The 104,613-nt window shown below is 39.6% G+C and overlaps 9 protein-coding genes across 10 annotated transcripts in view; 5 read left to right on the top strand and 4 right to left on the bottom strand.

Moving 5' to 3' along the window:
• Positions 1-23,009, bottom strand: part of nhsb (Nance-Horan syndrome b (congenital cataracts and dental anomalies)) — a gene marked incomplete at both ends in the record, with an annotated part of 48,076 nt that extends 25,067 nt beyond the window's left edge. The window contains one exon of the mRNA XM_080031714.1: positions 22,730-23,009. Coding sequence (XP_079887840.1) covers positions 22,730-23,009 — 280 coding nt within the window. The remainder of the gene's footprint in view (positions 1-22,729) is intronic.
• A 7,199-nt stretch (positions 23,010-30,208) lies between these two features.
• ace2 (angiotensin I converting enzyme 2) lies at positions 30,209-40,395 on the top strand (the record flags this gene model as incomplete). The annotated part of the gene is given in 19 exon segments (XM_080034203.1): positions 30,209-30,224; positions 30,227-30,414; positions 30,562-30,720; positions 30,922-31,015; positions 32,133-32,276; positions 32,690-32,805; positions 32,915-33,020; positions 33,462-33,559; positions 33,680-33,852; positions 34,677-34,903; positions 36,194-36,338; positions 36,466-36,564; positions 37,246-37,368; positions 37,605-37,789; positions 38,852-38,904; positions 39,003-39,100; positions 39,211-39,327; positions 40,006-40,200; positions 40,290-40,395. Coding segments are annotated over 19 exon segments (2,442 nt in total).
• Positions 40,396-41,357: 962 nt separating this feature from the next.
• On the bottom strand, positions 41,358-43,225 carry LOC307255866 (uncharacterized protein). Its single transcript, XM_080034678.1, has 4 exons — positions 43,074-43,225; positions 42,467-42,592; positions 42,223-42,353; positions 41,358-41,733 (listed from the first exon to the last, which is right to left on the bottom strand). The coding sequence occupies exons 1-4, from the start codon at positions 43,204-43,206 to the stop codon at positions 41,515-41,517; spliced, it is 609 nt and encodes a 202-aa protein (XP_079890804.1). The 5' UTR covers positions 43,207-43,225; the 3' UTR covers positions 41,358-41,514.
• A 24-nt stretch (positions 43,226-43,249) lies between these two features.
• Positions 43,250-45,012, bottom strand: LOC307251015 (uncharacterized protein; the record flags this gene model as incomplete). Its single annotated transcript, XM_080028311.1, has 5 exons — positions 44,978-45,012; positions 44,747-44,865; positions 43,996-44,092; positions 43,307-43,443; positions 43,250-43,271 (listed from the first exon to the last, which is right to left on the bottom strand). The coding sequence occupies exons 1-5, from the start codon at positions 44,987-44,989 to the stop codon at positions 43,250-43,252; spliced, it is 387 nt and encodes a 128-aa protein (XP_079884437.1). The 5' UTR covers positions 44,990-45,012.
• Positions 45,013-47,188: 2,176 nt separating this feature from the next.
• On the top strand, positions 47,189-51,416 carry LOC307251003 (uncharacterized protein; the record flags this gene model as incomplete). Its single annotated transcript, XM_080028298.1, has 10 exons — positions 47,189-47,272; positions 47,822-48,038; positions 48,752-48,930; positions 49,031-49,246; positions 49,364-49,742; positions 50,057-50,178; positions 50,291-50,530; positions 50,630-50,791; positions 51,023-51,112; positions 51,246-51,416. The coding sequence occupies exons 2-10, from the start codon at positions 47,822-47,824 to the stop codon at positions 51,414-51,416; spliced, it is 1,776 nt and encodes a 591-aa protein (XP_079884424.1). The 5' UTR covers positions 47,189-47,272.
• A 654-nt stretch (positions 51,417-52,070) lies between these two features.
• pir (pirin) lies at positions 52,071-68,373 on the top strand. Of its 2 annotated transcripts, none has more exons than XM_080032600.1 (10): positions 52,071-52,178; positions 53,771-53,882; positions 53,977-54,069; positions 57,795-57,875; positions 59,330-59,536; positions 61,038-61,122; positions 62,475-62,519; positions 66,779-66,861; positions 67,674-67,740; positions 67,858-68,373. In XM_080032600.1, the coding sequence occupies exons 2-10, from the start codon at positions 53,787-53,789 to the stop codon at positions 67,974-67,976; spliced, it is 876 nt and encodes a 291-aa protein (XP_079888726.1). In that variant the 5' UTR covers positions 52,071-52,178; positions 53,771-53,786; the 3' UTR covers positions 67,977-68,373. The 2 variants fall into 2 exon arrangements, with proteins under 2 accessions (XP_079888726.1, XP_079888727.1); XM_080032601.1 differs by having other exon boundaries at positions 52,071-52,182.
• Positions 68,374-68,874: 501 nt separating this feature from the next.
• On the top strand, positions 68,875-77,400 carry vegfd (vascular endothelial growth factor D). Its single transcript, XM_080024858.1, has 8 exons — positions 68,875-69,877; positions 71,730-71,934; positions 72,018-72,138; positions 72,444-72,513; positions 72,624-72,751; positions 72,844-72,959; positions 75,534-75,699; positions 75,885-77,400. Exons 1-8 carry the CDS (start codon positions 69,764-69,766, stop codon positions 75,901-75,903), a joined length of 939 nt encoding a protein of 312 aa, XP_079880984.1. The 5' UTR covers positions 68,875-69,763; the 3' UTR covers positions 75,904-77,400.
• Positions 77,401-81,942: 4,542 nt separating this feature from the next.
• On the bottom strand, positions 81,943-92,508 carry grpr (gastrin-releasing peptide receptor; the record flags this gene model as incomplete). Its single annotated transcript, XM_080028533.1, has 4 exons — positions 81,943-82,224; positions 83,464-83,577; positions 84,605-84,956; positions 92,201-92,508. 4 exons carry the CDS (start codon positions 92,506-92,508, stop codon positions 81,943-81,945), a joined length of 1,056 nt encoding a protein of 351 aa, XP_079884659.1.
• Positions 92,509-102,610: 10,102 nt separating this feature from the next.
• The window catches only part of LOC307254373 (CD276 antigen-like), a 25,656-nt gene continuing 23,653 nt past the window's right edge, over positions 102,611-104,613 (top strand). The window contains 1 exon segment of the mRNA XM_080032736.1: positions 102,611-102,726. Within this exon segment, the coding sequence (XP_079888862.1) occupies positions 102,684-102,726 (43 nt within the window). The 5' untranslated portion in view covers positions 102,611-102,683.

Here is a 104,613-nt window from a genome sequence, read left to right as displayed (position 1 = left end):
GGTCATCCCTATGTTCCCATAGCCTAATGGTCCCACAGCCTGATGGTCCCACAGCCCTATGTTTCCTGAAATTGGCGATTAGGTTCAGGCATCACAGCTGGGTGGTTAGGGGACAGGGGACAGGGAGAGGATAGAATATAGGAGTGACACACATAAAAGTACAAATAACCTAATTTGACAAAATGTCAATCAGCTCCTTGAAGTCAGATCCAAATCAATCCATTCATTTAAAAACAGCCTCATTGGTCACTTCCATGTTATGTTTTCCACTATGGTTCTAATGGGAGCACATAAAGAGCAGGGGTGTTTGGGTGCATGCTTGTGTTTTTTGCTGTAGTCTGATCGATGTGACAGCGAGAGTGAGTCTCCTCGAAGAACCCCGGCCTTATTGCTCTTCTCATACACACTGCCCCCTCACATACATAGCATACTCTGTGTCACACACACACACACACACACACACACACACACACACACACACACACACACACACACACACACACACACACACACACACACACACACACACACACACACACACACACACACACACTCTACAAAGGTTACAGTTTTCCTTTCTATGTGCTTTGGACATAATTTTCCCTGTGTCTTATATTTCAAGTCCCCTTCCCAACCCCTTCTTTAGTCCTTTGCCCCTTTTCCGTCTTTCTACACTTCAACCACGGCTAAATACCAGAGGCCGAACAACTTTGAAGATCACATTGTCTCCACTTTGCCTCCTCAACTTCCAATGGCTGAAGCTGAAAGCTATGACATGCTGTCGAATTTTAACTATGCAGTATATGAAACAATTAGATTTTCGACAGCAACAATTTCCGTTTTGACCCAGGGTTTAAAACATGGTGTCTATTGTGATACAAATGCATTCGCCCCTCCTTGTGTGAAAGTCATGCTCCCCAATCAGAGTATATACAGTACACCCACATGATGACGGCAGGAACAAGAATTCAATATCAACCTTTTAAGTTGCTATGGGGAACTTGTTGACGAACATTTAACATGGATTTACCCGTCGAGAAGTATAGGAGCAACATTATCTCCTTTAGCTCGGTATTTGGTCTCTACCAGCTGCTGCTAGAGCCTCCACTATGTTCCCCTGCTAGCAACCAACTGTGTCTGTTGTCTCTTGCTGAGTAGGTGCAGTGCAGTGCAACCACATTCTTTTAGCTTTTTCCTTGAAGACAGCTACCTGCCTGCTGGGGCAGAACAACAGTACAGTTGCTGGCCAGACAGTTAAGCAATGAAACTTGGAGCTGAAGATTCAGGTGATACGTTCACAAGGAATGACTTTCACATTTTCATGTTGTTTTCACATTGTAATTATTTACAAAAATCGATATGTATTAGCCACCTCAATAAATTCTGAATACATTTGGAACAGTCTCTTATGAGCAAACCATGTAAATCATAATAAGAAATGCCAACAGCTTTCCTTCAGCCATTCTTCCTTTTTAGGCTTTAGTGATATCCAAATAGTCGCTACTTGACAAGTTGTCTCTCTGTGAATGTTTGCAATACAATGATACAATGAAGAAGAATAGAATAAAATGTGTGTTACTCACATATTTGAAAAAATACATGTAAAACGTTAAGTGGCAACGTCTCCCCAGAAACAGCTGCCCATTAACCAATGATCAACTGTGTGAGTCTTTTCTATAGTGACGGTCCACACTACTGTTATCAGTAACTTTTTTTTTTTTTTACTACATTTCTCCGTCTGGTTTATTGTTTTATTATTAATCTGGTTACAGATACATTGCCGGTGTATTTTTGTGAACTTTTGTAAGCAGCAGAGCTAACAAGCTTTGGAGCAAATTTGGATGGCCAGAAGACCAGAGAAACAGAGGAAGATAGGGAAGCCCATGCGACAGTGGATAACACAGTGTTGAGTGCACTGAACAAAAAGCACATCATTTCTGAAAATAGCTAACACCTTTTAAATGCATCATGAATCCATCCATGTCAAATCGCACTAAATAACATTTCGCAAAAGGTTTTTGCGGTTTCATAAAAATGACAACAGTGCCCCTCCGACTTCAGATGAAAGCAAAGTGAGCAGTTTGAGTGTGGGAAGCTGAGGCAGAGGACGGCCGCATGGATAATCACCTCCTGAATCTACTAAACGATTCTGACAGCTTTGGAGGAGTTGGAGATACAAACACAGATTTTAAACCCCTCCAGGGGATTTCACTGGCATTTAATCTCCCCCCCCCAGAGTTCAAGTAGATTTCATCGGAGCAAAAATGTGTTTGTGTGCATCATGTGAAAGTATCCATAATGTTGAGGAATGCAGTGGGCGGCCGTGAGGGGTAACAACACAACTTCAATACCAAGTTATATTTAGCTCTTCTGAAGCTTTTGATTATATCACAGAAGCTCCCCCAGCTGTGGAAGTTGCCTTGTTGTCACTGAATCGTAGTTTTTTATTTTATTTTATGACTTTAAAAGGGAACTCCACTGATTTTAGATGAGTTACAGGTCTTGGGGAGTACTTGAAGAGGAAAAACCGTATAACGCTGTTTGTGGCTCCATGGGAGTTGCAGAGTTTGATATATTGCCTCAGGTGATGTCACTTAGGTCATTGTTGGTAGGGGCTGGAGCCTATACGTTTGAAAATGACAAAACATTTCAATCTAGCCTACATTTGGTTGGTGAGTGTATGTTCTTAAAGCCTCTGTGATTTGTAACCAGGGTCGTGGTATCAAAGCCTTTGAACAGATTAAGACAGTAAATACCTTGCTTAACTCTAGAGTACACAGCTAGATCGGATAGGAATGACACTGATCTCGTTATGGTGTGTCCTTTTCGGGGATTGAGAGCAGGATTGAGTTTAGAGTCATAACCAATAGATATACTTCCGTCTCCAGAGCATTTTCACATGCACGGACAAATTAAGCACCAGTATTTGCTTGCATTTCTAAAGCCACTTCCTTTTTTTAACTTGGAAATGTGCAGGCGGACAGTGGATGACAGTATATTATTTTAATGAGCATGCATACAGGACATCTGTTGGGACAGACACACTCTCAAGTTTTCAATGTGACAGTATTCTGACTCTCTCCAGACACAACTCCAGGTTTAACATCCATGAAACAACCTGAGTTAAGCTCCCCCTTGACTTCATCTGTATTAAAGGAATCAGATGATTATGTAAAACACTTTGAATATTGGGTCGAGAATATAACTGTGCTCCTGTAAATTCATCTAATGTTTTCAAAAAGGGACCTCAGTATTTAGTACTGAGCAGTAATTTTGCACACTGTTAATTTCAACAAGTCTTGAGTTTTAAATTAAATGCCTACCTCAACTTCTCTTAATATGTATCTGAAATAGCCATAGACTCGCTGTGATAAATCAGAGAGGATAAATGGCTTTTATGCCTGGATTGAACGTCATAGAAATACTGACACACTGTAGACTCAACTTCAATGTCATACATAATGAGCACAGTGATCACTGCTGTCATACATATTACTGTAAACTGAAATTACCGAAACAAAATGTAGGGGTTAGATGCACTCAAACAACTGCAACAACCGTTTGGTCATTGTGACAGCAAACCAGTGGCATCTGTACAAGATGGGACGAGCAGGCAACAACACACCCAGAAAATCATCCCAGAGTTACACTTGGATGGCTCAGCGGGGAGCAAGCTTTGTCTCATTAGAAACAACCAGTTTTTAGGCAGATGCTCTGACTGTACTATAATGAGCATTTGATGAGGGGAGAAAATGTATAATGCATTATCTCCCCTTTTATCCCGAGGATGAGAGGAAGGCCAGTTTCTTTGGGACATCCAAGTGTTGGTCATGGATTCTTGCATCTGTGCGTTTGTCTGAGTGTGTGTGTGTATGCGCATGTGTGTAGATGCTTGTATAATATATTTTATACATCTGTGTACAGAGAAGTAAACCTCTGGTCTTGTGTGAGATTGCACCTTGTGAAACAGGAGACAGCTAAAAGTAAAAGAGAGTGATACCTTATGAAACTGATAAAAAATTAGCAAAGCATCAGTTATGTACAGGATACATTATTTTTGTCTTTTTGATACTGACTCTTGATTTTTTTTAGAGTCTCAGCAGTGTGCATGGCACAGGCACCAAAATGCCAAAGCGACATTAACATGCATAAGCCGTTAACCATATGTGGTAATGAGCGATGTGATTGTGTGAGATCAGTGCTATCAGGGCTGTGACCACGCTGCAGCGATAAACATCAGATGGTGTAAATGCGCTGTACAAAGGTTCAGCTGGGGCCTTATCATCCTCAGGATCACTGCTTCTGATCCACTGCAAACCATATGGCTCCGCTTCACTTTGACACGCATGGATTAAAGGTCAGCTTTGCCTGGCCATTGGTTTGAATGAGTATCGCTGTTTGTTCTGTTCTCTATTTTTTTATGTCAGGCTTTTGAGCAAATGTCACAAAAGTAGATTCATTTCTTGCTTTGTTAATTGAGCGGTATTTTGTCTGTCCATGTATTCATGAAAAAATATGTAAAATGTTCAAGTGGGGAAGGATGATATTTTGTTATAATAACGCACACAAAGCTTTGATGGAACGATGCCTGTAAATAGACAATGTACTTATCAATTAAGGCCAATATTGATATTCATTATTTCATTATTGATTGTACTGTGGTTTTGGGAAGGATTGAGCAATTAAGTTATATTGGCTGATGTTAAGATCTTCTATTTTATTAGGAGGCTATTTGTATAATATTATGAGTGTAGGTGAATAAAAAATAAAAAAGATTATTATTATTGAATAATTACCCCAACCACAACTGTTATTTAACGCAATTATTTCAACAGGTAGCAGCTTTTATAAGGATTATATTAGAATTACAATTTAAAGTCATATTTGGATACTTGTGATATTCTTCAATGGTATTTGTAAATAAGTGAAACCACAGTTACGTAACATATAATACACATTTTAATTGGAGGAAACAACCCAAATGGTACTTAAAGTAACCCAAATCATTACAAACAGCTCATTAAAATCAAAAGTAGCACAACTGGATGGAAAAAGACCCAATAAGGCAACACCTGCTTTTCTGATCTGACACCCTCTACCTGCAAACCATTTGACCATAAGTCAATGTCTCCCAAAACTTCAGATACGACACTACTTTGGTAAAGATTTGTTTGTTTCACGCACTCGTCACATAATGCCCTAAACTGGAAAGCAATAGTACATCAATTAATAACTGAAACATTCAACTATAAATGAACCATATGCCAATTTACTGTGATTAATTTTAGATTATGCTAAGGGTGACGCAGAGGAGCTCCTGAGTTGTGAAGTCCTCAGCTGTGAGATATTAACTGATTAAGCTCTGATACAAGGGGAAATAAAAGGGATTGTGACTTTAATATGTTAGGCTATTAATCTGCTATCACATGTCATCTGTAGGGACTTGGCCTCAGTGGAGTAATCTGCTGGGTAAGGCGTGCGCACGCGCACACACACACACACACACACACACACACACACACACACACACACACACACACACACACACACACCAGTTAGGCTTTTTTGCATGGGCACACACACACACACAATGGTGCTAGGGAGTCTCCAGTATGTCACACAATTGGTTAATTGTAATTTCTTGCTACTGTAATTATTTGACTGTGTGGTGATAATTACTAGATCATAGAATGGGAGCAAAATCTGTCAGGATACTGTAATTATTTTAAACATGTCGTATCTGGAGTATTATTACTGTACAATATTGGATAAACAACTCGTTCTTTTCCCTGCCCTCCTCAACTCCCATAATTTGCCTAATTTTGTAGCCGTGGCAGCAGTCTTCAGCACACTTCAGAGATATTGAAATATCTCAGTATTCAGGAAATGGATTTGCATCACAGTTTGTACAGACATCATTGGTTCGCTCACGCCTAATACATTAGATTCCCTCAGCTTTCCCTCCATTTCTACTGCCAGGTTGACATTGGTGTTTAATTTTTTTTTGAATGGCAGCCACGCTTCCGTCAGTCTGCCACAGGGCAGCTGTGGCTACTCTCGTAGTTTACCACCGGTATGACTGTGTGTGAACGAATTGAACCTGGAACCCTGTAAAGCGCTTTGAGTCACAGAGAAATAAAGCGCTATATAAATCCAATCAATTATTATTATTATTATTGTCATTGTAAGCATGTACAGCCTGGGAGAGCTGCTAGCATCTCAGAATACTCTTGGTATTGTTACTATACTACAACAATTCATTATTTCCCTCTCTATCCTCACTCCTCACCTCTCTTCTCCTCTCTTCTCCTCTCTGCTCTGTAACAGCTGTGGTGGCCTGCAGCATTTAGCTAACGCTTCTCTGGCCTGTCATCCAGAGGTACATTAGCGCACTCATCAAACAGGACACAGCGAGTAGGCTACAGCACACATGCATAGCCTGCACATAGTGAATACTCACACTAGTATGCTTACCAGAGGTGAGACCAAGTCATTGTTTAGCAAGTCACAAGTAAGTCTCAAGTTTTTGCCCTCAAGTCCCGAGTCAAGTCTCGAGTCAGTCAAGACAGGCAAGTCCCGAGTCAAGTCCCAAGTCAATGCTGACAAGTCTCAAGTCAAGTCCCAAGTCCTGCAGTTTGAGCGTCGAGTCATTTCGAGTCCTTTTAACCAAAAAGTAATACTATATTTACCCACATCATGTACGCTTTTAAAATCTATCTTTATTTATTAAAACAAGTGCAATTGAAATTGTGGAAAAAAAATTGTACGGACATTGCACTTCCTAAATGCACTATTTACCAGTGATTTTTAACATTTAACTCGTATTTTGCAATAATATTCTTCATTTTAAACCACTCCTTTACAGAGTAAACACATTTTTTAATTAGTTTTATGTTGACCACCTCGTAGTTTTTATACCCGAACTAAGCCAAGTGGTTTGTGCAGTTCCTTAGACCTTCTCTTCTGCATCGAGAGAGCATAGGGCAACATGGCCTCACAACGATGGGTCCTGTCGGTCTGCTTTTCCCTTGCCTCAGGTACCATGCAATCTTTCATTAAATAATTTGGAGGGACAAGGAAAATCAAATTCATAATATAGAAAAATATAGCAGAAATGTTCAAAATGTTTCAGATTGAGCACAGCGGAGTGTAACTGTTTCAAACTTAATCCATCCTATAAACCCTTTGTGTGCCAAATGGTGACAAGATTGGGTTTTGATATTAAACAGTTTTGTCTGGATTATATTTCCTGACTCGTTCCTGCTCACGGAAAACACATGTAGGCCTACTTGCTTGTGTCTGGGTGTCGTTGTGAAAAGTATTTGGACCCCATGAAAAAACAGGTTGGGCACCTTTTGTAGTTCTTCTACATTAGTTACTCTGTAATTTTCCTGAGTCTACAAACAGGTTTAAATTCTCTCTCCACATAATGTAAATTTTTGTGAAAAAGAATTTCCCTTTGGGGACTAAACCTTCTAAAGGCTTTGACATAAGTCTTCAGGTTGACACGACCAGCCAAGTCTGACCAGTTTTTCACAAACCTGGCCAATTGACCAACCAGACGGGTCATACCACAATGAAGCTGACGAGCAGCATCATCCTGTTTTAATTATTGCCGTAACCACCAAGGTCCTGCTTTCTGTATTGTTTCTAAAAAAAATTAAAATAAATAGACCTAAAAAAGATCTTAACGCAAAGAAAGACACAAGGCACAAAGAAGTTGGAAATAATTGAAGGAACAGATTTGAGTTCAAAGATTAAGAACTTTTTTTGTAATGATTTCAGTGCTTTTGCAGTGATGAGAGGAGAATGAACTAAGCCTACATGTTGCAACCAAACATAGGCCAACTTTATAGTTTTGAGGGTAGGTTGGTTTGGTTATTCATGTAGAGAACCGCCTTTTTTCATTTGTGTGTGAAGAATTTGTTGTTGATGTTTTTTAAGTGTTATTTATTTCAACAATACCACCAACAGATTTCAAATGATTTAATGTCATGTGCAGAAATACAAAAAAGTGCAATATATGGTGCAGTCAATTAGTGTAAATGTATCTTACCAGAAACTAGTAGCATAGAAAACGTGCAAATTGTGAAAAAACTGTTTGCTGTGAAAAATTATTTTTGTGAAAAAGAATTTCCCTTTGGGGACTAAACCTTCTAAAGGCTTTGACATAAGTCTTCAGGTTGACACGACCAGCCAAGTCTGACCAGTTTTTCACAAACCTGGCCAATTGACCAACCAGACGGGTCATACCACAATGAAGCTGACGAGCAGCATCATCCTGTTTTAATTATTGCCGTAACCACCAAGATCCTGCTTTCTGTATTGTTTCTAAAAAAATAAAAAATAAATAGACCTAAAAAAGTTCTTAATGCAAAGAAAGACACAAGGCACAAATAAGTTGGAAATAATTGAATGAACAGATTTGAGTTCAAAGATTAAGAATGTATTTAGATTTAATGTCATGTGCAGAAATACAAAAAAGTGCAATATATGGTGCAGTCAATATATTGCAGTGTAAATGTATCTTACCAGAAACTAGTAGCATAGAAAACGTGCACATTGTGAAAAAACTGTTTGCTTTAGTGAATACTAAAGAAGAACAATGTCTCTGTGTGAACTGATTAGTTTGTAGAGATCTGTTGATCTGTTAAACAATTGTCTGAGTGTAAGGGAATCAAAATAAATTGGTAGGTATGTTGGGCTAAGTCAGAAATGTGCTACTATTTTAAAATAATGATGAACCCTTGCTCCCCCAACTGTCCCTGGTTGATAAGATAGTTAGTCTCTCTACAAATATATGTATGTGTTTATTGAGGGATGAGCGCACTCACACTCATAGTTGATAGGAGTAATGGGTAGGAGGTTTTCAGGGGTCCAGCCATTTGTGTGGGCAGGCCTGCCTTTATAAGCCAAGTGGTTTGTGCAGTTCCTTAGACCTTCTCTTCTGCATCGAGAGAGCATAGGGCAACATGGCCTCACAACGATGGGTCCTGGCGGTCTGCTTTTCCCTTGCCTCAGGTACCATGCAATCTTTCATTAAATAATTTGGAGGGACAAGGAAAATCAAATTCATAATATAGAAAAATATAGCAGAAATGTTCAAAATGTTTCAGATTGAGCACAGCGGAGTGTAACTGTTTCAAACTTAATCCATCCTATAAACCCTTTGTGTGCTAAATGGTGATGGGATGAGCGCACTCACACTCATTGTTGATAGGAGTAATGGGTAAGGGGGGCCCATTGACTGGAGGTTTTCAGGGGCCCAGCCATTTGTGTGGGCAGGCCTGCCCGAACAAAACTATCTTTGGAATAATTTTTTCCAACTGGCACGTTGTTTGACAGCACTTCATCTTCATTGGTTGTCCTGCAATTTCATTGGATGAATGCTGTCGGATCAAAACAACGTTGGTCTAATTTGATTGGATGTTGTGCCGACAGCACATACACGCACAGACACGCACACATAGGCTACATGTAGAAAAGGCCCCACAGGGTATAGGTTACAGTGTTGTTATTTCTTATAGTGTGTTAAGATGTGTTTTGTTCAGTGTGGATGACATTATAGCTGTCAGTTAGTGGCAGTGACGTCAGTCGGCCGGAGAGTCTGTTTAGTTTCCTTTTCTCTTCTCTCTCGGTACGTGTGAGCGTTCATGTTGCTGCAGTAGTCGATCATTCCACAGTTGAAATGTGTTTATTTGAGTTTATGTGAATCACCCGTGTGTGAGTAAGTACTTAGTTCTGTGAAAGAAGGAAAATAAAGAGCGGATAAACCATACTCCTCCTCTCCTAGTCTCATGCTCATAGTCTTACGTTTTTTGCCTTAAGTGGAGTTCTGCCCGACACCTCTGAAGTGAAGCCAGTGATAAGCAGATCAGCGCGGTATCGGTACATCCACCAGTTTCCTCCGCTACACTACATGATGAAAGATACAGAGCGGTAGGCCTACTTAAAAATATACTTTGTCAAGTCGAGTCTCAAGTCACCAAATTCATGACTCGAGTCCAAGTCATGTGACTCGAGTCCACACCTCTGATGCTTACAGTCTCACTTCTCACTGCATCCTGTGTGTGGACATCCTGATATCTGAGGTTCCTAAAAAAGGGGAGCGCCTGGCTCTTCGTGAAGGAAAAGAGGTTGTAGTTGAGAGGACTGCATGTGTGCGTTTGTGTGTACATGTATTCATGTGTTTGTGTGCGATGCAGAAGAAAGAAAGGCTTTGGTAGGCTCAATGATACAATTGATAGTGACAGATATATGGCTAATTAGTGCAGCCTTGGCTCGGCTGTCCTCACCTCTCACCAGCCCGCTGTGAAATTGGATTAATTTACCTCGCCGTAATACACTGCATCAGCTGAGAAATTCAACCCAATGCAAGTGTCTTTAATGAGCAAAAATTTGTCTCTAATTTGGGAAGAAGCGTGTTTCAATTTAGTTTTAATACACAATGCGTGTTCACATACTTTAATGTTGTACCGCAGTATGCACTCTCTCTCTCTCTCTCTCACACACGCACGCACGCACGCACGCACGCACGCGCGCACACACACACACACACACACACACACACACACAGCCACAGCCACATGCACAGTATGGTTAGCATGTTGACTTCTTCAAGGCAGAGATAGCTACGAGCTAGTACTCCAATTAGGTTGGCTCTTCCTTACGGAGTGATAAGGTACTTATAGAAGACAATCTGTTTTGAAGGCACTTCTTAAGAGCAGCTCAGTCTTTAAAACAAGTAGCAGACAACCTCTCCTAAGCTTTTCCTGACTCCATCTGTTTCCATCTTACCCTGATAGTTTACTAAGTCCATCCAGAAGCTCTTCCTTTGAAAATCATCTTAACCGTCCACGCTTTGCCTCTAAATCACCCAAGTTCATATTCATGATCTCTGCTGTCCATACTCTGAACTTGGCCCAAGCACATGGTCACCACATTATTGATATAATTGGCTTCCCATCCTATTTTGGTCATCTGCTAATACCAGGCTACAACAACTGACAGTTGGGGTCATTCCAGCTATAGGGCAGTTTTAACAGCCCTGCTGAGCCAATGGATAAGTGCAATGTCTCATGACCTGTAGGCGCAAGTTGCAGTATATATGAATTTAGCTAAATAGACATAAAGAAACAGATTACCGTGTTCCAAGTAGTTCTTAAAAATGGTCTTGGTTTAAATTGTTGTATCATAAAATCTTTGTTTAGATGAACAAGTCAAGAAATGACTAGTAAGATAAAGTGTGTCCATCTATCAGTAGTAACTGGAATGCTTTAGTAGAAAAAAAAATCAATACAAACATGATGTGCTTTTATATGGACAGTTTTGGTTTTGACGATAACTGAAAGAAAATACATAAAATGATGCTGTGCAAGCTTTCAATTGAAGTTATTCATGCATTAACAGTTGCTTCTTTCCGCTGTATAGAGTTTGGTTTACATCCTGCAACAAGCTGTTACTGTGTACATACAGTTTTTACTGTACCAGTAATATAGAAGTGATTAGCCTGTTTTTAGCCCCCCACTGTTGCTGACACTCTCAGCCCCTCACAGCTCTGGAATATTGTTTATCCAGTATTTCTTCATTTCTCCCCCTCTCTAAACAGACAGCTTTTCAGATGTTTTAAATTGTTTTAATGCCAAAATATTACTGATGATCACCTAAAGTTCAAAGAACCATAGCTACATACAATATGTAACTCTTGTTTTAACGTGTACAATGTCAGTAAATGCCCATCACAAATTCAGAGCCCAGAGAGGACTTCAAGTGTCTTGTTTTGTCTAACCATTAGTCCAAAACTGAAAAATATTACGCTTACAGTGATACAATATTACTTAATTGCTCAATTTAAGTAGTTGCTGATTGATTTTCATTTGATCAATTGATTTTTTCAACTTTAATGATTACTATTCTTGATTTCGAGACTTGGGTAAAGAGTTTGCGTTAAGCTACACTTACAAATACAAATACTTACACAAATACTATTTGCCGTACAAATGACTAACTTATGAGTTGTCATGATCACAAGCTGTTTAACTCATTTGCCAACATGGAACAAGGTTTGCAGGCTATAAAGAACCTATTTGTTCACACACTAGATTCTCAATGTATGTATGAGTCTCTATTGACTCTATAAAAGTAACATTTACAAACGAACCAACGACATGTTATGCTTCAGGGTGTGGTGACTTCAGAGTCCATTGAAGTCTATTGTTACATAATAATACGCATAAAAAAAGTGACTCAATGTTGCTTGTGGAAATAAACCACCAAAAACAATGCTACATGCTGGAATGACTGGGTAACAGAGATGTCCACTCAGTGTGCCGACACTGACGGACACACACAAACTGACCCAGAGAGATTGCTGAGTAAGTGCTTTTTTTTTTTTTGGTCCCGTGCCATCTGTCAGAGGTTTTGGGGGGAATGGTGATGATGATGGGGTCTCCAGACAGAGATGACAGCAGTCCAGCAGAGTTCAGGTTAACATGCCACAGGGGGCTGAGACACACACACACACACACACACACACACACACACACACACACACACACACACACACACACACACACACACACACACAAACCAGTTAGGCATGTTTGCATGGGCAGACATATTCAAAACAGACACACTCACACTCACCCATATAGAGGAACCATACTGAGCTTCATTCTGAAGTTTAAACAGCACCTGATTATGTCATATTAAAGTAAATCTGACATTGTGTGCTATATTTTCAGTTCCCCTGAAGGTCCCATATACCTGGTACATCAAGTGCCCTACAACACATTATTTGAGTTTGTAAACATACTTTTATATCTCCCTGTAAAATAAGAAGCCACAGCCAAGAGACCATTAGCTTAGCATAAACACTAGAAACAGGTGTGTGTACTGACTCTTTAGCCTTCTCTAAACATAAGATCATGGTCCTGTTTGTGTTGTGGTAATTTGTTGGACCCAATTCATGTGCAGAAATCATGGTTTAACCACTGGAAGGATGGGGGAATATCTGCATGTTTACCCAGCTCTGAAATCAAGATAAACACCGGCGTCCTATATGATCAGAAAATATATGCAAATATGTAATATATGTTATACAAGTTTACTACAAAACACTTTCATATTGTGCAAACTATATTGTAGCTTAGCCTATGTTTATATTTTATAAAAGTAGTTCAATTTCTGTAGGATCCAAAACTCAACCCAAAAATATTCAAATGCCTTGTCCATATCTACCCTCAATAATTCTGCTGCTCTGAGCAAGCTAAATTGATAATTCTTCATAAAGGAACTTAATGAATGTTTTTAAATAAAATATAACTTTAATTACTCAATGGTAGACCTGAATTAAAAAATGTTATATATAAAGAGTAAATGTATTTCTGATTAAATATCAACATGTAAATAATAATAAATGAATCTATCTTACATGAATACATCAAAACATTTCTTGGAGCTAGCTATGTTTACATGTCAGTGTATTTTACAACAAATCTGCAGCTGCTTTATGGAGGCAATATTCTCTCCTTGATGATAGTCAAGGAAAGTTTTGTTTATTTTCGGCATAACTGGCTAAAGCAGATCTACACCAGCATAAAATAGCCAGAGGCCAGCTTGCATAGACGAGGAATCATCTCCAGAAAGCGGACTGCCAGCCATCCAGCCGGCCGAGTGCTGTGATGCACAGCCCAAGAAGTTCTGTATGCATGTTTTATTACAGGCTGCAACAGCAACAGAGACAGGAGCACTTAAAGCAGAATTTCAAATGATAAGAGAGATAGAAAGAAGAGGGAAAGAGTTTGACAGGTGTTGTGAACTTGTGATGCCCTTGTGTGTGTATGTGTGTGTGTGTATTGTCATGTGCAAGAGTGTTTATGTTGATGTGAGTTGGTATGCGAGTGATTACCTGCTGGTATGGGGAGGCTGATCTGAAAGCATGTCAACTGTTTGTGGGTGTGTGTGCGTGCGTGCGTGCATGTGTGGGTTACTGTATCTGAGGCAGTGGAATCTCTTTTGCCGAAATTAGCATAGAGGTAATTGGGCCATGAATACAGAAAATGTGCAGCGATTTTGTATTGTCCATGACAAAGAAACTCGGAGGATTTGAATAGAGTAAACTTATTGTGTGTAAGTTAAACAGAGAAGCAACAGGTTGCTCTGATGTCCTGTGCTCATAATAACAACAAAGTGTGTGTAAATCCCTGCGCACGCAATGCCGTCACATCCCCCTCCCGTGACCTTACCCACATGTCATGCCCACATGTTTTTGTGGTAACACAAGTGGACATATGCTGACCATATGCCTGTGTGTAGTTGTGCTAGTCTCTGTGTAGCTCTTACTTTCTTTGCTCTACTTTCCTTCTCTATCATAAACACAACAAAAAGAGATACAATACAGGAGAAAGAATGACAAAGAGAGAAAGAGATATTCTGTCTCTGTCATTCTTGATCAAAATGTATTAAAAATTATGATTTTAAAAATCATCTATGATTGAAGTGCTCTCCTCCCTGAGCCTCTCCACTACATGCCTTTACCGTCTTTATTCTGAAAAGGCGCATTCATGCTCAGCAGAGGATGAGCCACTTCCACTCGGATAGTCCCATGCAGTATGCACGTATTTAACATTAAATGAGCTGGTTTGTTCAATTCAGTTAGGCCGCTCACCCAGTGCACACACAGATCACTGTCTTCAGGTGGCACTGATTGGGTGACTGCCCGCATGAATGAATGGTCTCTTTTAAATATACTTTTGGCCTTTTAGTGCTAATTGTGAGGCCTTAAAGAGCCTTTTAAAATGTGTACATTCACATGACACTGCAGTTTAGATTGTGGCCATTAAATCAAAATGGCTACATGGGTCAAATTCAGGGCTAAAATAATGACATGTTCTCGAGAAGATACACCTTTTCGAACAGTATTTTGTTATATGCAACTTCATTGGTAGGAATTGAGGGTCTTTGTGGTGTTGTGTCTGGCATGGATGTATTAAGGGAGCCACTCGGCTGTGCCCCTATTTTTCCAAGTGGCCACTCTCCGTAATGCAAAGAAAAAATAAATTGCATTCTAAAAAGCATTTTCCCCACACACTACAAACATTTGTACAGATTGCAAAAATGGTTAGCAGTACTTACGCTGTGCTCTTTCTTTGACATTAATTATAACAATAGAAAAAACATTTCTAAATAATTTTAAATTATTCCATATTCTCTGCCCTAGTCTATGAATGGCTTGTTCCAGTAGCCGATTGTTCGTCAAGTTGCCCTGGTTCCCTAACACCTGACGCAGACCTTGTTGACCAGAGCAACAATGACTCTCCTCTTTACGATTTTGCTCATACTTGTGGCAGATAGCATTGTTGGTCTTTCAGAACGAAAGCAAACCCCGGTGTCCTATAAGAAAGTCAATAGTGTTACCCACTGAGCTATCCAGCTACAGAGGTTAGCATTATGTGTGGCATACCAAGGAGATGCTCTGTCCCCGCTGCTGTTCTGCATAGGGCTGAACCCCTTTAGTCAGATCATCATTTAGAGTGGATTAGGATATAGGTTCCGAAGTGAACCTCAGCCTCCTCCTCTACTTGGATGACATCAAGCTATATGCCAGGAGTGGTATCACCATAATAATGGTATCAAAGAAAGAAAAGATGGTGACAAATAAGGGATGGAACTACCAGAAGGCACCATAGCTGATGATCAGGACAGCTATAAATACCATAGGATCCCACTGGCAAATGGAAATCATGAGGATTCCGCAAGAAGGCGGCCACAACCTGTCTAAGGCAGGTCCTGAGGTGTTAGCTGAATGGGAAGAAGGAGATCCGAGCCATCAACACATACACACTCTTGGTCATCAGATATCCCATTGGTATAATAAGCTAGCCAAAGGAAGAGATAGATATCAAGACAAAAAAGATGCATGTAGGGTTTCAACCCAAGTCCAGGAGAGACTATAGACTAAAAATTAGGGGGTTGGCCGAGGACAAGTGAGCATCCGAACCACTATCCAGGATGAAACAACAAAGATCCAGGAGTACATCAGGAAAATGGCCGCAGGTCTCTTCTTCTGCCTGAGACTTGCTAAGTCTCAGGCAGAAGAAAACCTATGATGAGGTGGCAGGGTAAGAGGAAGAACCATCATGGACATGCCCCTGCATGGCATGTACCATCGACAGAAGAAGGGGCTCAAATTATACCAGTAGCTGGAAAAGGCTGGTATGAAAGACAGCATGTAGGTACAAATTATGGCAACACGAGAACAGGCACTGAGCATATTATCAATAGAGGCTGGGGTCTACCATACCAGACAGGACTCCAGGTGCAGGCTGTGTAAATGCCTCTGAGTCAGTCTAGCAGCAGGGTGTAACATGCAGGCATGTATGGCAGGCATGGAATGACATAACCAAGTGGCTGGATTAGTGTACAGGAACATCTCTACCGAGTACGGGCTGGAAGTCCCAAGGTCAAAGTGGAAGGCACTTCCAAAGGTGATTGATAATGACAGAGGTAAGATCCTGTGGGACTTCAAGATCCAGACTGAAAAAATGGAGATGGTTAACCAACTGGACATTGTGGTGGTTGATACACAGCAGGAGAAAGCTGTTGTGATAGATGTAGAAAACCCAAATCACAGCAAGATAAAAAAAGAAGGAACACGACAAGCTTGAATAATACCAAGGGCTTAGAGAGGAGCTAGAAGAGATGAGGTAAATGAAGGCTACAGTGGTTCCAGTGGGAATCGGAGTACTCAGGTCTGTAACCCCTAAACTGGGACAGGGGCTCCAGCAAATTCCAGGACCAACATTGGGGATCTCTGTCCAGAAGAGCGCAGTACTGGGCAGAACCCTCAAGCTCCCTCCTCTGGTAGAGGACCCATGCTTGAAACAAGTAAAAGACGGCCCAGTATACCAAGAAAATATTTATAGTGGGAACATGTTTTTACATTTTTCATATAGGCCTATATTATATATGTGTATATATATATATATATATATATATATATATATATATATATATATATATATAGAGAGAGAGAGAGAGAGAGAGTATACATATACAGTATATACATATAACCAGAATTTCCGTAACCACATACTACCGTGGCCTTCTCTTATCTTCCTCTATGTCTCTCCCTTTCATTCAAAATCAAAAATCAAAGTGCATTAAACATTAAATATGCTGTCAGGAGGCAGAAGTCTCTCTGTGCTGATGATGAGGTGGAAAGTAGGGCAGTGAGGAAAGAGGTATGGATGGAGACTAGGGGGAAAGATGGAGGCAAGGATAGCAACATGGAAGTAGCTGAAAGAGAGACACAAGCTCAAATAAATCAACACACATATTGGATTCCTAAAACATTTAAATGTATGCCCTTGGTATGGGCCATGTGTTTGGTAAGGCACAAGATTGGCCTGGACAGAGTGTAACCTAACCTGCCTTGTGTGGTTGAAATCACATCACTGAACTGCAGGCAGAAACACACACTCAACAGATTAAGCCTGTTGGCCAGTACAATATGTAATATACTCACAAGTTGGTAAATATGTCTGTTGTTCCTTTTACTGTAGGAGTTTTGGTGTGTGTTTGAGTAAGAGACAGAAAAAAACCCTATTACCTCCAGACCACTGAGGACTGGCTCATACACTGTACTGTTAGCACTCAGTCTCCCTCTGTTGTTCTTCCCTCTTCCCATTTCATCCATGACTAACAGTTTTAACACTATGTTGTACACTACAGTATTATAGTTGTAATACAAAAAATAGTAACTAAAAATATATGACCAGAGAGAGAGAGAGAGAGAGAGAGAGAGAGATTGACTCGGCTGAAAGGTTAAAGCAGGTCTCCCTCGCTCTCCTGTTACTATGCAGACTAGCGAGACAGAGCAGTATCCCGCTGCCACAGGCCATACTCTCTCAAATTCATATTCAAAGTCAAATTTGCTTTAACAGCATACTGGGAAGAATACCAGTGTTGCCAGAGCAGTGCAATACATTTGCTACAGACCAATATTTTCATATTAAAAAACCTTCCCTTGTCAGTATATATGGTTTGGATGAATGCAGCCATTTTTGTCAGTTGAATGGTGGATACCTTAGCTATCAGTAATGTATAATGGCATGTACAGTAGAAAGGCCAAAATGAACGGTTTTCGAACTAGTTGTAATTTAGGTATGTATATGACGTGAACGTGGCATTAGCTCTGCAACAAGCAAGGGCATTTCATAAAGCCGATCTCTCAGTCACCCGCTCTGCATGTAATCGGCAAATAAACTTTTCGGGGATCCCGAAACTGATATCCAATCACAAGAGCGAACGCTACAAACCGGCACCCGTCTCACTGCCGGTGCACGCACAGAGCGACAGATGGGTGAATGTTATGTGCCTATAATGGCGGAGCAGGTAAAAATCCTTCCCAATGTCTGTTTTGATGGTTCTTATCCTGTTTTATCACACTTACTTATCTGAGATGATGCTAGATAACTCGCTGTATGAAGACCGCAGTGCATTAATGTGGTGACATGGGGACGAGGAAAGGGACTGCTAACTGCAGTCAGTGACAGGAAGTTAGCTAAACTGACCATTCCGCTTACTGAACCTTTAAGCATGTTTGCTAAAACTCAAGGGTTGTTTTCAGACTGCCTCTGTCACTTAACACTGTCTCCAAGTCTAACCAATGTATGAGCTACTTGTTTTTGGCATTGTGGGTACAGCCGTAAAGGGTGGCTCATATCAGGGTACAACAGATTCACAAATTTTGTTCTTTAAAATAAGCCCTTTTTTGTCAGTATAGTGAAGTCCAAATTGTAACAGTAAGTGAAGGTCAGTTTTGCTCAGTCTATGTGCCTACTTATTCTCAACCCTATTTGGATTGTTAACATATCAAAAAAGCACAGTTCTATCCTTGTTTCAGTTGAATATATGATGTGAGCGTCCTTGTGAAACATGTCAAATGATGCCTTCTTGGTGACTTTGTTAACTAATTAAGTTGCCAGATGAGGTAAGGAGAATCACAACTTATAAGCATTGCACTTATTTATGACGGTATAGTTTCTTTCTGAAACATTACTTAGGAAGGCATTGGCTTCTCTAAGTTCCTGCTACGCTAAGAGTTAAACATCTCAGCATCTTTACCTTGGTTTATTTTCTTCAGTTTTTGTTGTGCAGTGGCATTTTCATTTTGATAGGCAATCAATCATCATTGTAATCCATAGTTTGTGAAGATGGGAACCTGGGCTCTGGGAAACTACAACCAGGTTTCCACACTACCATATGACATCCTATTAACCAAACAATGAATGATAATCAATCAATAATAAAAACAACAAAATGATATACGGAGGATCCAGCTATGAAGTTCATTTAATTTGATTAAGCTGTGGTATACTATGCTTAATCTTAGATATTAGGTCCAAAAAGATCAGCTGAGTTGAAGCTGGTTGCCAGGTATCGTAAAATATATACATCTTTTCCGTTTAAAGGTAAAGTAAACCTTTGGAAATTTTAGGAATCATACACATTTCTCTGTGCCTCTGCAATACAATTTGGGTCTTAAATCAGCATCAACTTGTAGAAATTGAAGCATGACAGATTCTAAAAGCAAATCACCACACATGCGAAAAGTTTCACTCTACTTTTAAACAGGCAATGTCATGTGTCAATAGATAGCTACTATAGCGTCTCCCCCTGGTGCTAACAGATTACTTAGAATAGACTGTTTGTTTTGATAAATGTCCAACACAACACATTGGATTCCATGAATGTGACGGACACAAACTGTCTCAACACCATCTGAACCCGGCCCACTGCCACGTTCTGGATCAATCCAAATTTGCTCCATATTGACTGCCTTGAATCTTGATACACTCCGCAAAGAAGTGAGGGAACTCTGTTGCTATTGACATTCATTATCAGTCTTTGTGTACACACAGAGCTATGCAGCTCCTCAGGGTTATTGCTGCCATTTGAGAGCAAGAGGGAAGATAATAGCCCTTTTGAAAGCTGAATAAAAATAGCAAAACGTTGGTGGGCATCCAAGTATGAGCATTGGTCTACAGAGGACTCAAACTCTCCCTGCAACCAAGTTGAAGTCTAGACAGCCAAAGAGTAGTTTCCATTAATTTTGCATTATTTATTTTCCCTCCAAAATGTGTAAAATGAAATATCTGACCAAAATAGAGATGAAGTATGAATAAAGATCCCAGATATTGACTTGCAAATGATTCCAAATGATTGTGCTTGTAACTTGACAGATAAGAACCAATATGAAATACTAAGATTCACTGTAAAAACAAAACACAACACATGGAAACAATGGTAGCATGTCTGTATAGACTATGTTTAGTATATCACACTGTGCAAGATAGACCCAATGAAGTCTTGTTCACAATCTGTGTCAAACTGTACAACATGTTTTTTTTTTTTTTGGGGGGGGGGGGGGTAATTGTCAGATTGTGTGAAGGCTATTTGTTGAATCATAGCTTAACAATCGGGATATAGAAATGCATACAAGCGGAGAGATGTCATTGTATCATCTTGCATCAACTTTTGCCAGTAACCGCATTAGAAAAAAACACAAAAGAGAAACTGGTTACAGTAAAGGAGTAGAGGGCAACTTTAAATTCCTTTTTTAAGGTTAGGTCACCAGGGCATTATACATCAAGCTCTATTCGGATTGGTGTGTTTGTAGACGTGGGTTGTAGCAGCAGTCACATTGTGCCAAGTCGGGTGTGATGCAGGTCAACAGAGCTATAAGACAAACTTTTTCAGTGTCAACTTTAGTATGGGACAGCCCAATATCATACAGTGTGAAGGTTGATTTTTGACTCTCAGATTGTTTAATTCAGGTAATATTTAGAGGTCTAATAGGATAAAGGGCCTTTCACAAGAGAGAAGCAAATATAATAGAAGATCCTGACTTTTAGGTTGTAAACCTTTGGCCTAAAGTGTCCACACAAATCTTAATTGATTGCAGGAGCTCACTATGTGGCATTCTGGTATTAGAGATTTACAAAGCTGTGGCGGTGCTGCATCTTTGGAAAAGCACGGGATAAGTGATTATCTTGCATATCTTGACTGGCTGCAGGTTTAAAGAAGCACAATCCACTCAACAAATCAATACTTCAGGGTTTTCTGAGCACAACAGGTGTAACTGACTGACCGATTGCTGGGTCGCTTGCAGGTATCAAGAATTCATAGTAATAATTGAGTGTACTCTTGTATGTTTACTGAAAAGATGACTTAAAGGAATACAGATAAATGACCGTCCCTTACTGCTGGACGAAATGAAAACAATCGTTCTCACACAATTAAATTCCAAGAGACCACTGTCTACGTCGACATCAGAACCTCATTCATCCAGATCCACAAGAAACTAGAGTAAACAGCAATAAAGAAATACCGTTTTATGTAATAAAAACATTCTCTATGACACATGCTCAAGAGTCTAGTGTGTGTGTGTGTGTGTGTGTGTGTGTGTGAGAGAGAGAGAGAGAGAGAGAGAGAGAGAGAGAGAGAGAGAGAGAGAGAGAGAGAGAGTTATTATTGGGGGTTGGGGATAAATCTAAAAGAGTTCATGAGCCTATAGCTTTAGGCCCAAAAATGCTCGTTGATTGTCCCAGATTATGATAACCTAGAGCAGGGATGAATCCCACTGAGTAGAATTGGAATAAAATCACTAGACTGTATCGTCTAAATCAAAAGCCCTACACTGAAGAGACTGCAGAGGACATAAATAATATGAAGCTGCTGTACAGAACGTGCTGTTTCACTGAATTGCAGTCAGAGTCTCTCATTGATGACTATCAGGCTTTACAATTTACAATTTTTCTTTATGTGATCCGTCCACAGCCGCATACACTGCATTTATAGCGAGACCTAAATATCTAGCCATGGTCAGTTCATGTTTATCCAGCTATGGACATCTGGATTCATTATTGATGCTGTGTTGGTGCCGCTGCATGTGGAAAGGGTGGGTTTGGCGCACGGGGAGTCGCCTGTGAAACCACCAACACACACACACACACACACACACTAGACACACACACCTCACCCCTTTTAAACAGATACACGACCATGGACTTCATATTTTCACATCCTAAATGAAAGAGGCAGCCTTTTTTACGGCTCCCGAAAATACCGCCTGAACATGCTTCAGGTGTGCGCTAACCCGCAGTAACGAGACTGCCATGCTGAGCCAATGCAGCGCCAACACACACGCCCCTCCGCTCCGCGCTGACTGCCTGTGAGCACACGCGCGCAAACACAGTCACACACACACACACACACACACACACACACACACACACACACACACACACACACACACACACCGACTAAACCCCCCCCCCCCCCCCCACCCCCACCCCCACCCCCGAACCCTCGTCGATGGACACACACATCCGAGTCTGGACTGCCAAATAAATTAGCAGTCAACATATCCTGCGCTGCGAAAGAGAAAATGCATCTCGATGTTGCTGGATGTTCGAATGTGGAGACGCAACCGTGTGACACATTTCAATGTATGGGATGATGAGAGCGCGGCCGCGGGCGTGCGCGCAGCTGGCTGGGTGAAAATAATTTTGAGGTGGGCGCCCTTCGAAGCATGAAGGCACACATGTACGGGTATGAATGAAAAAAAACACACACACGTTGCTCAGGTGTAAATCATAAGTAGGGCCTGGAACGTGTCTTTTTTATGGAGGGGGTTTAAATACACTTGTAGTGGTCTACTTACGCACTGCCTCCTTTTTAGGGTCTAGGGCACTGGCAGACTGCTGTATCTGGCCTATTTTGTTCTGGAGGACCCAGACCCGCTGGTTGGTTTTAATGATGTCGTTTTCCAGCTCCTGAAATAAGGAGCAGGCGTGCCGGGCCAGGTCGGACAGCTGTCGCAAGGTCCGGGACAGAACCACGTTGCTGATGGCACACAGGTCTTCGAAAAGCAGACCTTCATCGTTGGGGATCTGGTGCCTGCACAGAAGCGGCGGCTCCACAATCCTTTTGGCGAATGGCATTTTGCACGCCAGAAATAATAATAAAAGCAGGTGTAAGCCAAGTGTAAATTCCCACTGTCTAGAAGAAAGGGGGGAAACGGGGAAACAGACAACATCCAAATATATATAATAAATATATATATATAAATCCACGAGAAAGCCCGACGAGGTTCAGGCCGACCGCGCGTTATCCCCGGGCGTCAATCCAAAGTTCCCAGGTTCTCCTTGAGATCCTCCATCCCGCTGCTGGTTTCTGGGGGGGATCACTCACACTCCCGCTCACACACGCACACACATGCACACACATGCAGGACACGGCTAAGCTCAGGTCAGTGGTGTGAGGATGCGTGTTGAGTCTGCGATCATGGGTTGCCTCCGTGTAGCGTCAAGCCAGCCGCAGTAAAAAGGAAACGGCGCTCAAAAATGTCAAAATAAGAAACTGAGGTCAAGTGGAATAATGAACAATGATTAAGAGGAGGTCTGCAGAATTTAATAAAATGCACACAGCATAGGCGTAAATGAAACTTTAAACAACAACAAACCAGAATAAATCTTGGAAAGGCCTGTTTTTAAAATATGCAAATGTTGTTTCATTCCCAGGCTTCACGTCTTACGCATTTATTTTGTAGCTCTGTTCTCATGTTTCCGGCTTTATTGTGGGTGTTTTTATTTTTTGGCCTGGCTCTGTGGCCTGAACAGTGAGCAGGCTGAGAGGATGAGAGAGCAGACTGAGGTAAAACCCGGAGATGTGGATATATGTGGACAGGGAACAGTCAGTCTTGAAAATCCACGGTGAGAAATAGAATTAAAATGTATAAAGAAATCTCATAGCCTCATCTCCCTTCAGTATAGGCGACTGCACAAAACAGACACACACTTGATTTTGAAATAATAACATTTCTAAAACATTAAAAACAGTGCATTACTTCTGTTTGGTTTCTCAGAAATCCCATCTTTAAAACATGTTGCAATACAACAGATTTTCATTTGATCTCTATCTAGCATGATTGTGGACAATACAGCACTATCTACTCAGCACTACTCCTATCATTCCCAAATAAGTCTATTTGGATTGTAAGTTTTGGAACCGTCTGTTATAGGTGGTGTAAGAGGCAGTTTGAGTATTTCACCTCAAATAAGAGTGACACACTGTATACTCTGCTAATAGAAATAAATATGTTTTATCTATTCATGCTTATAGCCCATAATGTATGAAACCTGAAATAAGGATATCCTAATTTGGCGTAATCATTTTAGTTTATTTGCACATATGCAGGAAGATCAGTGGGACCCCCAAAGAATGAGTGAGGCTAATTCAACGTCAACAAAACACAAACCTATTTTTATTTTTGGGGGGATTTCACCAATTAACTAGTTTTTGGCATTTATTTATTTTCAATTCATGGTCTTAAGGTGAATTCATGTCTTGGCCTGACAATCCTGCACCAGATATCTATATTTTATGCATTCGTACTTTTCATGGTTCCTCGGAGAGTAAAAACAGAGAGGATTTGATTGCAGTCTGAAATTATTAACACTATAGGTCCACATTCATACAATAAAAGTTATATATTTTAAGAATATATTGTATAGCCCATGCAAGATTCTTCTTCTTCTTCTTCTTCTTCTTCTTCTTCTTCTTCTTCTTCTTCTTCTTCTTCTTCTTCTTCTTCTTCTTCTTCTTCTTCTTCTTATTATTATCATTATTATTATTATTATTATTATTATTATTATTATTATTATTATTATTATTATTATTATTATTATTATTATTATTATTATAACTATTAAATAGTTAAACCTGAGGCCTGTTTCAGGTAGCTGGTTTTACATACTCTGAGTTTAATCCTGCGCTCTGAGTTGGTCAACTCAGAGCGCAGGATTGAGTTGGTCAACTCAGAGCTGAGCAACTCTGGGTTTTCGGTTTCAGAGCAGTGGATCAGCGTTGGGTCAATCAACTCTGATCGTGTTCACTCTGGGTTGATCGCGTGCGTAAAAGCCATCGTCAATGGATCGCTGATAACATGATTCACCATGGAAACAGAAGAAACACATGCTTGATCCTCCCACTTCTGCCCTTCTCAAAAAAGAAAAAAAATTAAAACGTCTCCGCTCCTCCCACTAGAGTTAGACATATTAACGAATGAGCTTATGGAAAATAATTAACGGGGATATTGGCCCTCATTTATCAAACTTGCGTGGAAACTGGTGCAGATTCTGGCACAAATACCTCCCTACGCCAGGTATCGCGTGGGATTTATCAAACAGTCGTATCTTGCCAATCTCAGCGTACGCCAGTCCATTATTGATAAATGCGGCGGCTGAAAACAATCGTATCACGCCCCTATATTTTCTCAGTTTACAGGCCTCGCCCAGAGGTTTTACGACATGGATATGCGCATTACGGCACAGAAGAGGAACTTATCTGAAGTAGAAATTGAAAGAATAACAGCGAAAGTAGAAAAAAAAGAGTTTCATTTCGGAGCATTACAAGCGACATCGAAGAACAACAGAAGGCAGCAGTTACGAAGGAAATAACTGCTGCGGTCAACAGCGTTGGTGTTGACAACAAACGATCTCCAGCTGAGGATTTTGCATTTGAGGTTTACATCAGAATTCGGCTATTGCTCAAATTCTATAAAACAGCATATACAAATATATGTCGCCATTTCTTTACATAGACGAAGAAAAAGTGGTCTGACTCAAAATTCGGCACTAAAAAAAAGCGTGTTGCTGTTCTGAAATGCAACCAACTGGGCTGGGGGTGCGGGCATAATATAAGTGGTAGAGGAGAAAAAGACGCACCAACTGTCCGATAATGGTCCCCATAAAAGGGGTATTTTGTTATGACACATTCTAAGATTACTGTAGTGTATTATGTTACTATACATTTTATATTAAAGGCCTACTTCACCGGTTTGAATATGAAGGTGTATTGAATTCTGAGATCCTATGTAGTATAAATGTGCGAAAAAAATTGAAATCGGTTCATCCTAGCCTGAGAAAAGGCAGAAAGATTGTTTTTTTAACCCTATATTTCTCTTTCTCGTGACATCACAGTAAGATAAATATAGGGTTAAAAAAAACTTACTTTGTAAATATTACTGTGATGTCACAGTAAAAGACATCACAGTAATATTTACAAAGTAATTTTTTTTTTAACCCTATATTTCTCTTTCTGTGATGTCACGAGAAATATAGGGTTTCTGCCTTTTCTCAGGCTAGGATGAACCGATTTCAATTTTTTTCGCACATTTATACTACATAGGATCTCAGAATTCAATACACCTTCATATTCAAACCGGTGAAGTAGGCCTTTAAGTTCTACTGCGACAGAGGAGACAAAGACAGTTAGCCTCATCTGGCAGGGGGCAAAGTCAGGGATGTCAGCTGCTTGAGTGAGGAAACCCTCAAGGCTGACCTGTAGATCTGTCTTGTGAATTAATCAAAGACAGTCTGGCTAAGAGTTAAAAACAGTAGTTTATTGACCCTGGTCATCATCATCATCATCATCAGCATTGTCTTAAAAGTTGCTGAATCAGACTTCTTGGCCAACGTGACATATCGCCTCCAGGTGATGATTAAACTCAGATGTCCTCTAGGGGCCGGAGGACAACCTCTGACTCATTAGGGTGGAGCTAGTTAGGGTACACCAATTAGGTGTTAGGAGGAGCAGGGCGTACTGTCCTAAAGAACCAATCAGATCACTTAGATTGACAGGTTAAAACCAGCCACAATGCTGGAAAAGTTAGGTCTTTTAGGATACAGGAACTTTTCATAGCTTTTGGTTTTAGGCATGTACCTCTATTAGTTTTTTGGCTACAAACACTTTAACTTTTTATTGGCTTCGTTTTGACTGCAGGATGAGTTTTGTTGTAAATAAAAGAATTGTTCCTGAAGACCTCCTCATCTGCCTCAAACTGCGTCTTCTTTCATCAACCCACTACCAACGCCGTTTTTCTGAGTAAAGGCCGGAAAATATACTGCACCCTTTTAGATAGCACTACTCAAAAGGGGTTTAAAAACTAAAAATAACACATTTTGAGTTTTACTGTATGACAGCATGCGCTTAGTCAGCCCGGCCGTCAGCTGCACAAGCCGACCCGGCAGCGATCAGCTGTGAGAGCGCCCACTGTCCTGCTCCACCAGCAGATCGGAAAAACGTGCCGGTTAACGGTGGAAATAAATCGCTCGCTTAAGCGATCAATGACACATTAAAAGAGGAACTAACATCTAAAAAGTGCTTAAAATAAATAAAATGTTAAACTGAATGTTGTGCCGTGTATTTTTTTATCATAAAGAGCAGTGTAGGCCTACTACATATTTAATAGGCTACTTAGGCTAACATTTTGAATGAATGCAGCCCTCGTGCCTCAGTGTCCCCCCAGCTGCACCAAGTCGGAGACAACTGCCCTTACGCAGTCCCATGCAGGGCTCCTAAATGGCCGGTGTGCGCACTATTGAATCAGCTCTCCTACTACATAAGCTGCACAATTTTAAGTGATTAATATATTTATTTTGGTCTGAGCAAACACTGCATTTGTATTATCTTCTAATAATTGTCCAACAAAGTCATCGGCTACCCGGCACAGCCTGCACTGCGAGTCCATGGTGTTTACAAACTTGCGTACACGAGCTGAGAGCTGGCGTGGGATTTGAGCGTATCCTACGCTCACGTCCATATTGATAAATGCCGAGATTTGCGTGGAAATGTACGTACACCCATTTTTCTGGTCTACGCACGGTTGATAAATGAGGGCCATTGTGTCTATGGTGCTGTTAACCATCCCACCATGATAAACATCTTAAAACAATAAATAATTTGGGAGCCACGCAATCAAAACTCACTAAAAATAGTCATAAAGAGTGAGGGATTTCAGTCAAATCCATTTCCTTCACACATGCCCAGTTATAAACATAAATGATGAGAAGGAAATACAGGACCAAATAAAATGTGATGCAATACATTACAGTAAAAAAACAATATAATAAAAATGCAATGCACACTTCATTGCGCACTGTTTATCCTCCTGGTCAAACACAGAGGCTCGAAGTTGCTAAATTGTAAACGTCTCCAAAAAGTTCACCGGGAGACAATATACTGTAGCTGAACAATGTCTGGTGAACAGATATTTGTTTTGCTGAATGTGACTTTTCAGCATTCTAAGCCTGGCTGTTGTGTGTTTCATTCACAGTGATTACCCTATAGCCTCTAGGCTCAGGCTGTATGTCCGCAACAAACTTGCTGTCACTGCAAATTTGAGGCAGCACAGATTGACAGTGAACTATCACGGGCCTCACACTGAGATGCAGAGAAGACAAGCCTGCTATACTAATTGTCAAATGTTCCAAACGAAATAATGTTAATGGGATTAAACAATATATATATACATTTGAGATTTGTTACAGTATTTCTGTGTTGCTATGGGACATCTTCCTCAATGACTATCCATTAGTATCCATGCCATGCTGTTTTATACTGTTTTTTTCAATACGTATAAGAGGGAAATATTGTACTTTTTGCTTCACTATATTAGTTTGACGATTACAGTAAGTAGTTACACTTCAAAACTAATGGCTCAGCACATCCACACAGGTGTTTTCAAACATTCTAGCTGTTTAGACCTCCAGTCTGTGTAAACAGGTGCAGCTATATATGCTGGGAATAAAATGATAGCACTAAACTGTATTCACTAGTAAGAGTGATAAGCCGGTGCTGTCAGCTGAACCGACCTCATCCGCTTTTGTAACAGAGTTTTGACACATCTCGGAAGGAATTGTGTGTGATTAATACATACAAATAACTTGAATCATGCGGTAAAGCTAACTCATTAGTCAAACTAAATTGTGCAGACAAGTCCACTATAGTTCAGCATACATATGACGTTTTTCCATGTCTGAAATAATGGAATTAAAAACAATGAATCTTCCATGATGTAAAAAATATTCTTAACAAGTAAAGTCCTGCTGTAAAAACCTTCCTAAAAGTATGTAGGCCTTGTGTTTTTAGGTTTTAGAAAGCATTTTTACCACACAGACCAAAGTGTATGGATGTCATTTACAGTGGAGAGGGGTTGGTTTCATAACTAGTGCATCAAGGACAATCAATTATGGCAAGTAATAAAGTGTAAAAGGGTACAAGTATATAAGTTGGCAAACTATACCTGTAATACCAACTAAATCCACAGGATAGCACTGTTGCATAAAATTAACGTTCCCAGGGATGTGAAACAGGTGCATTGCCTTAGAATGTATCTGCCCATCTGAAACATGCTCAAAATAGACCGCTGCCTTCTTCCGAGCACCAATGATATTCAAAATGGTGAACTGAGCTCAGATAATTGGGAGTTTTCTTGCTGTGGTGGATACAATAACAATTCTGATTCCCTTTTATTGTTTTTATGTTTTCCCTTTTATGTTGATGTTTTAGTAGATTGTACAGTAGATTGATTTGTGGAGAGAGAGAGAGAGAGGGAGAGAGAGAGAGAGAGAGAGAGAGAGAGAGAGAAAGAGAGAGGGAGAGAGGAAGTCTAATAATCTTTTGTTGTTGGTAATAAATCTTAAAAACAAACCTTGCCCTCTTGGCTGATTTCTTATCAGCATTTAGGGCCTACCGTGACTTGACTTACATATTTCCCATCAAGTACAATTATTTCCCTTTTCCTTGACATGTTCCTCCTTAAAGGGTTACATTTCGGTAAGAACTGACACTTGAAAATCCATAGAAAGTGCCCTTTTTTGGTTCGCAGATACAAATGTTGGTCTTCAATTAATACCACTGATAATAAGACCTTTTGATATATACTTAGAAAAACAAGAAGTGCAAAGTAAATACATTCTAAAAAAATAAAGATAAAGATGCTTTCTTGCTAATAACAGCAAACTTAAAATGTAATACCAAAATATTGTTTGAGGCTAATAGATCTAAAACTTTATCCAAAGATCTTACTCACACTCTAATCACAAATACAACTAGCTGTAAACTTTTCCGTAACTGATAATCTTTTCCATAACTGATAATGTATCAAAGCATCACACAGATTCCCCTCTATGTGAAGGCAGCCCTGTGACATTCACTGTTCCTGTAAGGAAAGCACCCTATCTGTAAATGAAGTATCAGATACACCCTCGGTTATGGCTCATCTGTCCAAAGGCCAAGGCGGCAGAGAAGTTTATTGAAACTGAGTACAGTGTCCTTCCCTCCCAGAGTTAGTTTGTGGATGGAACTGAAGCAGCCAAGATGTCTGCTAAAGTTCTCGTAGTGTTGCTGGCTGTGTGCTACTGTTCTGCTCAGTCAGTTTTGGAGAAGGAGGCAAAGGAGTTCCTGCGGACGTTTGACGAGGATGCCACCAGACTTATGTACCAGTACTCGCTGGCATCATGGGCCTACAACACCAACATCACCCAGGAGAACTCAGACAAACTGGTAGGCATCCAGAGACCATTGGAGACATGATATAGCTACCCTAGATTAACCAGTGTTCACTATAGGTTAAATACAAACACAAACAGATCTGGTCTAAGCTATACCACGTATTTACATAATTGAATGTGTCTGTTTCATTCTCCCCAGTCTGAACAGGGGGGCATTTGGGGCACATTCTACACCCAGAAGTCGAATGAGTCACTGAGATTCAAACTCGACCAGATCAACGATCCAGTGATCAAACTACAGCTCATTTCCCTGCAGGATAAAGGGTCTGGTGCCCTTTCCGAGGATAAAGCTGAACGTGTAAGGCAAATACTCTATGTTCAATTTCACTCTGTCATAATTCTGTGTTTGGATAATGTCTTAGCATATGATGTTTTCATGTTTTCTAAAAGGTTTTCATTTTCTGGGCCGCCTCCTCAGAGCCACAATAGATATGGGTTAATTGAGTCAGTATTAACCCAAACATTGTAACCTTGTGCTTTCTTTTCAATCTGCTTGTAGCTGAGTAAGGCCATGAGTGAGATGAGTACAATCTACAGCACGGCGAAAGTGTGTCTCATGGGCGACCCCTCTAACTGCCAGACTTTGGAGCCAGGTATGCTCTGTTAATTAGGACGAGGTTACAGTGATGTGGCTGCCTGCTGCAGTCAGATAAAGAAGTTTATAATTAACATTGAGAAAAGGAAAATGGCTTTTATATCATGTTTTTAAACCAAGGTTTATGAATATACTGTAATAAATTATGTTAGGGATTATGTTATGAACATTTTATATATGTTTTTTAATTTAATTGTATAGAAAACTAATTTAAATAGTAACGTGATAGTGATGTTTAGTAAATTTACTCAACTACACTTTTGGGTCCTCTACATTTGTATTTGACAGCTATTAGTTACATGTTACTTTTCATATTAGGTTTTATGTTACAAAAAACTCATAAAATGCAATGCATTTTTCAACTTCTCTGTTGGCGTCATTTGAATAACTGTTCAAGGCCAAATAAGTAACATTATTCCACAAAAAAACAGCAAGATAGACAAGCCCAAAATTGAATATGGATTTGTGTAGCAGAATTTGGTTTTATATCAGATGTTTTTGTGACCTGTCCTCTTGGTTGGGAACTGTTGGATGAAACTACCTGACTGTATATAAACCTTGATTAGTTACAACAGTAAAATGCTACTCATGCATCCTGTTATCAGTATCTGATAATATCATATACTGTTTATTATTATATGTGGCACATACTATTTTTCTACAGAACAAATGCTCTAACTTTTGGTATTGAAGAACATTTATCTAAGAACGTATCTACGTTTTTTTTTCGTAGAACATTGTATGAGTTTAGCTTATTTGAAAATATTTCTAAGACACCTCTATCATACAGTGGTACAAGAAGCACTGACACATCTTACTTAAGCAAAAGTAGCACTATGTGTGAATACTCCATTACGATTATAACTCATACACATACTAAAAAAAACAACAACTACTAACTGTAGCTGTTTGATTGATGAAGTCAAGTCATTTACAACATTTCCCCCTGAAATGTAGTTGAATATAATTATCAATGATCATAAGATAGTACAAGTATAGCACTTGGGTGAATGTGCCTCTAGTTCTGCTGTCATGCTTGTTTTAGTGTAAGCTTCTTGTTTTTAGATGTGTTACAAAGACAAACATTGATCTGAGATGTGTTCCTGTCATTCCAGGCTTGGAGCACGTGATGGCCAACAGTCGAGACTATGCTGAGCGCCTTCACGTGTGGGAGGGCTGGAGGAAAGAGACAGGGAAGAAGATGAGGCCTCTCTACGAAGACTACGTTGATCTGAAGAACGAAGCTGCAAAACTAAACGGTGATACATCTCAGAGACAATACACCGATTGATGTAGTAATGTTTGAAAGACATATTGTGTAATTAAGTGTTATATATTTAATGTGTGAATGAAGGAGAAGCACTGGTATGGTAGATGACCTTAGGCTTGATCATTCTGGGTGGAAACCTAATTTATCTTAAATGATTACACTTCTATCTAGGCACCATATACGTACATATACTAAACCAATACTGTAGATTGTGAATGGATGAATATAATGTCTCATAGGACAAAGGATGAATACCCATATCTAATAGCATAACCCTTACCGTCTCTGACACACACACAAACACACACAAACACACACACACACACACACACACACACACACACACACACACACACACACACACACACACACACACACACACACACACACACACACTTACAGGTTTTGGAGACTATGGAGCTTACTGGAGATCCAACTATGAGACCATCGAGACAGACCCTCAGTTCAAGTACACCAGAGATGAGCTGATGAAAGACGTCCGTTCTATATATCAAGAGGTACGTCTAATCAGTCCATGTCGGTGGATTGCATTTCTCATATTTCAGAGCGTATATATTAATGACAGTCATTTATCTTTTTTATTTACTTATTTTTTCTTCTATGCAGATCCTGCCCTTATACAAGGACCTGCATGCCTATGTGAGAGCCAGGCTTATGGAGGTCTACAGAAAAGACATTGATCCACAAGGCCCTCTACCAGCCCACCTGCTGGGTGTGTTGAGGATTTTATTCCTAAGTGATAATCAGAGGCATCAAATTAAATTTATATATATCTTTTTTTGCAATCAGTTTATTTTTGGGGAAGAGTGAAGGCTGGTGCAATTAGCATTACAAAAGTATTTTGAAGCTTTCATTCATTATGATTTAATTGAATCTGTTTATTTTAGATGTAGTTAACAAATAATTCTTAATTTCAGGAAAGGCTTCACGTGATTGTTTTATGGTTGTTTAAAGGTAACAACACAGATGAATATTGTTACATAATGCATCAGATGTAATGTATACAGTCAGTGTTTTATTGAAACTAATTGGGGTAGCTTTGTTTCCTTTGTTTGACTTTTGCAACCACAACTGACTAAGGCCTACTCTAGAAAGAACATCTGGGTGTCTATGAGTACTAACATAATAATGACCCTTTGTGTTGCTTGTTCAGGTGACATGTGGGGAAGATTCTGGACCAACCTGTACCCTCTGTCAACCCCCTACCCTTTAAAACCAAACATTGATGTCAGCACAACAATGGTGGAGCAGGTACAGTACAATGAAATTGATTCTATAATTGCATGTATATTAATATCAATTAAAACAAGGTTTGCAATGAAGCTTATGTAGTGATTAAGTGATATTGACCAATGTTAAATTGAATTGCAGGGTTGGAGTGAGCTGCGTCTTTTCAGAGAAGCAGAGGAGTTCTTCATGTCCGTGGGCCTGTACGAGATGTTTCCAAACTTCTGGAATGACTCCATGCTGGTGAAGCCTGAGGATGGACGCAAGGTGGTCTGTCACCCCACTGCCTGGGACATGGGAAACAGAGAGGACTTTAGGTGGGGTAAATCATCTACACACACACACACACACACACACACACACACACACACACACACACACACACACACACACACACACACAGACAGACCTGACAAAGGTATGCAATTGCTACTATTCGTACTTTCCATCCAATTAGTTAATTATGTAACAATTCATTTTAACAATCCATATGCCATATATCAGCATGCTCCATGCACAAGTGTCTCAGCCTCAGCCCCCACTAAATTAGACCATGATCGAGTATCTGCAAAAATGATTCAGCTGAAGACAGAAGAAACAACATAATGCAGCTCTTTTTAAAATGTATTTCATTTGACATGAATTATATAAGGGTTTTTTATTGCTTCAAATTAGTTATATATTTATATATCAGTACATAGGAGCCGTAAATATGTGCGTGCTGGAACAATGATATTGATTAATTTCTGAGTCATTCCGTCCTGCTGATAAAGATAACCAAAGTCATCATGCTGTCAAATATTAATCCATATACTGTAGCCGCCCCAGCACTTTTAGTGACTATAGCAACAAAGTTTGTCCAAATAAAAAATCGGACCAAAAGTCAGGTTCTATGGCTCCTCAAGTGTCTGTTTTGGTTAACTTGACTGAATCAGATGTATTCTCCAGTAAACCGTGTTAGTCCACCTGTCTCACAAGGAGCTTGGGCTTCGGGGGGGTTTGTCAACATCTAACATCTAACACATCAGAAACATGTGCAGATTGTTTTATTGGCCCGGTGTATCTGATACGGTATCAAGTCGCGTCTGTGTCAAACGTTTATACATGCTGACATCGACAATTCTCCTGCCATGTCTTTCAGGATCAAAATGTGCAGCAAGGTCAACATGGATGACTTCCTGACGGTGCACCATGAGATGGGTCACAACCAGTACCAGATGGCTTACCGTAACCTGTCCTACCTCCTGAGAGACGGAGCCAACGAGGGCTTCCACGAGGCCGTGGGAGAGATCATGTCCCTCTCCGCCGCCACGCCCAGACACCTGCAGGCCCTGAAACTGCTGCCTGCTGACTTCATCTATGATAACGGTACGGTCAATGTACATAACACTGAACACTTAGCCTGGCACCGTTTGTTGACTTCCAAAAATACCAGAGGAAGAATAACTTCTGTACCTCTAGCAGTTTAGCTACAGTAACAGTTTAGCTACACATAAGGGCCTGAATGAATCACGATTATGAACAACGAGCAAGTGAATGGTTGAATTGTCTTTACAGGCTCTCATTCACACATACCTCCCTCACCTACACCGATCAGTCAGTGGTTTAACTGATCAGGGATCGAGTAACTGCTACAGCTGTTCAATGCCCCTTGTATTTGAAGAAATCGCTGAATAGAACAATTGCTAATTTCAGTGTTATTTTAATTTTACTTTAGGTGAGAGGAGACAGATCATGGAAGTATGTATTAACAACAACATCTGGCTGGATATAGCAGTGGGATTGTCTTAAACGATTCCTTTGCTAATTATACTGTAGTTATCCAATTAAGTGACTCAGAGGGGCCAAAGTGTTTATATAAGGTTGTTAAAATAAGATAAGATAATACTTTATTGTCCGTTTTCACGGAAATTTTACTTGAAGTACAAGCTCCAACAATTATACATGAAAACATGAAACAACATTAAAAACATAAACAACAACAATGAATAATAAATATGATGGGGGGGGGTCCAGCCCTGCAAAAAAATATAGTTAATAGTGGAGAACCCGCGAAAAAAATATCACCTGCAGTTCCCTTCAACTGTATGGGGCTTTTTCACATTTTCACATTATTGTTGTTGTTTAGTCCCAAATTGCTCGTCATATCTTTCTGCAGGCAGCAGTCAGGAATAGAACAACTCTAAAAACTCTGTAATCTATCTGCTCAGCACCAAGTTGATCCATTTCTGTCGAATGTGTTAATAAGCAACTAAGTTTTTCCAGCAGCTAAGTTCACCATATCTAAGATAACTAAGATAACATGTCAGTGTTAAGCTTGTTTCCACTGCCATCAAGGGGTCAAAACATTGTTATTATAGGTTTAACCTTTGAGTAGCCCAGTCTTGTTTTAAAAGCCCCATAGCAAAGCTTTATTAACATTTTCCAGAATCAGAAGAGTTTGATCATTTTCTCTTATTCGATACTATTATAATGCTATTATTAACTTGACTAAACTCATGAAGATCACCAATCTTGAGATACAATATAGTAGAATGGAATAGTTTCAGCACTGTTTCAGAAGTGAGATTGTGTTTCAGAATTCAGATCTTATCATCAGTTCCCTAACCATTTTACTTTCTATATCTAAAAACTATTTCTGTGCTTTTTGCCTTGCAGAAACAGAAATCAACTTCCTGTTGAAACAGGCGCTCACCATCGTGGCCACTCTGCCATTCACCTACATGCTGGAGGAATGGAGGTGGCAGGTGTTTGCAGGGGAAATCCCCAAGGACCAATGGATGGCGCGCTGGTGGGAGATGAAGTAAGCACTTGTATGAAGCATACTGTATATGAATAACCCAGTTAATTTAAGATATTTGTTATTAAAAATCAAAACTGATATTTAATCAAACACCTACATCAGTGCTGATTCTCTGTTGTTATAACAGGAGGGAGCTGGTAGGTGTGGTGGAGCCAGTGCCAAGAGATGAGACGTACTGTGACCCGCCTGCTCTGTTCCATGTATCTGGAGACTATTCTTTCATAAGGTAACATTCACACATAACATCTCAACTTTTAACAGCCACTTTGAACCTGGATTTGCTCAAAATCAGGTTTGGTTTGAGGGTTACTGGGTATTTTCAGTTTGATCTGTTTTTTGGACTGAATAATATATGCATTGGTAAAAATGTATGTGGATCTTAGGGAAATTTAGTTGAAAGGAACAAGACACATTTAATTGTAATCCTGAACCATTTTAAATAAAAATGTACTTGCCAGTTTTCTTTTTATGGTCTGTTGAAATACTATTACATTGATGCAGCTAGAGGATATATTCAGTTTTGTCTGTATTTGGTCGTGAGAATATATGTGTGTATGTATATGAATCGGGAATAGGGAAATTTAGTGGAACGTAAGGACAAAGAAATTGCCTATTGTTCGCTCACAAAAACCCAAAAGACACCCAAAGGATATTCCTTATTATATAAAGAAATAAATATTCAATATTCTGTTTGTAATAAATTTTTAGATTTTCCATGTTTCCATGCAGTTCCATTATCATTGTACAAGGAACCAATGCTGGAGGTTGCTAAAGCATTCAAACATTCAAAGTAGCATCAAAATAAAGAAATTGTTGTGTAAAAATGAGATTTACTTTTGGTTGTGTCCATTAGCTACACAAGGCTGAAATGAAGGTTTGTTTTGTTTGTTGCTGATTGTGAATACAGGTACTTCACAAGAACCATCTACCAGTTTCAGTTCCAAAAAGCGCTCTGTGATGCAGCCAATCATACAGGCGACTTGTCTTCATGTGACATTACTGGTTCTAAAATAGCAGGAACAAAGCTGAGGTAAGGACAACCACTTTTTCCTCTTCTTAGGTTTTCACTGAGTCAGATGTAGTTTTGGTTCTCCCTGTGATTGCCCTAAACATTCTCCCTTTGGATGGTCCATCTAACCATTTGAAATCAAAAGAGAGATAATGTCTCATTTCTGTTTTGCGGTTCCAAATTATCGAACACCGTTGCGGTACAGCAGTGTGTATATGCATCAGTGATTTATCATCATCATTGCGTTTGTCTGACAGGAATATGTTAGAGCTGGGAAGGTCTAAGTCCTGGACCAGGGCTTTGAAAACAATATCTGGTGACGTCAAGATGGATGCCCGCCCTCTGCTGGACTATTTCAAAAAACTTCATGATTGGCTAAAGGCGGAGAATACGAAACACAACAGGACTGTAGGCTGGACGACAACACCTGACAACACCACATGTGAGTAGAAAAAGATATGCACATTCAAAAGTATTACCACTAACAACTGGCTACGGATATGCTTATTTGATTTCTTGTTAAAGGTTTTGGCACCACTCTCATTTCTGATTGTCAATAAGTAGCTGTTGCCAACAGCTGTTTAGCTTATCTTAAAACAAAGACTAAACAGGGGGAAACAGCAAACCTGGCTCAGTTCCATCCCTTCTGAAGCTCACTAATGAACATATGATCTATGGTTTGTTTAATCTGTAACAAAATCATATTGAGCTTCTATTAAGCTTCTCCTCTGTCCTGCTATTTTTCTGTGTTGATTGTCTGTATACTGCCATTTAAGTAAATCAATTTAGTCAATTGTACTCAGCCACACCCCTAGATTAAGAAATAACACCCTCCTGTCCGGTGCTGGGCGGTCGTGGTTACTGGTTACTAGTGGTCCCCTCTTTCCTCTAGGATCATATCATCCTATAGAAACATATCATGTGTATGCAGTGTGACACAGTTCATTGAACCCTTTAAATAGATTTGAAAAGCTTCCCTAGAGGCCTGGACAAACAACTTTCTCATCCTTAGGTAATACCTGTGACTGAAAAAAACTTGATGCTAGCTCTGTTTAAACATTTGCCTTGTGTCATTAACAAAAGGGGACTGATGTGACATTCAAAAAACCCAAATGACAATTGTAAGGTATTAGAAAAACACAGACTTATGTCAATGTTTTAAAACCAATTTATTAACCAGAATTTGCATTCCCTGAAGAAAATGAGCAGGAGGCAGCAAAGCAAAATTTAACTCCATGCCACATCTTTCTTAATTTATGAGCCAAAACAAAAAGTGCTTTGTAACTGGACACATGGTGACTTTATTGGAAACACATTTCACAAGTTTAAGGACATGGTCTGGTCTGCCAGTTTTAATTGTATTAATGATTGAAAAATAATAAAGAAACAATTATTTATACTTACTATAGTACCCCCATTGATTTGATGAGATATGGAAAACTGAGAATGTATTTAGGGAATCCATTATTTGATTCATTTTTTGTTTTTGTTTTTACAGTACCAGCGACTGCAATTAAAGTGAGATTAAGTCTGAAAGCGGCCCTGGGTGATAATTCTGTAAGTATTATTAATCAATATCAGAAGTGTGTATTATGTTGGTTATTATATCTGACCACACGTAAAAAAAAATAACAATGGACTACACTGTTTTTCAGTATCCCTGGAATGACAACGAGCTATTCCTCTTCAAGGCTAACATTGCGTATGCTGTGAGGCAGTACTACAGCGAAAAGAACATAACCTATGACCTCACGTCAGTACAAACTGCCAACCCCCAAATGATACTGTTTGCTTTGTTTTTCTTATGGCTATATTTTGTAACCACGTTCGTTTAAAAGCTTTTCTTTTCGTTTGCACCTTCAGATCAGAGAATGTCCTCACATATAGGGTAACTCCCAGAATCTCCTTCTACATTGCGGTCACCAACCCAACAATTCGTGCTACATATATTCCAAAGGATGTTGTGGAAGCTGCCATACGGTAAGGCACTAGCTTCATTTTTATCACATTATACTAAATGTTTTACCATGAATATTTCACAGACATTCTATGAAGATGTAACAGACAAGCTAACTGACTTTATTTGAATATGTTCGCTTTGCCGGTTCACCACTTTGGTCATCAATAGAGTATCTCAAGTACTATATGAAGCATTGATATGTCATTTTGTCCAAACATTGGTGGTGCTCCGAGGATGATCATCTGACTCCTTCCCTAGCACCATTTGCACCTCAAAGTTTGCACTAATCCAGTAAATTATCTTAACATTTACTGGATGGAAACTCTGCACATTAGAATTAATCTGACACCAGCTTGGCAACAATTGTTGTGCAGACATTCATGTTCTCTTCAGGGTCGAGGAGAGTCTCTTTCATTTATGACCAAATAGGAATTCCCTTCAGCCTCAGCCGTGCTCTGTATGTAATGCTAATTAGCAAATGTAAGCATGCTAACATGATAATCAGATGGTGAAGATTGTAAACGTTATACTTGACAAATATCAGCCCTTTCATTGTCACTGTGAGCATGTTAGCGTGCTAATGCTTGTGTTTGGCTCAGAGCACTGCTTCGCATGAGGATTTGAGCTAAATTGCTTCCTGTTTCAATCGAATTAGATAGGTGTGAGCCATTATAAACCCATTTCAATATTGATCCCAGGTTGAGTCGAGGCCGAATCAACGACGCCTTCCAATTGGATGACCAGACGCTGGAGTTTGAGGGAATTCCACCGACACTGTCCCCTCCCGTGCAGCAGGCGGTGGAGGTGTGGTTGGTTGTATTCGGGGTGGTCATGGGAATCGTGGTTTTGGCGGGCGTGTACCTCGTCGTTTCTGGTGTCAGAGAACGCAAGAAGTGAGTTTGTTTTCTTAAGACTACCATGTTAGACCAATAACATAGGCTAGATAACTGTGTGACAAGTTGTGTTTCTTGTGTTCTTTTAGGAAATCTGCAGACACAGGCGTGGAGATTAATCCCTATGATACAAGCATTGAAGGACAAATTAACAAAGCTTTTGACGAAAACGAAGACGAACAAACCGGATTCTGAATCCACTGCTGTCACAGAAGAACAGAGGGAAGGTGTCCTCGATGCTTATGTACAGTACATTGTCCAAGAATGGAAAAGGGAAAATTCTCTTTCGCCAGTGCTGCACGGTCTCAACATCATCAACATAACTGCTAAATGTGTGTATATATGAAATCTTTAGTTTTAGGAGGATTTTGACCCTTACAGATAGTTGTAAAGTGAATACTCATGAACGTTGTAAAAAAAGTATACTTCATTGTACTTAATTGTAATATTCTATGTGTACTTCCATGTGAATGTGTGCTGCTCTTATACTTTTACTACTTAAAGCATTAACAATGTATAAGTAGAACAACATAACATACAACTACATGTATCCTGTGCGATTTTACAGCATTGTCAACCAAGTAGGATGCTCAGACATTTTAAGTGTCATGCAATTTTAATTCAGTATAGTTGATCAAAATATCCGTTTGTCCATATTACATTTAATAAAGTGTAACAGGCTTTTATGGTTAAACTTTTTTGTAATAATTTGATACCTGTACTTGTTTTACAGTATTAAAATAAAGGTCGTCAATGCAATGGCAGATAGGTGCATATGAAAATAAATTATATAAAACAAAGTATTTTTATTCAATTAATGTGTGTGCTTTTGTTATAATACCCATGTGTATAATGTTTAACATGTTAAACAAATAGTTATTATCACAACATCTTGTTTAAACTTTTTTTAAATATATATTTTTAATGAAAGTTGCATCTTGAACACAAAATAATAATGCTCATAAAAAAGAACAATCAGCTTGAAAAGCTTACTTTAAAAGTTAAAAACTGACAACCAAAAATAATGCCACACATCAAAGTAGGAATATAATTTAAAAAAACTTACAGAAACACTTTTTTTTAAATTAGATATAGTTATATGATACATATCTACGCGCTTCTGCAATAGCAGAGTTTGAAACAGCTGCAATGGGTATCTGTCAGTGGACCAGGTGGCTCAAACAATATAGCTCTCCTTGTGTCTGTTTTGTATGATATCACGTTCAGGTGCCAAATAAAATTCACAGTAAACTTTAAAATCATAAACTGACTTGACCAAGAACTGAGAATCCGCCTAAAGGAAGTGACTCTGGATCACTTCTGAATTATGAATATGAACGATTGTTCTTCCTGCCTTCCATCAAGGTTTGCCATTCCCACTAAGTCTGTGTCGAGGATGTGGATGAACCAGCCCTGGTGCAGCGCTGACTCAAACTTTCTGTGTTTGGTAGGGCCTTTTTGCATGTAGAAGAGGAAGGAGAGGGTGCTCTCGTCACTTTTGGAAATCTTCTTAAGTCGTTGCTTTTCACATGTCTGCAACAACAACAAAAAACTATTTAAGGATATCCATTAAAGAGATTACAGGTGGCTGTTCAACATCCCGACAATGGGATGATCACTTTGCTTGCAAGTATCACAATCATTATAATCAACGTGTTAATTTCACAGTTAAATAACAATCGTATCTATAGCACACATCCATTTCACATCATACATCTTAATTTCCTGAAACAGTAGTAGTAAGGATTAATGTTTGTAGTGCAGTGGATCCACCACTTTGGTCATGACCAATAACTAAATAACTCAACGATGGGGTGCCATACAATGTTATACAGACTTACTATAATGTGTTCAGTTGTTAAGGTAACATTGTAAATAGTACACCTTCCATATATCAGCATGTGAGCATTGTAAAAGTATTGAAAAATAGCAGTACCTAAAACTTCAGTTCCTGTATAATTTATGAAGCAGGTTGATAACTGTTTGTGCATGAACTCACTCACTCTGTTACATATATATTACCTCCACTTGTAAGAACACTCTGTCCCCCTCCTTGTAGCACCTGAGGTAGCAGTTGGACTGGGTTAAGTTTAGGACCACTGGCATTCCTCTGAAGACACCGGTTGACTTGTAGGAGTAGATGGTGATCTTCTCTGAACATAGAGGAAAAAACGTCTGTCGTTGAAATGCATAGACTGATTTCCCCAAAGAGCAATGTTTTCCCATGAATGTATGATGCTGCTGGATGCTGCTTTGAAAGTCAAACCTGGATTGGGTGAAGCGTAGAGGGTCTTCTCCTCACAGAGACCTCGGAGGTACTGGTGATTGGCCGCACTTTGGATTGAAGCATTCAACGACTTTTCCAGACGGAAACTTCCACCTCCTCTGGGAACTGAAAGTGAGAATCAAACAATCAAACAGAGGGCACATAGTTCATCATTTATCTCCCCTTTAAAATACTCCACTTAGGTGATACATTCCTCAATCCCTTTTATATCATTATATCAGTATGTGAGCTTTTTTTTTTTTACCAATAGAGGGAAAGCTGGACTGTTTGTTACTGACCTCCAATGCTCTACTGGAGAACTGCTCTTGCCTCTAATCAGATATAATATACAGTATAATAATGTAAAGAAACTTCTGTTTTCTATGTATCTAAATAAAAAAATAATGCACATTGATCCAGGACTTTACTCTTCTCTCACTGACAATATTTGATATGTTACATTTTATATAAATATATTATAATGTAAGATAAATGACTTGGAAAATGTGAAACCAAAGCCTAACTATGAAATGGATAACATAACTTTTATTATGAGCAGGTTGTAAGAAAGAGAGGAGGGGGAAGACAAGAGTCCCAATATACTCACCAAGCCTCACCTCGCTGGATTCTGACACCACGACTATGTCATTATAGGTACATCCAGTCCCATTACATCCCTGACAGGGGCTGCCAGGGTCACAGCCCCTCCCTCTCACCACAGAGATACTGGTCTTGGTCATGGAAACAAGGAGCAGACCTTCCCCCTCTCCATTCTCATTATTTTCAGCGACGCAACCGTCCAACTCTAAACCTCCATCCCCACTTCCTTCCTCCTGTGGCCCTACTCCCTCTTCCCCCCTCCTCATCTCCATGCTGAAACTCAATACTGTGGACTCCTTTGAGACGGGATATAAAGTGTCCTCAGCCGAGGAAGGCTGCTCGCTGTGCTGCTTCTTTTGGCCGGCCTTGTGCACCGTCTAAAGGATGGAAGGGGGGAGGTAAAGGAATATGTAGTCAGACTGAGCATTGTGCAACATCAATCATAATTGTTTTACTCTTTAGGCCTTTAATTATATATATTTTTTTTATATTTTGTAACTTCTTTTCAAGGAGTTTCTTACATGTCCATTCGGGTGGAAAGCATTCATTTGAGTTTTCTACTCACGTAATGTGTTAACGCATACAATTATATAGTCTGTAAATTTTAATATACAAATATTATAACAACCATATGAAATACCGAATGTGAAAACAATCCCACCCAAACCCATACATATTGAAGTAAATAGCTTTTGGCTTTCCACTGTGTTGACCAAGTGAAAGGGCTACAAAGTGTGTTCAATCTGTACTCATCCAATAAATAACAGGATAAAAAACAAAATTGGTTCCTGCCCAGGGACAATGATGCACATGAATTCAGTCAGTACTGTTCGATCTCTGAGAGAGTTTGAAATGTTGATTTTTTTTAGATAATCATATTAGAGCTTTGATAAATTAGAAAATAAAACCGTAGCGGTTAATTCACTCACCAGCATTGGATTCCCCTCAGCTAACGTTTGAGCCAACTCCTCAGGTGTGAGATCCTGCAGGTCCATGCCGTTGATTTGCATCAGTTTGTCCCCTCTCCTGGTAAGAAATGTAATTGATAAAATAAACACACAGATTTATATTACATAAATGTTTTCAGAATATATATACAAAGAAAAATTATGATAACAATGTCATTAATTGGAAAACATCAGGTAGTCATTTGCTGGTGTATTTTCAAGAAATGTTTCAAGTTTTAACTTGATTGTAACCATTCAGTTAGTATTCAATTCGGTCACACTGTCTGTGATTTCAAGTTGTAACTGTCTAATTTTATTGTTTTTATATTTATATCGAGGTTTAAGTTGTAACAATTATTTGGTTTTGGTTTATGGGCCATAATTGATTGATTGATGAAATTTGTAATTGATAAAAAAATATTTGACATTTTTCATGAACTTTATTTTTTGTGAAACCTCATAATTAGTTAAAAATGTGTTATTTTTACAGCATGTATGTTCAAGATTTTCATTTTGTTGCATTGAATTTGACCCTGTACTCCAAAGCACTTTGTGGTCTGTTCTTGAAAAGTTAAATACAAATAAAATGATTCTCACTCTTTTTTTGACACAATAAATGGGGTTTTCCAAATGGCTTACTATGTTATCTAAAAGCACTGAAACAATGTTTAGTCTGTCTTTGTCACTGAGAAGAGAAAATATGTTAGACAGTGTGCCAGTGTCTGACATTTACCTGACGAACATTTTCTCTCCACCTGCTTGTTTGTACTTAAGCACATTTTCCACTTCATACTGGTGCTTCCCTTCGAGGAACTGGTGGCCGATCAGCACACCTCCCTTAACCACAGATTCCTGACATTTAGGAAACAGATATTCCCTAATGTTATCAATCAATGAATCCAATTATATCTTTAAAAATGTGTCTCATATACAGCAGTGTTAAGTGTTAGATTTTGTCACCCACCTTTAAATCCATGGTCCCGATGGTGTTTGCTGCTGATAAAGCCAAAGACTGAAGCCGATACCAGTGACAGTGGCACTCTTAATACCTTCACTGAGTTTGTGCTTCTGCTTTGCGAGAACAGAAGGGGAAGTAGGAACGAGAGGTCACTGACACATTCATGGATGGGGAACTGATGCCACAAGGGGAAGTGAATGAGGGATTAGTTAATCTTTAATTTGAAAAAAGCGTGTATAATTTTGTTCCGAAAACAGAACTTGTGACAAAGCATGGTGGAACAAGAGAGGCGAAAATCCATCCACAAAAGCATTTAAAGGTGCTGTAAGCGGAATGGTTCTTTTAGCTAACTTCCTGTCAGTTACTGCAGTTAGCAGTCCCCTCGCTCGTCCCTACGTCACCACATTAATGCACTGCGGTCTTCAAGCAGCAAGTTATCTAGCATCATCTCAGATCCATAAGTGTGATAAAACATGATAAAAACCATCAAAACAGACATTGGGAAGGATTTTTACCTGCTCCGCCATTGTAGGCGCATTAACATTCACCCATCTGTTGCTCTGGCGTGCACCGGCAGTGAGACCATTAGTGAGACGGGTGTCGGTTTGTAGCGTTCTCTCTTGTGATTGGATAACAAATTCGGGATCCTCCAATAAGTTTATTTGCCGATTACATGCAGAGCAGTTGACTGAGAGATCCGCTTTATGAAACGAGCACATTATGTAAGTGATCACTGTATGAATAAAGAGCTATTTAACACTTATATTAACATAAATAAACCACTTACTTCACCTTTAATTGTGTTGCTGACGTAGCTGTTCTACAAGTCAACAGTCATTAACAGCCGCATAGGTCCGAGTACTGAAGATTACCAGAACATCTCACATGAGACACCCTTTTCTGCTTGAACTAGATGTTCACTTCCTTAATCTGTGCTGATGCCATATACTGAACATGCCAGCAGAGTAACCGTCCTGCCATCCCGAACAAACAGAAGAGGAATCGACAACCGTTGACAAAACATTTGATATAGGAACTACTGGAGGGATATTACTTCCTCTGTGACGGTTAATACCAACAGATAGTAAACATACATTTACAGAGGCTGCTATGTGTGCTACAACAAACTGTCCCACTAAAACAGAAGGAATAATGAACGGTTCAGGTTGAAATCACTCATGGAGGTTTATTCAATTGAAACAAGAAATAGCCCATATGTTTGACTTTCTTTCATTTTTAAATTGTATACGATAGCAGGGATCTGCTTTTTATGAATGCACCTTTCCATTGTCCTGTTTCCACTGTGCGCTACTTCTTACTAGGCGTACTAGAGTTGGTATTGTAATGTATAAGTGGCTGTCACTCTAAGTAAGCAGAAATATGATCTATATATATATATAGCAGGGCCGTGGTGCTGAGTAAATGTTATAAGAATGTTTTGTGAGAAAAATGTTAAAGGTAAACCAGTGAGTTTTCAACCAGCAGATCTTTTTGCTAAGGCAATAGCCTCTTGGCTGTAGCTTCATATTGAATCTTTTAATTGGATGTCATTTTAACTCCTTTCTAATGCGTGAGATAAAATAAGATAAGACAGAACTTTATGCACCCCGAGGGAAATTGTGGTGCATGACTTGCCGAAGCCTACACCGTAAAGGGTGCAAATATAAAGAGTGCACCAACATATACAAAGTACCAATAGAATATAAATAATGACACAATAAAGGTTAACAATAGGGGCCAAACATAATATATCATATTGAGAAATATGAGGTGAAACATAGGCCAAGTAGCTATGCATGCAGAGTATCAAATATCAAGGTAAGTGTTTCAAAATGTGCAATGGTTATCTCAGTGATATGTCCCATTAAGTTGTTATATTGTGTTTGTTGCTGTAACAACATTGTTTGAACACTGCCATCTCGGCCAGCTAAAAATGTACATGTTAATCTCAATGCACCTTTTTCATGGACAAATGAAGCAAAGGACAAAGAAAGAAAAGATTTCCATCTAATAGTAGTCTTTGTGCACACACAAGACTGCAATCATATCTGCTGCTGCAAAGCCTTACTGTTTTTATCCTGGGATGAGTTGTGTTACTAAATTTATACAAACATACATAAACACACTGAAGCTATTTCCAGCTTTCACCGTCGAGCTAAATCTGTAGCTGCTGAGGTGGATTGAGTTACATGAGAGGCACACTCCACTTTCTCAACACAACAGGTCCAGCACTGCAATCAGAGCTGAGATACGGAACACGCTTCCACCGCCTCAGAAGCTGCCTAACCAAAGCTCAACCAGGTATTGTGAGTGATGTCTGTGCATGTCATGTGAGATTCTGTGCATGATGTTTGTGTCTGACTTCTGAGGTAAAGTTTTCACCATTTTAGCAGCTGAAGGTTGCTAGTGAAATGTTGACCTCATTGCATTTCAATTCACGTAAACACTGGCGTGTGACCACAAATGCTATTTCAGATTAAACTTGGCCACATCTTGTTGTTTGAAACTCCAGAGTTAAAGGAACAACCAACACATAGAGATACTCCTCAGCAGGTGTATATTTTACAGAAAATGATATGAAACTAAACCTAGATTGTCTCCTGATGTTCTTTGCTCATTGTAAATTAAATAAAATAAAAAATAAAATAAATGTGTTAATATTTTATGCCTTCTATTGTTTATTGGGACGAACCACCAGTGGGAACCACAGAGTGGGAATGCAACATGTTTCAGGAAGGAACTAACTCTGGTCACAAATCAGGCTTTGAAACTATACACTCAGCTCTCCAATCTTGTTTTGAACTGCACAATTTGTGACACTGTCCTGTAATGTCTCTGTGTGGGTTTCAGATGGTGATACTGGATGTGTTAATAATAGGGGGAGGCCCTCACGCCTTGACCCTAGCTAGCCTGCTATCCAACTCCGAGCCTAAACCAAACTTAGACCGTGGACCTGACATTCCCCTCACCCCCTCTAGCAAAGAGCCTGAAAGGCCTCAGCCAAATGCCAAAACATCCGACAACAAACGCTGCAGCAGCAAGAAGAAGAGGAGGAAGACAGCAACTGGTACAGTATTGACTTAACTTACTAAATAATGATTGAGACACAGTAATGGTTTCGACTCGTTGCCATAAGGCGTAATTTATGAGTTGAAATAATTAACCAATAAGTAGATACACAGAAAATGAACAGGCAACTTTTTCAATGATCAAGTGATCGTCTAAGTCTTATATTTAAATGTATTAATTTATCATTTATTTTATTGGTTTCTTGTGATTCTGACTTACATTTACTCAGATCCTCATTTTCACTTATTTAGTCATATTTTAAGGCCAGGCACAGAAACTATGACGTAGTAAGACTTCCTCATTGTTTGGACTGTATCTCAAACACTTCTGACTTAATCGATTAGTTTCTCATACATTCATTTGATGTATTCTTGACTATCAACTATTGTTGACCTATTAGTTCTCAATATTGTCTTAACATCTCAAAATTCAGCTTACCATTCTAATATTTGGAATGGTATTGTTGATTTTATTTGCATGAAAAGTTAACTTTTAGCCCCAACATCAGATTGAATTTTCCTTTCATTTTTTTGAATCGCTGAAATGTACGTGGTGATCTGGACGCATGCCTCAGTTTGCTGACAAAATAATTGAACACTCCTTTTTCGTTGTTACTACTTGTTGTGATGAACCATAACTGAACAGACTTTTGCTTTCTACGTGGACTCATTTTTCAGCTCATGTTTAGCGATGGTCATGTTTGGTCTGCAGGTGTGACGCTGGAGGAGCACCTAGCAACAATATCAGAGAGGGTTGTTTGTCCCCCATTAAGCCTCCGAGTGGTAGATTCCTATGGAGAGTGGACCACTCTGTGGGAGAGCCAGTTCACAGCTCTGAACATCCCTCATCTGCGCTCACACACTCTGGTGCACACAGACCCTCTCAATAAGGTTCGGACAGAAACAAATTCCCATGAGGACGTTTTTTTTACGTATGTACAGTATGTAAGTATGAATGTGAATAAGCAACTGCGTATGTTTTTGTTGACAGAAAGCACTGCAGGACTTTGTTTTAAAGTCAGATCGTTCCGCTGAGCTTCACAGTCTTCCAGATCAAGTTTATATTCTGGACGAAAATGCTTATTTCAATGACATGAGGCTTGGCAAGAAGGAGAGGAGACGCCTGAACATCACCTCAACACTCAAGAAGAGTTTATGCTTCAGTCTACCAGGAACCAAACTAAGTGTGGATTTCTTTAAAGATCAGGTGTGACACACAACATCTTTGTGTGTGCGTGTTCTGCATGGTATGTTTAATGTTGTAGGAGAAAAATCTAAACCTGAACATCCCTGAGTTGTTGAGTTGACAAATCTAAACATACAGGTGGAGAGATACAACCTGGACAAAGTGCTATTAAAGGCAACAGTGGAGCACATCACTCCTGTGACTGAAGACAAGGAAGAGATGGAAGACCGGTCAAAGGAAGGGGAAACTGAGGGTGCTGCCACGAGAGTGACAAAGACAGTGAAATATTTTCAAGTCCAACTTCAAGACGGCATCATCCTAAAAGCCCGCCACCTTGTGATGGCAACAGGTCCAACCCGTGCCCAGATGGCCAACATCCCATCATGGGTGCAAAGTATCGGAGAGAGCTACCCAGAGGAGCGTTTGCAACACACTGTGCACCTCATGCACCACCTGCCGACTGCCCTGCAAAAACACGCTGATTGTCAGACACAGAAAAAGACTTTTCCCACTCGAGGTGAGACAGATTTCTTCTGAAGGTTATGACACATCACAATGATACAGAAAAGCTTTGCAGGGAACAATGTTTTAGTTGTTTATCACTTTTTTCTATGGAAAAACATGACATACTGTATCTTGATGCTTAAAATTAGATGTCCTTTTGATAATGTTTGTTTTTTGTCAGATTTGTCAAACCATTCAATAATACTTTGCTTTCAACTGAGATTGTCATGCTCCTGCAGCTTTAACTGGCTATTTGAATCTCCCATCTTCACTGCAACACTTTCCTTTACAAGTATTGTATGCCCGTGTGTCTAATACTGTGTGTAGTGTGTGAGGCAGGGCAGAGAGTAATGGTAGTTGGTGGAGGTCTGACCAGCGCTCATGTCGTCTCAATTGCCCTGCAGCAAGGTGCCAGCCATGTGACATGGGTCATGAGGAAGTACCTGCAGGTCTAGTGACAGTGTGAAACTGCATGTAGACCAACCATAAGAAAAAATAAGAAACAGAAGACACACCTGTGTGCCCCAAAACACACTTGTGCCTTTGTTGTTTCTTCAACAGTTAAAACAGTTTGATGTGGGCGATGTGGAGAGCCTGGTGGGACGTTACTCACATGTGGAACACGGCATCAAGATGGATGGACAAGCCTACCTAAGACAGTTTTACAATGAACGGAGTCTCCACAAACGGTTGGCGATGATTCGCCAAGCGAGGAAAGGAGGGGCCGTCACTCCAGAGGCCTACGTTCACCTGCAGCCATTCATCCGGAACGGACGGGTGGATGTGAAGACATACTGTCAGGTAACGGTACATGGTATGAGGTCCAGGGTGGAGTTAATTAGTGAGGTGAAATAATCTCATGACAGATTAGAATTGTCTACAATACATGCAACCGTCCAGGTAAGTGAAGCCAGATGGTGCTACAGGAACCAGGCCTGGAGTCTTTCCCTCAGCACTGGGGACCACTGGACCGGAGACATGATCTGGCTCGCCACCGGCTGCAAACTTGATGTCAACCAGGACCCGTTGCTTTCCGAGGTGATGAAGGAATTCCCAATACAGGTGGGTTGGCCATACAAACATTTGTATGTGTGTAGTAGTGTGGACATTAGAGCAACACAATACAAGTGTAGGTTGGTTTAATAAGGGATCTGAAATTTCCTGAAGGATGGTCAGATAATCTGATGATAATTTTTTTAAAACCAACCAAAGTGTGCTCTATTTCCATGATGTAACCTGAACAGTGCTAAGAGATCCATACATTCCGTCTAACTTTTTCCTCCTTCCGTGAAGGTGATTGATGGTTGGCCGTGCATATCAGAAAGCCTACAGTGGGCAGAAGAGTGCCCGCTCTACCTGATGGGGCAGTACACCGCTCTACAGGTAAGTCTCTTCCACGTCATGTTTTGGTTAGGAATAATAGGCCTATTATGTTTCAACAGAAATCTGTTTAGTTATTTTTTCACACACTTACATCTCTACTACCACCCCCCCACCCCCCCACCCCCCGACACAGGTTGGACCTCATGCAGTAAACCTAGCTGGCGGACAGGCAGCCAGCATGCGAATCGCCAAGGACATCATGCGCCATCTGCACCAGGACAATGCAGGGGCTTCTGAACTGAGTGGGGAGAAATCTAAAACTGAAGAGTATATTCAACAGATGCAAGGCCTAATGTGGCTTTAACTTGAGCAATTAGCCAGATGTGTGTGCAGTCAGAGTGGATTCATGATGTGCCTTGATGGGCGGTGGGGAGCTAAAATCTAATATTCATCATTCAGGATCCAATCCGCTATTGCCTAACATTAATTACATGTATATTCACAAACAATTGTATATCATGGCTGGATGGATGGATTGTATATGTTCCTCCCATTATTTACAACAGTGTGATGTAAGCAAATATTTTATGAAATTAAAACATGCGTGCATATGAGAAGCTTATCCTTTTCTGAATCAAAAGTATATTAAAAAAATCACATGCATTGGCATTGGCTTGAGTTGACAGTAAGAAGTATAGCCCCATGGAACTCTCTCTGCTCCCTCTAGTCCTACTGTAGTTTTTCCTATACACATACACTGCCCCAACAGTGCCCACTAGCTGGAATAACTCATAGCCTACCAAAATATCATAGATAGTATATAAAAATATCCACCTCACATTTCTGTAAAGTTCTACAAACCACACTGTGTGTAAACAGGATTACATTACGTTGGAAAATGTGTTTGTGCTTATATTAATTACCTTTAAAACTACTATCTACACTGTAGGTTTCATCAACACAATTCCACCCTTACAATATCTTTAGCCACGCCCCCTGTCCCACTTCCGCATGTGTACCATTACCTGAGGAGGTGAGGAGCGCTGCTGTAGTCACAACAAACAAACTAGCCATCACCCAAATACAAAAAAACAGTTCAGCGTCTGGACCTGTCTCGTACTTTCAGGTAGGTGGGTGTATTGTTCCATGTGATTACACGTTCGCAGAAATGTTGCAACATTGATGAAAGTGCATCATGAACAAAAACACAATACAATATTCAGTTAATAAATGGGCGCCGTGCGGTATGTTCGTGACTAACAACGTCATAGGGAAAGTAACACATGGCTAACTACAGATAAGTTCAGACAGAACCTGCGGCGACGACTTGCTTTAATATATAGCTATAGGCTATTGTTAAATGATTGAATGAAACATTATGGATTCCCTCGCAACCATCCAGGACGGAGGAAAGTGTCTCTGAAGTGAATGAAAGTTGTCAGAGAGTTGTCAGAGAGCCGTCATAGAGCAGCTGATGACAGCAGCGATCAGCTGACTGCTCAGCTGGTCGCTTCTGTCAGATGGGTTGGTCTATTCCAGGCGTAGATGTAGGCTATCGGTGAAGCTGTGACGCTCCAGTTTGCGAACAACAGAAGCCCTATTTTGAAAAGTGGGAAAACCCTGTGATTGCTTCACCTTTTCAAGTTATTTTATCATGATGTCATGTAACTTTGTAATATTCTATTTTGGAATATCCCTCCCTCCAAGCTCTTCCTCAGTCCAGTTTTTGGCCCACTTTTGTCTGCATTTTATAACCAGACAATTATAAAATAATTATTAAGATTGGGAATCCTTCCCCTGGCACTTGAGGTCGGCAGATTTAAGAACATCCCAGAGAAACAGAGACTGTGTGACCTAGGAGAAGTGGATAATGAATCTCATTTTCTTTTATACTGTCCCTTTTATGATGAACTGAGAGTACCTTTTGTAAATGAACTGTTTGCTCAAAACCCTGAAATATTTTGGAGTAATGATGATGTCAGGATGGAATGTTTGTTTACCTTTAATGTTTATAAGTTAAAGCCTCTTTTGTCTCTAAAGCCTGGATGAAACGTCAGGATGGTTTATATCGTTAATGTTAGTATTGTTTAGCATCTATTTTTGGTTTTTGGTCTGTCTGTGTTTTATAATGGTGTCTTGTAAGCCCTAGTGGGCTGGGCATGCTAATGCATGACACAATAATAAAATATTCAATCATATAAAAACTAACCACAATATCAGTTTGAATAGCAGTAAAGAGCAAACAATTTTAACACAAACCCCATAAATAGTTTTTAAATGTTTCTATAACACAAAAACAGAGAAAATCATTTTATCTGCAGTTAATTTCTCTGCATTTCACCAACTGCATTCTGGGCAACTGTTGGTTCCCCTGAAAAAATTGTGAGTAAGGAAGTGGATGGATATAGGGACATATCGTGCATGTTATCATACTGTAATAGCGATAAATAGATGAAAAAATTACTGTTTCTGACAGTGGATCATGCTATTAATTCTGCTTCTTATCACAAACTTGTCAAAATCAGCAATGTGAAACAATATGACATACCATTTTCTCAGATTTTTTACTGTCAACCTATTTTAGCTTCTTTTCAATCTTAAAAAAAGCGGATTAATTTGCTTTCAAAACAAAACATTTTACCATAACCATAACTGCTTTTAATTATCTTTATTTCCCAAAATGAACATTATATTAACGTTATATTATGTTGTGACTAGTGAAACCTTTCCCTACATGATGAAAGTGAGGGGAGTGGAAAAGACCGTTTTGAGCGTGGAGCAGGCAGAGGGAGTAGGCGCTCGTGTCCGCAGGAGCATCGGTAGAAAGGAGGTAAGTTATTGAGAATGTTAACGTATATACTTCCACTTTCAACCCTTTTGCTATAAAGTCCACATGGAAACTGTCAATACTTTTTCATTTCCAGCTTAGAAACCTGGATCCTTTCCTGATGTTGGATGAGTTCAGAGTGAGCAGGCCGGCAGGATTTCCAGACCATCCTCACCGAGGATTTGAGACAGTAAGAGTGCTTGACTTTAACTTCAGACCGAAGTTCAAGATATTTATTATTCTGATAAGAGCAGAAAGTTAAAGACATTTTTGACCCGTTAACCTATTCAGCACAAGTGGAGTTTTTTAAACCAGACATTGTGTTTCATTATATCAAATGTTCCTTTCTTCTCCTTCATCCTTAATTGATTTTAAACCAACAATTTGGGCTATGCTAACCTTCATCATGGTGGTGTATGAGGTTGTTTCTGGTTTCCTGATATACATACAACTGATCAGTTATACTATGTGACTGAACTGTTAGGCCTACATCTCCTTTACCAAAAAACTACAAGATATAGCACATCATGTACTGTATTAATGAGAGGTGAGATTTCTACTTTGGTCACTAGAGGGTGACAGCAGGACAGTGTTCAGGAGCTACTGTACTACTTTGCCTTCTACAAATGATGGTTTAAAGTCAAACTGAAAGCCCGATACATCAGAAATATGATATCTACTGGTACTGTTTAGATTGCATGGATTCCAGTGTAGCCTGGAAAGCTTTGGCTATTTAATGATGACAAATAACACAAAAAATCCCCCTGTTTTGAAAGAAAGGAATTGCACTGTTGTTGAACCATGATTTTCTTCTTTTTTTTTGGTTTTGTGGGTTTTTTATTATAACTCTGAGGCATTGGAAACTCAATTGTTATGTCTCCACCAAAGAGTCTTCCCTGACCATTGTTGCTGACATGGTGGCTCTTCCAGTTTATTGGTTCTGCGAGGTCACACATGCAAGACCTAAAAACATTTGATCACATTGCTGCAGTGGAATGTTGTTCATACACATATTATACATAAGGGTCCACTTTACAGCCTTTGACATGACACAAAACTCTCTCCTGATTCCATGGCGTCAGTGTTTATATATGTAAATCCTTCTCATTGAGTACAGTTTTGAACCCACAACTTCCCTGTCTGTTATTCATTTCACAACTTTCCTTCCCTATATTTTTGTCACTTGTTTATTGCCTTTATAACACAGTTGAAAATGAATAACACTTTTATAAATTTACAGGGATGCAAGTTTTGTCAAAAATTATAATGGAAATCACCGTTTCATCAAGTAAAAAGTGTCAGATTATTGCTGATAAATTAGTTATTATTGTTACTCGAAATGTTAATACATTTGGATTTTAAGGCTGTTAACCAGTCAAATAAGACCATTTTAAGACATCATTTTGGGGTTCATTTGCATTTTACGGACTCATTGGTCAATTTATAAACTGAAGAAATATCATACATTAGTTGTAGCTGGACTTTTCACACCCTTTCAATACATACAATATACACTAAATCCAATGACTGTGTAATGTGAAAGTTTTAGCTCTTAGTGACAAATATACAGGAAAATACCAAATCTGCATTTTCGCGTTAACGCTGTAGAGACTTCTTAGCATTTCAAACACATTTTTGGGGTTTTTACATCCTGCAGCTTGACTGTTTTGAGTCCAATTCGCAGCTCTATCATCAACTTCACTTTCAAGAGCAGCAGACGTCTTTTTTCCAAACAACAGACAGACACAGTTAGTGACCAGCTGGTGAACACAGTGGAGCATGAAGCAGCCAAGAATTTCTCTCAGGATTTAATAGGAGATCAAAACAAAATTCGAAGGAGTAAATATGGGACTTATTAATTGGGGGAAAGAAACAAGACTCAAATGAAGGATAATGTTGCTCCATGTTTGCTTAATGTGTTAATAGATTACTCTTTCTAACACGTTAGCCATAACAACTTTATGAAGTGATAATAGTTAAGTGTGCTTTTAACAGCTTGTTCCCATGCCCTGATGTGGCCAAATCAATGATGCTACTTTTGGGCATAGCTTGGAAAATGAATTGTTACATGGGGTTGGCTTTGGGTAGGCTTTTACCTGTTTCTGCTGTAGGCCTGAATTTTTTTTAAATACCTAATTAAATTACATAATTAAAGGTGAAGTAAGCGGTTTATTTATATTAATATAAGTGTTAAATCGCTCTTTATTCATATAGTGATCACTTACATAATGTGCATGGTTGCGTTCCGAATCGCATACTTTCTACTATATAGTATGTAGAAAAAAGATTTAGGATGTCCCGATTCTTGTGGCCAGATTTAGGATGGTTAGAATACCCGGATGGTCTACTTCATGCGGCCAAGATTGTTAGTGTTGAAAAGTGCATCCTATTTGGGCGATTCTGACCCACAAGCCAGTGCGCACGTGAAGTGACGTAACATCGACGAAGCCTATAGGTCAATGTTATGAAAACAAACGGGGATGCGACGGATATAAAAGCAAGAGGCAAGATCAAGGCGCAATGCTATGATGAAATAAGAGAGAAAAGTATGTCCCAATAGTATGTCTACTGCATCCTAACTAGATTCTTTTTATCGTCGGATGTAGTATGTAGAATAGTTAAAAGAAAGAGTATGCGATTCGGAACGCAACCAAAGTTTCATAAAGCCGATCTCTCAGTCAGCTGCTCTGCATGCAATCGGCAAATAAACTTTTCGGGGGATCCCAAGATTAATATCCAATAACAAGAGAGAATGCTACAAACCGACACGCGTCTCACTCATGGTCTCACTGCCGGTACACACCAGAGCGACAGATGGATGAATGTTTATGCGCCTACAATGGCGGAGCAGGTAAAAATCCTTTCCAATGTCTGTTTTGATGGTTTTTATCATGTTTTATCACACTTATGGATCTGAGATCGCTGCTTGAAGACCGCAGTGCATTAATGTGGTGTAGTAGGGACGAGCGAGGGGACTGCTAACTGCAGTAACTGACAGGAAGTTAGCTAAAAGAACCATTCCGCTTACAGCATCTTTTTAAAGGTCCCAAGCCTTGGAAAAGGGAAAACATAATGCGTTTTTATTCCGGCTTGCATTCTGTTAGACTGTCTTTGAACAACTAAGTAATGTGCTTGTTTTTGAAAATAGCTTGAAAAAAGCAATATTAAGCTTACTGCTGTGTATTCAAGTCCCCTCAATCCTGTCACGTGTTTGTTTTTTAAATTGTGGATTAACTGGGTTCTGTGGTATTAGCAGTAATACTACTGCCACATTGATGAATGGACATACTGTGGCAGGTTAGACTCGTGTCTTTAAAAATCAAACTGAACAAAACCTAGAAATTGTCCTCAGATTGCCCTACGTTCCTCTAAGTGTATTTGACTTGGCAGCCGCAACTTAAATCTCCCGGCGTCGGCGGACAGGACTAGTCTGAGCTCCCAGCATGCCTTTCAGCAGGTGTGTTTGCTCACACTCACATGACTTTTGAGATCTCACAGCTGCAGACACAGATCCCAGGCCGCTAGCTGCAGGGGCCCAGGCTTTCCTCCCTTAGACAGATGTTCACATTTGAACCTGTGACCCCACACTCAGCACTTCTCTTCCTGTCCAGTCTGACCGCAGGAACCAGTGCACATGTGCTTTTAGTGTCGAAGGAGCACTTTGTCAGCTCATGGGCTGAGTTAATCACACCAAGAACATCAGATTTCACTCAATGTAAAAAAAAGGTTGATTAGATTACAATGAAGATGTCGAAGAAATGTTAAAAAAGATATAATAATGTGAAAAAATACCACAATTTCTCACATTTATTTTGAAATATAAATAATTATTAAGACAACTATATGTGGCAATTGTGCTCAATTTTGCTATAGCTTTTAATTCTACGTATTTGGATGTGTCTTTTTTCTAAACAGGTTACTTATGTTTTAGAGGGGATCACAGCCCATGAAGACTTCTGTGGCCACTCTGGAAAACTAAATCCTGGAGATCTGCAAGTAAGGCTACTGCATAATCGCTTATATTGCCCCGGCCCTTTTCTTTCTTTTAAGTATTAGTTCAACAATTGTTCTGAATGAAGCATTAGGATATTTGTTTTCTTGCCAAGAGTTATACAAAAATATTGTTACAAATAATCTCATGTTTGTACAGTATGTATTAGTAGGTAAACTGTTTTCCCTTGTTTTCCAGTGCTAAGATAAGCTTTCTGGCTCCTGGCGGTATATTACCAATTGCATATACAAACATTTGAGTGCATGGTATCAATCTCCTAATATACAGTTACTCTCAGCAAGATACCCAACAAGCATAATTCCCAAAATGTCCAAACTATTCCATCAATTCAACCACAAATTGCCAAATTAAGTAGTTTTCTTTTCTTTCAGATTTAATCCTAAAGTGTGATTATTGTTACCTTTCACTATCTGATCCTAAAGGTGGTAAATTGTATTAATTTATTCATTTTAATGAACGATAAGCATTTAGTTTATAGTTATTATTGGAATTAAACAACAATAGCAAAAAAGGCTCAATCCGTTTGTGTACAAATCCTCACAAACTCATTACATATGCATTCTAATGTTGTGCACTCACGCTAATTGGATATCATGCCCTGTGGGTTGTTTCCTGTGTTTTTAAAGTTACATTCACACAGACAAAAAGCTGCTGACTCAGCCTCAGTCTGCAGCAGAGGTTCAGTCAGTTCAGCTGAATTTGCTCTAACCCACCATGTGCACCCTCTGTAGACTGGGACGTCATGTCTGTTCTTTAGGGAAAGCTCGAGCACTGTCTCGGATTAAAGCAGGGTTTCATTAAAGGACGTGGTGAAGATGGCATGCCAGCAAAGAGAGATTTCTTGCTTAAAATTTGAAGTAATTCCACACCTGTATACATCCAGTTTAGAAAAAAAGGTGGGAAATACATTTTTTCTTCAGTATTTTAAAATCACAGGTAATACTCATAGATAGTATATAAAAAGGATGTAGCATCCGGGCTGACCTCAGTTATTGCAACTGCATCCAATTGTCCTGGCCTATGCGCGTTGCCATCTTATCATCTTATCGCCATCTTGACTCCACCTCATTTCCTCTTGACGAAAAAGGGCATTAATGTGACGTTGGGGGGAGGGAGATACGGCAGAGATGTGTGCCCCTGTTTTCTGGATCTATTGTCAGTTATCCTCTGATGTCCTGCGAGTTTAATTATCCAGTAGATTCATGACAAATCACAGCAACAGAGAAACCAAACAGCACAAAGAACAGTCACAGACTAAATACCAGTGACCAGCTGCATTAGAGCAACGCTTGAGAGTGGAAATGCACAGCTGGCCTAAAGGGGATGCAGAAGATGATGTACTAGTAATAGCTGTACAAGTACTGGCATACTGTATGTGAACACACACATTTGTGATTTGTGTCTTTGCTATATTTGAATATGTCTCCTTGTCCATCAGTGGATGACTGCAGGAAAGGGGGTGGTACATGCTGAGATGCCCGTGTCAGAGGAGCCAGTGGTGGGCTTGCAGCTGTGGGTGAACCTGCCTAGACGAGACAAGATGATGGAACCAGCGTACCAGGAGCTTAAAGGCTCACAGATCCCTAAACCCAGCAAGGGAGGAGTTACAGTCGCTGTGATATCTGGGGAGGCTTTGGGAGTAAAGGTGTGTGTGTGTGTGTGTGTGTGTGTGTGTGTGTGTGTGTGTGTGTGTGTGTGTGTGTGTGTGTGTGTGTGTGTGTGTGTGTGTGTGTGTGTGTGTGTGTGTGTGTGTGTGTGTGTGTGTGTGTGTTTGTGTTTGTGTGTGTTTTTGTTTGTTCGTCTGCTTCTGTCAGTATGTCTTTATGATTCACTTTACCAGGTTGTGATGTCACTGCAACATCATTAAATCAAGCTACAATCAGAAGAGCACTTTGAAGTTGAACATGATGTTTACTTTCCTCGTAGCTGTTGATCTCATGATGATTGCTCATTTGCTGGATGCTCGAGGCAAACAGGAAAAACCGACTAAGAAATGTGTGTGTGTGTGTGTGTGTTTGTGTGTTGTGTGTGTGTGTGTGTGTGTGTGTGTGTGTGTGTGTGTGTGTGTGTGTGTGTGTGTGTGTGTGTGTGTGTGTGTGTGTGTGTGTGTGTGTGTGTGTGTGTGTGTGTGTGTGTGTGTGTGTGTGTGTGTGTGTGTGTGTGTGTGTGTGTGTGTGTGTGTGTGTGTGTGTGTGTGTGTTTGTTTGTGTGGGTGTGTGAGAGAGGGAAAGCCCGTTAACCACCAACTTACCAGTGTGAGTGCAATGAGAGTCTGTTTAAAAAGAGGAAACAGTAAATGAGAAGCAGATTGTCCTGGCCTGCGAGTCATTAGTGTTCTTGTGTATGTGTGTGTGTGTGTGAGAGAGAGAGAGAGAGAGAGAGAGAGAGAGAGAGAGAGAGAGAGAGAGAGAGAGAGAGAGAGAGAGAGAGAGAGAGAGAGAGAGAGAGAGAGAGAGAGAGAGAGAGAGAGAGAGAGAATATGTTAGAGAGAGAGTATTATATATTTTATTACACGTGTGAACATGAGTGGCTGGGGCTGATGACGAACTTAGGCCCGTCATGAGGCTGAGAGTGAACGTACATTTAGCATATTCTGGTTTGAAGTGTGTTTGTGTTTTTTTGTCCAATGGTACAGGGTTACTACAGGGCATGAAACACAGCTAGTTGTGGTCTGGCAATAAAACACTTGGATTTTACCGAGGTCTGAACATTATGCATTTAATTTATTGTATTTTAACAGATATTTGAAAATTTGAATTTCTGCTAAAAAATAGGAAAAAATAACTCTCTTCCTTCTAAAGTATTTTGTATCAAGTGGCCACGTGGATCAGGCTCTACCTGGTAAAATGTCTCACTCACAGAAAAATAAAATGCACAAAGTGTGCGACATGGAACTACCAATAATAGACTCTGACTTTGGTTGTCAAGCCAGATAATGATATTAGGTTTCTAAAACTTCTTTAACCTTTATTGTTAACAACCCATGCAGGGAACAGCGGTCCAGATGTTTCTGAAGTTGTTAACAAAGGACCATTACTGTAACTGGAGCCATTCCTTCAGAATGTGCTTGAATGAGGTTTTCTGTGTTTTTTTTGTGTTAGAGAAAGTTTGCATACTGTACTTTCTGTCATGTTTTCCCCCTACAGTCAATGGTCTTCACAAGAACACCAACCTTGTACCTGGACTTCAGAGTGCAGACAGGGGCCCTGCATATGCAGCCAGTACCCTCAGGTAAGATAATAACAAAATTAATGATGAATGAAAACGCATTGCATATTGCATAAATGTATATTTCTAACTGATACTTCATAACTACTCCTCTTTACATCATATTTTGCCTAACTGTTAATAGTTAAAGTACAAGAGTAAGCTACTGTGTTTTACCGTTGTACAGGCTCCATGCAGTATGCACAAGGTTCACACTAGTTGATGTTATGTCAACAATGTGGTCACATCTTGTTTCTGCTGCCTGCATGTCGCCAAACTATTGCACATTGCAAGTTTTTTAGGCATGAGAACTCTTTGAGGGCGCACTCACACTAGTGCCGTTTGCCTGCTCCGTGCTCAGCACGATTCAGCACGATTCCCCCCCCTCCCCACTCCCCCCGCAGGCCCGTGCTCACACTGCTCGTGGCCTGGGCACACTTGCACCTTGCCTACGTCACCGTGCGCGTTTAGGATTTGGAGCTTAGTCTACTTGTAGGCTATACGACTGTTTGTGAATATTTTCATCCGGCCAAATTTGCATCAAATATTCCACTTCCACATTAGAGCAACGAGAATCCTTAAGCTATTGTTTTTTTTTTAAATGTAGCCTTGACGTAATAGGTCGCGGTGGACAGTCTCATATTTGTGCAGCACGCTGTTTATTATTAATATAACGGCCCGTCATCAGACCATATGTATCCGGATGGTTTTGTACACATCGATCGCTCCATCAAATCCAAGTCAGAACTTTTTGTATGGGCAGAGATCGTTTTTTTAAGTGTCTTTATAAAGTTTCTTGTTAAACCTTAGTGTAGGCTATACTGTTTCCTTATCACCGGGCCGCGGTGTGTTGTTTTGGGTGCGTCTCCACCGCCATGCGTAAATGCAGTTATGACAGCTGACGGGAGGAAAAAGAAAAAAAATCATCTGACGAACGTGAGTAAACACGAAAACCTTTTTGCTGTGCTTTCTGAGCCGACCTAATTAGCTCTCTCCCTCTTTTATTAGCCCACACCTAGGCTTACACACACGTTAATTCTCACACATTATAGCTACAAGTCCAAGTGTTGGGCAATTCTGGTGCCGACTAGTAAGGCAGCGGACGTTAACGGACAATGCATCCTTAATAAATTCACGTCAGGAACGCCGCCTGTGCGCTTGCTTGTGCGCGTGTCATCTCATTAGCATCTGTACTTTGGCCACGGCACACCTCTCCCAGGAATACGGTTGGCGTGGTCACACTAGGCCAAACGTTCTAGACTTTAGTATGCTAATAAGCTTTGGCACGGGGCCGCGGCCCAAAGGTGAGTGGCCCCTAAAAGGATTCATCAAATTCTTTGTTACACCTTAACTGATTTTATTTCTGTGTTCGACAGGATGGACTACATTCATCTACACACTGTCAGGATCCATTTATGTCGGTGAGTTTGGTTTGGGTTATGTTCCCCTGAGAGAAAGGACAACAACACACCTTTTTTATTTGAACATTGCAGCAAGAGAATGCTTTGTTTTACTCTATGAATGCATACAGTGCATTGCCTGCATCATATTGTCCAATGCTTCAGATTAATATTACATTGTTACTAACATTGTTTAGTTGGATTTGTGCACTCTTTTCAATGCGTTTGATCACTCCCACTCCCCTCCCTGTTTTTCCTGCCGCCACATCTACGTTACAGATATGTGTGTGATCTCAGTCCAATGGTAACTTCCCTTATGCATTAAGCCAAAAAGGCCCATGTGTTCCACTTTATAAACTTGATGGATTCATACTGTCACTAAAATATGGTTTATTTTCAAGACTTTACACGACTACAGTTCAATCGGAAATTTCTACAACATCATGGGAAAAATGATTCTGCTACTGTGTATGAAATATAATCATTTGAGAGTTTGGCCGCATATCAGTCAAATAACTCACATGTTATAACTACGCCCTATTGTATCAGTGTAACCATTTCACAATATACTGAAAAATACCGTGTTTCCTGCTAATTGGACGACATTGTGCGATCAGGGAGTTCCCATTGCATGAGAACAAACCCTTTCAGGCGGTGAACTCCTTTTTCAGAGGCTTTCTTGGTTTTTCGAAACCAGTTGTTTTTGTTATGAATTTCCCTTGTAATATTCATTATGATTTGATTACTATTGATTGTTACGCTACATACTTTCTCAGACTGGTTGTAATTGGTGGCAGTTGTTATGATGACACGAAAGGATGGGCTATAAGATTAAAGAAGTTATATGAACCTTAAGGGTGTATTCACACATGCCGTGTTTAGTTCGGTTGAAACGAACTCAGATCCACTTCCGCCTTCGGTGCACATCTTTCAGACATGTGTGAATACAGCAATCGCACTCGGGGGCGGACCAAACAAGCGCTCCTAAACCCAGCTGAAGAGGTAGTCTCGGTGCGTTTCCAAATGCACTCTGCTGCAGTTCGTTTGTGGTGTGAATTTGTCCGGACTCGATCCGACCCAATTGCAGGAAGCACTGTGCCTTCTCTTTTTTAATAAATCGCCGTCAGCGTCACATTATGGGAAAGTGATGTTGTCGCCATTGTTAGGAAGATTAGTTGTGGTTTTACCAGGAGCCCCGAGCGAATATATTACATTTGATAGACAGGATGTGTAAACATGCTGATGTGTTCAGCGATCAGATGAAGGAGAGGGGCGCGTCTCCATCACACAGTGACAACAGGTTCACGTTGCGCTTTGAAGTGCTTGTTTTTATTTTGCTTCCCATGTTACGGGACCGTCAATACTATCCCCGTGTCAGTTTGGAGCTGAGCCGCGCCGAACTCACAACCAGATGACACAAGGCAAAATCAGCTGTGTCAGCTTGAGCCTCGCGAGCCGCCCGTCCAGCAGCAAAAATACAGTAAATATTATGTTTCACATCGTAGGCTACAAGCCACACATTGACACAGGCCTACATATTATAACCATATGAAACAACAATACTTTTATGTTTTTTTATTTTATTTATAGGCTAGATGTATGCCTATTTATTTATTATTTTTAACCCCATATCAGTTAAATAGTTCGCAGTTTTCACTTCATGTTTCCTGCTTCTCTCCACCCCAGAATGTCTGTCCAATGAATGAATGACCTCATGTCACGTGTGGTTTTACTTCTTAATGCTGGTTCACTTGCAAAAGGGGCAATATGAAAGTGGACCACACCAAAAAAAAAAAAACTGAACTCTAGGGGAGAACGGGGTAATTTGTCACACGGGTTGGTTGTCACAATTGTTATATCTCGGAACCAGAAGGCGCTGTCTGTGAAATTTTGGTATGTAAATATCCAGAATTGGGATAAGAGGTCACCTACATAGTCTTCCTTGGAGTTAGACTGCTGAATTTGAGGTGAGAGGACTGTTTGTGTTTTTCATGTCAAATTGAAAATATTTAGCTCCTCAGTATTTTTCCTCTCGGCTTTTACACAATGGGTTTATAACAAAACACTTGTTACCCATAAAAAGTGTGAAGGGTAAACTATAGTTTAGATTGTGGTTAGCAAGCTAATCAGTTGTCAGATGGTTGTTGGCATTGATGCTAGCAAAAAATTCAAGTTGGGGTTGGTCGTCACATTTTTGGGGGGGTTGGTTGTCACAAGTTATCCAAAGGCTACAGCCAGAAAAGGAATCCAATAACAAAATAAATTGTCAAGCTGTATCCTCACTGACACCCCAGAGAAGGAAAGAATAGAGCAGGAAAAGGCAGCTAGCATGCAAAGGAAAAAAGGGCAACAAAATCAAAACAACCCAGTGCATCCCAAACTAGACAAGCTGCCAAGGCTACAGTAAGTTATATAGGCCTATTTGTCAACTTGACAATGCAATTGCATTTTCAAATTTAGTTCTACTTTCTTTCCTTCTTTTCAAGATTATTCCCATTAAGATAACATTGTGACAAACAACCCCATAGTGTATGACAACCGACCCCTTGATGGGGTTGATTGTCACAATGTGTTAGGGTGTCTTTGATGATTAATTTCTTCTTTATTACAATAAGATAGAAAAATTGAGGGGTACATATTTCAAGCCAACACTTTAAGCTTCAATGTAATGTAGGAATGACTATCGAAAGATGTTTAGGTGATGAGCAATTCTCAGTAGAGTAAAAGTGTGCCTACTTACCCCGTTCTCCCCTATTTGGTCTGGACCAAAGCAAGTGAACTAGCGGACTTTCCCTGTGTGAATACACCCTTAGTCTCCAACTCTACATCTAGTCTGGCCAAATCAGGACCAGCTGGCTTTGATGAAGGCATCAACCACAAGTGGAAGTGTCTGGCTTTCTCAGCGTTTAGTGTCAATATTGTAAGTGTTGCAGCGTGCAAACAAAGCGGTGCACCAGATCAGAATGTCGGAAACACGTCAGTGCCTATGTTTCTAAGGAACTCATTGGTTTTGTTCTGGTACGTAGTATCCTGAAAGGATTTGTATTACTCTTTATGCACATACTAGCTCATTAGCTAATTTTGCGTTATTAAATAAATAGTAACTTTACTTTATGAACAGGTTTTATCTACTTTCCCTCCGTATTACTCTAATTGACCATCTAAACATGCCAATGTTTTTTTTCTTTATCCCAATTAGAAGTTCCTTCTCCCAGCTGGCATATGCTGTTTGTTTTCAGAAATACATTAAAAAGACCTCAAAGACCACAAACCTCATCAATCATCTCAAATAACATGTTTGTTTTGTGTTTTTTTCATGACATAACAGTCCCACTTTGCCAGAATTGGAAGTAAAGAATTGTCCCAGTTTACACACTGTTAGTATGCAGTATTTTGAGGTGGTATTTGTTTTAGCTGTTTCAAGCGTATTCCTGAAATGAATGGAAGTGGTGGGTTTACACTTCCTTAAAGATCTCCTATTATACTACTTTTCTGGTCTTAATTTCTTGTTAAAAACTGCTATAGAGCAACCTGACACGAATCACATCACAAAAAACCATGTAGATTTTCGGGAAACTCTTCCTCTCATCTGAGCGAGCACAGCATTCTGCTCCACACTCGGCTTTGTGCTTCTCCGCCCCCTCCCCCCACCCTCATGCAAACCCCACTCCGTTGTGATTGGTCACCTTCCTTCCGGAACACATTCAGCAGCGCGCGGGGAGATTTGAGAGCAGGAAGGTGGGGGCATGGCCGGAGCTTGCCGGAGCTTGCCTGAGCAGCATTACCATACATGGAAACATCCGCTTTCGTGACAACAAGAATATCCGGAAATTCTGAACCGATTTGAACACATGATTTCTCGACCGGCTGCCCTAGTGTTTAGTGCTCTGCACAGCCACCCCAGACGGTCAGCAGGGAATACGTCTAAATGCATGTACGTCATTATTTATAAGCTAGTATGGTTAAACATGACTATAAATCATTATAACAACGTTTATAGGTCATAAAAGTCAAAAAGTATCATAGGTCCTCTTTAATGAGAATTGATCGGTAACAATTAAGAAAAGATTTTAAAAAATACATTGGAGTGTCATTAAAAAACACAGTATCGTCACAGTGAATTGTATTGCAGTCCCCTCGAATTATGATGTGGTACAGAAATGTCAACTGAAAGATGAGTAAGGCCCAATTCAATTGAAACCTAATAGGGAAGTAGGTTAAGGTGTCAACTAAAACTGAACAAACTGAGGACAAAACTGTGACCATTTCCTGTTTTCAAGGCCCAGATCAGGAGCAGCAGAAGGTAGAGCCCCATCACACTGTGGTGTTTGGAGATGGAGACTGTGTCAAAGTTGAAAACAAGGTGAGCTACTTAAGTATTCTGTTCGAAGACCAGCATTTCCCAAAACTTTCCCCATAATTCTCCTCTTTGGAAGATGCAAATATTTATTGAGGATTGTACTGATGTGTTTCTTTGACTTTTTACTTACTGTACTTATTCAATCTTCTTCATCTCCTGCAGAACAAATGGCCAAATATTTAGCTTCCTCCACTGTTTCCTATTCTTGGCAACACATAAAAGATGCTCCCTCTTGGCTAGCTTGTCCATTCACACTTGTGGGTCACAACATTTTTGGTCTCCCCAATTTCCTTTTGTACGCAGGAGCCAATCTCAGCACAACTTTTGGTATGCAATCTGCCTCCATTTGTAATGTTGAAATAATGATGCTCGTGCCATTTATTTTGTCAATTTTAAGTTTTTAATCTTGTTAGGCCAGAAGCATTCTCAGTTATTCACTGTGGAAGCCCTTAATCCTTTCCATATCAGCTCGTTGGTTTATGACCTCTTAAAAGGGATCCACTCTACTCTCTCTCACAGGTTAGTTTGAAATCAAAAAGTGATGCTTCCTTCTCATATTGTTTAATATGAATGTTTTATAGAGGCTAGATAAAAAAAATCCAGTACTTCCAAAGAAAAACATAAAAGCTGATTTCTAACACAATAAATACAATTTTGTGTAATATGTACATGGTTTCCTGATCCCTCTGATTTATCTTGTAACCCATTGGGGGGGATCCTGATCCCTATTTGGAACCACTGATTTATACAATTACAAATGAAAGGCTCTAGTCAGCACACAAAGATAATAGCACTGCCTCTTATGTCATCCGCAGGGCTCTGAAGTTTCCCATTTTGTGCTGATCGCTGGAGAACCAATCAGAGAGCCGGTTGTGCAACAGGGTATGACATTTGTGTAATTCCCTCCATGTTGGCACTGAACAAAATAATTGCTTGATATGTTTCAGACAACATTGATTTATCAATACCTCCCTGTGTTGCTGTGTCTCTTCTCTTCAGGCCCTTTTGTAATGACCACAGAGGAAGAGATCAGACAGGCAATCAGTGACTACCGGACAGGCAGAAATGGCTTTGAAAGGGCCATGAACTGGAGGTCTAAGATCAGAGACCATCTCTGAACAGTACGCGTTGCATTAATATCCCTGTTCTTAAAAAAGAAGAAGTTTGCCTAAAACATATTTATAGATATTATTGTCATAATGATGTAACAATGGCAAGTTAACTGCACAAGATGTGAGTATTTGCTGTGTGTGTTTACAGAACATTGAGTACTTTCCAGCATCTATTTTAACTTGTTCCATAACCAAGTGCTTTATTTGGGAGTGGACAACATGCTCCATTGTTAGCAGTGTAGTAGTTTACCCCCTCGCCCTTGTAAGATATAGATTTTAGGGGAAATATGTTGCTCTCCACGCCCCTTGTTAAATGTAAGCTTTATTAAATTTTCCTCCCGCTGTACGAAATAACACTGTAGCTGTTATGACCTTTTGAAATGTTGTTCCAAGTTGCTTGCGTACATTGCTAATATAATTATACATTATGTAAGTTAAAGTTTAAAGGTTTTTGTCATGCGTTTTGATGTTTGATGTCACATCTATGTACCACATCATTCGCTCAATAAACATTAACCTAATCTATCCAAAAGGAATCAGTTTCCCTGCTGCCAGATATAACATAAACCCAATTACCAAAAATGCACATAGACCACATCAAAATAATATAGGTTTTGGCATGTTTTCATAAATGATCATAAGCTTTTCACAAAAGATGCTCTCAAGGTTTTTTGCTCTCCTTTTGCATACAAATTATGAATATTGCTCTCATATTTCCTCCATTATGTGTTATTATGCTCCTGGCAGATTACACCCTGAGAGGAATGGGCCTTGATGGGCGAGTGGGTGTGGTGTCAGTCGGACCGGGGTGGTGCTGGCAGTTTATTTCCCCTCACATGTTACGGAGGTCTGGATCACATTTAAAACACATGTTAGTGCGCTTCGGTTGTGTGCGGTTTAGCAACTCCAGAGGAAGAGACACAGGGAATTTAACAGACAAGGGGACTTGGTCACTTGACAGACGGACATTAAAAGAAAAGGAAGACGGGAAAACACGCACATTAAAGAGGCAAAGCTTTGAGGCAGCAGGACCAGCATCAGTGGAGAGAGACATAAGGGCAGCCACCAACAGACAGACATACAGTATACTTTGAAGCTTTTTCAGAATCAGGACCACATCTTAGAGGAAGGAATTGTGTGGCTATTATTGCACCTCGGGGTATTTTTACACGGACTAACCACAGTAGGATCTGGAGAACTGAGGACTGAAAGAGAGCAAGTTTAGGATACAGATATTGTCATCACTGAAATTGGCAGTTCAGGAGATAAGGAAAAGAAAAAAGACAAAAAAAAGAGTGTGAACACCATGGGATTTGTTCAGATCATCTACTGAAATCTCACAGGCCTCCAATCCATTTGGGGAAAAAAGTGAATGTGCTAATAAGACGTTTTCAAGGACTTTTCTTTTCTTTCTTTTTTTAAGTAATTTTTAGCTTTTAACCCCCGGCAGCTTTGTTATTCAACTGGACACGTCAGGTTCTCTATCAAAGACTGTGCAGTAAGAGGTGCATGTGTCTTCAGCATTTGGCTCGTGGGTGTCTTTATGACTGTAAGAGGTAACGTCTGGGCTTAGACTCACACACACACACACTTTTTTGCAGCTGGACCAAGAGTTTGCGTCGCACATATCTGCAGAGGACCGAGTGTGTGTGGTCTGAGGGGATACAGCTGGTCTGGGAAACTCAAGAGTCAGAGAAGCAGCCAGCTCTAACTGCTGTATGCCAAGTTGAAAAAAAGGGAGACAAGCCCGTAGAACTGAGTGATTTGAAGCGAAAGCGAGCAGAGCCAAGGGGATGATGATGAAGATGAAAGGGACTCTGTGCAGAATCTCCTGCTTGGTGACGTTGGTGGTGGAGCTGAGCTGGATAAACGTGGGCCAGGGCATGCACAGAGAGGGAGAAAGTGGGGTAAGTGTGGCTTCAACTAGAGATTTTGTTCTGCCTTGTACTAAAAAATGACTTCAATTTATTGGATATATTTTTCATCAGAACACCCAATTCACTTATAGCCTTGAAGCTTCCGGAGTATTTCTACAGTGTTGCATCTCCTCTCTCCTGTTTTCACTCCATGGCTCATAAACCTCACTCTTGAACAATTGCAGTACGCCCACATGTGGACAATGGGTCCTTTCCATTGGAACCAAAATTGACAGTAATTGTGTGTGACTAAAAGAGGAAATGCACTTCAGCATCCTAGCTGTGAAGGATTATCGATCATTCCCATTGTTCACTTTTATTTTTCAAACTGTTCTTTATCCTGCTGTCATTCATCTCAAATTCAATTATTGTCATCCCTCTCAGGTGCTCTTACTCTGTTATTTCTCATCAGTTGGTTTATCCCTCTGTATAGAGGAAATAAAGCAATCATTGTCTAGACAGGTGCAATATTCCAAGACTCTCTTCTCTGGCGCGCCTCCGTGCCGGTTGTAGACCTACTATTCTGGCTTTGGTTTTCCCGTATCATGAATGAGCCTTTGGAGTCCAAAAATATTTCCTCCTCTCCTCTCCTGCTCAGATAGATCACAGATTCAGTCTATTACAATGTCATCAAGTTAAACAAAACAGTAAATATATCCACATATAGGCCGTTTTGAATGTATTCCAAGTCATTACATTTCATGAGAATAGATGAACTTAAGTTTTGGGCTCTTTTCCTTTCATATGGTGTCAGATTTCTAAAACTACGTTGCTTCCATTCTGTTGTGATTTATACCATCATAGGAACTTTGCCCTTCTTGTTGTACCATTACAGCTTGTTTTATGGTTTCTCCCACCCTTCATTCAATGTTGTGCTACAGTACATGTGCTATCAAGTGAACGGCACTGCTGCCTTCTCTGAGTGCATGCTTGTGGGTTAGTTGGCTACAGTCCATGTATGTCAAATGTCATGTGTTTAAATCAGGCTGCATGTCAGACTTTCAGTGAATGTAAATGTGTTCTCTTTGATAGCAGGGTCTTGACGCAGAGAGAGGTGTAGCCTAAATACAGAGTGGAGCAGACACGCAAATTTGCTGCTGCAGCTGTTGATGATCACACTCTGACTTATGGGTGTGACACCAGGCCACGTGCTCCAATAAGTCACCCTACACTAAATGTTATATCAAGTCGATGGAAGGGTATGGCACATATTTGTAGAAAAAAGAGCCCTTGATCTAAATTGCATTATATAAATGCATTTAATAGTATTTAAAAGTTTTGCTAGCTACTCTTTGCTAGCTACTCTTTGAGCCTGGTGAAGCCTCAATAGAGAGTTAAGCTAAATGCAAACAGAAGAATGCTAATGCGTTCACAGTGACAATGCTTCTGTGTCTGGCATCTATTTACTCTAACCAGAAATGTCAATCTTATGGTGGTGCTATTGTTTAAGTTAATGAATCACCTTAATCAATAGGGTCAGGGACCAGGGAATATCAAAATGCATTGACATTACATTCAATAGTTGTTGAGACAGTTCAGTCAACCACTAATGTCAACCTTATGTTGCTGAAGGAGGAAATCTCAGGGGATCACCAAAGTCTTCCTCTGTGGAAGATGATTACAAATTCAAGGGCAATCCAACTGAAAGTTGTTCAGATATTCGTGGTGCCATCAATAGAGCGACACTGGCTGAAACTGTTGAATTTTCCATGACAGATTCAATGGTTTTTTCTAGCATGATTATTGTCCTCCAACTCAAATATTGTTTGTTTTTTAAACCCCCTCATTAATATTTACTAATGCCACTAATGCTTTCAGAACAATTATTGTGTGATCTGTGCAGTGGGAAAGGAAGCAGTGGGAAAGGAAGGTGCGTTCTGCCTCCAGCCTGGACGAGCTGCTGATGCTTGCAGACTTTCCTGACTGGAAATTGTGGAAGTGTCGTCTGAGACTGCAGCAGCCAGAGACCCTCTCCTCTCTACCTACAGGGGGCTCACACCGCTCTACGCGCTACGCTGCCGAATCTTACAGCCTGGAGATACTCAAAGGTTGGATAATACATACAAAACAGTGTTGCGTGCAAGTCTGTACATGTTGAGGTGGTTATCATTTTTCTTTATCTCCCATTTAGCCATTGATGAAGAGTGGCAGCGGACTCAGTGCATGCCAAGGGAGACGTGTGTCGACGTGGCCAAGGAGCTTAGCACTGACCCCTCCATGTTCTTCAAGCCACCTTGTGTGTCCGTCCACAGGTTTGTTTAACAAGGACAACATACAGAGCTTGCTATGACACCATCCACCCTGTGTCCTATCTAAACCTGGAACTGACTAAACTTATCTGTGGAAGTAATCCTTTAACACTCATCAGTTACCATCCTTTCAGTCATGGTTGAATCATACTGTACATTTATGTATTGTGATGATTTATATGTGTAATTCCGTATAGCTTCATTTTGACCAAGTATGAAAAAAACCTCAACTCCACAGAGCTACCTACATCAATGTTTTGTCATGCACAGCACTTCACCGAGTTTTGACATTGTTTTTCTACTGACAGGTGCAGTGGATGCTGCAATCAAGAGGGTCTCACCTGCAGAAACACTACTACTGAATATGTGAATAAAACTGTGAGTGATCTTCATTTTGAGCTTTTCATTTAAAATAATAAATAAAAAGGGTTGGAGTATTGCTATTTGAAACAGCAACACAATTGTATTTGTGTTTCTGTGCATTGCAGGTCCTTAGTATCATTCCATTCAAGTTTGTACCTGAACCTGTGCTATTACAAGTAGCTAATCATACAGAGTGTAAGTGCATGGAGCCCGCCATAATAAGACGTAATGCTCAACCTAACAGGAGCAGTGGGTGAGTCCAGAACCACAGTCAATCCTTTTTTCTCAACTGAATTTGGTCAGAAGTTTTTTTCTTCTGTTCTAATCCTTCTTGTGCATTGGCAGCTGCTCTCCAATGGGCCAGCTGTCCGAGACAGAGGACTCCAGACGACTTTGTGCCAGTGGGTTAATTTGGGATTGTTCAACCGACAGATGTATACCTTACCCTTCCACTACACCAGGTGTGTGTACAGCAACAAATTAAAATAAATACCCTCATATCCGTTAACAAATGTAGACATATTATCTTAAATCTGCCGAACTCTAACTGTTTTAATTAGGCTATATTGTACTTTACTTGTACTTGTACTAAACTTGTTGTTTTTGACTCAATGTCATTCTAAATTAGTCACCCCCCCCCCCCCACCCACACACACACACACACACACACACACACACACACACACACACTTCATTGGGCATACACCGAGCACGCCACCCCTGTCTTGCGGCACTCCTCCAACAGTTCAGCACATTTCCTCCTTTTCTGCTCGTTGACCTCCTCCATTCGCTCCTCCCAGGGCGCCGTAAGCTCCAGCAAGACCACTTTTTCCATGTTTCTAAAAAAAGTGGTCTTGCATCCGATGTGGTCTCCAAGATGTCTTTGGGGAATCTGAGTTGCTATCCCAAGTCCACCTTTATCTGCCAGCCATTTGCGGTTCCAAAGGGGATTGCCTGGGCGTTTGGATTGGTATGTGGGTGTTCTCCTGATCCCACCAAAGTGATGCTGCGTCTTGCTGGTCGGAGATGTTTGGCCTGGTCAATGGCACTACAGATGTGGACTCAGCAGCTACTTTCAGCACTTGGTCGTGGCTATTGGATAGTGACCCCCCCCCCCCCAAATGCTTTAGTACAGCTGCTGAGGATGTGTCCCAGTGATCATCTTCCCTGGCACAAGGAACATGATGGTGTTGAGGCTGAACCCCGACAGAAGAGGTTGGATGGGCTGGGCAGCACGTCGTATACCGACCATATGAGGACCTAAATGCAGAGGGGTTCCGCCTTCCACAACCTGGACCATGAGATCCTCCGCTATAACGCTTCTTCCTATCTGATCCATGCACCCTGTTGCCGCAGTCCCATCTGGCCCAGCTCCTCAACCCCGGTATTCTCACTTCTTTCTGGACTAGGTCCCGCCACTCTTTACCCTTGGCTTTATCGTAGTGGGTTGCTGAAATGCTGCGTAGCCCTGCTCGGCCGATTGCAATGCCAATCCCACCAGCTCTTTGAGGTTCATCTGTGATTCTGCCTGATCAACTGCCTCCTGTGCTCTCCACCTCTTTCCTCACCTCAAGGCCGGCTTGGGAGACTTTTGGCTCAGTGGAATTTTTATATTGCAGCCTCTCTTTAGCTCTGCCCACCATAAACTCCTCGCTAAGGCTGTTGATAGGGAGTGTTAGCGTGTTACCACTGCCGTTGAGGGCGATGCCACTCAGGCTTCTGGGCGATCCCAACTGCCTTCTGAGGTGACAGCTGACCCTCCTCTCAAAGCCCTCCACGGTTGACATTGTGAATTTGTACACCGACAGTAACTGTACTTCACTGAAGTAGTCACATTTCATCACGTTATATTTCTACTCCACTGCATTTCAGAGAGAAATATTGCACTTTTGACTTATAACAATAGTGTTCAAACACACATCACAACTTTGTTCTAACTTAAGTCAAATATACAATTTACTTACTGTACATATTTAAGTTAATTTAATATACTCTAAGTTCATTATCAAAGTATGACCAATCTAATGTTGTAATGGAAAGATCCAGCTTTAAAGTGGCTACGAGGAACTTTTAAATATCTTTAAAACAGCCTAATTTTTCCTCTGATAATCATAAATTACCTTTAACAGCAAACGAGACCATCAGTGCAAAGAAAGCAGTTTCTATATAGTTTTTATTTATGCCTTTGGTCTTGTCGCACACCCAGTCCGATTTCCGGCTTGCACGTGCAGGCTCTTTGGTCACATATCCATATTGGTTGCAGATTTCAGTGTAGCGCAGCAACGCGATTTGAGTAGCCTATCCCTCCAAGTAAGGGAAGGGGAGCCTTGTTTGAAACAGTTATTTGTCGTCATAATGTCTGATAACAGGGCAGAACCATCAAAGAAAAAAAGAAAATTCAATGAAGAACAACTAAAAGCTAAAAGGGAGAGTAATAGACGGGCGGGAGGAGGGCGTTGCCAAGCAACCTGTAAACAATTTAACGGGAGTGAACTAGTCCTGCAGTGTTTACTCCTAAGTGAATGAACGGTACTAAAACAAAGTTTACTTTGCTTCATCATTATCAGATGACCATTATTCATCTGAAATAGTCATTATTTACAACAACATAAACACATTACCTCATCGTGATCCATACTGCCGTCTCTCGTTCATTCGCTTTCTATTAGGGCACAGAATCTTTCAGCTCCTTGAGAGTGGTTAGTGACACTGCATCAACTCATTGCAATCAGGTGTGTGTGGCACTGACTGGCATTGAGTTGATGCAGTGTCACTAACCACTTTCACAAAGCCGAAAAGATTCCGTGCCCTCACACTTTCAACATGGACTATATTGCGTCCTAATCATTTGACACTCGCACCGGCCAGCACACGCTAGAAAACAGCTTTACGACAGCTGGCGTCGTAAAAATACTACCGCTTTTGTCCAAAGGGGCCGCCAGCCGCCAAAGTTCTTCGTAGCCACTTCAAAGAAGATGGGAGGCCATTTATTGTACTTATACTGTCTTTGTGAATTCCTTCTCCATATTGCTTAGAGTTGCCACTCAGTTCATGGATGCCCGACTGTGAGATAGATGTGGAGCGCTGTGATTGTCTTCCTAGACCTGTGCCGACTATCCAGCCAAGACCGGTCTACCGCTGCCAACTCAACTCGTCCATCTGTGCCCACATGCATCAATATTTTGATCAAGCCTCCTGCAGGTAGGCCAGAGAGGTAGCACCATGGCCACTTTCTTTGGATGGCGTAGTATAGATTAAAACAAAGTGATCCTTGAACGGCTCCTGTGTTCAGGTTCATCCAGGGTGATGTCTGGCAGAGCCGTAGTCTTTCTGAGCTCTAATGTGTCTGTGCTCATACTTCTAAATAATCCCTCATTTATTCACAGATGCAGATGGCCCAAGTAGAAGTCCGCTTGGGAAATACATTACGACAACCTGCCTGCCAAAGATGTTTGGAGGCAGAGAAGAAAAAAGACTCATTATAATTTATTTACAGTCCTATTTATGCCCATCACTTTAACTAATTAAGATGATATTAACTCACATGACCATGTTAATTGATTTTGTTTTAACATGCTTACTTTGTTTCAATCATTGTGTTAAGATTATGATTTGTACATCATGTTCTTTGTGCACTGAATATGCAGTTTATATTAAAAGAGTATTTTTATAATTGAAACTCGTGGATTATTGCTTGAAGGTGGAGTAAGAGATTCTGGAAAATGCCTTTGAAAATAATAAATGTTTTTCTTTTTTAAAGTTGTTGCATGCTTCATTGGCAACAAGAGCTGTTGAATCCCACCATGAAAAATTAGTTGTGAGTGACATATACCCAGTGAGTAAAGTCTTACGTATTACTTCTACTTCAATCGTCATGCAGAGTCTATAAAAATTATTCCTTGTCCTCTGGAGTTTTCATGTTTTATTGATTCGTGAGTAGTCAAGATAATACAGGTGGTTGAAGTAATATAGAGGGCTTTTGAAAAAAATAATAATATATATTTTCCCCCCACAATTTGCCTGAACATGAGTGCAAAGCCAGACAGAAAATCTTTAAAAACAACATCCTTCAGTAGTTGCTGAGTCAGAGTTAAGGTCTCCATCCAACTGAGAATATGTGGTTGGACATAAAAACGGCTGTTCGGTCACAATCCTCATGCAACCTGACAGGGCTTGAGCAGTTTTGCGAAGGAGAATAGGTACGAAATTGCTATGTTTTCAGGAGCAAATCAGATAGAGACACATAATCCACACAGACTCAAGGCTGTATAACTGCTGCTAAATGTAGGCTACATCTATCCGTACCAACTTGGAGGAGGTGGATACTGTTGCAAAGTATTTTTTTGTTTTATATTTGTCATTAATTAAAATCTCTTTGTAGAGATCTGTCCTCACTTTAAAAAGACAATTAAACATACTTCTCTCTAAATACTGTACAAGCAGCCATTTTGCTGACATGAGATGTGCTGTGTTGTTCTCTGTTCACTTTCTGAGAATGATTTGTTTGCCAAAAAGAAAAGAGGAACACCTGTGCCTATACCGTACTTGGCATGATGAGTATTTGAGTTCCAGGTAAGACTCCATCTTATCCAATACTAGTTAAATACCTGGAGCAGTAACAACAACAATTATTTAAAGGCAGTGGACTGTAAGAACAGCATCTCTTGAAAGCACTGCTTCATTTGTAAATGTGCGACATTAACTTGTTGCTTAGTGAATGTATTGATTTCCATCCGGAGTACCATTTATACATTTTTTCTTCATGTTCTTTTACCTCTGTCAGTGCTGCTGATCATTAAATTCATCAAAGTGTATATTATATGTCCTCAGTCCTTCTGTTGTCATCCAAATTGATTTTGTGCACATCATTAAATGGAAAGATACCACAATGTCTAGCTCCTGTCTCACACAGTTTATAATAAAAACGTTTCAGCTGTTAGAAATAACCTTTCTAGTCGGATTTTGCATTATATTTCATAAGAAAATGTGAATAAGAATTTGAACACAGTATATTTCAGGTTTAAAAATAATACAATATAAAGGCATGAAGATGCAACAGGTTTTTGTCTCTCCCTTGTGGCACTGTTTGTGTACTCCTGTTTTCTTTACAATTATATGTGTTGTTTTACTGTTGCAAATAAATGAATAAAAACCAGAGTAAATACCAGAAGTTTTCATTTTTCTAAATGAATTAAACTTTTTGTTTGGCTTACAATTTGTAATGTTAATTATCAGTTGCCCCTGGTATGGAAGCGTAATGATTCTCTTGACAAAAAATGTTTGCCCCGTTCTTTTTTTGAATTGCCGAGGTGATCACAGTTATGAGATAATATCCCCGTTATTTCTTTTCCATACCATAAACTCATTTGTTAATATTTCTTTCTCTAGTGGGAGGTTGTTTTCATACCATCTATATGTTTTTCATTCATCAGTTGTGATTCTGTCTTCAGTAATAAATGCTAAAACTATATTTATTTATTATTCTTTCGGACAATTACACACAATACACAATTTTCTCTTTGACATATTCATACATATTTCTTTGTGTTATGGTCCAAAGGGTAGCAGGAGAAGCCAAAGGCTTATCAGTTCCCGCCCCCATTGTCATCAGATTCAGATACACAGCTACTGATACAGATAAAACATAATTTTGTTGTTGTTTTTTTTATTTTTTTTAAGAAGCTGCAGTCCAATACACAGACAATTTTAGGTTTCCTTATTCATTGACAGTGTACAACAGACATGCTTTCCATTTTCCCAATTAATTTTGATTACTCATCGTTAACCTCTCTTTCCTCTGAAGCCTTCTTTGTGATGTCTCCTTTGATAGCTGCAATATCCCATTTTTGCTATCTCCTCCCGAACAGCAATAATAGCTGCTTGTGTTCCATCCACAACTTTCGACGCTGTATGTCTGCCATCTCTCCATTCGGCTTGTGCATCAGTGATTTTCTTCAGTTTGCGATTCAGAACATACAAACCAAATCCCAAAGCAAGTATCCCCACCGGACTTGGATTCATTGATTGTAGGTAACTGCCTGGAGCCCATCTAAGCCTCTCACTGGCCTTTATAAAGCTGTCGCTATAATAATCTTTCATATCAGTCATGTCAAACAGAAATCCTTATTCCAAGTAAAGTAGTTTCATATGTCTAAAAACATGTTTGGAGAGAATATTTGAACTTGATTGATTTTTGATGTTATATTTGCTGTTGTAATGAGCCTAGATCTATCATCACCAACAGGGCTTTTACTGTCACTTGTACACCAATAGGTTTTTGATCTTAAAAATAATTTCTTGAATCTTTTCAAAGGAACTGGTGATTTACATTTCAAAAATATTCCTATGCTTTCTTGCTGAGAGTTGAATGAGAAGATCAATATATCAGTCCTATGTTTGTCGGGTAAAATATGAATCTACAGCCAAGGGAGGATTATTATAGTTTAGCACAAGTAGAGTTGCCTTGCAAAAAATTATTTCTGTCATTTTAAAATATAATAATTTAACATTATTTACATTTAAATCTTTCCACAGCATGAGCCTGACCATAAAGATGACATGTTAAGTAGATGGTTGAGACCGTGCAGGACAGACATTTGGCAAGGCGCTTGGACCACAATTAAACAAACACTATCCAGACTGAATTATTCACCCACTCATCACGACCTGGGTATGATCCTCTTACTCTGTGAAGCACCAAATTAGGACATTTGGGGTGTGATATAGTGACTGTGACTCTAGCAGGTGACAGTGCAGAATAATCATGTCCAGTGAATGCTGTGGTGCAGAAAATGTGGTGTATACACAGTCGTGTTAGACTCTTAACACCAACAAAGTAGCCTACATGAGGCTCCATTTTCACTAGAAAGTGATATAGTCTGTCATTTATATTGATTTTTTATTTGTTCTTCTTCTATTGCAATTGTAAATTACATTGACACACACAACTTCAAAATACATAAACGCGCATCACATAATCCGATAGAAAATTACGAATAGCATTTCTAATACACAAATTTACAGTCAGTGTTCATTTTTTCCCTCAACAGCTCAATAAACACTTTGTGACCAATATTTAAACATTTTAAATATCTTTAAATGCACACTTATATTTCACAGATATCACAGCACCTAACCTTTTGAAATGTTGTACACATAAAGCGAAAGGGTGAAGGTAGAATACCTTACATCAATATTCATAAGAACGGCACACTGATTTGGCAACATCATGGCAGATTATCTTCTTTATCATAAAAAAGTGACAATGTTTATGATATACTTTAGTATGTTAAGTAAATGTACTTCAGTAAAGGTACTCCTTGACTTTTGATTAGTAGCCAACTGTAGGGCTGAACCACCACATTATAATTTTTCTAAAGACCAATGCTGATTTCTACTTTGTTATTGTATTTTCCCTTCCATAAATACTGTAAATGTTGCTTCTCTATTAGAGATGATTATTGTTCACAGAAGCAATATGCTATCTCAGCCTTGGCTTGGAGACTTTTCAGGCTTTTAATATTTATAATAGCCTTGAGGTGTATCACTGTAATTGTGAACATGTTAGCAATTAGCTCAAATGCTCACGTACCTGCTAGTATGGCTGTCGACTCCTAGTACACTGCCAAGCAGAAAGCGCCTTGGGTGTGCCTGTCTAATTTGTGTGTATGTACATTAGGTAACATTCAAAAATTCTGCGCAGAATTGCCCCTCCCTATTAGCCTGGAAATCCAGACCCACATCGAGAACAATGTAGGGTCATACGATGAGCAATACACCTTCTGAACTCCAGCGGCGGCACCAACGCATGTATTTAAAATACCACTGCATGTAATTATATATATCACTACAACCAATCACAGCAGTGAACAAGGTGACGTATTCAGCCCCATTTGTTTGTAACTGGTAAATTAAACGTTTGCCATGGTCAACAGCAAATTCATCTTTCTTGCTAATGAAAGATTTGAGTGCCGTCTTCCAAATTGCTGAGTGTTGAGGCCAAAGATGTTTCAAACAACGTACAACTTACAGCACCCTATATCAGATAGTACGATTTGATTGGTAGCTCCGAATTTTCCGACATAGCTAATGAGCTTCAATGGTTCGTGCCCAGACAAGTAGGCTGAGCAAATTTAAATTTGCCAGAGGCAGGTCTGGATTGCCAGGCTACCCTCCCTATATACAATGTTATCCACACAGACCAGTGCTAATTGCCACATGCAGTTACAGTGGTGCTATTTAACATCGTTGATACCCATGAGGCACAATTTATCTTTCTTTATGTCTCTGTTCAATTACAATTTATCAAGCTGGGTGTGATAGTGAATGTAACAAAACAACATTGCCAGAGCATCATATAATAATACATCAAATTCAATAACAATAGATAAATACAAATACAAATAAATACAACCTCCCCCCCTCTCTCTCTCTCTCTCTCTCTGTCTCTCTCTCTCTCTGTCTCTCTCTCTCTCAAGCTCTTAAGCTTTGAATGATTCAATTAATATTTGAGTGATATCACTCTACTAGACCATGGTACTTCATTTCATCGGTACAGAAGGTCTGGAATCGCTCAATTGACAAACGTTAACTCACTTGAAGGCGGGTGTCTGATGAAGTTCAAAACTATTGGATCTGCCCAGTGCCACTCTGGATCTGCCAACCAATCGCACAACGTTTTGTCGTGACGTACGTCAAGCACCGGCTTTTGAGTCACTCCCTCTGTTCACTGATTGGACCGCCAAAAATCTGTTCGGAGAAAACCTAAGAATATACCGCAGGCCCAGACTGACTACTAAAGGGAAATGAAAATTGAAAGGAAGTACATAAGCGGGTGGTGCCAGGCTAGGCGAAATCTACATCGAGGGGAAATCATGTTTGAACTTGTATCTGATTTTGAAATGAAACAGTTCTAAAGAAGCTAAGGATTAATCCATGTGTATAAGTGTATGGTGCCAACTAAAACACTGGGAGATGAGCTGCCCTCCTAACAAAGAAGGAGGGCAAAACACGCTCTGCCCTCATACTTTGTGTGCTTGTTAGCAAAAGCATATAATTAGGGCAAATTATTTCATGGATAGGGTGCTAAAAGGGGGCAGATTGCGACGCAAACCGTGGTGCTATTATCGGGTGCAAGCCATTCTTTGTGGACCTGGCCCTTAAAGTCCTCAATAACTTTAAGCATGTGACCTGCTCCTATTGACAACCATGTGTTACAAAACGTAACACCATCTTCACTGGAAATGTAAGTAGTTGGGGAAGTAAATGGGGAAAACAAATACAGTAAGTATCAAACACATTAATTAATTTTCAGTAGACGGGGACGGTTTTGATCCGTACTAACATGGTCAAGTTTAGGGTATTTTGGCATCTGCTGCTTTGTGTCTGACCATTCTTTGTTATACTTATTCAATGTAATTGAATTGCATACTATCACACTTCCCCTTACACACAATCCTCCTGAGGGACTCGTCTGCCATTCATCATGCTTATACTTGCCATTGAGTGATTTGTGCTGCGAACAGAGTTAACACGTATGCTGTAATGGGACAGACTCTGTGAGGACTGTTTGAGGATCATGCGACAAAAACAACAGAGCTGCTGGTTGAACTGCTTCTGAAAGGTCTTGCTCAGCAGGTAGAGGGCTAACGGGTTGAGGCAGGAGTTGGTGAAGGCCAGGATACGAGCTACAATGCTGCACACAAAGTGAATCAAAGAAGTGTCCACCTGGTGGGGGAAAGACAAGGTGGGGGCTTTCACTCAGACTTGAATGCACGATGAACAGATACAAACAGAATCACAATTTGATTTGTTGGCCTGTTTTTGTCAAAAGCTATTTCCCATTTGTTAATCAGACACTTCAGACCATGCAAAACTTTATATAGACCTCTTCCCAATATCCACACAACAGTATATGAAGAAGGATTACGCAATATTTCCCATGGATTTTCTGACTTGAACTTTCCACTTGTAAAGCCTACCAATCCACTCTCCATTTCCAACTTGAACATTAACACTAACACAGCTTATAATAATGGTCAAGCTCAGGCTTGTTTTTTTTATGAATCCAAATCGACAAGCAATCACATACATTTCAAGTTCAAGTTCAAATGTATCTATATAGCCCATTTAAACACAATCATACTTGACCAAAGTACATAACAAGCTCAAATACAAACAAAAGACACAAGCAAACTAGGCAAGACTACTAACATTAAAAGAGACTAAGGTGTCAAAACTCAACTCAAACTGAAAGCCAACAAAAACAGGTAGGTCTTAAAGCTGGGGTATGTGATTTCTGATTAGTCAAAATTAACATGAGCTGTACACTTTGACCAATCAGAGCGAGGCTCCGATTCTCTGTTCTTATTAGGGACTTTAAGCAGCGGTGTTTTAGCGACGGCTACGGCGTCGGGGAAAGATTCCAACGGCTTCCACTATCGCCTAGCAACTCTTAGAACGGCTACTTGCTGCAGTTGGTGTAGCGCTCACAACGTCAAAACCTTGTTCTGCCGTTGTAAACAGACGGACTACGGCTCTGACTCGCTCTGACTACAGCGATAGGAGGTGATGACATAAGTTCTCGAATGCTAAAAATTCTACTCGACCGCCGTAGCCGTCCTCTCAACCGTCGTTGCTTAAAGTCCCTATTGGCATAGGGGAGGGACCAAAGAGAACAAGTGGAGTGGTTGAGGTATTTGGATTTGAATCTCTATCCCAACTGCCATTTTCTCCCCAAATCCTCCACCCCAGCTTTAAGCAATGACTTGAAAGTTTCAACAGTCAGAGCATTTCTCATTTGAATGGGTAAACTATCCCCCAGATTTGGAGCAACTATTGAAAAGTCTCAGTCACAAACAAATGTTGGTATACCATAGATAGTAAATGTGCTTTATATTCCAAAAAAAAAGAAACAAATAAAGATGATTACTTTATTGGAAATATAGAGTAGTGTTTTTCGCCTACCTGGGAGTAGTTATAGGAGCGGTATAAGTAGATGACATGACTGGGAAGCCAGCACACTGCAAAGAGACCAACAAACACCAGCACTGTCTTGGCCAAACGCTTTCTGGATTCAATCTGTTGGTTAGAGATAAAACATAATTATCAAAGGAGGACTGAGCATCATGGGGGGGACGCTCTAACATCTACACCACGAGCGCCGAGACAATACATTTTTACCATATTTTAATCATCTAATTTGTCAGTGAAAGTAAGTAGCATAAAATCAAAATACTCTGTCAATGTTAACAATATACATTTTAAACTTAAAGCTGGGGTGGGTAACTTTTTCACTGTAATATTTGGCAAAAATTTCATATTAGCCATTCAGCTATAGTAGGTGAAGTGGTCTGAGAATATCTACTCATCACTTTGCAATCCCCTGCCTCTGTGTGCCGGCCCCAAAAATTGCCACCGCTCATGTACACTTTGACCAATCAGAGCGAGGCTCCGATTGTCCGTTCTTATTGGGACTATCCATTCACTTTGGCACCGACGTTGTTGGTGTAGAGCGTGTCAGGGAGTGACCAGAGAGAACACAAGTGGAGCGGTTGAGGTATTTGGATTCGAATCTCTATCCCAAATGCTATTTTACTCCCAAATCAAATACCCCAGCTTTAACTAGTTTTAGTCTAAATGATAATCAATAAATGAATAAACAAACAGACACACATACAGAACGAAATCGGGCTACAACTAGGGCTGCAACTAACGATTATTTTGATAATCGATTAATCTGTCGATTATTTTCTCGATTAATCGATTATTAATCGACTAGTGTTTTGGTCCGTAAAATGTTATAAAATGGTGAAAAATTTTGATAAATTTTCCAAAGCCCGTGTTGATGTCCTCAAATGTATTGTTATGTCCAAAACACACAGATATTTCAGTTTACTGTCATAATAGGATTAAAGAAACCAGAAAATATTCACATTTGAGAAGCTGAAATCAGAGAATTTGGAAAAAATTTATTAAAATTACTTGAAACGATTAATCGATTATCAAAATAGTTGGCGATTATTTTAGTAATCGATTAATAATCGATTCGTCGATTAATCGTTGCAGCTCTAGCTACAACCATGGTAATGACAGTTTTAACACTGGCCTGTTGTCTTGCATTCACATTCCCCTCCATAGGCAGGTTTGAGGCGCTCCTAATCAGGCTACTGGCGATGAAGGTGTAGTATATGGATATGACCAACAGGGGAATGACGTAGAAAATGAGGAAGGAGGCCATGGAGTGGATCTTAGGGTGCAGCTCCCCAACATGGGGGTAAGGTCCGCAGGTAACAAAGCTCTCATTAGTGGAGGTGACATTGAAGGTGTGGAGGTCAGAGAAGACTGCTTCAGGGATGGCCAGGATCAGGGAGAAGAGCCAGATGAGCGATGCCCGCAGGACAATGTTGGTAGTGGTGCTTGTTGTTTGGATGTCCAGGGGCTTCACAATGGCCTTGTACCTGATAGATAGATAGATAGATAGATAGATAGATAGATAGATAGATAGATAGATAGATAGATAGATAGATAGATAGATAGATAGATAGATAGATAGATAGATAGATAGATAGATAGATAGATAGATAGATAGATAGATAGATAGATAGATAGATAGATAGATAGATAGATAGATAGAAGTAGTATGTATTAATACAAATTGGACAAATAACATCTGGTCTCTCCCTGAATAAGACAGAAATCGAAGGCATCCTCTATGCTGACGACCTGGTGTTGTTGTCTCCAACTAAAGAAGGTCTACAAAAACACCTGAACCTCATCCATTACTTCAGTCAGACATGGGCCCCAACTGTTTTCCTAGAGAAGGCTTAACTTTTGATTTTTCAAAAGCAGTCCATGAGCAAGGAAAACACACATACACGCACACACACACACACACACACACACACACACACACACACACACACACACAGTGTGAATGTATTGTGACAATATTGCCAATGCAATGGCAATGAATAATCATCATAATTACTAATATTATTATCATCTCAGTCTAAAATCCACTGGCAGGATGTCTCAAAAAGTTTCTGATTAGTTTTACAGCTAGCTCTATTACAGTCATTTGGGACGTTTTGGGATACATATTTGATAGCTGTGTTGGTATGTTAAAATATGATGCTCTCTGTTTGTTAGCTAGCCAAAAAATACACTTTGGAAACAGGGGAGACCGCTGGCACACGCTCCACAAGAAGACTAATGTAATCGTATAGGCAAAATGTTAAAAAAATATAATTTTTTTCAAAATGTGGATCTTTGAATTGTAGCATATTTTAAATTGTCGTAGTTCTGCTTTAACAAGGGTATAGGATGGTAATGTTTTCTCCATCCCTGCTGTTTGAACCAGCCTTTGAAACAAACTGAGAATACAGCACTTGTTGCATCTACCAAATATTGCCAAAACTACCAAACGTGTACAATTCCTTAGCACAACCAGCTTCCCAATGGCAGTGTTGGGAAAGTTCTTTTTCTACGTGAACTAGTTCAAAGTTCAGTTCACACACTTTAAAATGAACTAGTTCAGTTCATAGTTCATAATTCAAAATTCTGAACTAAGTTCACAGTTCAAAAATTAACTAGTTCATAGTTCTTTTTTTCAATATGTTGCTGCAGGCTGCTATTTTTCTAAATAATTGCCACATACCATATAGAACCACAGACAGAAATTATTTCAATAACATTCAGTTCACATTAGAAGCCAGCTGCAACTTTTACCCCTACAGTATATTCTCAAAAACATGAGGAAAAAGTTGCTGTTTAATGGTCTTTTTAATTAAGAATTATTCAAACAAAAACGGTTAAGGTGCAAAAGTTTTTCCATTTTTATTCAAAAAAATAAAGAAAAACCAAAAATCCCTATCTCAAAAAATTAGCATATTTCATCCGACCAATAAAAGAAAAGTGTTTTTAATACAAAAAAGTCAACCTTCAAATAATTATGTTCAGTTATGCACTCAATACTTGGTCGGGAATCCTTTCGCAGAAATGACTGCTTCAATGCGGCGTGGCATGGAGGCAATCAGCCTGTGGCACTGCTGAGGTGTTATGGAGGCCCAGGATGCTTCGATAGCGGCCTTAAGCTCATCCACAGTGTTGGGTCCGGTGTCTCTCAACTTCCTCTTCACAATATCCCACAGATTCTCTATGGGGTTCAGGTCAGGAGAGTTGGCAGGCCAATTGAGCACTGTAATACCATGGTCAGTAAACCATTTACCAGTGGTTTTGGCACTGTGAGCAGGTGCCAGGTCTTGTTGAAAAATGAAATCTTTATCTCCATAAAGCTTTTCAGCAGATGGAAGCATGAAGTGCTCCAAAATCTCCTGATAGCTAGCTGCATTGACCCTGCCTTTGATAAAACACAGTGGACCAACACCAGCAGCTGACATGGCACCCCAGACCATCACTGACTGTGGGTACTTGACACTGGACTTCAGGCATTTTGGCATTTCCTTCTCCCCAGTCTTCCTCCAGACTCTGGCACCTTGATTTCCGAATGACATGCAAAATTTGCTTTCATCTGAAAAAAGTACTTTGGACCACTGAGCAACAGTCCAGTGCTGCTTCTCTGTAGCCCAGGTCAGGCGCTTCTGCCGCTGTTTCTGGTTCAAAAGTGGCTTGACCTGGGGAATGCGGCACCTGTAGCCCATTTCCTGCACACGCCTGTGCACGGTGGCTCTGGATGTTTCTACTCCAGACTCAGTCCACTGCTTCCGCAGGTCACCCAAGGTCTGGAATCGGCCCTTCTCCACAATCCTCCTCAGGGTCCGGTCACCTCTTCTGGTTGTGCAGCGTTTTCTGCCACACTTTTTCCTTCCCACAGACTTCCCACTGAGGTGCCTTGATACAGCACTCTGGGAACAGCCTATTCGCTCAGAAATTTCTTTCTGTGTCTTACCCTCTTGCTTGAGGGTGTCAATGATGGCCTTCTGGACAGCAGTCAGGTCGGCAGTCTTACCCATGATTGCGGTGTTGAGTAATGAACCAGGCTGGGAGTTTTTAAAAGCCTCAGGAATCTTTTGCAGGTGTTTAGAGTTAATTAGTTGATTCAGATGATTAGGTTAAGAGCTTGTTTAGATTACCTTTTCATGATATGCTAATTTTTTGAGATAGGAATTTGGGGTTTTCATGAGCTGTATGCCAAAATCATCAGTATTAAAACAACAAAAGGCCTGAAATATTTCAGTTGGTGTGCAATGAATCTAAAATATATGAAAGTTCAATTATTATCATTACATTATGGAAAATAATCAACTTTATCACAATATGCTAATTATATGAGAAGGACCTGTACTTATTAACACAAACACAATCTGAGGTAGGTAACAATCATACGAAGAAGAGGTAGAACCTGAGGCTAGGTCCATGGTCTGAGTTATGGGTCTGAGTAAGCGCTGCTGCATTCATTTGTTTTTGTTTTTTTCCCGCGGTGTTTCACATTTTGATGACGGCGGCGGTGCGACGCTGTGGTGGCATGTGTTGCCAGATTGGGTGTTTTTCAGCTACGTATTAAGGGCTGTTTACGATGTCTTTTAGCAGGGGTTTTCTATGGAAATCTGGCACTCGATGAACGATTGAACAACTGTAAGAGCGCCGTTCACAAACGCCAGAATGAGCGAGTTCGCAAAAACGTTCATGAGGCAGAAATACATACGTTCAGTTCACGTTCGCCCCCAATATGAACGAGTTCATGAACGAACGTTCATTGAACGCGTTCAGGCACAACACTGCCCAATGGTATGTAGAAAGAGGGTTATTGAAGCAGTGTTTTTATCAGTGCTGGACTATGGGGATGTAGTGTATATGTTTTGGTTTATTTAAATCTATGATTTGTGAATTTTTAACAAATCTGACTGTAGCTGAATTCATTGTTCATCAAGAATTTTATCTTGTTTTATTATTGCTCCTTTTTGTATTTATTTGTACTTTATTTATTTATTCATTTATTTATCTTATTTAAATGAATATATATATAGGGGAGAACGGGGAAATCTGAGGCATCGGATAATGTGAGCCACCCCCTGTATCTAGGCAACGGAAAACATTTGTGGTCATGTGAGATATATGTTTTCAAGCCCCTCTCATTAGTTCTGGAATGTGTGGCTAGCTTTCAGGATTCTAACCGTTACAATATGTGTTGTTATGGTAGATTCAGAGTGGAAAAAGTTAGTGGTTCACTTTACCCCCTTGATTTTTCTGGTCTGTCTCAGTTTACCCCACAGCTGGGGTAAAGTGAGCCACATGACAACTTTTTTTAAAACAATCTTATTTTCACTGCCCTTTGTCTTGAAAAAATTCTGCTAATGCCCGTTTCTAGGAAACATCCTGAATTAATGGGAAATGTGTAAATTTGAGTGATAAATCATTTTAGCTCGCTTAGAGGGGAGCAAATGTAAAAAGTGGCTCAGATTACCCCGTTCTCCCCTATACATGTTCATCCTATTTTATTTCTGTTTTTCTGCTCATTATATGTTATCCTTGTAATTGTTATTATTGTGTATGCTCGTCGTCACTGTAAATGAGGGAAACCTCAGTGTCTTTCGAGTGAAAATAAAGGTTATTGATTGATTGATTTATTTCCCCAGCAGCCAAGTTGTTGCATCAGATGTATTCTCACCGACATTTTAAGCACCTTCCTGTTGCTGCAGCATGCATTTTAAAACAATTGATTATTTCCAAAACAACACATAAGCCATTTTTCATTCTTGTCTGGAGCATGAATGTTGCATTTCTCTTTTTCCTCAATTCAATGATTCTACTAGGTAAGAGACAAAACACCTATGTTTCGGCCTGTGTACCATTGTACCTTGGTAAAACTGCTTTTAGCCATAGTGCCCCTGACTCCTGGAACAGCCTACAACATAACACTCATAACTGTCAACCAATTTAAACGTATTATTTTGAATCAACCCCCCTCCACTTGTAACTGTTTTAATTAGGCTATGTTCTGCTTCATTCAATTGTTCTGAATGTTTTATTTGTTTTTGTCTCTTTGTAAAAAATCATTGTAAAAGAGGGTCACCCCTCAATTGATCTTTCAAGGTTAAATAAATTAAAATGAAATTAATTGACAGACACAGGTGTTTAATTCCAGACTCATCAACATCAACAGCCCAGTATGTTAAATGTGAATGCGGCAAACTCACTGCAACAGCAGGATTTATTTATTTAGACGAGCTGCTTTAATAACCATATATAAATCTAAATTAAAATTGAAAATTTTAATTTTTAATGAGTTTGTCTAATAAGCCTTTAACTGATTAATGTTTGCAGCTGGTATACAATTAGCCCCTTGTGTGACATCAGGCAGTAGTCAACTGGGAGGATGCTGACGTCACACTGGATATTACAGTGGCCCTGACATTTAAAACAAAACAACACATCAGAAAACACACACAAAAAAAGGATATCGCATAAAGAACACCACATTTTGTTTCTAAAATGTGGTGTTTTGTGAAATGATGCTGTATTTTGACCTTCAGAGCCACCATAATCAATCTATCTATCTTTCAGCCCCTCTAAAGCTACTGGGGTCAGGTGCCAGTCTTTTTACCCAACACCTGGCAGTATTCATACATAGAATTAGAGTACAGACACGTGAGTGGTATTAATCTTCTCAAATAGCTCTCGGCAAAATAAACACATTTTCCAAAATGTCAAACTTTTTACTTCAAATCAGCTTCTGCAGAAGGAAACCAGTCTCACTTTTGATGATAATAGAGCATTTTCACAGAAAACTGATAGCTGTAGCCTACCCTTCGCCTGCCCCTATACAAATGTATGTTTATTATCACTAAAATACTGCTCCCCATTGCCACAATTCTATAAGAGTGGGCAATGCTTATGTGGTAAAGTGAAATAGGCATCCTTATACCTTTATCGAAACACAGCCAATGCTATGAAAGGAAAGAGGCTCACATTTGTAATGCTATTGCAGTAAGTGACATAGCAGTAACCTTTGAATGTTTATCTACAACAGAAATATTCATAATGGTCATCCATTCAGATCTAGACTCTGGGGACTTACTTCATTTGAATGAGTTTGTATTCACAAATCTCAAGAAGCATTTCAATTATGTAGCTCAACAATTGTCTTTTGTTCAAACTCTTGAGCTCAAGGTTTTTAATGTGTAAACTATCAGCAGAAATGTACCATGCAGGCGATGCAGGATCATGACGAGGTCCAGCTTCTTTGTTTGAGAAGACAATAACGAAGGTGCTTAAATGCTCCCTCACATAGTGAAACAAAACGTTCCTTGTCCTTGTTACATGTCAATGAGTTTAGGTTGTGGGTGATTTCGGATTTTCTTTTCAGTTTAAAACTAATGTGTTGTGATAATTGTATTAAAGCATCGAGGGAAAAAAAAGTTTTCCCCAGCGCATTCAAATATAGACCAACAGCTACATCACTTAAAGCTATATTGCGCAACTTATATTGCCCCCATGAGGAATTCTGAGTAATTACAACAACACTGTCCGCACATCTTGAGGTAAGCCATTGGTGATCTCACATCGATCTTATTTCTTCTGCTGTACGTCCAGGTATTTTCTTAGCAGTATAGAATCAGCAACTGAAATATTTTGTGGGCTCTTCTTGACTGTGCCAGTTGTCTGGGCCAAAAGCAGTTGTAAATACTGCCATATTGAGAAATACAGAGAGTTGTGTGGGTCTGATCGGCATAATCAACTATTTGTCAACTCATTTTGCAATGGCTTGAATGTAACCAACATACATTCATATGAAAAAAGTTACGCACTATAGCTTTCACTGACAGTCGATGTTTAACAACAATTGTGGATTTAATTACGACTTTGACAATGTTTTTCCATTATTTTGATTTTGCTAGACACGTTTGAAAGAAATCAATTGACAACATTGTATTGATGATTGACTCTGAAGCTGTTGATTACCTTTAGCCTATCGTTGTACACGTGCCCTAACAGCTCTGACGCATGCCTACGCAATACTTCCCTGATCAATGCACTATTAAATATTTGGGTAACACTTTATAATAACTATCCATTGTAACTCGTTAATAGATCATTAGTAAACTCTTAATTAATGATTATTAATGATTTGTTAAGTGTTTGCTAGCAGTTTGTTAAGGATTTATAACAATGGTAGATAGTTAATAGCTTAATAATTGAATCAGTTTATCTGGGAGGTAATCCGAGATTAACTGATCACGTCACGTTCAAGTCCATGGCATGCACAGTGTGTATTGAGTTTATTTAAAAATATTTGAAAATGGGGCTGCCCTCAGTTGCCCATGCACTGTGTATAGTCTATAGCCTATTTCAGCCTCGTCGGTATCTCGGATTACCTCCCAGATGAACTGATTCAATTATTAAGCTATTAACTATCTACCATTGTTATAAATCCTTAACAAACTGCTAACAAACACTTAACAAATCATTAATAATCATTAATTAAGAGTTTACTAATGATCTATTAACGAGTTACAACGGATAGTTATTATAAAGTGTTACCAATATTTGCTTTCCATTAGAATGCTAAAACATAACGTTATATGGCGTAATTCCTTCCCAAGTAATCTGCCTATCTATATAACAAAAACAACAACAACAAAAAAGATGATAATGTGGCTGCAATATCTAGACCAATTATAAAGTTGTAGCCTATACTGATTAAAAGATGATCATAGCGACAACAACAAACATCTTAGCCTACCTGTCAGCAGACAGGGCTGTGAGAGTGAACACAGACACCCCGACCGAGGTGAGCTGAATGAAGGGGATGACTTTACATCCAACTCTCCCGAACAGCCACTCCTCTGTCAGGTAGCGGCTGGCATCCACCGGAGCGCAGGTCACCAGCAGCAGAACATCCCCCAGCGCCAGACTCGTCATGAACAGATTGGGAACATTACGGATTGATTTGGCAGAGCAAAACGTCTTGATGAGCGTGATGTTGCCAATTAACCCCAACACGGTGATTACCCCGTATACTGAAGCGACGGCAACTCCGGTGAACCACATCGTCCGTTCCGAAGTGTGGTGACCACCAGTGACGCTGCGAGACGAGTTTGGGTGCTCCATCTGTCACAGCGACTGACTACTCAATATATAATTAACTCAGACAGATGCAGACAGGCCCTTTGGAATTCAGAGAGAAGGCAAGACCACTGCGGTGACAATTGTGTGTCTAACTTCAGATGTACGTGTTCGAGCCTAGGGTCCGGTATAGCAGCTGCCACCCAGTGCGCGTAAAACACACAGCGCGCACTAAATAATCAATATGGGTGCCCGTGGTTTTGGATCTAAAAGAGAGAACAAAGGAAAATCTATCTATGTATCTACTCAAATAAAAATAAAAAGCTTAATTGGTATTTCTCTTACTTAATAAAACAATATTGCAAAAGCATCCTAGAATTTTTGTGTGTGCGTGTGCGCGCGTGCGTGTGTTCATGTAAGTATCGGTCCTCTTTTGGGAGCCAGCTCTTTTTGTGGACACTGACACTCAGTCCCGGTTCTAGACAGTTAGATTAGGGTGGGCCTGTAGAAATTTTAGGTGGGCACACTGGGCAGAGAGACCGAAGATGCGAGCGCGCGCAGAGCGCGCGAGACGAGATTTTTGTAGGCAGCCTGAGCTGATTGAAGAGAAAGCTTTGGGACTGAGCAACCTGGATGGTGGTAGTCCAGAGTTATATACTATACACACTATATAGATATATAGTATTTCCACTATTGGCTCCGATGTCTAGCTGGGTGAAAATAGTAGCCAGCCGAGGTCACAACCCTGCTAGGAGGGTTCGGGGGTATGCCCCCCCGGGAGATTTTTTTTTACCTTTTTAAAGTGAAAAAAATCTGATGCACTTTGAGAGGAAAATTAAGAGGCTAAATCTGAGGAATTTTGTGTGAACAAATAATTTGGAGACACTGGGTCGGATGAATTAGAAGCTATTGAAGAAAGACACTTAGATTTTCCATAGAAATATAAATTTGAAAATAAAATATTATGCAGGGATGGGCTTGGTGCTCTTTTTCTTTTACGGGACATATTTTTCTGTAATATAATGAATTAATTTAAATGCAGTGAGAGGAAAGAAGCAGAATAACTCTGTTTTCCAGTTATCTTTTTTTCCACAAACGAGGCTGAAATAGGCTATAGTCTATACACAGTGCATGGGCAACTGAGGGCAGCCCCATTTTCAAATATTTTTTAAATAAACTCAATACACACTGTGCATGCCATGGACTTGAACATGATGTGATCAGTTAACCTCGGATTACCTCCCAGATGAACAGATTCAATTATTAAGCTATTAACTATCTACCAAAACATTGTATTCCTTTTATTGTATGATAATTTACATTTACATAATATAAAAACTAAATAAAAAAATTATTGGGGGCCCCCCTGGCAGTCGGGACCCTAAGCAACCGCTCATTTCGCTTATGCCTCGGGCCGGCTCTGCTGACCAGTGACCACTATAAGCGGGTGGGTAACTTGGAGGCAGGCTGTCTTGCCCACCCAATAATACAATTAGAAGAAATGCATGGTAATGGTATATTCTTTAGTATTAATTAATTGTCAGAATTTTCTTTGACATTTTCTTGGACAGCGAATGAACAGGTCCGTCCGATAGTGGGTATAGTTTTTTTTTTTTATTTGGTGCGCACAGCCCACATTTGGGTGGGCACGGCCCACCCTGGCCCCTGGCTACCGCCGGCCCTGCTGACACTTTTGTCAGTGCTCAGGTAATCTACCAATATGTGTTCTCTATTTACGGGACAAATAGCATTTAAATTTATTTGGTTATTTGGTTAGAATCACCTTCTAATCTAGGCTATATCATTACACTACAGCAGGAAAAGTAGTTTTACATCACAGATTAGACCAACAATTATGATAACACATACAGTACATAACAATTTAAAGTTTTTAAGGAAATATTGAAGGTTATCCCTGTATGTGTTTTATCTCAACTACTTTTCATTAGCTGCTACAGCTTTTTAAGGCACTGTCCTGAACCTTGTTCAACTTGAAGACGAAACAGTACAGTACCAACAGTAAACATTCATTGTCAATTTAAAAAAAAGACTGATAAATTGTTACATACCCAGGGTGCACTTCCATTCTAACAAAACATCTAAACAATTTGACCATCATTGTATACAAATTACCAAAGGAACTTTTCATTTTGTGAGCATTCACTTTTCTTTTGTCACAATTTAAATCTATGATCCATGTCGTTCCAAAAGTGGTTGAGATTCTTTTTCCAGAGAGTGTCATGTTGTGCTTCTGTGAGGGCCATGAGATGTGGTGTTTTTCACACACTTACTGGTTGCATTCAACCATGCAATCTCCTGGCGACTCTAACTCCTGCAGTCACCCGCTGGGATCCTGATATGAGCCTTTTTTTCTAGGGGTCCTGTGCTGCCTCACTCGGAATAATAGATCATCACAGGTACCAGAGATGAAAGAGGGGTAATTTGTCAAGATGATATGTCTTAACTAGGGAAGTGGTCCATGAAAGACACATTGAAGTGCCTTTTCACCTCGCATATTACAGATACAAAAACGGAGACCAGCAATCGAGGGGGGCGTAATATGCCACTGTGAAAGAACATCTCTAATCCCTGTTCATCTCTGTTTTGTCAATAGCTTTTACATGCTTTAATTGTACGAGGTAGCAGACAAAATATGTCTTGGAGTCATTATATGCATGGGCAAGATAAGTCTGCCAGGAGCACAAGAGATGCAATTGATTATAGACTTAAGCGTAGAGAAAGAGCTCCAAAAAATAATGGATGGGAAAGGTTGGCATGGATAAAATACAAACTCTAAATTCACATTCACATACACATGCCTATTGTATGTTGCTGCATAAGTACAAAAAGCACACATTTATGCAAAGAATGAATATTTTTCACCCTTTATGAAAGGGCTTCTGGCTTCGGTAAAATACAATAAAAGAAATGACTTAAGCGCTCAAGGAAAAGGTTACTCTTTAAGCACATAATGTCACGTAATTTGTCGCAGTCCTCTCCCTGTGTTGTGTAATTTTATGATTTAATTGAGCGATTCCCATTGTTTAAGAAGGGATTTTATCAAATTTGTAACAGCAACAGCAAGGCCACTCAAGTGCAAGGTTGAATAGCAACGGTATGAAATGGACAACTAAAGAGGCATAAGCACATATTCAAGGATGAATGTCACCATGTAAAAATAAGGTTTAGTATGTTTCATATGGTGCCTGTGACTTGAGGTAACGTGATGGATGGATGGCTTTACAGAAAAATATGATTAAAACGTAACTTAACCTTAACAAATTCTTCATATTTCATTGAACTTTTATTTATCCTCGTCCTCGAGAGATCAATTTAGGGGTGACCCTCATTTGCAATGGTGTCGAGTCAAACAAATGCAAAGCAAAAACACCAATACATACACAACACACAATGCAAATACATCAAATACACAACATAACATAACAAATAACCTATTGTATTGTGACACTTCTGCAGGACGGTTAATCCTGTGACTCATCGTCCAAGGTGAATGGGACATAAACCTAACCCCACTGTCACAACTTCAGCCCGTATTTAGCTTGTTTTCCTGGTTTCCTTTCTAACTCTCATGTCATTTCAGACCCGGCCACTCCCTCCTGCTCTGCACTCCCTGTTAATTGCTTTCACCTGGTCTGCCCATACTCACCTGCTATCAGCTAATCAGCCCCTCAGTATACTGGTTGCGTTCCGAATCGCATACTCTTTCTTTTTTCTATTCTACATACTACATCCGACGATAAAAAGAATCTAGTTAGGATGCAGTAGGCATACTATTTGGACATACTTTACTCTCTATTTCATCATAACATTGCGCCTTGATCTTGCCTCTTGCTTTTATATCCGTCGCATCCCCGTTTGTTTTCATATGGAGGCTTCGTCGATGTTACGTCACTTCACGTGCGCACTGGATTGTGGGTCAGAATCGCCCAAATAGGATGCACTTTTCAACACTAACAATCTTCGCCGCATGAAGTAGGACATCCGGGTACTTCTAACCATCCTAAATCTGGCCATAAGAATCGGGACATCCTAAATCTTTTTTCTACATACTATATAGTAGAAAGTATGCGATTCGGAACGCAACCTGTATATTCCACCCCATTCCCCTCAGTCAGTGCCAGATTGTTTAGTGTGTTCCACAAACTCTCCAGCTTCCGGACATTTTTGCTACATCTTGATCTTGCCTGCTATTTGTGTTTTGACCTGCCTTTTGCCTGCCCCAACTGGACTTGTTTGCCACGCTGTCTGTCTACCTGGTTTGTCATCCACTTCCCATTAAAACTGTTTCTAAACCTGAACTGCATCCGGTGTCTTGCTAGTGGGTTCTTGTTTGTCATTATCCTGAAACCTGACACCCACGGCCTATGAATATCAATTTAAAATATCTACAACAGAAAAAAGGAAGTGTTGAAAAAAATTATAACTTAATTTATCAGTGTAAGCTTCGGAAGTACAGTCAGATGAGTATGGTCATTTATGACATGCACAAATAAGTTATTTCCTTGTTTCCCCCAGCAGGTTGGGGCTTGCATGTGTCTAACGGCTCCACACCCAACTCCCATAAGTATGACAGTATTCCTCCAAGCAACAACCATATCTGCATATCTGTTCATAATCAATGACACATGTGTGTGTGTGTGTGTGTGTGTGTGTGTGTGTGTGTGTGTGTGTGTGTGTGTGTGTGTGTGTGTGTGTGTGTGTGTGTGTTTTCTGAGAATACTGTTGAGATAGGCAAGAATATTGCAACTTTTCATTGCACATTGGTCTTAGGTGAATGTGAAATGTATATTTCTTGTTTTCGTATGGAAAAGTATGATATATACATATAATATTCAGGTAGAATCACTAAAAGTGTTGTATTCAAGTTTTTATCCTGAAATATATACATAATTGTGAATTCCTAAGGCCTCTCTGAAAAGGCATGAGGAAGCTCTGAACCAATTCTTCTTTTTTCTGAGAAGATTGGTAAGGAAACATTTGGGTTATAGGAATTAATTGATGAACAAGGTTGTGGAATGGCATCGAGTTGAAGTTTTGAGCTGTTGTGACCAACTTTTCCTGACTCTTTGTGTCGCAAAATCACCATTGTTATAAGAGTTTGAAGAAATTCAAATTTATATGACTTTGGTGAAAGCTCGGCCATCAACTCAGAGAATATTTAAAGTTGTGTAAACGGTGGATAAACTTTTATACTTGATAGCGCTCCGAATAGGATCTCTTGTGGATCAACCAGGTTGTAAAGCTGTGGAACCAACTTTTTCCTGACTCTTTGTGTCGCAAAATCACCATTGTTATAAGAGTTTGAAGAAATTCAGATTTATATGACTTTGGTGAAAGCTCGGCCATCAACTCAGAGAATATTTAAAGTTGTGTAAACAGTGGACAAACTTTGAAATTTGAGAACGAGAAAACTCATGAACTAAATTCAATGTGAACAAATTACATAAAACAAATAAGCTAAGTCTTAGACTTATCTACATATATTAACCACATTAATGGGAGTGTAGGAACTTATTTTCCTTCCTTTCATTTTATTTTATATTTTCTTTCTATATAGTGAACGTATAATCTTTTTATATTGGTTGAATACAATTTCTTGAAAACTTTATAAATCCTGTGCCTGATTTTTAGTTTAGAGTTGGGAACAAGGACCTAATTAGGGTTTTTCTTTAAAGAGATCGAGGCGCTCCTGAGGTAAGCAATTCAAACCTACACTACGGCAACACCACTGATAAGAGAATACACATCCCATAACACACTCCTTGAAATAGGAGGGAATTGTACTCTATAGGAATTTTTATAGACCTGAAAAAAGCTTTTGATACTATAAATCATGAGATCCTTCTCAATAAGCTTGAGAATTATGGCATTCGTGGGATAGCACGGGACTGGGTCAGAAGTTATTTACAGGACAGGAAACAATATGTGAAATTAGGGGAGTTCACATCGAGATGCTTGGATATTGTTTGTGGGGTCCCTCAAGGGTCAATTTTAGGGCCGAAATTATTCCTGCTTTACATAAATGATATATGGAAAGTTTCGAAGGTCTTAAAGTTAATTTTATTTGCTGATGACACAAACATCTTCTACTCGGGGCATGATCTGAATAATATGGTTGAGACTGTAAACATTGAATTGACTAAATTACATGGGTGGTTAAACCGAAATAAGTTATCATTAAATTTAGAAAAAACTAAATTTATGTTGTTTGGTAGGAGAGCAGCAGAGGTCACTGTGAAAATCCAGGTAAATGGGATTGATATTGAAAGGGTCAAGCAACACAAAGTACTAGGGGTAATACTTGATGACAAGCTAAGTTGGAAACCACAAGTTAGCCATCTTAGGGGCAAAATAGCCAGAAGTATTTCTATACTTTGGAAATCACAATATTTTTTCAATCAAAAGGCCTTACTTGTTTTATACTGGAGTTTAGTTTCCCCACATCTGCATTATTGTGCTGAGGTGTGGGGAAACACTTACAAAGGTAAATTGCACCCCCTGGAGATCCTTCAAAAAAGGGCAATAAGAATAATATATCAAGCAACTTACAGGGCACACACCAATAACTTCTTTATTGAAGGTAGAATTCTCAAATTACGGGACGTAGTAAGTTACCACACCGTACAAATGATGTACAAGGCTTCAAAAAAAAGCCTTCCTGTAAGTTTACAAGCAATGTTTGAAGATAGAGGAGTTTCGCATGATTTAAGAAGAAAAAGAAGATTCACAGAGAAAAATATACGGACCACACTTAAATCATTTTCGATTTCTGTAAAGGGTATTAAATTATGGAATGAACTTGATGATGATATCACAGGGAGTTGCAGTTTGCAAAATTTCAAAAAAATGTATGTCTCTAAAACTATGGAAAATTATAGACTGAAAGCAGAGCACTAATAAGCGGAGTAAAGGTGAATGGCACTATCATAACATCATTGTAAAAGAGAGGTCAGGAGAATGACTTGTTTGGGTTTGAATACTTTTGCAGTTGTGTTTAGACTACCAGATAATGACTTTGAAAAGGCCTCGATGGCATGAAAGGAGACATCGCAGATATCAAAGGAAACATCCAAAAAATGGCTACAGTGGATGGAGAGGATATCGATGTGTAATTAAATTCAGCGGGAAAATGGAAAGCATGTCAGTTGTGCAAGGTCAATGGATAAGGAGAATGAAAATTTGACTCTGTATTGGACTGCAGCTTAACAGACAAAAAAAAAATGCAAAATTGTGTTTTCTTCCTTTTTGTTTTCTTCCTTTTCATTTTCATTTTCATTTTCATTTTCATTTTCATTTTTCATTTTTTATTTTTTTATTTCTTTAAAACATTTTTTTTTATTTTTTTTTTTTTATGTGATCAGTAAATGTGTATCTGATTCTGAATCTGATGAAATTGGGGGCGGGACTCAATAAGCCTTAGGCTTCTTCCGTCACCCTTCGGACAACACAAATTAAGATGTATGATGTGAAAGAGATAATTGTGTATTGTGTGGAATTGTCCGAAAGAATAATAAATAAATAAATAAATAAATAAATAAATAAATTGCATTTATCTACTGGCCTAGTTCATCCAGGTGTATGAAGTTAGTGAGGACTAGCGGGTAGTCTTTTGAAGTCAGGGGTAATGTAAGGTATTCATCCACCAGAATAATTAAAACCTATTATCCAATCTCCTCCTTATTCTAAAAATTATCTTGGAAAAAGGTCTGAAATCTGGATTTAACCTAGGATAATTTAGAAGTGGAATTGTATGTGTCATTAGGGGACAACACAGGGAGAGATCTGGAGATAGGCAGGAGTCAAAGGGTCACATGCTTTAAACCAGAGCCTTTAAGGTAATAAAAGGTGTGAAGGTTTTTGGTGAAAAGTAAAACCTTTTGGGAACTGTGTGAATCGGCTTTGGTCCTTCTAGTCATGTAGAGGGGTGAGTGTCAATGAACACAGTCTACTTTATAGTGGAACAGGTTTATTCAAGGAACAAATAGACTTGGCGGGCTATATATACACGAAACGTCCTGATATTAATTCAGGGGTGTTTAATCTGGTGAAGGGAATACCGGCATATTCATTAATACACACTGTAATGAAACATTTGGATCATTAAGAAAATAATACATGTTTGAGTATGTGTGGCAAGCTCTCCCTGTCTCATTGATTTACCCCCTCATAGTGCGTGGATGCATGCATCTGTGTTTGTGTCTCTAGGTGATAAATCCTCTTCAAATGTAGTGACATGACTAAACGCTTATCTTGTTCCAACAGCACACATCTGTTTTTTTCTCAGAACCCACATAAGTGTCACTGTCTGTATGGACATCTATTACAACCCCAATTCCGAAAGTTGGTACGCTATATAAAAATGCAAATAAAACTGAATTTGATCATTTCCTAATCCTTATCGACATGTATATCACATCAATAACTAACAGAACAAATACATATTATGTATTTTTTTAAACTGATACACTTTATAGTTCTTAGTAAATATACACCAATATACAATTTTAAAATTGCAACCCGTTTCAAAACAGTTGGGACAGGGGCATTAAAAGATTGGGAAAGCTGTAGAATTTAAAAAAAAATACTTGTTTGGAACATTACTCACATAAACATGTTAAATGGTAACAGGTGATATTATCATGGATGGATATAAAGGGGTATCCTGTAAAGACTCAGTCTTCACAAGCAATAATGGGCTGAGGCTCACCATTTTGGGAAGAACTGCATAGGAAAACAGTCCAACAGTTTAAAAAAAAACATTCCTGCAAATAATTGAAGGATTACACCATCTACGATCCATAATATAATTAAAATATTTAGAGACACAGGATAAATCTCTGCACGTAAGGGGCAAGGTCCAAAATTAAAATGTAATGCCCATGACCTCAGGTGTCACTGCATTAAAAAATGACATGATGTTATAAAAGATATCACTACATGGGCCTTAGAACACTTCAGAAAACCATTGTCGTTAAACATGGTTTGTTACTACATCAACAAATGCAAGATAAGACTCTATCATGCAAAGTGAAAGCCATATATCAACAACATCCACAAATGCTGCAGCCTTCTCTGGGCTCATCTGAGATGGACTGACGCAAAGTAGAACAGTGTGCTGCAGTCTGATGAGTCTACATTTCAAATAGTTTTTTGTAAATCATGGACGTTGTGTCCTCCGGGCTCCAGAGGAAAAGGACCATCCATATTGTTACCAAAACAAAGTTAAAAAGCCAGCGTCTGTGATGGTATGCTTAATACAGTTGAATTCGTAGGAACAGAGTGCAGGTACTAGAATGGCCTGTCTGCAGTCCATACCTGTCTCCCATTATAAAAATGTGGTGCATTATGAAGCACAATATATCACAATGGAGACCCTGGAATGTTGAGCATCTGAAGTTCTATTTCAAGCATAATGGGATATAATTTTGCTTTCAAAATGTCAACAATGGATGTCCTCAGTTCCCAAGCGCGTACTCAGTGTTGTTAAAAGAAAGGGTGATGTAACACAGAGGTAAACATGCCCCTGTCCCAACTTGAACCGTTTTGCAATTTTAAAATTGTATATTTCTCTATATTTAAAAAAATATATAAAGTTTATCAGTTTGTTATTTATTGAATGTCAAAAAGGATTATGAAATTACCACATTCTGTTTTATTCACATTTAACATAACATCCCAACTTTTTCGGAATTGGGGTTGTAGTTTCATGAACCCTGTAAAACCCCTCCTCTTTCTGTCTCTTGAAAGCTGATTGTTAATTGATAATAAAGACAATTATGCTATTGGCATTTATGTTAGCATTATGGGTTGTTGACACCATAAGAAATAGAAGGAGCTTAAGAAAATGTCTCTAGTTGTCATGTCTTTGTATCTCATTCAGGGAAGGAATGCACCTGAAAAGTTAGGAGGTAAACATCATACCGACAAGCTGAAACACGGCAGATTAGAAGAGATTAAATATGTTACCTGCAAAAGGAAAGAGCTGCAGTGATTGGCTCACCATGGTGGGCACACCCATAAGGAAAATCACTCAAAGGACGCCTTCTGGTTTACATCCATCATTTCCTTTTCGTCAAAAAAAACCTTACACACAGAAGAAACAGTGACAGTTTGTTTGAAGAAAAACAAAAGTCGTGGAAATGGAGGCGAGGATTCCGACTACCTTGGCTGTGCTCTGTCTGAGTGAGTATTCCTTTAACAATATTTGGGTAACACTTTAGTAACTACACTTTTATTATCTTACAATAAGGTACACAACATTGTAGTACATAGTTATGCATTACCTACATAGCCTTTCTTTTTTTCTTTTATAGTAACTACACTATTTGTTTAGTAACTACTAAATAGTTGTTTTCATTTTAGTAGCTACTACATAGTTATGCATTACATACTACACAGTTTTTTTTGTTCTTGTTTTTAGTAACTACTACATAGTTTTTTTAGTAACTACTACATAGTTATGCATTACCTACTACACATTTTTTATTTTTATTTTTTTAGTAACCACTACATAGTTATGCATTACCTACTACATTGCTGTTTTGTTTTTGTAACTAAAAAAAACTATGTTGTAGGTAATGCATAACTATGTAGTAGTTACTAAAAACAACTTAGTAGGTAATGCATAACTCTGTAGTAGTTACAAAAAATAAATAAATGTGAAGTAGGTAATGCATAAATATGTAGTAGTTACTACAATTTTGTAGCCTAGTCCTACCAGACCATCGTACTTCATTTCATTTGTACAGAATGTCTGGAATCGCTCAATTGACAAACGCTAACTCACTTGAAGGCGGGTGTCTGTTGAAGTTTAAAACTATTGGATCTGCCCAGTGCCACTCTGGATCTGCCAACCAATCGCATAACGTTTGGTCGTGACGTATGTCATGCACCGCATGGATATACACTGTGTGCACAATTATTAGGCAAGTTGTATTTTTGAGGATTAATTTTATTATTGAACAACTACAGTGCTCTCGGTCAATCCAAAATGTTAATGAACCTAAACCTGAATGTTTACGAAAGTAAAAGTGATGTTTTGTCTTTATTACGAGAATATATATATGTTTTGCTATTATTAGGCAACTATTAGTGTGCAGAATTATTATGCAACTAAATAAAAAAAAGAAAATTTTCCCATCTCACTTGTTTATTTGCATCTGTTAAAGTGAGAATAATAAAACAACTCAAAATTTACAAATACAAATTTCCGACATGTCAAAAAAAAAATCAGTGACCAATATAGCCATCCTTCTTTTCAATAACTGTCACAAGCTTTCCATTCATGGAGTTTGTCAGTTTCTTGATCTGTTGACCATCAACTTTTTGTGCAGCAGCAACCACAGCCTCCCAGACACTGTTTCGAGAGGTGTACTGATTTCCTTAACTGTAAATATCCCATTTAAGCAGGGCCCACAGGTTCACAATAGGGTTTAAGTCAGGTGAGGAAGGAGGTCATGTCATTATTTTTTCATCCTTAAGGCCTTTACTGGCTAGCCATGCAATTGAGTACAACTAGCTCATCTTTAAAGGCAGCTATTAGTATCTTTAAAGATGAGCTAGTTGGACCTTTTCGGGTTGAAGATGGCCTCAAAATCAACTCCCAAACCTACTGCCAGTTTCTAGAAGATACTTTCTTCAAGCAGTGGTACAGGAAAAAGTCTGCATCTTTCAAGAAGACCCCAATTTTAATACAGGACCACGCTCCATCACATGCATTGAAGTACTCAATTGCATGGCTAGCCAGTAAAGGCCTTAAGGATGAAAAAATAATAACATGACCCCCTTCTTCACCTGACTTAAACCCTATTGAGAACCTGTGGGCCCTGCTTAAATGGGATATTTACAGTTAAGGAAATCAGTACACCTCTCGGAACAGCGTCTGGGAGGCTGTGGTTGCTGCTACACAAAAAGTTGATGGTCAACAGATCAAGAAACTGACAAACTCCATGAATGGAAGGCTTGTGACAGTTATTGAAAAGAAGGATGGCTATATTGGTCACTGATTTTTTTTTTGACATGTCGGAAATTTGTATTTGTAAATTTTGAGTTGTTTTATTATTCTCACTT

Source organism: Ammodytes marinus, assembly GCF_949987685.1.
Source record: "Ammodytes marinus genome assembly, chromosome: 1".
NCBI lineage: Eukaryota > Metazoa > Chordata > Actinopteri > Uranoscopiformes > Ammodytidae > Ammodytes > Ammodytes marinus.
Note: the sequence above shows the minus strand (reverse complement) of the source record. Positions and strands in the feature narration are given on the sequence as shown.

What these genes read in the sequence shown, in the direction of transcription:
- LOC307255866 (XM_080034678.1), bottom strand. Translation starts at nt 43,206, where the DNA reads ATGACCAAGACCAGTATCTCTGTGGTGAGAGGGAGGGGCTGTGACCCT. An exon ending in ATCCAGCGAGGTGAGGCTTG is followed by an intron (nt 42,593 to 43,073) that starts GTGAGTATATTG and finishes TCTCACTTTCAG; the next exon opens with TTCCCAGAGGAGGTGGAAGT. An exon ending in CTACGCTTCACCCAATCCAG is followed by an intron (nt 42,354 to 42,466) that starts GTTTGACTTTCA and finishes CTCTATGTTCAG; the next exon opens with AGAAGATCACCATCTACTCC.
- vegfd (XM_080024858.1), top strand. Translation starts at nt 69,764, where the DNA reads ATGATGATGAAGATGAAAGGGACTCTGTGCAGAATCTCCTGCTTGGTG. An exon ending in CAGCCTGGAGATACTCAAAG is followed by an intron (nt 71,935 to 72,017) that starts GTTGGATAATAC and finishes TCTCCCATTTAG; the next exon opens with CCATTGATGAAGAGTGGCAG. An exon ending in TTACCCTTCCACTACACCAG is followed by an intron (nt 72,960 to 75,533) that starts GTGTGTGTACAG and finishes CATATTGCTTAG; the next exon opens with AGTTGCCACTCAGTTCATGG.
- pir (XM_080032600.1), top strand. Translation starts at nt 53,787, where the DNA reads ATGATGAAAGTGAGGGGAGTGGAAAAGACCGTTTTGAGCGTGGAGCAG. An exon ending in GGGAGGCTTTGGGAGTAAAG is followed by an intron (nt 59,537 to 61,037) that starts GTGTGTGTGTGT and finishes TTCCCCCTACAG; the next exon opens with TCAATGGTCTTCACAAGAAC. An exon ending in AGAGCCGGTTGTGCAACAGG is followed by an intron (nt 67,741 to 67,857) that starts GTATGACATTTG and finishes TCTTCTCTTCAG; the next exon opens with GCCCTTTTGTAATGACCACA.